The sequence below is a fragment of the Pollachius pollachius genome (assembly GCF_949987615.1).
Source record: "Pollachius pollachius genome assembly, chromosome: 17".
Classification (NCBI taxonomy): Eukaryota; Metazoa; Chordata; class Actinopteri; order Gadiformes; family Gadidae; genus Pollachius; species Pollachius pollachius.
In genome coordinates this window covers 18,776,647-18,920,825 of record NC_136950.1, presented here as the reverse complement: position 1 = coordinate 18,920,825, position 144,179 = coordinate 18,776,647, and the positions used below count along the sequence as shown (strand labels likewise).

Genomic DNA, 144,179 nt, shown 5'->3' with positions numbered 1-144,179 from the left:
TCAAACCACTTTGGTAGTTCATCTGGCTGAGAGGCTTTTCATGAGGCATCATCTCGACACCACTACCTTACTGTACCAAACATAGATATAGTGTTCTTTCTCTTTCTTCTGAGAAATGTACTTCTTGTAAATCGCCTTAGATTAAGTCCTTTGCAAATGTAAGTTCTCCAAAATCTCCCTTAACCTCCCTAAGATCAGCACACAATTGTAACGACGAATACAATACGGAGCAAAATCAAGTAAAATATAAAAGGGAAGTACACAGGATTTTACTCCAATTGAAGTACATTCATGTGCTTGGACTCAAAGCGTCAGGTCAGAAGTTCCAAAGCCTTTCTATGAGCAGTAGCAGAATAACTCCCTCAGTGAACTCTTGCTGCAGGGCGGGCTGACCTTCATGTTATCTTCCAACCTCAATGCCCCCCTGTATCAGCTCCACTGGCACCGCCGTGTGTGTGTGTGTGTGTGTGCGTAAAGACAAGCCAAATATTATCTGCAATAGTATTTGTGGGACATTGTGCTCGTGTATGTGATTGTGCTCGCGTATGTGGGGGTAGACGTGTGTGTGTTTTAGAGTGTGTGTGTGTGTGCGTCATTTTGTGTGCGTGTGTGTAAAATAATCTGTATGCTTGTAAGTCCGAGTCAAAAAGTTTAGCCAAAAGTAATTGTGTGTGTGTGTGTGTGTGTGCCTGTGTGTGTCTGCGTGTGCCTGTGTGTCTGTCTGTGTGTGTGTGGGTGTATCTGTGTATGTGCCTGCCTGTGTGTGTGTGCCTGTGTGTGTATGTGCCTGTGTGTGTGTATATCTGTGTGTGCCTGTGTGTATGTGCCTGTGTGTGTGTGTGTGTGTGCCTGTGTGTGTGTGTGTATGTGCCTGTGTGTGTGTGTGTGCCTGTGCCTGTGTGTGTATGTGCCTGTGTGTGTATGTGCCTTTGTGTGTTTGTGTGCCTGTGTGTGTGTGTGTGTGTGCCTGTGCCTGTGTGTGCCTGTGCCTGTGTGTGTGTGTGTATGTGCCTGTGTGTGTATGTGCCTTTGTGTGTGTGTGTGCCTGTGTGTGTGTGTGCCTGTGCCTGTGTGTGTGTGTGTATGTGCCTTTGTGTGTGTGTGTGTGTGTGTGCCTGTGTGTGTGTGTGTGTGTGTGTGTGTGTGTGTGTGTGTGTGTGTGTGTGTGTGTGTGCGCTCCCAGCCCCCCTGCGTAGCCTTCACATGGAGCTGTCCCGGCTCAGTGGCTTCGAGGAGATCAAGTGCTCCGCCCGCCACGTCTACCCGGCGCCGCACGTTACCTGGGCGACGGACCCGCCCACCTCCCAGCTCCTTTGGCCAATCACGCGCAAGCTGCCGGAAAAGCAGACGGGGGTGTACGAGGTGGAGAGCAAGGTGCGGCGGCTGCGGAACCACCCGGAGATCACCTACATCTGCAAGGTCACCTCCTCCTACGGCGCCCAGAGCTGGACCGCCTCGCTGAGGGAGAGGGGTGAGCACTCACCACCCCTCCCTCCTCACTCCCCCTCCATCACCCCCATCTCCTCGCCTTCAGTTTGCTCTTCTCTCCTCCATTGACCTAATTGCTTGTCTATTCACATCCTCACTCTTCTCCTCGTCGCACCTCTTCCCCCCTTACCCCCAATCACCTCACTTCCTCCTCCCTCACCACCTCTCCTCCTCTCCCCTCCTCCTCCCTACCACCTCTCCTCCTCCCTACCACCTCTCCTCCTCTCTCCTCCTCTCCCCATCTCCTCCCTACCACCTCTCCTCCTCCCTACCACCTCCTCCTCTCTCCTCCTCCTCCCTACCACCTCACCTCCTCCCCTCCTCCTCCCTCACCACCTCTCCCCTCCTCCTCCCTACCACCTCTCCTCTCCTCCTCCCTACCACCTCTCCTCCTCTCCCCTCCTCCTCCCTACCACCTCTCCTCCTCTCCTCCTCTCCCCTCCTCCTCCCTACCTCTCCTCTCCTCCTCTCCTCCTCTCCTCACCTTACATCTTCTCCCCTAACTACTCACCTCCACCCCTCCCTTCCCTCCCCTCAGCGGAGGTCAGCGGTCCCGAGGGGCGGGACATCAGCGTCCCCTGCCACGCCCCCGACGACCTGCACGACCCATTCCTGTCCTGGACCTTCACCCAAGGCCGGGACCCCGCCCACATCCTGACGTACGACCGGCAGTCCCGGAGCAGCAGCGTGTCCCCGCTCTGGGAGGGCCACGTCCAGATGGACGCCTACCGCGTGCCCCTGGGGGACGGCTCGCTGCGGCTGCTGGACCCCGACCACGAGCAGCACACGGGGGTGTACACCTGCATCTACTCGGCCCCCTACCGGACGCACACGGAGGAGACGGAGGTCACCATCTCCCACGTGGGTGAGGGCAAGTCACGCACACACACACACACACACAAAAACAAACACATTATCATGCAAGACAGACCAGATGAAAAAACCCACAAGCAAACAGACACACACACTGACAATAACACAAACACACCCACACATACAAGCAGACACATAAGCACGCACGCGCGCACACACACACAGCATACACACACACAGCATACACACACACACGCAGGTACACATTAAGATACACACACATACACGACTACACCCACATATACTGTACATATATGTGCACACAGATGCACCTCAATACTGTTTCAACCAAATGTCTGTGTTTCACCTGTGAACAGCTGATAAACGTTCTTCCTTGGAGCCGTCTCATTGGTGGATCATTGCGGTGGTGATAACATTGTTGGTTATTGCCCTTGCGGCCATGCTGACGTATTTCAAAGTAAAAGGTAAAACATCAAATAAACACTGAATAATTCACTGGCCACAGCCTTGAACGAATATGATGGTTAGTTTTTTGTTAAGCCTTGAAAGGAGTACGTGTGTCTACACACATACAGGATTTACAGGGACAATTGTAATGAACCGATGCCTAACAACACATTCTCTGCTCCCTTTCAGGTAGCTTTTCCACGCCCAGAAAGCAGCCAGAGCCGTCTACAGAAATGCACTCTGTGAAAGGTGGGGGGACAGGATTATGAGCACAACATGAGACCGAAACATGTAGCCTAGGGATACAAGTCCGGGTACCTAGGGATACCCGGACTTGGCCAGGAGTGGCTGCTTAAACCAGCCATCATCCACAAACTTTAATCAATCCTCCCATCCCTCCTTTTCGTCCTGTAAAAACAACTTTGCTTGACACACTTGATTACTGAATCGCACCATCGTCACCCGTCGTTCTGTATGAATACAGAATAATACATTAATATTAACACATTATAATTGTTCTCTGTCTTTCTCCAGTCTCTACACCTGAAGAAATTATCCCGGGAGAGAGAAGTCCGCTGACTGGACCGAACTATGGAGGAGACACAACGGACTCTCCAAGCAAAGACGCGTGAACCCCTTAGAAAACAAAGCTCGCCTCAACACTGGTTTTGGTTCTGCTTGTTTGTTTTAGAAATGTGTTGACAATTCAAATGAACTCAAGGAAGAAAAACCAGCAGCTCTTTGGCTCCTCTGATGATGGAAGAATGCTCATATATTTTATATAGACCATGTGAAAGCTGTGGCTAAAAATACCTTTATAGACCATCGAAGAGCCTTTAAGGTGTTTCACTAAGTGCTTTGTAATCTAGCATATGGTTTAGTTGCACTCAACTGCAACTCATTCATTACATTGTAATGGTTCTTCACTAAATAGTTTAGATGGCGGTTACTGAAAACTTTGACTACTTAACATTGAATATTTCCAAAATAAAGCGAGAATCAACAAACTAAAGAGACTAGTTCACCAAAATAAGATAAACCAAAATAACTAGTATGCCGATTCAAGACACATCCGCCGTTGTTGTTGCACTACCAGCAGAAAGGAAATCGTTTCAGTGAATATAGATTAGTATTAGAAACACTGGATTTTATATGGACAATGTGTCATTTTGATTGCAAAAGGGACTTTTTGCTGAGACTATGTTTGTACCTTGTTTGTACGTTGTCCTTATGTCTGTACAATATGGCCAAGAGTAGGGCACCAAGAGTTTGCAACAATTGTGGGAACGGAACTTACTCGCCAAATGCTCCACAAATGATGTCGCAATTTTGTTTTCTGTTATAATTATAGAATTAATAAAAATAGAAAACCAAAGCAGAAGTTAAAAGTATTGGTGTTTGAGCTAACAGTAAAAGGTTGCCAAAGGGAAACACTGAGGTTAATAATACCGTTAAACGAAGGAAAACTATAAGGTCCACGATTGAGAGCTACCAATAATGAGTGCTAGGAAAAAAAATTGCAAGTTGAAACCCTTAGCAATACTAAATAAAAATATATTTATCCTTTATTCTGTGATTTGTGCCATAGATGCATATTGAAACTTTTAATTATTTTGTTTCTGATTTGTTAATAACGTCACGTTTTGTTGAAAATAAAGTATTTCAAAGGTTTGCTAAGATAATGTATATTATTGAAAAAAACAGACAAGCACACACTCTAAACCATATCAAATTGACAATGAATGATTAAAGGATCATACATTTTAATAAATAAAATAAAAAACAATCAGAAAATATCTATTCCATTTTAACGCAAAAAAAAGTTGATGTAGCACAGAAGTCTATAAAAGTGTTTTGCAAAGAGTGCTTTGATCGTTTTTGAGCCTGCATTGCTGCTTGGTCAATATGGTCTGAGTCTTGGTTATTTGAAGTTTCGGTCGAATCTCAAGTTATAGCGACACGGCAGGATTTCATAATCTAGCAAACAACTCAAAGGTCTTATCAAGAGTTTGGTACCAATGTCTAACTCCGGCTGGCGCCAGTGTTGCATCTAAATTTAGTAGGACATACGCCTCACACGGGAATCTGAGCCAAAGGTCATGCATGCAAAGCTGAACTCGTCAAGTTTTTAAAGCTTTAATATCACAAAAGAAAACCGTAATCTACTGGCATTTTTCTATTACGCTATACTGGCCTGGCTCGACCTGTTTCACGTTATATCTATTTTTCGCCTCAGATAGCAAACCCACCCCCACCTCCAGGCTGCAGCAGACCGAGGCACAAGGAAATGAAGAAGGAATAACATGACTGCCCTCAACAGAGTTCAAGTCCACAAAGCCGTGTTTCTTATGTTGGTGGTCCTCGTTCAGGGAGGTAAGCTTGACTAAATATATTGACTAATATGAAGTACTACTAATGTACTTAATGCATAGGCGCCGGAACCTATGAGGCCGCGGGGCCAATGGCCACCCCACTTTTCGTGAAAATAAAAAAATGTATATGTAACGGGTCCCAGGTGAGAGCGCCCCTGGACAGATTATAGATAACTGAAACACAAGAAAAGAATGCTGACACGGGAGACGTGGCTTGTCTTTTCAAATCCTCATTAGTTATATGTATTCATTTAACATGTTGATTTACTGAAGGTTACTGTTCATCTTCACATTGTCCATGCATTTTAAACTCAGTATCATATTACTGCATATGTTGTCTAATTAGACATATTTTACATGTTCTTAACACAAACCAAAATACACAAAAAAATACTCTTAATTCAAAACACACCTTTTCTCACAGTGTTGTTCTTTCACCTCTCTTGTCTCTGATACAATAAACAGTTGCATCTTTAATGCTCTTAAAACCCCTTAAGTTTTACTGGACTAGTATTTTTAACAGTACCTTGTAAACTATATCAAACATTTACCTTTACATTTAACATACACATTTTCTTATTAATGAACTTCAAATAACTTTTCTTAACCCGTTTTTAACAGTATCTTTAAAGTACTTTACAACAATCAATAAACGTTTTAACACTTTACAGAACGTCAAGAAGTGAGCCACGTGTGGTGTAATTACAATAAAACAAAATGGTGGACATGAGCGTGGTCTGTACTAGAGGTGGTTCGGTCGCGAACTGATTCGTTCGAACGAACGAATCGTTAGAACGAACGATCCGAACTGGTTCTTCTCTCTCGTTCGCGTCGTTCGCGTCGGTCGCGTCGATCGCGTCGGTCGTCTCGTTCGCGTCGGTCGTCTCGTTCGCGTCGTTCGTGACTCAGAATTGACTCCTCCCAGACCAACGACTCGCAGACAGTTCGTTCAGGAAGACGAGGGACCGAGGCGACTCACGGCACACACTGTTGCTTGCACTGCACCAGGAGCAGGTTATAGTTATAACTAGGCTTTACTTAGTTAGCTTCAACGATACATGAAGTAAACATACTTGGAACGTCCATGTAGGCCAATGCAGCAGCACTATGCGCAGGTGATGCCGCATGATATGCCGCAAGGCATATCATTATTAACTAACGCATTATCTCTGAGGTGAAGTAAAGCCTCAGGTGGTCCGTTACATTTTCTTGTCAAGTAGCCTGGTGTTTACATTTTAGGGTTAGGGTTTCACATTGTTCCTTTATCTCGGGTATTTTTTTAATATATAAAATTAACGATATTGACTCAACTTTCAGGATAAAGTGATTCGATTCGCCATTCGATTCACCGGAAACTCGACTGAACCAGTTCAGTCGAGTTTCCGGTAGCACTGAGTCTGATTGACTCAGCTGAGAACCATGCAATGGGTGCATTGCATGATGCGATTCACCGCTACCGGAAACGGAAACCGGACTGAACCGGAAACTGGGCTGAACGAACGAACGAACGATTCGCGAACGACTCATCTTGGCGAACTGACTGACGCGAACTGGTTCACGTAAACGAATCATTGAATCCACCTCTAGTCTGTACTAGCTTAACAGTAAGAAGTCAAAAGGCACCGCCATTACAAATCTCTCGGCGAGCGTCGGACCTTACTAGCTTACACATGTGCTCATTTTCACACTCATACTTTACTAAAACATCACACTACACATTCTCCAATCACTAACATCGACTTGTTTTACATTTTAAACACATAACCCACCTGAAACACAAGAAAAGAATGCTGACACGGGAGACGTGGCTTGTCTTTTCAAATCCTCAGAGGAGCTCACGGGGATTCAGGCAAACCACAATATTACTGTGCCTCCTACTGGCAGGATAGTGCAATTGCATTGTAAAAATGTAAAACTATAAAAGATATTGCTCATACAAAATAAGATCAATTTAGCAGGAAATAAAGTGTCTTAATAATATAAAATGGTGCCAGTATAAAAAAACTTAATATACACAAATGTGGGCACACATTAGTGGGCATCACATATACATATATTTTGAGCCTGTATTGATGAACTATTTCGTTTCTTAGTAATGTTTTGACCTAATGTTGTTACTATACAAATGAACAGAGCTTCGCCTCCCCACGACCTTATATTGATTGAGTCTAAAACGTTCTCAACGATTCAGCCAATGAGAGTACAGCAGGTAGCAATGGCGTTGCCATGGCCCACGGGTAAACAAATGATAAGGCACACAAGTTAACTAACGATCGCTGTAGGCTTCCATATCATGCAAGCACTTTATGTTTTATTTTTATTTTTTTCTACATCACAATTGCATGCTATAATAAACGATTGTTTTTACCTACCATTATGAGTCTCGTTTGGTCTAGTAGGGAATTCGCACAATGGCGCTGCTGCTGCTTGCTTATGGCTGGTTCAGACTACACGATTTCAGCCCGATTTTGCCCCGATTCGTTCGTCGCAGACAAATTTGAAATAAATAAATGAATAGGTAGGTTAACATATTGACTGGACAAACGGAAAACTGACAAATTATATTTTTCTATAATCTCCCTGCTTCTGAAATCCCCGCTCAGTGCTCGTCCGCTGGTTTTCCATAAGCATTCCACTGTGCCATCATCCCTGCTGCATATGCCCTCACACATTGTTGAAATCATGTGCTGGATGCTTTACTCTTTCTATGTGGCTTTTAGTTAATGATCGGGCTATAATAAGACCACGTTGGCTTTGCTCGCTTTCAACAGGGGACATTTCATAGTGGTTGGACATTTTAGCGAGCCGCTTTTTGTCGGGACGCGGAACACGCAACTGAAAATCGGAATGACATTACAGCTCATCCGCGCATCTCTACTAACTAGACTCACTGCACTACGCAGATGACCGCCATCATAATGCCTAGTATAGGAACGCGGAATCCATTGTTGTTTACACTTTGTTGCTGCCTTGATGCTGCGTGAAGCACTGCATTAAACACGACCAAAGTTCTACAGTCAAATCCAAAAGCCATCTATAATGATGATTGTGATGATGATGAGGATTATGATGACAATGAAGAAGATTATTATGATGATTCAGTGTGTACTTTGCGGTGACGACACATTATTTGGATCACAACGGTGCTGCAGCGCGCCGCTTCCTATTGGTGCTAGCGCGGCAATTGACGCGCGTGAAATGCGCACCGCGGCGCTTCGGCGCCGGTGTGTGGCCGGCTTTAGGATGATGAGGTGTCACGCGCTGTTCGACACATGCACGCGCATATGGCCCCCCCACCACTGAAATCATTCTGGCGCCACTGACTTAATGTACTTATTGTAAATCGCTTTGGATAAAAGCGTCTGTAGCACAGTTATGGTTGGATTAATCAGACGTTGGGATGACTTTACGAGGCATTTATTGTCGTCGGTCTGCATCACATTAAACATACGGTCGGATAACCACACTTCTTCATATGCAGCTCTCTAGTTAACTTTCTCAACAGTTATGCTTTCCTCAGGACCACTAAGACCCCCACGGGCTGCCCCATATGCCTGTGTGTGGCATCCCCATAACTCCTGAAAATTCTACAATAACTATGTCTTAATTCCTTTCATTCTGTATGTACATATTCAGTCGCAGCATAACTTAAAATAAATCAATAAACAAAACCTCAAATAAAATAAACAGGGGGTGTAGATGTTTCACAGCACTGGACAGTGCACCTTTTCCCAAAATGTTCAATACTGTAGTCTAAATTTACCACAGTCACACACGTCTGGTAAATTAATTAATGTAAATGTAATATGTAGATTGTTTCCGTCAAGGATCCAGGATTATTTCAAAATCGAAAGCGGTAGTGAACCCAAAGCCCTTTTTTGATGTTAAGTATGTAAGTATATAAGTGTAAGTAAGTAAGTAAAATGTATTTATAAGACATTTAAAAACAGTTTTCACCGGCCAAAGTGCCATACATGTTGCAAAGGCATATAAAAGAACACATACCACACACATAGACAGTACATGAAAAACATAAAAATAAACAACATATCACAACAGGGCAAGAAAGGCCAGGGAGGAGAGGTGTGTTTAGAGCCTAGATTTAAAAATGGTGACGGAAGGAGCCCCTCTAATTGAAGGCGGCAGTTCGTTCCGAAGGCGGGGGGGCAGCCACAGCAAAAGCCCTATCGCCCCTCTGTTTTAATCTAGTGCGTGGAACGTGCAGAAGACCCATACTACATGATCTAGGGGACCTGGGAGCTGAGTGGCGGTGGATGAGTTCTGTGATATAGGGCGGGGCCAGGCCATTTAGGGCTTTAAAAACCATAGGGTTTTAAAGGTTTTTTTTAGGGTCTGTGCTGGATGGGCAACCAGTGGAGGGAAGCTAGGATGGGGGTTATATGATCCCGCTTTCTGGAACTAGTCAGCAGCCTTACTGCAGAGTTCTGGACCAGGTGAAGGCGAGAGAGGAGTGATTGAGGGAGTCCTAGGTAAAGGGAGTTGTAGTAATCCAGCCGTGATGTAATGAAGGCGTGTATTACTTCTTCCAGATTGTGAAATGATAACTGGGGTTTCATCTTAGCAATGACTCTGAGCTGGTAAAAACTGCTCTTGACTACAGCAGCAATTTGCTTGTCAAAGCAGTAATTCGAGTCGTCGCTGACACCCAGGTTTCTGGTGTGGGGTTTGACGTAGGGGGAGAGAATACCTAGGTCGGCCGCGTGAGGGGCTTTAGATTTGGAAGGGCCAAAAATAATGACTTCCGTTTTGTCATTGTTGATTTGGAGGAAGTTACTTCCCATCCAAACTTTTACCTCCTCAAGGCAGTCAAGGAGGGTCTGGAGCGAGTCCGCAGATCTGAGAGGAAGGTATAATTGCGAGTCATCAGCATAAAAGTAAAATGAGATGTAATGCTTCCTGATTATATTACCTAGAGGGAGCATGTATAGGCAGAAGAGGACAGGGCCTAAAATGGACCCCTGGGGGACCCCACAGGACACAGGGGCAGAGGGTGAGGAGAACTGGCCGATAGACACTGTGAAAGACCTATTGCTAAGATAAGAGGAAAACCATTTAAGAGCTGTGCTACTTATACCAACCCACTGCTCTAGGCGCGACAAGAGGGTGTTGTGGTCGACAGTCAAAGGCGGCACTGAGGTCTAATAAGATCAAAATGGCATTTTCTCCAGAGTCTAGAGTGAGGAGCAGGTCATTCGTTACTTTCAGCAAGGCTGTCTCAGTGCTGTGACGTGATTTAAAACCTGATTGGAAGGGTTCCCAAATCTCGGCATGGTTTAAAAAGGGCAATAGTTGTGATAAAACCACCTTTTCCAGGATTTTTTAAATAAAAGGTCATTTTGAGATAGGGCGGTAGTTTCTTGGACATTTTGCGTCCAGGTTATGTTTTTTAAGCAGTGGCTGGACAACCGCGTGCTTAAAACTTGCTGGAACAAAACCCCTGGTCAGGCAAGACTTGAGGATGACCTGAATACTTCGGCCGATGGAGTCAAAGGCGTCTTTCATTATTTGGGAGGTGACAGCATCGTTAGGAGAAGTTGAGGGCTTCATGACCCTAACAATGTCCCTCAGTTCCTCTAGTGACACTGGTAGGTAATGGTCAAAAAGAGCTGAAGGCCTAACGCCTAAGTGAATACTTTAATTAAAGTATAAAAGTATACACTTCAACGTCCCGACAAAGGGACACCGGTGGCGAGGGCTGTGTGGACTTGTGGAGCTCTGTCTGAGCAGCAGTTGATATCCGCGACCGAGAGAGGGTTGAGCTTCTCAGACACTTCATGACCAACATCGCTCATTATAACGCTCATACACAACGACGGTAGACTACAAAGTCTTACAAAGTTCCTTGGGTCGTAACAATGGGGATGACACGCCCCTCCTTTGGTTGGCAAATGGGTTGGCAGAGGCTTGCAAAACAGAGCATTTTACTCCTGCTTTCCTCTCAATTTGTTACAAGTAATAAAATGGAATAGATTACTGTGTTGAAGATCATATACGACATATTACAGCTTTGAAACAACCAAAATAATTGACTGCGATTTTGGGTTCACTACCTCTTTTAGGAACAACAGATCACGGAAACAGGGTACAATATAATAGTTTTGCAGTACATTATATGATATTACTACTGCAGTTCATATTTTTTAACTCTAGTCATACAGAAACCATTTGAAAATTCCACCAGAGGATAAACCTGCCTGATTACATTCACTAGCAGTCAAGCATTGTTTGTAAGTCAAGCAGGTATTTGTTTAGTGAGGTGTACTGTTCTGAGATAGAAGTGAAAGCGAAAGTGGTTTGGTGCAAGTGGAAGTTTGGTATATACTGTTCATCACATTGTTTACATGCAGTGCCTTATGCAGTGCTATCACTATGACAATATGCTAAGGCAGTGGCTCTGCTGGGACACGCCCGATCCTGTATTTCACGCCCGTGGGTATCTTTCCAACATTTTACACAATCACCAGAACCGCTGAGCTCTATTACTTGAAACTTTGAGGTTACACCTTTCCCTCACAGTTACATATGCCTTTTCCAAAAAGTGAATAAGAACTGTGTGCTGTTCTAACATCCAACCACGGTTGTATCCTCTGATCTCCAGACACCCAGGTGGGCTGTGTGTTTGGGGGGAGCTGTGTGCTGCCTTGCCGCTTTCAGACAAACAGTATTGAGACCCTCCACTGGGTCAAGAAGAATGGGAAGAACGTTCAGGTCCACTCCTACTACGATGACCAGGACCAACTGGGATACCAGGACCCTCTCTACGAGGGAAGGACCTCCCTGTTCCATGACCAGATCCCAGGGGGCAACGCATCCCTCAGTCTGTCCAGGGTGAACCTCCAGGACCAGGGCAGGTACCTGTGTTACGCCAGCACTTCACGGAACAACCAGGAGACCTTCGTCATCCTGACGGCGAGAGGTGAGCTCAAGTCCTGATGAAAATAATAATTATAATGCAACCCAATGACAGGTAGTTTGAGGCATTAAACGCATTATGTTCATGTTTTAGCAAAAATAATTGTGATCTCTGCATAGTATTTAGCCAATATCAGCTGCAAGTTGATGCAGAGAGTTGTGTAGTTACGTTTTGTCATTTATTAGATAAATAAATTGTGTATTTAGCTATATATTTTCTTATAGTACAGTAACAAAGGGCAATAATTCAGTTAATGGTCCACTAACACCACACAAACTTTATTCAACTTACTTTAACTAACTTTACTTTAATCTGAGACCTGAGTTTTACAAAATAAAATTGCAACTTTCCCATCCAGTTCGGTGTGTATTATGGTTTATTTCTGATGTGGTTTGCAGTGGCGTAGCCAGAAAGGATCAAATGGAAGGGCACAAAAAAAAGGGGGGGCAAGCCAATTTGATTGAACACAAAATAGGCCTAGAATAGATTCACCATACAAACATTAATCAATAGCATGTTATATTTATGACATGCCGACATGACCGGCTGTTTGCGGTTGACTGATGCTTGAGCTCTCAGCGGAGGGCTGACTTACGCGCCTTTTTTAGATGGTGAACGTAAACGAAGGACAGCCCTCTAATTGGACGGGCAAGACTGACAAGTAGGCCCGTCCTGGCCCGCCCTTGGCTACACCTCTGGTGGTTTTGTTAGCAATAATATCGACCTACGCCATTGATATCAGTAGCAATGCATACATAGCAAACCAAGTGAAGAATGGTAATTATTAGTTTCTTGTTTCAATGTGGTTTCATGTCCATGAAGCTCCTGTTGCTACAGTGGACATTCGGCTAGTGAACAACACTGTTACCTGTAAGTCTGGAGGAATCTACCCAAGACCACAGCTCACCTGGTCCGTCAGTCCTCGCCCGGCTAGTGTCCTCCAGAACACAATCGAGGTCCATGAAGCTGACCAGGGACTCTATGACATCAGCGGCTCCTTGAGGACTGTTTACAATGACACAGAGTCGACCTACAGCTGCTCAGTCCAAAATGAACACAGTGCAAGGAAAGCCACAATCAGGTTACACCGTAAGTCTTTGAATATCAGAAGGGCAACGGTCAGTAATAAAGTGTTGACTTTCAATGGCGGCAACCTAAAGGTGCCTTTCATGTCAGTGGCTGACATAAAAGAGTTCTGCTTCAGATGTGTGTTATGAAAATATTGCGGTCTTCAACATCTGCTCCATGGCAGAACAGTCAGACCATTGACATTATTGGTCAGGGATTTGCATTCTCCATTGGTCAAATTAGGGAAAATTGTGTCATGATCCAATTTCTCTGCAGATTTCATAACAATATCATATGTCTGTCTGTCTGTCCACTCGTTTGTCTATCTTCATCAGCTCCAATGCAAAGTGCTCCCAGGAGTGAGGTGTTACTCCCTTGTAACGCCTCGGGGCTCGATGACAACACCTGGACCTTCAACCATGACCAGACCATCCTCAGAAGACAAGCAGGACAAGAGAAGGTGGTGGAACCAGAGTGGCAGCAGCATGTAAGAGACCTGTCTGAATCAGGCAGCCTCCTGCTGTATGTGACCTCATCAGCCCAGAGTGAAGGGACGTACAGGTGTACTCTCAGGTACGCAGACGAAGAGGACGTAACCCACATTGAACTGAAGATACTGAAGGAGCCTAGTAAAGGTAGGCTCTTGGTGAAAATGCAAAATAAATCAGTGTGATGCTGAAACATCTGTGGTGTGAAAGTGAAATCGGGCTTACAATAATTTGATGATGTCAATGTCTTTTGTTTTTACATTTTTGACACAGTAACTGAAACGAAAACATTGTTGACGATGTAATGTTTAACCTGGAGCTTCTTGAATGTATAATGCACCCCTGGTTGTTTTTATTATTATACTACTATTAATATGATAATAATAATAATAATAATAATAAATCGTATTATTATTATGGAAGAAATAATCGACTTTCCTTTCTCTGTTTCAGAGGGATCCAATAGAACACATTGGATCACATTAGGAGTTATCCTTTCAGCTATCATCGTCATCAGCATCATCATCTGGTAAGTATTAATGTTTTATTCATTGAAACATTTTATTCAATGTGATTTTTTTCAAGAAAGTTGGTGAGGTTATTTCTGGGTCATTCATTTGTGATGTGGGACTGTGTGGTTTTACAAATATGATTGTGATGAAGCGATTACTAACAGAACTACATTTTCTTTTAGGAGAATACAATTTAAACCAAAGAAAACAACAAAAGGTTAGCAACGAAAGCCCTCAATCCGGTACTTCAACCATCATATAACACCCATCCGCATGTATCTCCAGAACGGAAGTGTAACAATGCTTCCCCAGAGACCATCTGGTCAGATTGAACCCAGGTCCTTCTTGTGAGGGAGCACGGCTGGACAAGGCTGAGGAAGTTGTCTGTGTTAAGGGTTAAACCTCCTGACTTTATCACCGTACCCTCAGACATAGCAGGGTTTGACTCTTCAAATGTTTATCTATTTAGTCATTTAGAAGGGTTAAAGTAGGGCAGGCCTATTGAACTGCTGGCCCACGGGCCACATCCGGCCCATCTATCATATGGATCCGGCCAGCAAATTATTTGCAGACTGTAAACAATCAAAATACATTTTCTCCGAAAAAGCTGTTCCTGAGCAGGATGAGAGCTGTTTCAATTTAGTTCAATATGAAATTTTTATCCACCAAGCAGCTAGATGTTTTCGCCTGTAATAGTCTTAACTTTATCTTCTCTATAGCTGTCTTGGATCTTCTACCGATGTCCCCAGCTGATGTAGATGGGACATCTGGTCTTCCATCTTTACCTCTCCTCCCTCTGGAGCTTGTATGTTCAGCCAATTATTTGTGGTCTCTTTGTAATTGTTGATACACTAATACGTTGTCATTATTATTGTTATTACAGTTACACCTTGTTACTAATTCAATGTATGTCTTAGTCAAATTATATAAATTGTATTTGCCCAGTGCTACCTTATATGCAGTAGAATGCCAAAGGACTTAATGCAGTGGTGTAACAATATTGTTGAACTGTATGTTTGAATACAGCCTGCAGGTCAAGCAACATCCAGCACCACATCCAGCCCTCCAGCTCCCTCTAGTGAAACACAGCCTGCACAAAGGAGATGAAGAAGAAGACGAAGAAGAAGAAGAAGAAGAAGAAGAAGAAGAAGCAAGCTTCAGAAAATATCTGTTCACTATATTAGTTGCTCAAAGGAAAGCAAATCAACGAAGAGGTCAGCTTAGTCTGCAAAATGCCAACTTCTAGCCTGTTTTGGGAAACGCCCTGAATCAGACTACACTGTGTGCACAATAATTAGGCAAGTGAGTATTTTGGCCATATCATTATTTTTATGAATGTTTTCCAACATCAAACTGTATAAACTTGAGTGTTTATTGTATTTAAGCATACCAGGTGATGTGTATTTGCGTAATGAATGAGGGTGTGGCCTAAGGAGATCAACACTCTATATCAAGGTGTGCCTAATTATTAGGCAGCTTCTCTTCCTCAGGCAAAATGGGCCAAAAAAGAGATTTAACGGACTCTGAAAAGTCAAAAATTGTATAGTCTATCAGAGGGATGCAGCACTCTTGAAATTGCTAAGATATTGGGGCGTGACCACAGAACCATCAAACGTTTTGTTGCAAATAGCCAACAGGGTCGCAAGAAACGTATTGAGAAGAAAAGACGCAAATTAACTGCCAAAGATTTGAGAAGAATCAAACGTGAAGCTACCAGGAACCCATTATCCTCAAGTGCTGCCATATTCCAGAACTGCAACCTACCCGGAGTGCCCAGAAGTACAAGGTGTTCAGTGCTTAGAGACATGGCCAAGGTAAGGAAGGCTGAAACCTGACCACCACTGAACAAAACATACAAGTTGAAACGTCAAGACTGGGCCAAAACATTTCTGAAGACAGATTTGTCAAAGGTTTTATGGACTGATGAGATGAGAGTGACTCTTGATGGACCAGATGGATGGGCCCGTGGCTGGATCAGTAACGGACACAGTGCTCCACTTCGACTCAGACGCCAGCAAGGTGGAGGTGGGGTACTGGTATGGGCTGGTATTCTTAAAGATGAGCTAGTTGGACCTTTTCGGGTTGAAGATGGCCTCAAAATCAACTCCCAAACCTACTGCCAGCTTTTAGAAGACACTTTCTTCAAGCAGTGGTACAGGAAAAAGTCTGCATCTTTCAAGAAGACCATGATTTTTATGCAGGACAATGCTCCATCGCATGCATCGAAGTAATCCACTGCATGGCTAGCCTGTAAGGGCCTTAAGGATGAAAGAATAATGACATGGCCCCCTTCCTCACCTGACCTAAACCCTATTGAGAAGCTGTGGGCCCTGCTTAAACGGGAGATTTACAGTGAAGGAAAACGGTACACCTCTCTGAACAGTGTCTGGGAGGCTGTGGTTGCTGCTGCATAAAAAGTCGATCGTCAACAGATCAAGAAACTGACAGACTCCATGAATGGAAGGCCTGTGACAGTTAGTGAAAAGAAGGGTGGCTATATTGGTCACTAATTTCTTTTTTTTGATATGTCAGAAAGGTTTATTTGTAAATTTCGAGTTATTTTATTATTCTCACTTTAACAGATGAAAATAAACAAGTGAGATGGAAAAATGTTAGTTTTTTCACTTAGTTGCATAATAATTCTGCACACTAATAGTTGCCTACTAATTGTGCACATTCTCTTAAGAAAGACAAATCCTCACTTTTTCTTTCTTAAACATTCAGGTTTAGGTTCATTAACATTTTGGATTAACCGAGAACACTGTAGTTGTTCAATAATAAAATGAATCCTCAAAAATACAACTTGCCTAATAATTGTGCACACACAGTGTAGTGAGAAATGACGTCAGAGACAGTGACCGCGCTGGGCAGTGTTGTGGTTCAGACGGTCGTGTTAATGACGGGGCTGGTCGTCGTTCAGGGAGGTAAGCTGGACCGAATGTGAACCTCTCTGGCAAACCTAATTGTAGTGGCTAAAGCTCCCTTGTTGTGATCAGTAAATATCTCTAAACATATCCAGTCACTTAACCACTCTATAACAGAAGGAACGAGTTCTACGCGTGTGTACTATGTTGAAACGACGGTAGAAAAACAGTGTTCGCTCCGTCTTTACCGAATGAAACAAATAAACTACAGTTTTACGCTGCCTAAATGCGCAAATCCCTACGTCATAACAGCGCGCTCTAAAGCAACTAATATATCCTATGCATCTCCAATATTTCTAAGCAATGAAAGCAACTACACTAAACAGTTATTAAACTAAAATGCAAAACAATTAGTCAATCAATATAATAAACAATCACTAAATATTCATCTAAATAATATACTATCTAAATCTGAGTCTAAATTACAATATGGCAAAATGCCACTAACACCAATATCAAGAGTTATTCTATGTTTGATTTGTTATGCTTGATATTTGGACTAGCACCAGAACTCAAACGGACAAATCTTTTTTGTACAAATATATCCTTTAGGTTTACTTATAATGTTGAAAATAATACGATTAAATACAAAATATTTTCTTTATTGTTCATTTGTTGGAGCCAGTAATGATTTTGTTTTAATATTCTAAGGTTTGTGATGGTTAATATTTGTGGTATTGTTATTCGTTAAGGTTTTTAATGTTATTGATTATTCCGTGAACGTGTCGTGATTGAGAGCTGGGTCACGCTGCTATGAGCGGTGCACCTATGGACCGTTACCAGGGGCGGTTCTGGGGGGTGGCAGAAGGGGCCAGTGCCCCCCCCAGAGCTACACATTAATTAAATCTGAATCTTTCCTTTCGGACTAGAATGACTAGATTCTTGTATAATTTTTGACTTCATTTTAAACTTTGCTCAAACAGAAACCAAAGCTGTCTCTAAAGATTAACCCAGGTTATCAGGTGGGTCAGGTTGAGAGAGAAAAGCAGACCGGGAAAGGTAAAGTCACTACGTTGAAAAAGGTGTGTTGAACAAAAAATAAACTCTAAAAGGGTATCAGAGAACATTAGTCTGTCCTCTGGATTAATTAAGAGGACATAGTCGTCTTTCAACGTCAAAGATTGCAGAGATGTAAAGTTCATATCTTATGAGTGATTCAAGATAATTTATAAACGAGTAGTAAATGATGAACAGCTATCACCATCATAGTATTACTTATGGACCTGCTTATAAAGTTAATGACGAGTATACCTCCAACTCCACCCTGTTCTCTGATCTCCAGACACCCAGGTGGGCTGTGTGTTTGGGGGGAACTGTGTGCTGCCTTGCTTCCAGCCAAAACGTGATGTGACCCTCCACTGGGTCAAGAAAAATGGGAAGAACGTTCCGGTCCACTCCTACTACGATGACCAGGACCAACTGGAACACCAGAACCTTCTCTACAAGGGAAGGACTTTCCTGTTCCATGACCAGATCTCAGGGGGCAACGCATCCCTTCGTCTGACCAGAGTGAACGTCCAGGAACAGGGCAGGTACCAGTGTTACGTCAATACTTCACCAGACCCCCTGGAGATATTCTTCACCCTTACAGTAAGAGGTGAGCTCAAGTTATATTTGTATTGGATGTCATCCTATAAATAAATTTAAACGTTGTACTGAGAAAACGTTAGCTCTTTGAGTTTCTTGTTTTAATACGGTACCATGTTCTTGTAGCTCCTGTTGCTAGAGTGGACATTGTGCTAGTGAAAAACACTGTCACCGGTAAGTCTGGAGGAATCGTAGTAGGGCAGGCCTATTGAACTGCTGGCCCACGGGCCACAACCGGCCCATCGATCATTTGGATCCGGCCAGCAAATTATTAGCATAACGTATCAATCAAAATACATTTTTCCCCGAAAAAGGTGGTGAGTTCTGTTAATTGTATGTTACAGCTGCAATTATGTAATTAATAGCCTAATCCAGACAAATGTTTGCTATAATTCTATCAAATACTGATGATCAGTTATGAAACTATCCCTGTACATCTGGAATGTTGCGTCCATCTGTCCACAAATGGATGCTGGGGAACCTATAGACTATATTAGACTGCAACCAGCTATTTTTATTCAAGTTGTTTACAGGACACATCGAATAATACATAAATATTAAGTAATTTCAATTAAGATTTTGCAGTATCCGTGGATACCTATTGTTATTGTAGGGATTCTTATTATTCCATTTCTTTCTATTTTTTGCTCCCCAATTGATGAAAAATACTGATATTTGGTTACTGATATCTACGTCTTATTTTGCAGATTGACATTTGTTGCCATTGGGACCCATCCTTTCCGTCAGGATAGATTTTGCTGTACAGTGAAAATTTCGAAAAAACATTATTTTTCTTCTTCAGAACCATAGCTACAAATGACAAAACAGTTTTCATGGACATGATGTATGGACTTTCCTGATTACATTCTGTGAATTGGTATTGATTGTGTAAAAATCCCACAAGTCAGCTACAGAAGGAAGCAGAAACTTGCCATGCACATAGAGGCCCCTGAAGTTTGTGTGTCTCTCTGTATGTCTGAGTGTGCGTGTGTGTGTGTGTGCGTGCCTTCATCACGCCTCGTTCTTCATGTATACAGAATAATACATAAATATTAACACATTATAATTGTTCTCTCTCTTTCTCCAGTCTCTACACCTGAAGAAATGATCCTGGTTGAGAGAAGTCCGCTGACCGGACCGGACAACGGAGGGGACGCAACGGACGAGCAAAGACGCTTGAACCCCCTAGAAAACAAAGCTCGCCCTAACACTGGTTTTGGTTCTGCTTGTTTGTTTTGGAAATGTGTTGACCACTCAAAAGAACTCTAGGATGAAAAACCAGCAGCTCTTTGGCCCCTCTGATGATGGAAGAAGGGTAATATATGTTACATAGACCATGTGAAAGCTGTGGGTAAAAAGACCAACAAAGAGCCCTTTAAGTGTCTCGATAAGTACTTTGTAATCCAGCATATTGTTAAGTTGCACTCAACTGCAACTCATTAATTACTTTGTAATCTTTCTTCACTAAATAGTTCAGGACGCGTTTACTGAAAACTTTGACTACTTAACATTGACTATGTCCAAAATCAAGCCAGAAACAAACGGTTGAGACTAGTTCCCCAAAATGAGGTAAACCAAAGTAACTAGTATGTAGATACAAGACACATCCGCCGTTGTTGTTTTTTGTGTTGCACTCCCAGCAGAAACAAAATTGTTTCAGTGAATATGGATTAGTATTAGAAACACTGGATTTTTGGTCTGGGAACCGAAGCGCAGGAAAGGTGTAACATTATGCATGCCAAGCTGAAGGGCTGAACTCGGCAAGAGGTTTTTAAAGCTTTAATATTACAAAAGAAAACCGTAATCTACTGGCATTTTCTATTATACTATATTGGCATGGCTCGACTCGGATTGACTCTGCGTGGAAATCCATTGCGGCTAAAATGGGTGACCAATCACCACAAGAACAGGTGTGGCAGGAATTGCATTGTTCTTTTTTCTTTTGTTTTTTGCCACCAATAGCAAACATTCCTTGAATGGTTGAGCTGTAATGCAGCAGGCCCAGAGGCACGAGAGTGTGATGACCTTGCTCTGGATTGTTGTGCAGGGGATTGTGGAGGCGTGCCTCAGGTGTGGCCGCAGGAGCTGCAACACACCTTATGTCAATTCCATTCAGGCTCCTCCACACTTATTTAAGATGGCTGCCAGGCAATCTCACTCTCTCTGATCCTACCCCTTTTTGTCATGAACTACAAGCTAGTTCATGACAAGAGGCATGAAGAAGGAATAACATGACATCCCTCAACAGAGTTCTGGTCCACACAGCCGTGTTTCTTATGGTGGAGGTCCTCATTCAGGGAAGTAAGCTTGACAAATAGCAGGTGTCACCTTGTTGTTGAAAGTGTGTCAACATACACCTATTGCTGCTCTTTTATTTTACAGTATAGCCTTCCGTAAAACAGGGTTGATTAGTTTAAGAGACATTTAATACATTGAAGATTGTTTGACATGCCTTTATGTAAAACCATTATTACGTTCACCCATTTGAATACACCTGATGGAAATATGACGTGACGAGATAAATCCTCCAATTTGAGAGACAACCTCTAAACAACCAGGCATGACGTCACTGCAGTCCACCTGCACAGGTGAGGCAGGACGGGCACCGCAACATGTTTCTCGCTCCTTGCCTCCTCTTCCTCCTCCTCCTCCTCCCCATGAAGGGAATGTGGCTCGGGTCATATGATCATTCCACTCTCTGGTTGAGCTGCTCTGCAGCCGACTGAGAGGCTTAAGAGTCAGAAAGGATCAACAAGATGAGAGAACTCAACAGAGTTCTGGTCCACACGGCCGTGTTCCTTATGGTGGAGGTCCTCGTTCAGGGAGGTAAGCTTGACTAAATGTATGAACTAATATGGAGAACGTTTCATTTATTCTGATAATTTTAAAATCTAGGGGTAGAACCTAAACCCTTTCATCTTTTCCTAAAATCAATCCTGTGTTTATGCCGGTCTCTGCCAACCACTTAGTGCGCGTTCCACTCTGCTCCCAACGCAGGTAGAGATATTTTTGTGACGTCAAAGTGTCTTAGGTATACTCTTCAACGTCCCGACGAAGGGACACTGGTGGCGAGGTGTGTGGGCGTGTGGAGCTCTGTCCGAGCAGCGGTTGATATCCGCGACCGAGAGAGGGTTAAACTCCTCAGACTCTTAGCAGGCTATAACACCGCGTTGTGTGCTGCGTTTCATGACCAACATCGCTCATTATAACGCTCATACACAATGAGGGTAGACTATAAATTCTTACAAAGTTCCTTGGGTCGTAACCATGGGGATGACACGCCCCTCCTTTGGTTGGCAAATTGGTTGGCAGAGGCTTACAAAACAGAACATTTCCTCTAATAGTGATCAAATGGAATAGATAACTGTGTGGAAGATCATATACGACATATTGCAGCTTTGGAACAACAAAAATAATTGATGACGATTTTGGGTTCACTACCTCTTTTAGCAACAACAGATCACGGAAACATAGGGTACAATATAATAGTTTTGCAGTACATTATATGATATTACTACTGCAGTTCATATTTTTGAACTCTAGTCATACAGAAACCATTTGAAAATTCCACCAGAGGATAAACCTGCCTGATTACATTCACTAGCAGTCAAGCATTGTTTGTGAGTCAAGCAAGTGTTTGTTTAGTGAGGTGTACTGTTCTGAGATAGAAGTGAAAGTGAAAGTGGTTTGGTGCAAGTGGAAGTTTGGTGTATACTGTTTATCCCATTGTTTACATGTAGTGACTTATGCAGTGCTATCACTATGACAATATGCTAAGGCAGTGGCTCTGCTAGGACACGCCCGATCCTGTATTTCACGCCCGTGGGTATCTTTCCAACATTTTACACAATCACCAGAAATGCTTAGCTCTATTACTTGAAACTTAAAGGTTACACCTTTCCCTCACAGTTACATATGCCTTTTCCAAAAAGTGAATAAGAACTGTGTGCTGTTCTAACATCCAACCACGGTTGTATCCTCTGATCTCCAGACACCCAGGTGGGCTGTGTGTTTGGGAGGAGCTGTGTGCTGCCTTGCCACTTCCAGCCAAACAGTGATACGATCCTCCACTGGAACAAGATTTTCAAAACTGATAGGAAAAAGCTTGAGGTCCACTCCTACTACGATGACCAGGACCGACTGGGATACCAGGACCCTCTCTACAAGGGAAGGACCTCCCTGTTCCATGACCAGATCCCAGGGGGCAACGCATCCCTTCGTCTGGCCAGGGTGAATCTCCAGGACCAGGGCAGGTACCTGTGTTACGCCAGCACTTCACGGAACAACCAGGAGACCTTCGTCATCCTGGCGGTGAGAGGTGAGCTCAAGTCCTGATGTCATATCCTATTTTAAACAATTATTTTTATAATGCAACCCACTGACGGGTAGTTTGAGCCCATAAATGAATTATGTTCAGGTTTTCGCAAACATAAAATGTGACCATTGCATAGGATTTAACCAATGTCAAAACAAGTCGATGCAGAAAGTTGTGTAGTTGCGCAGTTATGTAATTTTTCTATGCATCTAAAGCAAATGTGTAGTTGGCTATATATTTTCATAATGTACAGTTGCAAAGATAAATAACTCAGTTAAGGGTCCACTTACACCTCACAAGCTTTACTTTTCAAATATTCCCTTACAATCTGAGACCTGTGTTTTGTTCAACCACAAAATAAAATTGCAATGTTCCCATGTCAGTTGTGTGTGTATTTAGGTATATTTTCTGATGTAACGTTCCTGGTTTGGTTAGCAATAATACCTAACTACGCCATTGATATCAGTAGCAATGCAAATGTAGGAAACCAAATGAGGCATGGTTACTATTAGTTTCTTGTTTAATTTGGTGCCATGTCGTTGCAGCTCCTGATCCAGCTGCTGTTGCTACCGTGGACATTGGGCTAGTGAACAACACTGTTACCTGTAAGTCTGGAGGAATCTACCCAAGACCACAGCTCACCTGGTCCGTCAGTCCTCGCCCAGCTACTGACCTCCAGAACACAACCGAGGTCCACGAAGATGACCAGGGACTCTATGACATCAGCGGCTCCTTAAGGACTGTGAACGATGACACAGAATCAACCTACAGCTGCTTGATCCAAAATGAACACAGTGCAAGGAAAGCCACGATGAGGTTGCACCGTAAGTCTTTGAATATCAGATAGACAACAGTCAGTAGTAAAGCGTTGATTAGAACTGTTGCGATCCAATTTAAAGTGGTTGCGATTTAAGGGGAAACCGTCCCACTCGCTAATAGCTAACACAAGAGAGTACTGCTTCATATTTCTATCGTGAAAATATTTTGGTCTGCAACGTCTACTCCGTTTCCGCTGAGAATTGGAAGAAAAGTTTGACCATTGACATCATTGGTCTGGGATTTGCGTCTTCCATTGTTCAAATTAGGAAAAATGGTGTCATGGTCCAATTACTCTGCAGATTTCAAAACAATATCATGTGTGTTTGTCTGTTTGTCAAATTGTGTGCCTTTCTTTATCAGCTCCAATGCAAAGTGCTCCCAAGAGTGAGGTGTTACTCCCTTGTAACGCCTCGGGGCTCGATGACATCACCTGGACCTTCAACCACGACCAGACCATCCTCAGAAGACAAGCAGGACAAGAGAAGGTGGTGGAACCAGAGTGGCAGCAGCATGTAAGAGACCTGTCTGAATCAGGCAGCCTCCTGCTGTTTGTGACCTCATCAGCCCAGAGCGAAGGGACGTACAGCTGTACTCTCAGGTACGCAGACGAAGAGGACGTAACCCACATTGAACTGAATATACTGGAGGACCCTGTTGAAGGTAGGCTCTTGGTGAAAAATACAAAAGCAATCTGTGAGATGCTAAAACATCTGTGGTGTAAAAAAGCAACATTGTGTTTTTACACCTGGCTGACACTTGGGGGAGTATGGAAAGGGTGTCCGTTGTCTTCTTTACTAAACCATGTTCTTTGGGCCAGTAACTGATAAGCCATCTTCAAAAGATGTTATCTAGGTCATGTATATTGTGAAGGAATTAGGATGTGTCTTGCTGTCATTGTTATTATTCTCATCCTTATTATAGAAAGAATAATAAACATTTTCTCTTTCTGTTCCAGAGAGATCATCTAGTACACCTTTGATCGTTGGGATCACATTAGGAGTCCTAGGGCTTCTAGTTATCGTTATTTTAATCTGGTTATGCATGAAAAGACAGGTAAAAAAACTAGTTTCACTTTCATTTATTACATGTTTAATACACATTTTATCCACTGTGAATTTGATCACAGTGGATTATGTGGATTATTTCTTGGTAATTTATCAATGATGTGGGACTTTATAGTTTTACAAATCTGATTGGCATGATGCTATTATTAATATAACTCTCTCTCGTTTTTACTCTTAGCCCAGGGTTTCTGACTGTATGACCCGTACCATCAGACTCAGCAGGGTCAGACTGGGTCGTAATCAACGTTCACAAGTCATTTAGGGGAGCCTTGTTAGAGGGGCTGACCAGCTTCAGGGAAGAGGACAGTTGTCAGACTGACGATTGGATGGCAATCAAGGACGTAACTTCAGCACTAAAGCAGAGACGTCCAAAGAGCACCCTTCCAGGAGTGCAGACATGTGTATCTGGATGGATAGAGTTGGAGGAGTTATCTTAACAACAACAGATATATTTCTGCTTCGTCAAAAAGACATTTCTCACTGTTTATTTTATACATGTCCTACGTGGTGTTATATAGTCTGTCTGTTGATCGGATGGAAAAGCAACTTGAGCTGCATTTTGATGGTGTTAAAGTAAAGGTTGCTTCTATGATGACTTATTATGATTGTCCGCTTTATTTGTATTATAATGTAATATTTAGCCACTTATATTTATTTTAGATAACTATCTGTAAATGATGTCTTACCATTTGTCTGTGTCTTCACTGCCTCCCTGTGGATGGGTGTTGAAATGAGTTTGGTGACCATATGAAATCAAATAAATAAATAAACATTTTAATCCTCTATTGCTTGTCATTTCCAATCTCCCTGCTGTTTCGTTTTTTTTTTTTCTTCTGAGCAAAGATACTTTTTAATGTTGTTTGCTTTATTCATTGTGGTTTTCAGCTGATTCCTTCGCAAGTGAGTGACTGCAGAAGGAAGGCAGGGAGAGAGAGTTACAGCTGCCCGTATAGTAATAAAAGGACATTACTTTAGCATCTAATCATTTAACAATGCTAGAGTAAAAACACTTGAAAATCAGCACCGAGGTAACTAGGGACGTGTTGAACAATAAAGTCTGTAGAAAATTTGATACGATATTTGCATTCATTTTCATGCATGCATATTGGTCAAGACAAAATAATGTATTTCAACAAAGAAAATCAAGAAAAAATAGAATCATTCCCGTTTTAAACTACTTTCGTGGCCATTCGAGTCCATGTATCTCTGAGTTTACGAGGCGCGCCTGATTGCACCATGAAGTCCGTGACGGCGCAAAAGAGCTTCACCATACTAAGCAATGTAGATGCGCAATCACTTTTTTAAGGGCTGTGGTGGGAATTTCCGGACCAAGTCAATCATAACCTCACCAAACTGGGTAGAATAAAGAGTCATCCGAACATATAACAATTATGGTCATATATTTGGGTAATAATATTTGGGTAATATTTGTCTCCTCAAGTACCACCATTATGACAGATGTTATAAAATATAACAACATACAGTAACGTAGGCCTGCGGCCCTATTCAGCTACGCACAACTCATGCAGGAGGCACATTTATTCTTAAAATTAATATTATTAATTGTTAGCTGTTGTCAGCTGAACAAAGTGGTGGCACTAGAACAGAGACAGGGAAACACATACACACACACACACACACACACACACACACACACACACACACACACACACACACACACACACACAGCAAGTGAGAGCACGATCTCATGGTAAATGTATTTCCATTCGTACTAGTATTTTGATAGTATTGTTTATAATCCAACGTTTTGTTTTTTTTTCTAATTCCCCTGCGTACCACTTGATAGCGCATCACGTACCATAGTTTGAGAACCACTGGCCTACAGAGTCAGTTGAACTAGGCCCGTTGATCGCGCCTCTTGTGCTGAAGAAAACGACAGCAGCTTCCGCAGACCAACGTGCAATCTACGATTGAGCTTGGTCTGGCAATAGCCAGGCTACCTGCTCCCTCCTCTGTGGGCTCAGCCTCCACCCCTCATACATAGTAAAGGCACACACCTCTACATTGCGAAATAACAGTTTGAACCTTTGACTAAGTCCAACCCTGCTTGATGTCTGATGGTACGATAATACAGGTCAGGAGGTTTAACAACTTCCTCAGTCTTGTCCAGCCATGCTCCCTCACAAGAAGGACCTGGGTTAGAATCTTACGATGGGGACGATGTTCTCTGGGGGAAACATTGTTATACTTCTGATTCAGACGACTGAGAGATGACGCCAGAGACAATGACGGCACTGGGCAGTGTTGTGGTTCAGACGGTCGTGTTACTGACGGGGCTGGTCGTCGTTCAGGGAGGTAAGAATGGACCAATGTAAACCGTCTCTCTGGCGACCTAATATCGAGAGTTCTTCTATGTTTGGTTTGATATGTTTGATATTTGTACTAGCAGAAGTACTAGCACGAACAAAAAAACATCTCTAAAAGGTATCAGAGAACATAAGTCTGTCGTCTGGATTAGTTAAGAGGATTTAGTCGTCGTTCACTATCTCAGATTGTAGAGGTCTAAAGGTCATGTTTTATGAGTGATTTAAGATAATCTTTGATTGAGTGGTAACTTATAAACTGGTATCTCCATCAGAGTACTACTTATGGACCTGCTTAAAAAGTTAATGAAGAGTATGCCTCCAACACCACCCTGTTCTCTGATCTCCAGACACCCAGGTGGGCTGTGTGTTTGGGGGGAGCTGTGTGCTGCCTTGCCACTTCCAGCCAAACAGTAATACGATCCTCCACTGGAACAAGATAAGTGGGAAGAAGCTTCAGGTCCACTCCTACTGCGATGACCAGGACCAACTGGGATACCAGGACCCTCTCTACAAGGGAAGGACCTCCCTGTTCCATGACCAGATCTCAGGGGGCAACGCATCCCTTCGTCTGTCCAGGGTGAACCTCCAGGACCAGGGCAGGTACCTGTGTTACGCCAGCACTTCAGAGTACAACCAGGAGACCTTCGTCACCCTGACAGTGAGAGGTGAGCTCAAGTCCTGATGAAAATAATAATTATAATGCAACCCAATGACAGGTAGTTTGAGCCATTAAACGCATTATGTTCATGTTTTAGCAAAAATAATTGTGACCTCTGCATAGTATTTAGCCAATATCAGCTGTAAGTTGATGCAGAAAGTTGTCTAGTTACGTTTTGCCCTTTTTCTAGAAAAATAAATTGTGTATTTGGCTATATATTTTCTTATAGTACAGTAACAAAGGTCAATAATTCAGTTAATGGTCTACTAACACCACACAAACTTTACTCTACTTACTTTAACTAACTCTACTTTAATCTGAGACCTGAGTTTGTTCAACAACAAAATAAAATTGCAACGTTCCCATCCAGTTCGGTGTGTATTTTGGTTTATTTCTGATGTGGTTTGCAGTGGCGTAGCCAGAAAGGTTCAAATGGAAGGGCACAGAAAAAAACAGGTGGGCAAGCCAATTTGATTGAACATAAAATAGGGCTAGATTAGATGCACCATAGAAACATTAATCAATAGCATGTTATATTTATGACATAAAGGTGGAGTTTATTTTATGCATCGGCGCGTCACCCTTATTGAAAACTTCAACACTTTCATTCACAGCTGACGATCCGCCGTTAGGCTAAACATTTTAAACGTGCGCAAAACTGCATGAACGTAGCTTCAGTGTGTCATCACATCAACTTGAAACAGATTGGCCCTATAAGACAAGCCTACTGCAAAGATGAAAACTCATCGCACACGTAGAGAGAGAGAGAGAGAGAGAGAGAGAGAGAGAGAGAGAGAGAGAGAGAGAGAGAGAGAGGGAGAGGGAGAGAGAGAGAGAGAGAGAGAGGGAGAGAGAGAGAGAGAGAGAGGGGTCTGATGGCATCGCTCAATTGTATAGTGGGAGGGCTCTCACAGCAAAGTCCAGGGGGGGAAGGGGGGGGGATGGGGTTACCGGCTGTTTGCGGTTGACTGATTCTTGAGCTCTCAGCGGAGAGCTGATGTGCGCGCCTTTTTTAGATGTTGAACACAATCACGAAGGAAAGCCCTCTGAATGGACGGGCAAGACTGACAAGTAGGCGGGCTTAGGCCCGTCCTGGCCCGCCCATGGCTACACCTCTGGTGGTTTTGTAGGCAATAATATTGACCTACGCCATTGATATCAGTAGCAATGGTCATTATTACTTTCTTGTTTCAATGTTGTTTCATGTCCATGCAGCTCCTGTTGCTACAGTGGACATTGTGCTACTGAACAACACTGTTACCTGTAAGTCTGGAGGAATCTACCCAAGACCACAGCTCACCTGGTCCGTCAGTCCTCGCCCGGCTACTGTCCTCCAGAACACAACCGAGGTCCATGAAGATGACCAGGGACTCTATGACAGTATCAGCGGCTCCTTGAGGACTGTTTACAATGACACAGAGTCGACCTACAGCTGCTCAGTCCAAAATGAATACAGTGCAAGGAAAGCCACGATCAGGTTACACCGTAAGTCTTTGAATATCAGAAGGGCAACGGTCAGTAATAAAGTGTTGACTTTCAATGGTGGCAACCTAAAGGTGCCTGTGATGTCAGTGGCTGACAAATGTGTGTTGTGAAAATATTGCGGTCTGCAACATCTACTCCATGGCAGATTAGTCAGACCATTGACATTATTGGTCAGGGATTTGCATTCTCCATTGGTCAAATTAGGGAAAATTGTGTCATGGTCCAATTTCTCTGCAGATTTCATAACAATATCATATGTCTGTATGTCTGTCCACTTGTGTGTCTGTCTTCATCAGCTCCAATGCAAAGTGCTCCTGGGAGTGAGGTGTTACTCCCTTGTAACGCCTCGGGGCTCGATGACATCACCTGGACCTTCAACCATAACCAGACCATCCTCAGAAGACAAGCAGGACAAGAGAAGGTGGTGGAAACACAGTGGCAGCAGCATGTAAGAGACCTGTCTGAATCAGGCAGCCTCCTGCTGTATGTGACCTCATCAGCCCAGAGTGAAGGGACGTACAGGTGTACTTTCAGGTACGCAGACGAAGAAGACGTAACCCACATTGAACTGAAGATACTGGAGGACCCTGTTGAAGGTAGGCTGCTGGTGAAAATATAAAATCAATCTGTGTTATGCTAAACCATCCGTGGTGTGAAAGCGTTCTTGGGCTTACAATATTTTGATGATGTCAATCATCAAATGTAAAAGAGAAAAATGTTTTTTACATTTTTTATTAGGGCGATAAATGATAAGTCGCTTTAGACATTGTGTTGAAAACATGATTGACTAGGTAATGAGCTACTTGAATGTATATTGCACCTCCTGTTAATATTTGTAATTATTATACAACTATTAAAAATGAAAATAATAATATTAAATTGTATTATTATTATTATTGTTAAAGTAAATATTATTAAAATAATCAACTTTTCTTTCTCTGTTTCAGAGGGATCCAATAGAACACTATGGATCATAATTGGAGTCTTCCTTACAGTTATCCTTATAGCTATCATCGTCTTCATCATATGGTAAATATTAATGTGCACATTTTATTAGCTGTGCTTTTTTTTTTTTAAAGTTACTGAGGTTATTTCTTGGTTACTTATTCGTGATGTGGGACTGTGTGGTTTTACAAATATGATTGAGATGAAGCCATTACTAATATAACTCTTTTTATTCTTAGGAGAATAACATGCAAACCAAAGAAAGAAACTAAAAGTAAGCAACGAAAGCCATCAATCCGGGCCTTCGACCATCATATAACACCCATCTGCATCTCAAGTGTAACAATGCTTCCCCAGAGACCATCTGGTCAGATTGAACCCAGGTCCTTCTTCTGAGGGAGCACGGCTGGACAAGGCTGAGGAAGTTGTCTGTGTTAAGGGTTAAACCTCCTGACTTTATCACCGTACCCTCAGACATAGCAGGGTTTGACTCGTCACATGTTCATCTATTTAGTCATTTAGAAGGGTTAAAGTAGGGCAGGCCTATTGAACTGCCGGCCCAAATTATTAGCAGAACGTAAACAATCGAAATACATTTTTCCCCGAAAAAGCTTTTTCTTAGCAAGGATGAGAGCTGCTTCAATTTAGTCCAAAAGGAAACCGTTATATCGACCAAGCAGCTACATGTTTTTGCTTGTAATAGTTTAACTGTATCTTCTCTATAACTCTCTTGGATCATCTGCCTATGTCCCTAGCTGATGGAGAAGGGACATCTGCTCTCCCATCTTCACCTCTCCTCACTCCGGAGCTTGTACGTTCATCCGATTATTGGTGGTCTCTTTGTATTTGCTAATACACTGCTATGTCGTCATTGTGTATATATTATCTTATTATATCTTATTTTATATATATATATATATATATATATATACATACATACATATATATATATCATATATATTGTTGAATGTTACAGTTACATCTTGTATTAAATGAATGCATTGGCAAATTATATACAGTGTATTTGTACAGTGCTACTTTATATGCCGAAGGACTTAATGCAGATGTTTAACAATATTGTTGACCTGTATGTTTGTATACAGCCTGCAGATCAAGCAACATCCAGCACCACATCTAGGCCGCCAGATCCCTCTAGTGAAAAACAACCTGTAGGTCTAGTAACATTCAGCAGTACAGCTCCCTCCAGTGAAAAACAGCCTGCAGATCTACCAACATCCATCACTCCTGCTACCTCCAGTGAAACACAGCCTGCAACTCTACCAACATCCAGCACTCCAGCTACCTCCAATGAAACACAGCCTGCATGTCTAGCAACATCCAGCACTCCAGATACCTCTATTGAAACACAGCCTGCAGCAGGTGAGTGGTGTTCATCGTAGGGGAGAGCCGGGTCGATTGAAACACGGGACGATTGAAACACAGCGATTTCCTCGAAAACCACGCAAGGCGTTCACGTCAAATTTCGTCACTACGTTCAGCACGCAAGACTGACCAACTCCGGGAAATTTCGTGTAAGGACGTCACACCGTTCAAATGTTATCCCGCGAACCTGTTTTCGAGAGCGCTAAGTAAATTCCTTCCTGCGGTAGTTTTTTTGTAATGAATAGTTGTGTTTTTTGTTTCATGCCATAATAATATGACTATACAACAGATGAATTAGTACTTAAACCTGTGCTAATGTGTGCAATGACAGAGTTTTGAAGTTTAGAGGTAAAAAAGTGTCAGTAGTCGCTGTCGGGACGATTGAAACACTTGTCTCAAATGTCCCGCACACCACCATGCGTAATTGCGCGCACATTGCGTGATCAATACCTGTATAAATCACAGAATTAATAAATGTTTTGCAATGAATAACAACTGCTTTGAATTAATAACATATTTTGAATGAACAAAACGTGTTTATCACATGCATCAACAGATTATTACCAAGAGAGAAAAATGCAGATTTTTGTCATCCTTATGATCCCACTATTTTCTTTTACATTGAGATTTGTAACAAGTCGTGAAACTTAAATTAATCTTTAAGGCTATGAATGGATGAATTGTAACATGCGACCATTATTTTAATGTACCGTCTGTGGCATTGGACTTCTACACAGATTTAAAACAAAAGCATCTCCAAAGGAATACACCTATTGTTATTTATTAATACTGTTAATTTTATTTGTATTATGACATTGTAATCAACCATTTTGAAATACTTTTTGAAAAACTATGTATTGTATATATATGTATATAGTCAGCTACATGTAAATTATGGTTTTCCATTTTTCTTTTGTTTGATTCAATCACTCAAACACTGCATCTGGTGCTGTGCAATTTAAACTATTATTTTAATTGTGAAGCCAAAATCAAATAAATGAATACATTCAAATAAATTCCTCTTTTGCCCTTCATGTCTCACCTCCCTGCTGTTTGCGTGTTATATTCCTCTGATGTCATTTGTGTTTAAGTTATATTTTCCACCTGATCAATCCATCAAATCTGAATGAGACATTTACATATATTAAGCCCATAAATTGCAGAGAATTCTAATATTAGACTTAACCCATTATTATTAACAAGACTTACGGATTTGACTATAATATTTAATAATAAATAATATAGTAAAAGTTTTTTTATAATTAAAATGTCTCTTTACACTCAAACAAACCTCAGATCTCTGATATTATATGTTTTGAATTCAATATAACAAACCCAGAGGGCAACCAGACTGCAGCGCAGATACCGGGAGAGTAGCCTTGCTTTCCTCACAGAAACATGGCTGAATAATCTCACCCTGGATTCGCATGTGATACTGGATGGTTTTAAACTCGTGAGAGCGGACAGGGGGCAAAGGAGAGTGGTAGGAAGAAAGGGGGGGGGAGACTGGCGATGTATGTAAATAACGGATGGTGTAACCCACATCACATCAGTATTAAGGAGCAACGTTGCACCCCGGACATTTTCACATGTCATTGCCATTACCGTGTACATCCCCCCCGTCTGCTGATGCTGCCTCTGCTGGCGACCTTCTACTCACTGTTGTATCACAGTTGCAGATATCCAACTCCCAAGCGCTCTTTCTCATTTCTGGGGATTTTAACCACCCCCCCTTGTCTTCCACTCTCCCCAAATTCACCCAGGGAGGTCTGGAGGGGTCTGAAAACTATCTCAGGCCACAGCAAAGTAGGAGGTAGTGGACCTGAAGATGCGGACAGGGAGTGGGCAAATTAGTTAAATCTATTTATTAACCGATTTGATTCGGAGGCCCCTGCTACCACTCAAGACCCCGCCCACCAGAGCCCAGTCCAATCGGCACCACCAGTCTACGCCACCAGCCTGCTCCACTCCGGGGTTACCCCCCGCTTTCCCCCCCCCCCACCTTGTCCATCTCCACCTCCAGTAGCGCTCTTCACTTCACATAACCCCTCCGCCACTCACTCAGGGCGTGTCTCCCCAGCCTGCGGGGGTCTCACCTCTCTCCCCAGCCTACCCAGAACTGCAGAACAGGTGAGAGATGTGTTTAGGAGGATGAAGGTGAGGAAGGCTACGGGTCCTGACGGGATTAGCCCCAGACTGCTTAGGGACTGTGCTGATGAACTCTATGGGGTCTTTCAGCACATTTTTGGCTGTGTTACAAAGGGGAATGAGCTGGAGTTCAGGGGGGTCATCACCAGCTTTGTTGAATGGTGTGGAAAAAAACATCTTCAGATGAACACCAGTAAGACAAAGGAGACGGTGATTGACTTCAGCCATAAGGCACCACCAATTGCACCAGTGAACATCCAGGGAGGCGACATTGAGATGGTATCAGTCTACAAATACCTGGGTGTTCACCTCAACAATAAAATGGACTGGTCATATAACACAGATGCCTTGTACAAGAAGGGCCAAAGTCGTCTGCACTTGCTGAGAAGATTGAGGTATTTTGGGGTGTGCAAGCATGTAATTTTGCATACAGTAGTCTTTTGGGGTTGTGGGTTCACTGAGAGGGACAGGAAAAGACTAAACAAGCTGGTGGGAAGGGCTGGCTTTGTCCTGAGCTGTGCACTGGAGCGTGTTGAGGTGGTAGGGGAGAGGAGGATGTTGGACAAATTGGAATCCATTCTGTCCAATTCCTCTCTTCCTCTCCATGAGACAGTGGCAGCACACAACAGTTCCTTTAGTAAGACTACTACACCCAGCATGTAAAAAGGAACGTTTCCAAAGGTATTTTATTCCATCTGTCATAAGACTCTATAACACACCGGTTATGAAATATTGTGCTACCAAAAATCACTTCACCTAAATAATAATGCAATACTTGAATTTAATAAGATGCACTTTCCACTGTACATTTGTGACAAAGTATTTATTCTGTAGTGAGGCACCTCTTGGCCTAATTTATTGTGTAGCTCATGGGCGTGTGCACTTTATGCCCTTATGGCATGAAATTGTAATCACTGTGTAATTTATTTATATTTATTGTATTTATTTTATTTTGTATAATCTTATGTATGTATGTATTGTTGGATACATTATACACTTTATTTTATTTTTGCATATTTTAGATTCCATGGGCTGTTGTAACAATTTTATTTCCCATGTATGGGATGAAATAAAATTCTTATCTTCTTCTTCTTAATTGATTTTAAAAGAAAAATGTAATAACAAACGTAACTCGTGTTGTAAGCAACGAAAGCCAATCAAATGAGTGGCAGCCAGGAGGTTTACTCAGTCCAGGTCAAAGGTTGTCGTGTCCTGGTCCTGTCAGCAGACCAACAACAGTTAAATCTGAGAGAGGAAGATACAGACAATGACCGCACTGAGCAGTGTTGTGGTTCAGACGGTCGTGTTACTGACGGGGCTGGTCGTTGTTCAGGGAGGTAAGCTGGACCGAATATAAACCGTCTCTCTGGCAAACCTGATATCAAGAGTTCTTCTATGTTTGGATTGTTATGCTTGATATTTGGTCTAGCAGCAGAACTCAAACTAACAAACTTTTTTTGTAAAAATATAGACCGAAGGGTTTAACTTATAATGTTGAAAATAATAAAATTAAATGCAACATTAAAAAATGTATTGTTCATTGATTAAATCTGAAAAATTCACTTCGTACTAGAATCACTAGATTCTGCTTGTATCATTTTTGACCTCATTTAAACTTTTCTCATACAGAAACCAAAGCTGTCTCCAAAGATTAACCCAGGTTCTCGGGTGGGTCAGGTTATTTGAGAGTAGGGGAGAGAGAAAAACAGACGTGGAAAAATAGTCATTATGTTGAAAAATGTGTTGCTGAACAGAAAATAAACTCTGTCAAAGATTGCAGAGGTCTAACGTTCATATTTTACGAGCAATTTAAGATAATTTATGAAAGAAGTAATAACTTATAAACAGATATCTCCATCACAGTATTACTTATGGACATGCAAATAAATGTAATGAGGAGTATGCTTCCAACACCACCCTGTTCTCTGATCTCCAGACACCCAGGTGGGCTGTGTGTTTGGGGGGAGCTGTGTGCTGCCTTGCCGCTTCCAGCCAAACAGGGATACGGTCCTCCACTGGGTCAAGATGAATGGGAAGAACGTTCAGGTCCTCTCCTACTACGATGACCAGGACCAACTGGGATACCAGGACCCTCTCTACAAGGGAAGGACCTCCCTGTTCCATGACCAGATCTCAGGGGGCAACGCATCCCTTCGTCTGTCCAGGGTGAACCTCCAGGACCAGGGCAGGTACCTGTGTTACGCCAGCACTTAACAGAACAGCCAGGAGGCCTTCGTCACCGTGACAGTGAGAGGTGAGCTCAAGTCCTGATGAAAATAATAATTATAATGCAACCCAATGACAGGTAGTTCGAGCCATTAAACGCATTATGTTCATGTTTTAGCAAAAATAATTGTGATCTCTGCATAGTATTTAGCTTATATCAGCTGTAAGTTGATGCAGAAAGTTGTCTAGTTACGTTTTGTCATTTTTCTGACAAAACGTAACTAGAGGCGTGCCTCAGGTGTTGCCGCAGGAGCTGCAACCCACCTTATCTCAATTCCATTCAGGCTCCTCCACACTTATTTAAGATGGCTGCCAGGCCATCTCACTCTCTCTGATCCTACCCAGACGGCAGGGCTTTTGGCTTCTTTAGATGGATCTGATATACTACACTACATTACTCACACGCAACCATACACTGCAGTCACTACTGATAATACTGATACATACTTTTACATTGTTTATCTTTATCTCTTTATAGAGGTTATTGGTTCTAAATAAATATACTTCAGTTAAACTTCCTGTGTGGTCTACAAGCTAGTTCATGACAAGAGGCATGAAGAAGGAATAACATGACAGCCCTCAACAGAGTTCTGGTCCACACAGCCGTGTTTCTTATGGTGGAGGTCCTCATTCAGGGAAGTAAGCTTGACAAATAGCTGGTGTCACCTTGTTGTTGAAAGTGTGTCAACACACACTTATTGCTGCTCTTTTATTTTACAGTATAGCCTTCCGTAAAACAGGGTTGATTAGTTTAAGAGACATTTAATACATTGAAGATTGTTTGACATGCCTTTATGTAAAACCATTATTACGTTCACCCATTTGAATACACCTGATGGGAATGTGGCATGACGAGATAAATCCTCCAATTTGAGAGACAACCTCTAAACAACCAGGCATGACGTCACTGCAGTCCACCTGCACAGGTGAGGCAGGACGGGCACCGCAACATGTTTCTCGCTCCTTGCCTCCTCCTCCTCCTCCTCCTCCTCCCCATGAAGGGAATGTGGCTCAGGTCAAATGATCATTCCACTCTCTGGTTGAGGTGCTCTGCAGCCGACTGAAAGGCTTAAGAGTCAGAAAGGATCAACAAGATGAGAGAACTCAACAGAGTTCTGGTCCACACGGCCGTGTTCCTTATGGTGGAGGTCCTCGTTCAGGGAGGTAAGACTAAATGTTTGAACTAATATGGAGAACGTTTCATTTATTCTGATAATTTTAAAATCTAGGGGTAGAACCTAAACCCTTTCATCTTTTCCTAAAATCAATCCTGTGTTTATGCCGGTCTCTGCCAACCACTTAGTGCGCGTTCCACTCGGCTCCCAACGCAGGTAGAGATATTTTTGTGACGTCAAAGTGTCTTAGGTATACTCTTCAACGTCCCGACGAAGGGACACTGGTGGCGAGGTGTGTGGGCGTGTGGAGCTCTGTCCGAGCAGCGGTTGATATCCGCGACCGAGAGAGGGTTAAACTCCTCAGACTCTTAGCAGGCTATAACACCGCGTTGTGTGCTGCGTTTCATGACCAACATCGCTCATTATAACGCTCATACACAATGAGGGTAGACTATAAATTCTTACAAAGTTCCTTGGGTCGTAACCATGGGGATGACACGCCCCTCCTTTGGTTGGCAAATTGGTTGGCAGAGGCTTACAAAACAGAACATTTCCTCTAATAGTGATCAAATGGAATAGATAACTGTGTGGAAGATCATATACGACATATTGCAGCTTTGGAACAACAAAAATAATTGATGACGATTTTGGGTTCACTACCTCTTTTAGCAACAACAGATCACGGAAACATAGGGTACAATATAATAGTTTTGCAGTACATTATATGATATTACTACTGCAGTTCATATTTTTGAACTCTAGTCATACAGAAACCATTTGAAAATTCCACCAGAGGATAAACCTGCCTGATTACATTCACTAGCAGTCAAGCATTGTTTGTGAGTCAAGCAAGTGTTTGTTTAGTGAGGTGTACTGTTCTGAGATAGAAGTGAAAGTGAAAGTGGTTTGGTGCAAGTGGAAGTTTGGTGTATACTGTTTATCCCATTGTTTACATGTAGTGACTTATGCAGTGCTATCACTATGACAATATGCTAAGGCAGTGGCTCTGCTAGGACACGCCCGATCCTGTATTTCACGCCCGTGGGTATCTTTCCAACATTTTACACAATCACCAGAAATGCTTAGCTCTATTACTTGAAACTTAAAGGTTACACCTTTCCCTCACAGTTACATATGCCTTTTCCAAAAAGTGAATAAGAACTGTGTGCTGTTCTAACATCCAACCACGGTTGTATCCTCTGATCTCCAGACACCCAGGTGGGCTGTGTGTTTGGGAGGAGCTGTGTGCTGCCTTGCCACTTCCAGCCAAACAGTGATACGATCCTCCACTGGAACAAGATTTTCAAAACTGATAGGAAAAAGCTTGAGGTCCACTCCTACTACGATGACCAGGACCGACTGGGATACCAGGACCCTCTCTACAAGGGAAGGACCTCCCTGTTCCATGACCAGATCCCAGGGGGCAACGCATCCCTTCGTCTGGCCAGGGTGAATCTCCAGGACCAGGGCAGGTACCTGTGTTACGCCAGCACTTCACGGAACAACCAGGAGACCTTCGTCATCCTGGCGGTGAGAGGTGAGCTCAAGTCCTGATGTCATATCCTATTTTAAACAATTATTTTTATAATGCAACCCACTGACGGGTAGTTTGAGCCCATAAATGAATTATGTTCAGGTTTTCGCAAACATAAAATGTGACCATTGCATAGGATTTAACCAATGTCAAAACAAGTCGATGCAGAAAGTTGTGTAGTTGCGCAGTTATGTAATTTTTCTATGCATCTAAAGCAAATGTGTAGTTGGCTATATATTTTCATAATGTACAGTTGCAAAGATAAATAACTCAGTTAAGGGTCCACTTACACCTCACAAGCTTTACTTTTCAAATATTCCCTTACAATCTGAGACCTGTGTTTTGTTCAACCACAAAATAAAATTGCAATGTTCCCATGTCAGTTGTGTGTGTATTTAGGTATATTTTCTGATGTAACGTTCCTGGTTTGGTTAGCAATAATACCTAACTACGCCATTGATATCAGTAGCAATGCAAATGTAGGAAACCAAATGAGGCATGGTTACTATTAGTTTCTTGTTTAATTTGGTGCCATGTCGTTGCAGCTCCTGATCCAGCTGCTGTTGCTACCGTGGACATTGGGCTAGTGAACAACACTGTTACCTGTAAGTCTGGAGGAATCTACCCAAGACCACAGCTCACCTGGTCCGTCAGTCCTCGCCCAGCTACTGACCTCCAGAACACAACCGAGGTCCACGAAGATGACCAGGGACTCTATGACATCAGCGGCTCCTTAAGGACTGTGAACGATGACACAGAATCAACCTACAGCTGCTTGATCCAAAATGAACACAGTGCAAGGAAAGCCACGATGAGGTTGCACCGTAAGTCTTTGAATATCAGATAGACAACAGTCAGTAGTAAAGCGTTGATTAGAACTGTTGCGATCCAATTTAAAGTGGTTGCGATTTAAGGGGAAACCGTCCCACTCGCTAATAGCTAACACAAGAGAGTACTGCTTCATATTTCTATCGTGAAAATATTTTGGTCTGCAACGTCTACTCCGTTTCCGCTGAGAATTGGAAGAAAAGTTTGACCATTGACATCATTGGTCTGGGATTTGCGTCTTCCATTGTTCAAATTAGGAAAAATGGTGTCATGGTCCAATTACTCTGCAGATTTCAAAACAATATCATGTGTGTTTGTCTGTTTGTCAAATTGTGTGCCTTTCTTTATCAGCTCCAATGCAAAGTGCTCCCAAGAGTGAGGTGTTACTCCCTTGTAACGCCTCGGGGCTCGATGACATCACCTGGACCTTCAACCACGACCAGACCATCCTCAGAAGACAAGCAGGACAAGAGAAGGTGGTGGAACCAGAGTGGCAGCAGCATGTAAGAGACCTGTCTGAATCAGGCAGCCTCCTGCTGTTTGTGACCTCATCAGCCCAGAGCGAAGGGACGTACAGCTGTACTCTCAGGTACGCAGACGAAGAGGACGTAACCCACATTGAACTGAATATACTGGAGGACCCTGTTGAAGGTAGGCTCTTGGTGAAAAATACAAAAGCAATCTGTGAGATGCTAAAACATCTGTGGTGTAAAAAAGCAACATTGTGTTTTTACACCTGGCTGACACTTGGGGGAGTATGGAAAGGGTGTCCGTTGTCTTCTTTACTAAACCATGTTCTTTGGGCCAGTAACTGATAAGCCATCTTCAAAAGATGTTATCTAGGTCATGTATATTGTGAAGGAATTAGGATGTGTCTTGCTGTCATTGTTATTATTCTCATCCTTATTATAGAAAGAATAATAAACATTTTCTCTTTCTGTTCCAGAGAGATCATCTAGTACACCTTTGATCGTTGGGATCACATTAGGAGTCCTAGGGCTTCTAGTTATCGTTATTTTAATCTGGTTATGCATGAAAAGACAGGTAAAAAAACTAGTTTCACTTTCATTTATTACATGTTTAATACACATTTTATCCACTGTGAATTTGATCACAGTGGATTATGTGGATTATTTCTTGGTAATTTATCAATGATGTGGGACTTTATAGTTTTACAAATCTGATTGGCATGATGCTATTATTAATATAACTCTCTCTCGTTTTTACTCTTAGCCCAGGGTTTCTGACTGTATGACCCGTACCATCAGACTCAGCAGGGTCAGACTGGGTCGTAATCAACGTTCACAAGTCATTTAGGGGAGCCTTGTTAGAGGGGCTGACCAGCTTCAGGGAAGAGGACAGTTGTCAGACTGACGATTGGATGGCAATCAAGGACGTAACTTCAGCACTAAAGCAGAGACGTCCAAAGAGCACCCTTCCAGGAGTGCAGACATGTGTATCTGGATGGATAGAGTTGGAGGAGTTATCTTAACAACAACAGATATATTTCTGCTTCGTCAAAAAGACATTTCTCACTGTTTATTTTATACATGTCCTACGTGGTGTTATATAGTCTGTCTGTTGATCGGATGGAAAAGCAACTTGAGCTGCATTTTGATGGTGTTAAAGTAAAGGTTGCTTCTATGATGACTTATTATGATTGTCCGCTTTATTTGTATTATAATGTAATATTTAGCCACTTATATTTATTTTAGATAACTATCTGTAAATGATGTCTTACCATTTGTCTGTGTCTTCACTGCCTCCCTGTGGATGGGTGTTGAAATGAGTTTGGTGACCATATGAAATCAAATAAATAAATAAACATTTTAATTCTCTATTGCTTGTCATTTCCAATCTCCCTGCTGTTTCGTTTTTTTTTTTTCTTCTGAGCAAAGATACTTTTTAATGTTGTTTGCTTTATTCATTGTGGTTTTCAGCTGATTCCTTCGCAAGTGAGTGACTGCAGAAGGAAGGCAGGGAGAGAGAGTTACAGCTGCCCGTATAGTAATAAAAGGACATTACTTTAGCATCTAATCATTTAACAATGCTAGAGTAAAAACACTTGAAAATCAGCACCGAGGTAACTAGGGACGTGTTGAACAATAAAGTCTGTAGAAAATTTGATACGATATTTGCATTCATTTTCATGCATGCATATTGGTCAAGACAAAATAATGTATTTCAACAAAGAAAATCAAGAAAAAATAGAATCATTCCCGTTTTAAACTACTTTCGTGGCCATTCGAGTCCATGTATCTCTGAGTTTACGAGGCGCGCCTGATTGCACCATGAAGTCCGTGACGGCGCAAAAGAGCTTCACCATACTAAGCAATGTAGATGCGCAATCACTTTTTTAAGGGCTGTGGTGGGAATTTCCGGACCAAGTCAATCATAACCTCACCAAACTGGGTAGAATAAAGAGTCATCCGAACATATAACAATTATGGTCATATATTTGGGTAATAATATTTGGGTAATATTTGTCTCCTCAAGTACCACCATTATGACAGATGTTATAAAATATAACAACATACAGTAACGTAGGCCTGCGGCCCTATTCAGCTACGCACAACTCATGCAGGAGGCACATTTATTCTTAAAATTAATATTATTAATTGTTAGCTGTTGTCAGCTGAACAAAGTGGTGGCACTAGAACAGAGACAGGGAAACACATACACACACACACACACACACACACACACACACACACACACACACACACAGCAAGTGAGAGCACGATCTCATGGTAAATGTATTTCCATTCGTACTAGTATTTTGATAGTATTGTTTATAATCCAACGTTTTGTTTTTTTTTCTAATTCCCCTGCGTACCACTTGATAGTGCATCACGTACCATAGTTTGAGAACCACTGGCCTACAGAGTCAGTTGAACTAGGCCCGTTGATCGCGCCTCTTGTGCTGAAGAAAACGACAGCAGCTTCCGCAGACCAACGTGCAATCTACGATTGAGCTTGGTCTGGCAATAGCCAGGCTACCTGCTCCCTCCTCTGTGGGCTCAGCCTCCACCCCTCATACATAGTAAAGGCACACACCTCTACATTGCGAAATAACAGTTTGAACCTTTGACTAAGTCCAACCCTGCTTGATGTCTGATGGTACGATAATACAGGTCAGGAGGTTTAACAACTTCCTCAGTCTTGTCCAGCCATGCTCCCTCACAAGAAGGACCTGGGTTAGAATCTTACGATGGGGACGATGTTCTCTGGGGGAAACATTGTTATACTTCTGATTCAGACGACTGAGAGATGACGCCAGAGACAATGACGGCACTGGGCAGTGTTGTGGTTCAGACGGTCGTGTTACTGACGGGGCTGGTCGTCGTTCAGGGAGGTAAGAATGGACCAATGTAAACCGTCTCTCTGGCGACCTAATATCGAGAGTTCTTCTATGTTTGGTTTGATATGTTTGATATTTGTACTAGCAGAAGTACTAGCACGAACAAAAAAACATCTCTAAAAGGTATCAGAGAACATAAGTCTGTCGTCTGGATTAGTTAAGAGGATTTAGTCGTCGTTCACTATCTCAGATTGTAGAGGTCTAAAGGTCATGTTTTATGAGTGATTTAAGATAATCTTTGATTGAGTGGTAACTTATAAACTGGTATCTCCATCAGAGTACTACTTATGGACCTGCTTAAAAAGTTAATGAAGAGTATGCCTCCAACACCACCCTGTTCTCTGATCTCCAGACACCCAGGTGGGCTGTGTGTTTGGGGGGAGCTGTGTGCTGCCTTGCCACTTCCAGCCAAACAGTAATACGATCCTCCACTGGAACAAGATAAGTGGGAAGAAGCTTCAGGTCCACTCCTACTGCGATGACCAGGACCAACTGGGATACCAGGACCCTCTCTACAAGGGAAGGACCTCCCTGTTCCATGACCAGATCTCAGGGGGCAACGCATCCCTTCGTCTGTCCAGGGTGAACCTCCAGGACCAGGGCAGGTACCTGTGTTACGCCAGCACTTCAGAGTACAACCAGGAGACCTTCGTCACCCTGACAGTGAGAGGTGAGCTCAAGTCCTGATGAAAATAATAATTATAATGCAACCCAATGACAGGTAGTTTGAGCCATTAAACGCATTATGTTCATGTTTTAGCAAAAATAATTGTGACCTCTGCATAGTATTTAGCCAATATCAGCTGTAAGTTGATGCAGAAAGTTGTCTAGTTACGTTTTGCCCTTTTTCTAGAAAAATAAATTGTGTATTTGGCTATATATTTTCTTATAGTACAGTAACAAAGGTCAATAATTCAGTTAATGGTCTACTAACACCACACAAACTTTACTCTACTTACTTTAACTAACTCTACTTTAATCTGAGACCTGAGTTTGTTCAACAACAAAATAAAATTGCAACGTTCCCATCCAGTTCGGTGTGTATTTTGGTTTATTTCTGATGTGGTTTGCAGTGGCGTAGCCAGAAAGGTTCAAATGGAAGGGCACAGAAAAAAACAGGTGGGCAAGCCAATTTGATTGAACATAAAATAGGGCTAGATTAGATGCACCATAGAAACATTAATCAATAGCATGTTATATTTATGACATAAAGGTGGAGTTTATTTTATGCATCGGCGCGTCACCCTTATTGAAAACTTCAACACTTTCATTCACAGCTGACGATCCGCCGTTAGGCTAAACATTTTAAACGTGCGCAAAACTGCATGAACGTAGCTTCAGTGTGTCATCACATCAACTTGAAACAGATTGGCCCTATAAGACAAGCCTACTGCAAAGATGAAAACTCATCGCACACGTAGAGAGAGAGAGAGAGAGAGAGAGAGAGAGAGAGAGAGAGAGAGAGAGAGAGAGAGAGAGGGAGAGGGAGAGAGAGAGAGAGAGAGAGAGGGAGAGAGAGAGAGAGAGAGAGGGGTCTGATGGCATCGCTCAATTGTATAGTGGGAGGGCTCTCACAGCAAAGTCCAGGGGGGGAAGGGGGGGGGATGGGGTTACCGGCTGTTTGCGGTTGACTGATTCTTGAGCTCTCAGCGGAGAGCTGATGTGCGCGCCTTTTTTAGATGTTGAACACAATCACGAAGGAAAGCCCTCTGAATGGACGGGCAAGACTGACAAGTAGGCGGGCTTAGGCCCGTCCTGGCCCGCCCATGGCTACACCTCTGGTGGTTTTGTAGGCAATAATATTGACCTACGCCATTGATATCAGTAGCAATGGTCATTATTACTTTCTTGTTTCAATGTTGTTTCATGTCCATGCAGCTCCTGTTGCTACAGTGGACATTGTGCTACTGAACAACACTGTTACCTGTAAGTCTGGAGGAATCTACCCAAGACCACAGCTCACCTGGTCCGTCAGTCCTCGCCCGGCTACTGTCCTCCAGAACACAACCGAGGTCCATGAAGATGACCAGGGACTCTATGACAGTATCAGCGGCTCCTTGAGGACTGTTTACAATGACACAGAGTCGACCTACAGCTGCTCAGTCCAAAATGAATACAGTGCAAGGAAAGCCACGATCAGGTTACACCGTAAGTCTTTGAATATCAGAAGGGCAACGGTCAGTAATAAAGTGTTGACTTTCAATGGTGGCAACCTAAAGGTGCCTGTGATGTCAGTGGCTGACAAATGTGTGTTGTGAAAATATTGCGGTCTGCAACATCTACTCCATGGCAGATTAGTCAGACCATTGACATTATTGGTCAGGGATTTGCATTCTCCATTGGTCAAATTAGGGAAAATTGTGTCATGGTCCAATTTCTCTGCAGATTTCATAACAATATCATATGTCTGTATGTCTGTCCACTTGTGTGTCTGTCTTCATCAGCTCCAATGCAAAGTGCTCCTGGGAGTGAGGTGTTACTCCCTTGTAACGCCTCGGGGCTCGATGACATCACCTGGACCTTCAACCATAACCAGACCATCCTCAGAAGACAAGCAGGACAAGAGAAGGTGGTGGAAACACAGTGGCAGCAGCATGTAAGAGACCTGTCTGAATCAGGCAGCCTCCTGCTGTATGTGACCTCATCAGCCCAGAGTGAAGGGACGTACAGGTGTACTTTCAGGTACGCAGACGAAGAAGACGTAACCCACATTGAACTGAAGATACTGGAGGACCCTGTTGAAGGTAGGCTGCTGGTGAAAATATAAAATCAATCTGTGTTATGCTAAACCATCCGTGGTGTGAAAGCGTTCTTGGGCTTACAATATTTTGATGATGTCAATCATCAAATGTAAAAGACAAAAATGTTTTTTACATTTTTTATTAGGGCGATAAATGATAAGTCGCTTTAGACATTGTGTTGAAAACATGATTGACTAGGTAATGAGCTACTTGAATGTATATTGCACCTCCTGTTAATATTTGTAATTATTATACAACTATTAAAAATGAAAATAATAATATTAAATTGTATTATTATTATTATTGTTAAAGTAAATATTATTAAAATAATCAACTTTTCTTTCTCTGTTTCAGAGGGATCCAATAGAACACTATGGATCATAATTGGAGTCTTCCTTACAGTTATCCTTATAGCTATCATCGTCTTCATCATATGGTAAATATTAATGTGCACATTTTATTAGCTGTGCTTTTTTTTTTTTAAAGTTACTGAGGTTATTTCTTGGTTACTTATTCGTGATGTGGGACTGTGTGGTTTTACAAATATGATTGAGATGAAGCCATTACTAATATAACTCTTTTTATTCTTAGGAGAATAACATGCAAACCAAAGAAAGAAACTAAAAGTAAGCAACGAAAGCCATCAATCCGGGCCTTCGACCATCATATAACACCCATCTGCATCTCAAGTGTAACAATGCTTCCCCAGAGACCATCTGGTCAGATTGAACCCAGGTCCTTCTTCTGAGGGAGCACGGCTGGACAAGGCTGAGGAAGTTGTCTGTGTTAAGGGTTAAACCTCCTGACTTTATCACCGTACCCTCAGACATAGCAGGGTTTGACTCGTCACATGTTCATCTATTTAGTCATTTAGAAGGGTTAAAGTAGGGCAGGCCTATTGAACTGCCGGCCCAAATTATTAGCAGAACGTAAACAATCGAAATACATTTTTCCCCGAAAAAGCTTTTTCTTAGCAAGGATGAGAGCTGCTTCAATTTAGTCCAAAAGGAAACCGTTATATCGACCAAGCAGCTACATGTTTTTGCTTGTAATAGTTTAACTGTATCTTCTCTATAACTCTCTTGGATCATCTGCCTATGTCCCTAGCTGATGGAGAAGGGACATCTGCTCTCCCATCTTCACCTCTCCTCACTCCGGAGCTTGTACGTTCATCCGATTATTGGTGGTCTCTTTGTATTTGCTAATACACTGCTATGTCGTCATTGTGTATATATTATCTTATTATATCTTATTTTATATATATATATATATATATATATATACATACATACATATATATATATCATATATATTGTTGAATGTTACAGTTACATCTTGTATTAAATGAATGCATTGGCAAATTATATACAGTGTATTTGTACAGTGCTACTTTATATGCCGAAGGACTTAATGCAGATGTTTAACAATATTGTTGACCTGTATGTTTGTATACAGCCTGCAGATCAAGCAACATCCAGCACCACATCTAGGCCGCCAGATCCCTCTAGTGAAAAACAACCTGTAGGTCTAGTAACATTCAGCAGTACAGCTCCCTCCAGTGAAAAACAGCCTGCAGATCTACCAACATCCATCACTCCTGCTACCTCCAGTGAAACACAGCCTGCAACTCTACCAACATCCAGCACTCCAGCTACCTCCAATGAAACACAGCCTGCATGTCTAGCAACATCCAGCACTCCAGATACCTCTATTGAAACACAGCCTGCAGCAGGTGAGTGGTGTTCATCGTAGGGGAGAGCCGGGTCGATTGAAACACGGGACGATTGAAACACAGCGATTTCCTCGAAAACCACGCAAGGCGTTCACGTCAAATTTCGTCACTACGTTCAGCACGCAAGACTGACCAACTCCGGGAAATTTCGTGTAAGGACGTCACACCGTTCAAATGTTATCCCGCGAACCTGTTTTCGAGAGCGCTAAGTAAATTCCTTCCTGCGGTAGTTTTTTTGTAATGAATAGTTGTGTTTTTTGTTTCATGCCATAATAATATGACTATACAACAGATGAATTAGTACTTAAACCTGTGCTAATGTGTGCAATGACAGAGTTTTGAAGTTTAGAGGTAAAAAAGTGTCAGTAGTCGCTGTCGGGACGATTGAAACACTTGTCTCAAATGTCCCGCACACCACCATGCGTAATTGCGCGCACATTGCGTGATCAATACCTGTATAAATCACAGAATTAATAAATGTTTTGCAATGAATAACAACTGCTTTGAATTAATAACATATTTTGAATGAACAAAACGTGTTTATCACATGCATCAACAGATTATTACCAAGAGAGAAAAATGCAGATTTTTGTCATCCTTATGATCCCACTATTTTCTTTTACATTGAGATTTGTAACAAGTCGTGAAACTTAAATTAATCTTTAAGGCTATGAATGGATGAATTGTAACATGCGACCATTATTTTAATGTACCGTCTGTGGCATTGGACTTCTACACAGATTTAAAACAAAAGCATCTCCAAAGGAATACACCTATTGTTATTTATTAATACTGTTAATTTTATTTGTATTATGACATTGTAATCAACCATTTTGAAATACTTTTTGAAAAACTATGTATTGTATATATATGTATATAGTCAGCTACATGTAAATTATGGTTTTCCATTTTTCTTTTGTTTGATTCAATCACTCAAACACTGCATCTGGTGCTGTGCAATTTAAACTATTATTTTAATTGTGAAGCCAAAATCAAATAAATGAATACATTCAAATAAATTCCTCTTTTGCCCTTCATGTCTCACCTCCCTGCTGTTTGCGTGTTATATTCCTCTGATGTCATTTGTGTTTAAGTTATATTTTCCACCTGATCAATCCATCAAATCTGAATGAGACATTTACATATATTAAGCCCATAAATTGCAGAGAATTCTAATATTAGACTTAACCCATTATTATTAACAAGACTTACGGATTTGACTATAATATTTAATAATAAATAATATAGTAAAAGTTTTTTTATAATTAAAATGTCTCTTTACACTCAAACAAACCTCAGATCTCTGATATTATATGTTTTGAATTCAATATAACAAACCCAGAGGGCAACCAGACTGCAGCGCAGATACCGGGAGAGTAGCCTTGCTTTCCTCACAGAAACATGGCTGAATAATCTCACCCTGGATTCGCATGTGATACTGGATGGTTTTAAACTCGTGAGAGCGGACAGGGGGCAAAGGAGAGTGGTAGGAAGAAAGGGGGGGGGAGACTGGCGATGTATGTAAATAACGGATGGTGTAACCCACATCACATCAGTATTAAGGAGCAACGTTGCACCCCGGACATTTTCACATGTCATTGCCATTACCGTGTACATCCCCCCCGTCTGCTGATGCTGCCTCTGCTGGCGACCTTCTACTCACTGTTGTATCACAGTTGCAGATATCCAACTCCCAAGCGCTCTTTCTCATTTCTGGGGATTTTAACCACCCCCCCTTGTCTTCCACTCTCCCCAAATTCACCCAGGGAGGTCTGGAGGGGTCTGAAAACTATCTCAGGCCACAGCAAAGTAGGAGGTAGTGGACCTGAAGATGCGGACAGGGAGTGGGCAAATTAGTTAAATCTATTTATTAACCGATTTGATTCGGAGGCCCCTGCTACCACTCAAGACCCCGCCCACCAGAGCCCAGTCCAATCGGCACCACCAGTCTACGCCACCAGCCTGCTCCACTCCGGGGTTACCCCCCGCTTTCCCCCCCCCCCACCTTGTCCATCTCCACCTCCAGTAGCGCTCTTCACTTCACATAACCCCTCCGCCACTCACTCAGGGCGTGTCTCCCCAGCCTGCGGGGGTCTCACCTCTCTCCCCAGCCTACCCAGAACTGCAGAACAGGTGAGAGATGTGTTTAGGAGGATGAAGGTGAGGAAGGCTACGGGTCCTGACGGGATTAGCCCCAGACTGCTTAGGGACTGTGCTGATGAACTCTATGGGGTCTTTCAGCACATTTTTGGCTGTGTTACAAAGGGGAATGAGCTGGAGTTCAGGGGGGTCATCACCAGCTTTGTTGAATGGTGTGGAAAAAAACATCTTCAGATGAACACCAGTAAGACAAAGGAGACGGTGATTGACTTCAGCCATAAGGCACCACCAATTGCACCAGTGAACATCCAGGGAGGCGACATTGAGATGGTATCAGTCTACAAATACCTGGGTGTTCACCTCAACAATAAAATGGACTGGTCATATAACACAGATGCCTTGTACAAGAAGGGCCAAAGTCGTCTGCACTTGCTGAGAAGATTGAGGTATTTTGGGGTGTGCAAGCATGTAATTTTGCATACAGTAGTCTTTTGGGGTTGTGGGTTCACTGAGAGGGACAGGAAAAGACTAAACAAGCTGGTGGGAAGGGCTGGCTTTGTCCTGAGCTGTGCACTGGAGCGTGTTGAGGTGGTAGGGGAGAGGAGGATGTTGGACAAATTGGAATCCATTCTGTCCAATTCCTCTCTTCCTCTCCATGAGACAGTGGCAGCACACAACAGTTCCTTTAGTAAGACTACTACACCCAGCATGTAAAAAGGAACGTTTCCAAAGGTATTTTATTCCATCTGTCATAAGACTCTATAACACACCGGTTATGAAATATTGTGCTACCAAAAATCACTTCACCTAAATAATAATGCAATACTTGAATTTAATAAGATGCACTTTCCACTGTACATTTGTGACAAAGTATTTATTCTGTAGTGAGGCACCTCTTGGCCTAATTTATTGTGTAGCTCATGGGCGTGTGCACTTTATGCCCTTATGGCATGAAATTGTAATCACTGTGTAATTTATTTATATTTATTGTATTTATTTTATTTTGTATAATCTTATGTATGTATGTATTGTTGGATACATTATACACTTTATTTTATTTTTGCATATTTTAGATTCCATGGGCTGTTGTAACAATTTTATTTCCCATGTATGGGATGAAATAAAATTCTTATCTTCTTCTTCTTAATTGATTTTAAAAGAAAAATGTAATAACAAACGTAACTCGTGTTGTAAGCAACGAAAGCCAATCAAATGAGTGGCAGCCAGGAGGTTTACTCAGTCCAGGTCAAAGGTTGTCGTGTCCTGGTCCTGTCAGCAGACCAACAACAGTTAAATCTGAGAGAGGAAGATACAGACAATGACCGCACTGAGCAGTGTTGTGGTTCAGACGGTCGTGTTACTGACGGGGCTGGTCGTTGTTCAGGGAGGTAAGCTGGACCGAATATAAACCGTCTCTCTGGCAAACCTGATATCAAGAGTTCTTCTATGTTTGGATTGTTATGCTTGATATTTGGTCTAGCAGCAGAACTCAAACTAACAAACTTTTTTTGTAAAAATATAGACCGAAGGGTTTAACTTATAATGTTGAAAATAATAAAATTAAATGCAACATTAAAAAATGTATTGTTCATTGATTAAATCTGAAAAATTCACTTCGTACTAGAATCACTAGATTCTGCTTGTATCATTTTTGACCTCATTTAAACTTTTCTCATACAGAAACCAAAGCTGTCTCCAAAGATTAACCCAGGTTCTCGGGTGGGTCAGGTTATTTGAGAGTAGGGGAGAGAGAAAAACAGACGTGGAAAAATAGTCATTATGTTGAAAAATGTGTTGCTGAACAGAAAATAAACTCTGTCAAAGATTGCAGAGGTCTAACGTTCATATTTTACGAGCAATTTAAGATAATTTATGAAAGAAGTAATAACTTATAAACAGATATCTCCATCACAGTATTACTTATGGACATGCAAATAAATGTAATGAGGAGTATGCTTCCAACACCACCCTGTTCTCTGATCTCCAGACACCCAGGTGGGCTGTGTGTTTGGGGGGAGCTGTGTGCTGCCTTGCCGCTTCCAGCCAAACAGGGATACGGTCCTCCACTGGGTCAAGATGAATGGGAAGAACGTTCAGGTCCTCTCCTACTACGATGACCAGGACCAACTGGGATACCAGGACCCTCTCTACAAGGGAAGGACCTCCCTGTTCCATGACCAGATCTCAGGGGGCAACGCATCCCTTCGTCTGTCCAGGGTGAACCTCCAGGACCAGGGCAGGTACCTGTGTTACGCCAGCACTTAACAGAACAGCCAGGAGGCCTTCGTCACCGTGACAGTGAGAGGTGAGCTCAAGTCCTGATGAAAATAATAATTATAATGCAACCCAATGACAGGTAGTTCGAGCCATTAAACGCATTATGTTCATGTTTTAGCAAAAATAATTGTGATCTCTGCATAGTATTTAGCTTATATCAGCTGTAAGTTGATGCAGAAAGTTGTCTAGTTACGTTTTGTCATTTTTCTGACAAAACGTAACTAGAGGCGTGCCTCAGGTGTTGCCGCAGGAGCTGCAACCCACCTTATCTCAATTCCATTCAGGCTCCTCCACACTTATTTAAGATGGCTGCCAGGCCATCTCACTCTCTCTGATCCTACCCAGACGGCAGGGCTTTTGGCTTCTTTAGATGGATCTGATATACTACACTACATTACTCACACGCAACCATACACTGCAGTCACTACTGATAATACTGATACATACTTGTACATTGTTTATCTTTATCTCTTTATAGAGGTTATTGGTTCTAAATAAATATACTTCAGTTAAACTTCCTGTGTGGTCTACAAGCTAGTTCATGACAAGAGGCATGAAGAAGGAATAACATGACAGCCCTCAACAGAGTTCTGGTCCACACAGCCGTGTTTCTTATGGTGGAGGTCCTCATTCAGGGAAGTAAGCTTGACAAATAGCTGGTGTCACCTTGTTGTTGAAAGTGTGTCAACACACACTTATTGCTGCTCTTTTATTTTACAGTATAGCCTTCCGTAAAACAGGGTTGATTAGTTTAAGATACATTTAATACATTGAAGATTGTTTGACATGCCCTTATGTAAAACCATTATTACGTCCACCCATTTGAATACACCTGATGGAAATGTGGCATGACGAGATAAATCTTCCAATTTGAGAGACAACCTCTTAACAACCAGGCATGACGTCACTGCAGTCCACCTGCACAGGTGAGGCAGGACGGGCACCGCAACATGTTTCTCACTCCTTGCCTCCTCTTCCTCCTCCTCCTCCTCCCCATGAAGGGAATGTGGCTCAGGTCAAATGATCATTCCACTCTCTGGTTGAGGTGCTCTGCAGCCGACTGAAAGGCTTAAGAGTCAGAAAGGATCAACAAGATGAGAGAACTCAACAGAGTTCTGGTCCACACGGCCGTGTTTCTTATGGTGGAGGTCCTCGTTCAGGGAGGTAAGCTTGACTAAATGTATGAACTAATATGGAGAACGTTTCATTTCTTCTGATAATTTTAAAATCTAGGGGTAGAACCTAAACCCTTTCATCTTCTCCTAAAATCAATCCTGTGTTTATGCCGGTCTCTGCCAACCACTTAGACTGCGTTCCACTCTGCTCCCAACGCAGGTAGAGATATTTTTGTGACGTCAAAGTGTCTTTAGTATACTCTTCAACGTCCCGACTAAGGGACACTGGTGGCGATGTGTGTGAACGTGCGGGGCTCTGTCTGAGCAGCGGTTGATGTCCATGACCGAGAGAGGGTTAAGCTCCTCAGACACTAACGCCGCGTTGTGTGCCACAATTCATGACATCGCTCATTATAACGCTCATACACAACGACGGTAGTCTAAAAAGTCTTACAAAGTTCCTTGAGTCGTAACCATGGGGATGACACACCCCTCCTTTGGTTGGCAAATTGGTTGGCAGAGGCTTGCAAAACACAGCATTTTCTCTAACGGTGATGAAATAGAATAGATTACTATGTTGAAGATCATATACGACATATTGCAGCTTTGAAACAGCAAAAATAATTGAGGATGATTTTGGGTTCACTACCTCTTTTAGCAACAACAGATCACGGAAACAGGGTACAATATAATAGTTTTGCAGTACATTGTATGTTATATTACTACAAGATACTGCAGTTCATATTTTTGAGCTGTAGTCATACAGAAACCATTTGAAAATTCCAGCAAAAGATGAACCTGCCTGATTACATTCACTGGCAGTCAAGCATTGTTTGCAAGTCAAGCAAGTAAGTCATTTGTTAATTAGGTGTACAGTTCTGAGATAGAAGTTAAAGTGGTTTGGTGCAAGCGGAAGTTTGGTATATACTGTTCATCACATTGTTCACATGCAGTGCCTTATGCAGTGCTATCACTATGACAATATGCTAAGGCAGTGGCTCTGCTGGGACACGCCCGATCCTGTATTTCACGCCTGTGGGTATCTTTCCAACATTTTACACAATCACCAGAAATGCTTAGCTCTATTACTTGAAACTTTGAGGTTACACCTTTCCCTCACAGTTACAAATGCCTTTTCCAAAGAGTGAATAAGAACTGTGTGCTGTTCTAACATCCAACCACGGTTGTATCCTCTGATCTCCAGACACCCAGGTGGGCTGTGTGTTTGGGGGGAGCTGTGTGCTGCCTTGCCGCTTCCAGCCAAACAGTATTGAGACCCTCCACTGGGTCAAGAAGAATGGGAATAATGTTCAGGTTCACTCCTACTACGATGACCAGGACCAACTGGAACACCAGAACCTTCTCTACAAGGGAAGGACCACCCTGTTCCATGACCAGATCTCAGGGGGCAACGCATCCCTTCGTCTTGCCAGGGTGAACCTCCAGGACCAGGGCAGGTACCAGTGTTACGCCAGCACTTCACAGAACAGCCAGGAGACCTTCATCATCCTGACGGCAAGAGGTGAGCTCAAGTCCTGATGTCATATCCTATTTTAAACAATTATTTTTATAATGTAACCCACTGACGGGTAGTTTGAGCCCAATTATGTTCAGGATTTCGCAAAAATGAATGTGACCATTGCATAGGATTTAACCAATGTCAAAACAAGTCAATGCAGAAAGTTGTGTTGTTGCGCAGTTATGTAATTTTTCTATGCATCTAAAGCAAATGTGTAGTTGGCTATATATTTTCATAAAGTACAGTTACAAAGATAAATAACTCAGTTAAGGGTCCACACCTCACAAGCTTTACTTTTCAAATATTCCCTTACAATCTGAGACCTGTGTTTTCTTCAACCACAAAATAAAATTGCAACGTTCCCATGTCAGTTGTGTGTGTATTTAGGTATATTTTCTGATGTAACGTTCCTGGTTTGGTTAGCAATAATACCTAACTACGCCATTGATATCAGTAGCAATGCAACTGTAGGAAACCAAATGAGGCATGGTTACTATTAGTTTCTAGTTTTAATTTGGTGCCATGTCGTTGCAGCTCCTGATCCAGCAGCTGTTGCTAGCGTGGACATTGTGCTAGTGAACAACACTGTTACCTGTAAGTCTGGAGGAATCTACCCAAGACCACAGCTCACCTGGTCCATCAGTCCTCACCCGGCTACCATCCTAAAGAACACAACTGAGGTCCATATCGATGACAAGGGACTCTATGACATCAGCGGCTCCTTAAGGACTGTGAACGATGACACAGAGTCGACCTACAGCTGCTCAGTCCAAAATGAACACAGTGCAAGGAAAGCCACGATCAGGTTACACCGTAAGTCTTTGAATATCAGAAGGGCAACGGTTAGTAATAAAGTGTTGACTTTCGATGGCGGCAACCTGAAGGTGCCTTTCATGTCAGTGGCTGACATAAGAGAGTACTGCTTCAGATGTGTGTTGTGAAAATATTGCGGTCTGCAACATCTACTCCATGGCAGATTAGTCAGACCATTGACATTATTGGTCAGGGATTTGCATTCTCCATTGGTGAAATTAGGGAAAATTGTATCATGGTCCAATTTCTCTGCAGATTTCATAACAATATCATATGTCTGTCTGTCTGTCCACTCGTGTGTCTGTCTTCGTCAGCTCCAATGCAAAGTGCTCCCGGGAGTGAGGTGTTACTCCCTTGTAACGCCTCGGGGCTCGATGACATCACCTGGACCTTCAACCACGACCAGACCATCCTCAGAAGACAAGCAGGACAAGAGAAGGTGGTGGAACCAGAGTGGCAGCAGCATGTAAGAGACCTGTCTGAATCAGGCAGCCTCCTGCTATATGTGACCTCATCAGCCCAGAGTGAAGGGACGTACAGCTGTACTCTCAGGTACGCAGACGAAGAGGACGTAACCCACATTGAACAGAAGATACTGGAGGACCCTGTTGAAGGTAGGCTCTTGGTGAAAATATAAAATCAATCTGTGTTATGCTAAACCATCTGTGGTGTGAAAAAGGGACATTGCGTTTTCAATACTTTGCTGATGCTTGGGGGGGTGGGGGGGGGGGGGGGGGGTAAGACAAGGGTGTCCATTGTCTTCTTTACTGAACCATGTTCAGTAAAGAAGTGGGCCTGTAACTGATGAGCCACCTTAGACAATTTGTTTAAAACATGTTTAAGGTGAAGGTATTTGGATGTGTATTGCAGTCATTGTTATGATTGTTACTATTATTTTAGAAAGAATAAGCAACATTCTCTTTTTCTGTTCAGAGGGATCTTCCAGCACACTTGGGATCATTTTAGGAGTCTTGCTTCCCGTTTCCGTTTTAATCATCGCCATCATCATTTATTTTTTCATAAAAAAGGTAAAACCAGTACTTACACCTTCATTAATAACATGTTTACTACACTTTTTTATTTTTTCTCGAGTTCCTTCTGGGTAATTTATGAATGTGGGACTGTGTAGTTTTACAAATAGGATTATGAAGCTATTATTAATATAACTTCTTGTTACTCTTAGGCCAACGAAGGACGAGGAATGAGCTCAAACCACCAAAGTACTGAACCCTCTCCTCAGGAAGTCGTTCCTCTGTCTGAGATAAAGGGTTCAACCTCCTGACTTTATTACCGTACCATCAGACACAGCAGGGTAAGACCGGGGTCACAGGTGCCAGGATCCGTGTTCACGTTGTAATGGGGGGGGGGGGGGTGCTTTGTAGGAGGGACTGACCAGCTTCAGGAGTGCGGCTGAGGTGCTTAAAGGGGAGTAGGTGTGGTCTATAGGGGCTGATTCTGACCTCTGAGTCCTCTGCTGGGATTAGAGTCTGCTGCTATGTTGAACGGTGTCTTCATCTGAGATGGACTGGGAGGATATATTTATTCTGCACCAGAGAAAGACTTTCAAAAGGTCAAAAGGACAATGTGATGGGTACAGCCGAGGCAACTTTAGCACCACAACAACAACAACAACAATATGGACAACCTTGGTGACGCACCACAGAGCACACGTCCAAGAGCGCAGACACATGTCTCTGGATTAATGGAAATTAAACGTTTTCTGACAAAATATAACAATTACTAGTTTGGTCACTTGACAAGTTTTTGTCATCCTTATGATCCCAAATATTTTTTTGCATTGACATCAATTTTAATCAATCTTTCAGGCTATGAATGGGTGAATTGTAGCGTGCGTCCATCACCTTAGTGTACCATCAGTGGAATTGGACTCCTACACAGATTTAAAACAAAACCACCTGCAACGGATTACTACTATTATTATTTAAAAAAAAAAAAATTGTATAATAACGTCATAATTAACCATTTTCAATTATTTTCAGAAAACGATGTACTATAAATGTAAAGAAAGGTTTTCCACTTTTCGTTTGTCCCAAATGCTCATACAGGGCTGGTGCTGTGCAGTTGTTTATGTCTGAACTGTTATGTTAATTGTGATGTCCACATCAAGTAAATAAATACGTTTTAAATATATCCTCTTTCGCTCTTAATATTTCACCACCCTGCTGTTTTCGTGTGATATTCTTGAGGAAAATATTCTTTCAACGTTGTTTGTGTATAAGTTATCATTTACACCTGATCAATCCATTAAATGTCATGGTCTGTCTGTTTCCTTGTCTTGTTTTGGTGTGTTTCCCATTTTACTTTGGTATCTGTCTTGTTTCTCCCCATGTCCTGTCAAGTTTCCCTCCTGTGTGATAACTGCTCCCTCCCCTAATGTGTTTCAGCTGTTACTCGTTGCGTGTCCTGTGTTTGGTATTTAAAGGGGACATATCATACCACCATCACAGGTTGGCGTGTCCATCTATCCGTCACACATCTAGATGGACACGCCCACCTGTGATGTCACAATGCTGCACATTTTGAAAACGGCTTGTAATGGCTAATCACACTCACACCTGGTGGTATGGTATGTCCCCTTTAAGCCCTTGTCTTTCCTTTGTTCCTTGTTTGATCATTGTGGTTGGTGGTGAGTTGTGTCCTGTGTGTTACCTGTGTTACCCGCGTCACCTGTGTTCTCGGTGTTCCTTGCCTCTTGCGTTAATAAATGATCCTTTACCTGAACGGTCTGCTATTGGGTCCTACCTGCCTGCCTGCCACCCGCCAACCGTGACATTAAATGTAAATGACAAATTTATATTTTTATATTTAGGTCATGAGTAGTCTAGAATTCTTATAATGTACTTTATCTATTATTGTTATTATTATTATTATAAACAAGACTTTGAGGTGTTTTATTATAAGAAATCTCCATGTTCCCCCAAGTTTCCCTTATTGTTTGCAGCCCAATCAAACAATTTACTTTTTAATTTAAGGTTTTACAAAAAATAACTCTTTCCACTCAGAATTCAATATAACGTACCACTAATTGCTTTTAAATAATACCTTTTGTTAGATTAAATTGTATTTTTCTTCAGTTTATTTAAAATTTACAATCCCTTTAGCTTTTTCACTGTAAAGCACATCATTGCTTGATGTAAGAAATGTGCTATACAAATAAAATTGCCTTGCCTTTCCTTACATAGCAAATGTATCCGTAGCTCGTATTGTAAATACAAGTCCAAAGACAATAAAAATACCAAAGACAATAAAATGACAAACTGGCAGCCGTGAAGTCTAATCAGTCCAGTTAAAGGTTGGTGTGTCCTGGTCCTGTCAGCAGACCAACAACAGTTAAAGCTGACAGAGGACGACACAGGCAATGACGGCACCGGGCAGTGTTGAGGTTCAGACGGTCGTGTTACTGACGGGGCTGGTCGTCGTTCAGGGAGGTAAGCTGGACCGGATATAAACCGTCTCTCTGGCAAGCCTAATATCAAGAGCCACAGACAATAGTCACGTTTCCATCTAAAGGTGAAGCGAATCTTTAGAAAATTCGCAAAAAGGAAATTAGAATTAGGTGTGTTTCCATCAAGTGGTTTTAGCGGAAAACTACACACATTCCAGGTCTTGTTGTATCCTTTTGATAACATGCTCTCTCGTGGGTCCTGATATATAGTGGATTGCATTGTTGTCTAAAATAGCTGTAATGTTTTTTTCTTCGATGAGAGCAAGGAAAAGTTTTACCTCTTCAGTGGTCCACACACGTATCTATTATTCGTATTGGCCATCTGTTCCATGGAAGTATTCAAAGGATACATTGTACATAATTATAATTCGAAATTCGTCCCATCCTTTATACCACAGAGACTCTAGGCCAGAGGCGTAGGAATGAGTTTAACATTGGGGGGGACACATATCGGAAACCTGACAGATCCGTTAATGGTTTGAACTGAAATATGTCATAAATTAACTACACTGAAAAATATATTTTATTCTACTAAAAAGATACATTTGTAAATGTAAAGGAAAACACATTTTCAATGGCAGTAATGAACTGATGAATATCAAATCAATTCTTTAATTGCACGCTCAATCATCCAGTTTTTTAGAATAAGAAGCGGTGACAAGACGCTGTGTTGCGCTTTCAAAATAAAATAAAATATTTTTCTCCCCCCAGTATCATTTTTAGGTGGGACAAATGCGCCTGTTTCCAATATTGGAGGGGACACGTCCCCTCCGTCCCCCCCGGTTCCTACGCCCTTGCTCTAGGCTCTATAGCATATAACCGTGTTGTCTGATAACAGTTTAATACATTTTTCACAATTTACCAGCTCTCGTTTTGAATACTTCACGCGCCATTCGTTTCAATGGGAATCGCGACGGTCTATACTTTCAACAAAAAGTGTACATATTCATAATTTGAAATTCGCGACAGCCTTTACACCACAGATACTATAGGGTCTATAACATATAACCACGTTTTCTGATTACAGTTTAATGCATTTTTCACAATTTACCAGCTCTCGTTTTGAAGGCTGAACAGACAATTTGAGGATTTATATGCAAATTTTGGTGTTTCCATCACCGTTTACTCATTCTCCAAAATTCCCATAAAAGCCGGGGGATGGAAACGCAGCTAATGACGGCACCGGGCAGTGTTGAGGTTCAGACGGTCGTGTTACTGACGGGGCTGGTCACTTTCAGGGAGGTAAGCTGGACCGGACATAAACCGTCTCTCTGGCAAACCTAATATCAAGAGTTTGTAGTAGTAATATATATATATATATATATATATATATCACAATTCACCTATGTTGTTAAGCGTTGTTCTACACCAGGGATGCCAGGGTTATGGCCCGCGGGCCGGACCCGGCCCGACTGTATGTCACATCCGCCCCTCGGGTGATAAGGGGAGAATATATTCATTTATTATTTGGAATAAAAGGGGTTGGGGTTGACTGATGGCTAGTGCCATAGGCATATGGGTGTGTGGAAATATGGGTTGGGGTTGACTGGTGATGACTGGCAAAGTTAAGCCTGTAAAGCCTGAACCAATTTAATGTTTTTAGATAGCTCATATTTGGCTATTTTTTCAAGAACCTTTTTGTTTTACTAATTCCTACTGGAAATTCAATCACATGGCCTATTGTTGGACTACTTTATTCTGGCGCTTACTTTCTGTGACTCGTATTGGCCTACTTCGCCTGGCCTTGTTTTAATTGGCCTAATTATGCATTGACGTGTTTTCATGTGCAAGCCTTCAATAAATATAATAAAAGTAATTAACAGTTTACACTTGTGTTATTTATAGGAAATGTGTTTTATATGCACCTAGTCTATTTTGTTGCATTTCTAATTTATAAATGTAGGCTACTTGCATGGATAGGAAAATGTTACGTTTTTAGAGGGTAACTGTCTCCTGCTTTAGGCTATGTAATTGTACATTTACATTTACATTTAGGGCATTTAGCAGACGCTTTTATCCAAAGTGACTTACAATAAGTACATTAGTCATAAGAAGTGAAACAATATATCGCTGTTAGTACAGTACAGATGTTCATAGAACCAAGTGCAAGTAGTAACAAATGCTAGGCTAACCCATTGCCCGTGTACAGCAATGATAGCAGCTACTGCAGACGCTACACAATTAAGTACTATGAATAAGTGCAATGTAGATTAAGTGCGTACATTAAGTGCCAGAACGTACAACATACAATGGTGGCCGGAAGGGGCTGGGAAGCTATTCAGAGTCGAGGTGAACTCTGAACAGGTGAGTTTTGAGTCTTGTGTGGAAGCTGGTGAGCGACTCTGTGATCCTGACATCGGCAGGGAGCTCGTTCCACCACTGAGGTCCCATAACAGAGAAAAATTGTGACTTTGTTGATCGACCTTTGCTTGCTCTTAGCGATTGCGGTACCAGACGTCCAGCTGAGGTAGTTGAGCGGAGGGATCGAGCTGGGGTGTGTGGCTTTACTAATGCTTGGAGGTAGGCAGGGGCAGTTCCATTGACTGCCTTGTATGCCAGTACCATCATCTTGAATCTGATGCGAGCTACTACAGGGAGCCAGTGGAGGTCCCGGAAGAGGGGGGTCACATGGGAGAACTTCGGTAGGTTATACACGAGGCAGGTTTACGAGGCAGGGAGTCCAGCCAGGAGTGAGTTGCAGTAGTCGAGGTGGGAGATGATTAGTGATTGGACTAGAACCTGAGCTGCTTCCCTTATGAGGAAGGGCCGGATCCTGTGGATGTTGTAAAGTGCAAATCTGCAGGATCGGGCCACCGCAGTGATGTTTGCGTTGCAGCATAACTGATTGTCCAGTACCACACAGAGGTTTCTGGCAGTTGGAGAAGGAGATACAGTGATGTTCTCAACAGTGACCTGTAAGTCCATGTGTGGGCAATCTTTCCCTGGCATTAGGAGGGCTCAGTCTTGTTGAGGTTAAGCCATGTCTGCCATTCAGATATGCTTGTTGCAATCAGGGCATTGTCAGATGAGGGGAATGAGAGAAATAGCTGAGTGTCATCAGCATAGCAGTGATAGGAAAATCTGTGTGATTTAATTACAGGGCCCAGAGATCTGGTATAGAAGGAGAACAGAAGAGGCCCCAGTACCGAGCCTTGAGGGACACCAGTTTCAAGCGTGCAAGGTTTGGACAAGGAGCCATTCCATGTTACCTGATAGGTGCGATTCGTCAGGTAGGATGTGAACCAGGAAAGGGCAGATTCAGCAATGGCAAGTTCAGCGAGAGTGGCAAGGAGGATCTGGTAATTCACCATGTCAAATGCTGCGGACAGGTCGAGGAGAATGAGAACCGATGAGAGAAACGTGGCTCTGGCAGCACGGAGGGACTGGAGTGTGCCTTCTTGAAGCCTGACTGGTGAAGGTCAAGCAGGTTGTTAGATAAGAGATAGGAGGACAGTTGGTTAGCGATGGCACGTTCCAGTGTTTTAGAGTGGAATGAAAGAAGAGATACCGGTCTGTAGTTCTGGATGTCGGTGGTATCAAGGGTCGGTTTTCTGAGGAGAGGCTTTATTCTGGCAGTCTTGAAAGATGCTGGAACAATGCCTGAAGTGAGGGAGGGGTTGAAAAGTGCGGTGAGAAATTGCAGGATGTCGCTTGAGACAGCCGGGAGGAGAGAGGAAGGATAGTGTCAAGGGGGCAGGTGGAGGCATGGTTAGATGTTATTATTCTGTTGACCTCGTCGGAGGTGAGAGGGATAAATTGGGTTAAGACAGAGGTGGGGATGGGAGGAGGGAGGATCGAGGCAGGGATAAAAGAGGAGCTAATGTCCTTTACCTTCTGGGTAAAGTAGGTAACGATGTCATCAGCAGTGAGGCAGGAAGGAGGTGGAGGGGAGGGATTGTTGAGGAAGGAAGAGAACAAGGAAAACAGTTTCCTGGGGTTTGAGGCGGAGGAGTTGATTTTGGTGCAGTAGAAGAAAGATTTGGCTGTTGACAGAGTGGAGGTGAAATCAGAGAGAAGGAAAAGATAGTGAGATAGATCATTAGGACAGTCTGATCTCTTCCATTTTCTCTCAGCTGCCCGCAACTCTGCTCTATGGGTCTGCAGAGATTCAGACAACCGAGTGGGGGGGGGGGGGTGAGGATCGTGCAGGTCTGGAGTGGAACGGACAGAGGGAGTCCAAAGAGGAGGAGAGGGAGGATACGGTTACGGCGGGTGGTGACAATGTGGGGACTAGAGAGGTAGGGGGAGAGGACTTCAAGGGGAGAGAAAAAGCAACAAAGTGATGGTCAGACATGGGGAGTGGGGTAACAGAGAGAGCAGAGGTGCCACAGGACCTTGTGAATATAAGGTCAAGTTGGTTCCCGGCCTGTGTGTGGGAGGAGAAGGGGATAGTGTTAAGTCAAAGGTGGCGAAAAAGTTGGTTAATTCAGGTGAGTGCAACTTCTCTGGCAGGATGTTGAAGTCTTCGTCTGGATAACGAGTGGTGTGCCATTTTCAGGAAAGCATCTATCTCGTTGCAGAAGTCACGAAGGGGACCTAGAGGACGGTAGATCACCACAATGAAGAGCTTGAGAGGAAGGGTGACATTGACAGCGTGGAGTTCAAATGCAGATCTGCCCAAGTGTTCTAGTGGAATGACCTGGTAGGACCACATCGGCGAGATGAGGAGTCCGGTCCCTCCTCCTCGCCCTGATGGTCTTGGGGTGTGTGAGAATGAGTAGACGGCGGAGAGGGCAGCAGGAGTAGCAGAGTTCTCTGGAGTGATCCAAGTCTCTGTCAGGGCCAGGAAGTGGAGGGTCATGAGGGACGCGTAGGCCGAAATTGAGTCTGCCTTCTTGACCGCTGATTGGCAGTTCCAGAGTCCTCCCATCACTTCAAGGTCAGTGTAGGCAAGGGTCTGTGGATGGCACAGATTGGATGGGTTGCTGCGCCAAGCAGAGGATCTATGGTGGCGTCGTCTATGAGTGGAAATCCTGACGATGAGTGAAGTACGACACATAGCTAGATGTAACCCAGGTTACTAGGCCTTTATTAGAAGTCCAGTTTACCAGTTAATTGATAAATAAATTAATAAATTAATATTCCTTATGTGGCAGATAAATGAATAAATAGGGTTTGATTTAAAATAATCTTCCATAAAATGAATAAATAGGATTTATGAATTAAATCTTAAATATGTCAATAAATAGATTAATATACACAAGTTCATTTATATCTGTTAAAAAGAGTATTTTGTTTATTTCAAGTGTGGCGAATGTGCCTTTCTCAAAGTGTACCAAGATTCGGGTGACATGAGGAGTTCACGTAAGGCAACATAGCTTAACCAATCAGACGCCGTCAAGGTGTACCGTCTTTCTCTCTCTCTGCCGGACCGTTGTCGAGGTGGCGGCATGCGAACTTTTTGTTAAAAGAATATAATTATTTGTGTGAGACCCAGATATATTTGACGTTGAATTATTATCGGCGGCGCAGAGAGCGAAGTAGCCGTGGGTTGATTGGCGGACCTTGTGTTTGTGACGGAAGCGAAGGAGAACGTGAGTTGTTTATTAGCGTTAGCTCACGCCATTAGCCACATGTACTTATTACTGAACTCCCGTGTCCTTGTCTTTTCAAAAGCGGAACCTGGACTGATCTCAGCGGTGTATTCTTCCTTGTACCCGGAGTGTATGTGTATGTGATGCTTGAGCCTCTGGTGAGTAACTTTATTGATGTTCGTCTGATGAACAGAGTTGTGTGCATCTGTTAATGTTAATGTGGATTAACGGGGCATTAATTTCATGTATGTTTCAAAAATGTTTTATATTACGTTTTATTTACATTACCCCCACTCTGTGTGTTTAATCTGAGTGAGCGGCGGTAGAAAAAGGAAAAGTATGTTAATGTTGAGAAATGTGTTTATTTACATTTAAAAGTATATTTTAATTATATGAATATTATAGTAACCCTCTTTTTGGCCTTTATAGGCTGGGTCTTTTGCTTGATTGGATTGACACCTGGTTGACATCTGCATGAAGATACTTCTTCCGCTGGGATTTCTCCCATCTCTGTAGCGGTAGTGGGGAACCTCAGTGGTAGTGGCGAGCTGCCCGAACCAAAGACTTTTATTTTGTTACAAAGATTTTCTGATTTTCCCATATGCTAGATTTATTGAGAAACTGTGGTTGATATCTCATGTTTTTTTGTTTTTATTTTTATTTTATTTCTTTAAATCCACACAATATACCATATTAAAACTTTACTTGTTGATTGTGTGAGTCCTTTCACTCTTTCACTCAATGCACATTGCAATACCCCTTTCTCCTAAAGCGATCTAGATTCTTCTGATTTTTCTGGCCCACGAGTTAATGCACTGATAAATATATAACTGTATCTCCCAGTCCTACCATCGAAGGTTAGAGCTGAGATGGTTACATACAACAGGGTGGCTTCCCTGGTCTGCCTCAAGGGACTCCCGTAGTCTTTGTTTCCCGGGTCTTCGTTTGCAGGGTCCTGACGCTAATAATAGCTAGCGTTTAAATGCACAAGGTAGCTCAGGCAGCCGTAGCTCCGCCCACCAATTAAGCCTATTGTCACCTTGTGACTGAAACTAGCCTCAACGACCTCTTACTAAAAACAACGACAGCAGCAAAAACCAACACAGCGGCAATAGGGTTAAAGTTAGTACAACCAATTGCAATGCTAAACACTAGAGTTCTTAGTTTCAAGACTCACCTACAGCCAGATATGAGACAACCTTCTTAAAGACAAATATAAATGTAACTAATTGTAGGCCTCATTGTGGGGCTATTTTGGTGCCAATGCAATTTCTTTTTGATGTGTAGGCCTTCAAGAATAATTTCAGATAGCCTACCTATCATTGTGTTGAGTCAGTGTTTGGCCTTTTCAGTCCGAAAGTGTAATCCGGCCCCCCGATGCCTCACTTGAAAAAAATCTGGCCCCCTGATCAATTTCACCCTGGCATCCCTGTTCTACACACTGTTGTATTCATATCGTTTACTGTCTTGGTTGTTCAGGGATCGCTGTCCCTTTAAATGTCAGGAACGTCTCATGATGTAGAGCCCCATGCCGGATTTGTTTACATGCAGCGCGTTTTCTCTTCCTGGTTTTCTAACAAAATAAATGAGTCACACATTCGTGTGCTCAACGTGACAAATGATCTTTTTCCATTTAATGCAATTTTCACAAGTTCTTCAATGTTTGGTTTGTTATGCTTGATATTAAGACTACCACCAGAACTCAAACTATCATTTTTTTCTAAAAATATAGCCCTAAGGTTTTACTTAGAATGTTGAAAATAATAAAATGAAATACAACATAAAAAAAGCATTGTACATTGATTAAATCTGAAACTTTCACTTCCTTCTAGAATTACTGGATTCTCGTATAATTTTTGACCTCATTTGAACTTTACTCATACAGAAACCAAAGCTGTTTCTAAAGATTAACCCAGGTTCTCAGATGTGCCAGGTTGTGTGACAGAAGGCGAGAGAAAAGCAGACTGGGAAAGTTAACATGTTGCTGAACAAAAAATAAAAAGCTAGAGAACAGAAGTCCGTCATCAGGATTAGTTAAAAGGATATAGTCGTCTTTGACTCTCTCAGATTGCAGAGGTCTAAAGGTCATGTTTCATGAGCGATTCAAGGTAATTTACTAGTCATTTATTATCAGTTATCACCATCAGAGTATTGCTTATAGACCTGCTTCTAAAGTTAATGAAGAGTATGCCTCTAACACCCCCCTATTCTCTGATCTCCAGAACCCCAAGTGTGATGTGTATTTGGGGGGAGCTGTGTGCTGCCTTGTAGCTCAAAGTCAAACAGTGATTCGATCCTCCACTGGATCAAGATAAGTGGGGAGAAGCTTCAGGTCCACTCCTACTACTCCTGGTCGTGGTGTAATGTATAGGAGCACTCACTACCCTGTGCTGCCCGCTGCTGAGCAGCAGATACTCCTCAGAAGACTTTTTAGAAATAATAAAAACAATAAAGGCATAGAGTCAAGAGTCAGAAAGGATCAACAAGATGAGAGATCTCAACAGAGTTCTGGTCCACACGGCCGTGTTTCTTTTGGTGGAGGTCCTCGTTCAGGGAGGTAGGCTTGGCTAAATGTATGATCTAATATGAAGAACATTTCGTTTCTTGGGATAATCTTAAAATCTAGGGGTAGAACCCCTAAACCCTTTCATCTTTTCCAAAAATCCATCCTATCTTTATGCCGGCCACTATCAAACACTAAGTGCGCGTTCCACTCTGCTCCGAACGTAGGTAGATATACTTTTGTGACATCAAAGTGTCTTTAGTATACTCTTCAACGTCCCGACGAAGGGACACCTGTGGCGAAGTGTGTTTGGACGTGTGGAGCTCTGTCTAAGCAGCAGTTGATATCCACGACCGAGAGAGGGTAAAGCTCCTCAGACACTTATTAGGCTATAACGCCACGTTGTGTGCCACAATAAGAGACCATCATCACTCATTATAACGCTCATACACAACGACGGTAGCCTACAAAGTCTTACAAAGTTCCATTGGTCGTAACCATGGGGATGACACGCCCCTCCTTTGGTTGGCAAATTGGTTGGCAGAGGCTTGCAAAACCGATCATTTTCTCTAACAGTGATAAAATGGAATAGATTACTATGTTGAAAATCATATTGCAGCTTTGAAACAACAAAAATAAATTAGCCATCTTAGCAACAACAGATCATGTAAACAGGGTACAATATAATAGTTTTGCAGTATATTACATGTTGTATTACTACTAGATACTGCAGTTCATATTTTTGAACTGTTGTCATACAAAAAACATTTGAAAATTCCACCAGAGGCTAAACCTGCCTGATTACATTAATTAGCAGTCAAGCATTGTTTGTAAGTCAAGCAATTATTTGTTAGTAAGGTGTACTGTTCTGAGATAGAAGTGAAAGTGGTTTGGTGTAAGTGGAAATTTGGTATAAACTGTATATCACATTGTTTATATGTAGTGACATATACATAGCTATCACTATGACAATATCCTAGCTCTGCTAGAACATCGCGCAATCCTGTATTTCACGACCATGCGTACAATTACAATTACAATTAGGGCATTTAGCAGACGCTTTTATCCAAAGCGACTTATGTGTGTATCGGTTTATCGGTTAACACACACATTGACACACCGACGGCAGAGTCAACCATGCAAGGCGACCGCCAGCTCATCAGGAGTAGTGAGGGTTAAGTGTCTTGCTCAGGGACACATCTGGGGATCAAATTAGCAACCTTTCGGTTACAAGACAACTGCTCTACCTCCTGAGCTAAGCCGACATTTTCGGATAACTTTCCAAAAACTGAATAAGAACTGTGTGCTGTTCTAACATCCAACCACGGTTGTACCCTCTGGTCTCCAGACACCCAGGTGGGCTGTGTGTTTGGGGGGAGCGGTGTGCTGCCTTGCCGCTTCCAGCCTAACAGGGATACGATCCTCCGCTGGGTCAAGGAGAATGGGAAGAACGTTCAGGTCCACTCCTACTACGATGACCAGGATCAACTGGGATACCAGGACCCTCTCTACAAGGGAAGGACCTCCCTGTTCAATGTCCAGATCTCAGGGTGCAACGCATCCCTTTGTGTTGCCAGCGTAATCCTCAAGGACCAGGACAGGTACCAGTGTCATGCCAGCACTTCAGAGAACACCCAGGAGGAATCCAACGTCAACCTGACATTGAGAGGTGAGCTTAAGTGCTATTTGAATAGGATGTCATCCTATAAATAAATATAAACGTTGTGTTGAGCAAACATTACCTCTTTGAATTTCTTGTTTTAATGCAGTAGCATGTCGTTTCAGCGCCTGTTTCTAGAGTGGACATTGTAATAGTGAACAACACTGTCACCTGTAAGTCTGGAGGAATCTACCCAAGACCACAGCTCACCTGGTCCGTCAGTCCTCGCCCGGCTACTGTCCTCCAGAACACAACAGAGGTCCATGAAGATGGCCAGGGACTCTATGGCATCAGCGGCTTCTGAAGGACTGTTTACAATGTCCTTAAGTCTTTAAATCCAACGAGGCAACAATCAGAAGTAAAATAGATTGTCAATGGTGGCAACTTAAAGTGGGCTGTCACGCTCGCTAAAAGCCAACATGAGAGAGTACTGCTGTTTTGTGAAATTATCGTGGTCTGCAACATCTACTCCATTTTTGTCGAAAAATGTTGGACCAGTGACGTTATTGGTCAGGGATTTTAATTCTCCATCGGTAAAATTAGAAAAAATTGTGTCATGGTCCAATTTCTCTGCAGATTAGTATGTTGGGTCTCTCTGTCTGTCCGTCCACTCGTGTGTCTATCTTCATCAGCTCCAATGCAAAGTGCTCCCAAGAGTGAGGTGTTACTCCCTTGTGACGCCTCGGGGCTCGACGACATCACCTGGACCTTCAACCACAACCAGACCATCCTCAGAAGACAAGCAGGACAAGAGAAGGTGGTGGAACCAGAGTGGCAGCAGCATGTAAGAGAACTGTCTGAATCAGGCAGCCTCCTGCTGTATGTGACCTCATCAGCCCAGAGTGAAGAGACGTACAGGTGCACTCTCAGGTACGCAGACGAAGAGGACGTAACCCACATTGAACTGAAGATACTGGAGGACCCTATTAAAGGTAGACTCTTGGTGAAAATACAAAAGCAATCTGTGTGATGCTTAAACTTCTGTGGTGTGAAAGGGACATCAGGCTTGCAATACTTTGATGTCAATGTACATTGTCTTCTGTGTTTATACAATTTTCCCTATAGGCCGATAACTAAAGTCACTTTAGAAATTGTGTCGAAAACATTGTTGACTGTAGTCAACTGGAGTGAAGTAGTGATTAACATTGAGCTACTTGAATGTATATTGCATCTCTTGCTAATAATTGTTATTATTATGCTAGTATTAATAATGAAAATAATTATAGAAAAACAAATTATTATTTTGGAAGAAATAATGAATTTCTCTTCCTCTGTTTCAGAGGGATCCAATAGAACACATTGGATCCCATTAGGGTTAGTCATCTTTGCATTTATCCTTCCAGCTATCGTCATCAGCATCATCTGGTAAATATTAATGTACACATTTTATTTTAACTGTGATTTTGTCAAGAAAGTTGGTGAGGTTATTTCTGGGTAATTTATTTGTGATTTGGGACTGATGTGTGGTTTTACAAATATGATTGAGATGAAGCCATTACTAATGTAACTCTTTGTACTCTTAGGAGAAAAAAAGAAAAAAAATAGCAACGAAAGCCATCAATCCGGTACTTCAACCATCATATAACACCCGTCTGCATCTCCTGAAGTGTAACAATACTTTCCCAGAGACCATCTGGTCAGATTAATCCCAGGTCCTTCTTGTGAGGGAGCACGGCTGGCCAAGACTGAGTAGGTTGTCTGTGTTAAGGGTTAAACCTCCTGACTTTATCACCGTACCCTCAGACATAGCAGGGTTTGACTTGTCATATGTTTATCTATTTAGTCATTAAGAAGAGTTGAAGCAGGGCAGGCCTATTGAACTGCTGGCCCACGGGCCACATCCGGCCCATCGATCATTTGGATCCGGCCAGCAAATTATTAGCATAACGTATCAATCAAAATGCATTTTTCCCCGAAAAAGGTGGTGAGTTCTGTTAATTGTATTTTACAGCTGCAATTATGTAATTAATAGCCTAATCCAGACAAATGTTTGCTATAATTCTATCAAATACTGATGATCAGTTATGAAACTCTCCCTGTACATCTGGAATGTTGCGTCCATCTGTCCACAAATGGATGCTGGGGAACCTATAGACTATATTAGACTGCAACCAGCTATTTTTATTCAAGTTGTTTACAGGACACATCGAATAATACATAAATATTATATGATTTCGCAGTATCCGTGGATACCTATTGTTATTGTAGGGATTCTTATTATTCCATTTCTTTCTATTTTTTGCTCCCCAATTGATGAAAAATACTGATATTTGGCTACTGATATCTACGTCTTATTTTGCAGATTGACATTTGTTGCCATTGGGACCCATCCTTTCCGTCAGGATAGATTTTGCTGTACAGTGAAAATTTCGAAAAAACATTATTTTTCTTCTTCAGAACCATAGCTACAAATGACAAAACAGTTTTCATGGACATGATGTATGGACTTTCCTGATTACATTCTGTGAATTGGTATTGATTGTGTAAAAATCCCACAAGTCAGCTACAAAAGGAAGCAGAAACTTGCCATGCACATAGAGGCCCCCCTCCTGAAGTTTGTGTGACTCTCTGTATGTCTGAGTGTGCGTGTGCGTGTGTGTGCGTGCCTTCATCACGCCTCGTTCTTCATGTATAAAGAATAATACATAAATATTAACACATTATAATCGTTCTCTCTCTTTCTCCAGTCTCTACACCTGAAGAAATGATCCTGGTTGAGAGAAGTCCGCTGACCGGACCGGACAACGGAGGGGACGCAACGGACGAGCAAAGACGCTTGAACCCCCTAGAAAACAAAGCTCGCCCTAACACTGGTTTTGGTTCTGCTTGTTTGTTTTGGAAATGTGTTGACCACTCAAAAGAACTCTAGGATGAATAACCAGCAGCTCTTTGGCCCCTCAGATGATGGAAGAAGGGTAATATATGTTACATAGACCATGTGAAAGCTGTGGGTAAAAAGACCAACAAAGAGCCCTTTAAGTGTCTCGATAAGTGCTTTGTAATCCAGCATATTGTTAAATTGCACTCAACTGCAACTCATTAATTACTTTGTAATCTTTCTTCACTAAATAGTTCAGGACGCGTTTACTGAAAACTTTGACTACTTAACATTGACTATGTCCAAAATCAAGCCAGAAACAAACGGTTGAGACTAGTTCCCCAAAATGAGGTAAACCAAAGTAACTAGTATGTAGATACAAGACACATCCGCCGTTGTTGTTTTTTGTGTTGCACTCCCAGCAGAAACAAAATTGTTTCAGTGAATATGGATTAGTATTATAAACACTGGATTTTTGGTCTGGGAACCGAAGCGCAGGAAAGGTGTAACATTATGCATGCCAAGCTGAAGGGCTGAACTCGGCAAGAGGTTTTTAAAGCTTTAATATTACAAAAGAAAACCGTAATCTACTGGCATTTTCTATTATACTATATTGGCCTGGCTCGACTCGGATTGACTCTGCGTGGAAATCCATTGCGGCTAAAATGGGTGACCAATCACCACAAGAACAGGTGTGGCAGGACCCATATGAAAGTTTACCATGGTAAATGTACCATGGTAAACTATGGTACATTTTGTACCATGGGATTTTTGACAAGTACCATGGTAAATGTACGATGGTAAGGTACCATGGTAAATGTACCATGGTAATTGTACCTTGGTATACCATGGTATACCATGGGATTTTTGACAAATTTACCATGGTACATTTACCATGGTACCTTTACCATGGTACCTTGTCATGGTACTTTTACTATGGTAATTACCATGGTACATTTTACCATGGTACATTTTACCATGGTACCTTTACCATGGTACATTTACCATGGTACCTTGTCATGGTACATTTACTATGGTAATTACCATGGTACCTTACCATGATACCTTACATTTTACCAAAGTTTACCATAGTAAATGTATCATAGTAAGTGTGCCATACCATTGTACAAGGAGTGGTAGCTGTCAGGTTGGCTCTGTATCATATGCTTGGCAACAGCATCACAGAACTTAGATAATCTGAAAATTATGAAATGTGTCAGTCAAAACAACACCATATTTTCCTGCACGACTTTGGTTATGTATAAGCTAGGCTTTACGTAAAAAACACAAATGCTTAGATACAATGAATCGTTTTATTTAATTATATTACAACTCAAGAGGACCAGAATAAAAAATACAAAGGTTATCCATTTTCTACAAAAAAGATAAGCTACATGAATTAATAAGTTCCTCCCTATATGACCAAATATATTCACAACCGTGCAATATTTAAAACAAAAAACAAACCACACATGAACTGGTGCATTAACATAAACATGATATTCTATCAAGTACAGTTGCAGTATCAAGACTATCACAGATGTACATGTTGTGTCCTGTTTGAACTCACTGGTTTAGCTGTTGATATATAAATGTAGTACTTACAGATCGAACTTTTCGCTAACATTCTGATTAAAATCTCCATATATAGCATTAAGTCCGGTCAGACTTCTCTTTACGCCGCAGAATTTTGGCTGCATTCGACAATTTTTCCCTCATGAAGCGCCTGATGTCAGCTTCCGCTGCCTCGGGGAAGACCTTGCGTGCTTCAGCTGTGCATAAAAAAACAAAGATTCAGTAACACTGCCCCTTGTAGACATTGACAACTGAATGCAGGGATTAATTAACGCAACCATTTTGGTGGTTCATGTATTTATATATACTAGTCACAGATCACATGCGAGAGTACCACCAACACAAATAGCATGTTTGGGATATCAATGTTACTACAGATAAAATATGTCATAAGGTTAGCAAAAATAGGTAAGAAAGGCAATTGCTAATTACCAATAATTTCCATGACATGCTCACGAGGCAGTGCCGCCTTGACGTTGGCTGCCTTCGTTGAGGATAACCCCGACACGCTGTGTGTCGCCATATATTCCGTTGAGTAAATCCCGTGCATGGGGTCATTCACAAATTTTGGTGCCGAGGTCCGTGAAGATCTCGATTTCACAGATTGAGAGATGATCTGAAAAAAAGTCTCCATGATTTGGTTTCCTTCCCAACATATGACCATTTATGGAACAATGACAAGATTATGTCAACACATAGTAGATACACTTATATATAAGTGTATGTATACAATACAAGTCCTGCAGCTAGAAGATGAATATTATTATTCATAAACATAGCCACACAAGAAAAAAAGTTAAATACGTACCACAGAATCATTTGAGGCAGATTCATCTTCATTGGTTACATCCAATGGTGTTGATGGTTTGGCCGTATTGGCCGCAATAGGCGGTTGACACCTTCGTGCCTGCTCCACTGAGGGCGCTGCCGATCTCACCAGCATCTCTGCTCTTATGCCCAGAATCTCTTGTCTGATGCCTCTCATTTCATTCACCATTGCCTGCATTTGTCGTACTGCTTCAGCACATCTGCATACGTAAATTAATGTTGCATTATTTACTTATTTCGTGATGATATACAATAAATCTGTTACCCTTGCTAATATCCATGTCTGGTTGGTCAAATAACCATTCAATCAAATTCCATGCACTTGACAATCATGATAAAAACTGGATGTATCCAGCACCATATGAAAGGAAACCCATACTACTGATATATGTGCTATGGTATGAACCAGATTAGACCACAATAATTAGTTCCTTTTCTGAGACAAAATTACTTAAATTATTATGGTAATGCATATATTATGTTTGTAGCATTCAAGGAGTCACCCTACATTAAATAATAGATATTGCAGTAGGTGCATGGCATCAAGTAACCTTTAATTAGCAGGTCTTAATTTCCATTTACCTTTTGCCACAAGGAGTCTCAGTTGAGCCAGCTGGGGTCTCAGTTGCAGTTATGGCAGAGTTGTCAATATCCAACTGAAAGACATGAATTTCATTTGCAAAAGCCCAGTTAAAACTAAGTGATTGAAAATGTTTGCAATAAATAAAACAGGTTTTCATGAACCATATCTCAAGAAATATTGATATATATGTATATGCCTCTGAGAATAAATGATCTACAATAAACAGTTATTCATGTATTTATACATAGGACCACTTGTATGTTAATTCCAAATGTTCACCATATTCCCTCAGAATAGCTCAGCCTAACATAATGAGAAATCTCACTTGTGGATTTTTGTACTTCTGCAAAATACTTTTGCTGGCACTTTGTGCAGTTGATGCCTGCTTGCGTTTTGACTTGGTCTTCGGCTGCAATAAAAAAAAGTAATTAACATATATAATAGCCATTATTGCATATGCACCAGCATTTAAATAGCTTCTTATAAGATTGTTATTAAGATAAAGGATACCAAAACACTGATCAAAAGGATAGATAAATAAGCTTTTATCAGAAGTAATAATAAGATATGAGATAACTATGAGGCTATTTGACCATTTTGTTCAGATTAGTTAAAAAAAAAAAATTGGTCGACAATTATTAAAGCTATATACTTTTAATAATGTTTGGAATATTAAATCAACATACTAAATTGTATATAAAATGTTAATTAAAATCTGCATAAGAAGATTCCATGGATACCTCATTACCTCGGCCACATGCTCATCATTTCCATCCTCAGATGGCACGTTCTTTGAATTTGGAATTTTTCGCCTTTGGCCTTTTCCACATTTAGATGTAGGTGTGACTGCCACATCCAGAAGGCCTAACTCCGCTTTCTTCCTCACTTCGACCAGTTCTCTCCTATCCTCTATTAAATCGGGATTAAATAGAAAGAACATCAGATAATGCATATAAGACATAATTAACTTCCATTTAATAAAGTTGCAACAAGCTTAGCTGCATGAGAACTAGATCTAGGCGATAGGCCTAGTAGATGCATATATATATATATGCATGCATAGGTGTAAATTATTTACGGAAATTACTGCACGAGCACACTGCAGTAAATTAATAGATAGGCCTACATCTAACTGATATAATTAAGTATGCCTATATACGGTACTGTTATAAGTTACTATAGGTCCAAATAGAACATGATTTTATGTAATTGTCAGTCTTACCTCCGGTTGCCATTATTTTGGCCGAACAAAGTTTAACTTTTCCATTTCGTTCCCTCCATCGCACGACATATTCTTGTGCTTCATTCTGCTCGTCAAATTCTCCCTCAATCCAGGAGAGCTCACCAATGTCGACAGAAAAATCATCAAAGGCAAAAACAGCTAACACTACCATCGTGTTAATATTGATAGTTCTTCAAGTCAGACTACTTCGAACCGCGACCGTTAGTGCTCCGCTGCGAAAGGCCGCCACAATATTTAAAAAGCACCACTCCGGATAAGCGGTAGGTCCTAAAACTCGGACTCACGTGATAATTAGCTGTCTAACAGGATCATGCAAAAATGAATATGCAATTTGCAAACTGACTACACTCAATAGCTCTGTGAGTAATGGTCCAAGCGCGAAAAATAAGCATTCGATATTCAATATTCCGCATTGTACCAGATTTCATCGCACATGCGCACACCTGCGACCGGAAACTGGAGTGCGATCCAGAACGAGGATTGCGTCAAATTGATTGAGATGAAAGAGCAATGGCGACCTATCTGTAGTTGTTTTTAAGAGTGGGATCGAGAAATGGATCGTGGGAGAAAGATTCCGCCATCTTATAAGCGATATTTATCTGACGAATCACAAGATATTCCTCGGACTACTGAGTTATATCGAAAGCTTCCGAAGTCGGCGAGGACGGAACCGACGTCATCGTCAGATTCTGAAGATGAATTACAAGGGTTGCCGCCTGCGTCTGCATCAGAGATTTCAGAACAAGAACTTTCAGAACAAGAACAAGTTGTACAATGTCAAATAGAGTAAGTATAAGTGGATCGGTGTAACTTACACCTGATTCCATTTATTACCTGAGCAACTTTTTAACTGTTTAAGGCTTAAGCTGCTCATGCAGCAATTTTTCACCCACAGTGTGATTTTAGAAATGTTATTTTGGCAAAACGTTCTGTAATGTTGGCTCCATGAGTAGATGTGTGATCATATGTTAGAAGGTAAATGCAATGCTATAATGTGCAAATGTTGATGGTATAGTAATATTAAGTTACATAACACAGCCATAATTGTCCACACAAGTTTCACCCATTTGGCTACAAAATGGCTTATATAACCACGGCAGGGCTGGTAATTTATTGCATAATATAAGTTATGTGCTTATATTTATACAGGCATGAACGGGTAAATCACAATCAGGGTCAAAAGTAAAAAATAACACTGTTACATGAGATTTAATATATTTTACAGTGTAAGAAATAAACCTTGTAAGTAAAATCTTCCATGTGATACTTAAATAACTTAGTTAAAGAAAAACGTATTCAAATCTAAACATTCTGGATACAATTAGTCATTTTATGATCTGAATTCCATTTTTATGAATGTTCATTTTACATATCTTAATGTTCAGTCTGTATATTCTTTGTTTAATATTTATGCAATATAGTGATTTTTATTCATCTATGGTGCATTGGGTCAATTTATAATTGGCTGAATTGAACTGCATGGTGTTGAATTATTAGTTTATGACACACACGTCCTTTTTTATTTATGGTACTCTATATTTAGTCTATCGAGGCAGTAAAATAATCAGTGTATAAGCAATAACTCATTCTCTCTTTAAAAAATATTATTTCATTTAATTATATAAATCATTATTTTCTATGTCAAACATTTGTATGCGTCTTATGTGACATGTTTTATAGGTATAATATAAGTGTCAACATGGTACCATATGGTCAGTTACTGTGTAACTGACGCACAAATATTTCCATTAATTTTCCCTTTATGTATATTTTTATATATTGTCTTTCTAGTGACATCAGTGATTCATCTGAAGATGTCTCTGCTGGCTCTGGACCAGAAAGGGGATTACAAATGGAAGTTGGAAATATGGATGAACATGGAGGCAACACATGTGACAGTGATCTACTACAGCATACGGTAGGCCTACATTATTTTCCATATTTTTTAATGATGACCTATGCGATATATCAACAATTAATGAAACTGTGTACAATGTTAAAGTTAAGTAAAAAGGACATTTCACCTAAAACAATACTGGAATAAGTTTGATAAGCGATAAGAAAAGGAGCTGAGAGAGAAAAGGAGAATGCAGAATAAGGCTATTCTTCAACTTTGGTGAGACATAAGCGATAATGATTATGTTAACAAGATGTGAATCCTCTTCAAAGCAGCAGTGTTCATAGGCCGGATAGAAAATAATGACCAAGCCAATGTAGCCATGGAACCTTGCATTAATACTAATCCTGATATTTCATTTCCAGAATGCTCAACAAGAAGAATATGACGGCGCAGAGCAATATATAGCAGGGGATGGCCACGAACATGGACAGCCTGGCTTTCGTCAGGTTAGTTTATATATATAACTTGTCTGTTATAACAAGTAATGTGTAAAAACGGGTGACTTTTTAGTTTTACTTAGAGAACCATATCAAGGTGTAGCGTGCCGAGGGTGTAAGTGGCCAAATCGTATCGCTGCCATGAAAACTGTAGCGTGCCAAGGGTGTATGTCTTAATTACACACTGCTCTGGGGCCCACACCGTAAACTAAACACAGTATACGGTGTGGGGCCCCTACCCCCCCCCCCCCCCCCCCTCCACGGATTTACTGCGCCTGTGCCACCCCATACAAATGTATGATCAAACTACCAATACAATTGAAATATATATGGCATCAGCCTCTTGGTAAATATACTGATAACTATAATTCAAAAAACCACCATGGTCACAAACTGAAATATCACTGTACATGCTGCCTCAAGTCTCTCTTTACATTCAATATATCGTCTAGTTGCCTAATTGCTGGTCGCATAAATCTATTACAGTATTCCTCTTATCCCCAAGCTAATTCTTTACATACCACTGCTGATTCCTCTCAATATACCTCCAAAATACAGCTCTCTGACCTAGACCTCCAAGACAAGCTTATTCCCACATTTTACCTTCCTGATACTGCACAAATACTTATAAAAGAAAATAGCAAAGACTCAAAGACAAGAGTAAAGAGGTGCGCTGATGCTGCGCTAAGAGGAGAAGGTTACTAAAGAGGTGTGTGGATGCTGCGCTAAGGGGAGAGAGGTGCGCAAACGTTGCGCTGAGAGAGTGTTAGAGGTGCGCTGATGCTGCGCTGTCCCCCCAACTCCAACTGGCTTTCTGGCTCGATGTAGGGCCTTTGATACCCACATCCGAGTGACGCTACCCCTAAACTGACCAATGAGCGTAACTGAAATGAAAGAAACTGTATTCATACACTTTAAAATAGGGCCAAAATGCTCATCATTATCCTTCGAACTACTGGGGAAACTTGCTACATAAAAAAAAAAAGATACATAAACTATTCATTAATATACTGGCGATAAATACTCGAATCCTCTAAATCTTCTCCCGAACTTGCTTCTTTCCTCTCCTGGCAGATGTTTACTACGCAATCTCACCCACGCGCCCCCTGCCGTTGTATTTCTTCCTACCATTATGCTAGTTCCCATATGCCGTGCTACTTCTTATCATTCCGCTAGTTCCCCTATGCAAATTCGCAACAAAGGCATGGCATTGATTCAACAGACCCCCACCAACTGCAGCACCTTTCAGCCCTGACCTAAATGGTTATAATTTTTGGTGATTGATCTTTGTAACTGTTGTGCAATTATATAATTGTATAATTGTTTAACACTTCTTAACAATATCTATAATGCAAATTGTTATGATCTGTATATGGGATAACAATGATTTGTTGTGTAGCAAGTATTGGATAAATGACAATTATCAGCATAATACCTATTAAAGTGCAATATTTGTTGATGTTTTTTCAGGAGAAGCTGTTTGATGAAAAGCACTTTGACAACAACAACCCTGTCTTTGAAGGAGCTGATGTTTCAAAGGGACAACTGCTAGCGATGCTGATGGGGTTGTGCCTAAGGCACGGATTATCTGGTGTTGCCATGAAAGACCTTCTCGATTTGTTTAATACCGCCATTCCAGGATGTGTTCCCTCAAGCAAGTGGTACTTGGACAAAGCTTTCTTCAATCTGTCCGACAAGGCAGAGTTGCATTTCTATTGCACGGACTGTGTAGGATACATTGGCAAAGGACCAGACTACCATTGTGAAACTTGCCTGAAGCATTGGCACAAGGAGGAACTTCTCAAATCTGCAAGTTACTTTCTGGTGATGCCTTTAGCCGATCAGCTCAAAAACATCTTGCCACAGTCGGCACTGCGGGGCCACTTTCGACATGATGAGAGTGTAGGAGACATAAACACAGGAAAGCTATACCAAGATCAGGGTGATTTTATCGACAATCCGGACAATGTCACCATATTCAGTATTGGCCAGTATTCTCTTTGGCCAATACTCTGCACAATAAACGAGCTGTCACTGGACGAAAGAGGCAAATCCATTATGTTGCATAGGTTGTGGTTTGTGCGGCACAAACCCCGGGTCGACACCTATTTCGCTCCGTTCATTGCTGAGCTCCAGAGTTTACATGAGAATGGTGTAGCTTGGATCGATAGTACTGGCCTGCAGAGGAATAGTAGAGTGCATGCACTAGTTTGTGTCTGTGATGCTGTGGCGCGGGCCATGATTCAAAACTTTAAACAGTTTAACGGAAAATATGGATGTGGCTTTTGTTGCCATGAAGGTGAAGTTGTTGACAAGGGAAAGGGGCACACCAGGGTGTATCCTGTACAAGCTGATATAGTACCGTTAAGATCCATGGCGAGCACAGTTGAGTTAGCCGAAAGAGCAACTGAGAGCGGCGAAGCTCAGATGGGTGTCAAAGGGGCGAGTCCTTTGTTTCTGTTACCTTCCTTTGACTTTGTCAAAGGATTTGTACCAGATTACATGCATTCTGTGTGTCTAGGAGTCGTTAGACAGTTTACCAACCTGTGGCTTGATGGCAAGTATAGTGCCGAAGAATATCACCTACTCCCAGACCAAATGAGACAGATTGACAGTGCCCTATGTGAGATCAAGCCCCCAAGTGAAGTCAGGCGAAACCCAAGACCGCTTTCTGAGAGAGCCTTTTGGAAAGCCACTGAATGGAGAGCGTTTCTGTTGTTGTATTCCCCAGTTGTTATGAAAGACTTTCTACCCAGGAGGTTTTACAAACATTGGATGCTACTTGCATTTGCGTTACATATTCTTCTCTCCTCCGTGACAACGCAGGATCAGGTCAACTGTGCAGAACTGTGTCTGGTCCAGTTTGTGGCACAGATTCCTCAACTGTATGGCATCGAACACTGCTCATATAACTCTCATTTGCTTGTGCATCTGGCACAGAGTGAGGGACTGGGGGTCGTTGTGGGCCAACTCTGCATTTGTATATGAAGATGCAAATGGTAAGTTACTTGATTTGTTCAATGGCACGCAGGCGGTACCTTGTCAGATTTTCAAGTACTTCTTTGCCAAGCAGAGGTTAATTCGTTCAGGAACTGCAGTGTTTGAGGACGCACCAAGACCAGTCTGTGAGCTTTTTTGTAGATTAACCGGTTTGGATTATTTGACGAAGGCAGGAACTGTCATTGCCAGGCACATAGTGATGTTGGGGAAATGTAATTACAGGCAGTTATCTGCGTGTGAAAGAGTTGCACTGGAAAATAGATTCCCATTAAACGATTATCTGCACAATATTCCTTGTCGAATATTCAAACGTTGTGTTGTATAGAAAATGTTACTGACAACCCAAGGCTACGCAGCTGGCTACAAGAGAAACAATTCTGTAATTGCAACAGAAGGAACATATGGGTTGATAGCTTCTTTTGTAGTCTTATCCAAAGTCTGTCAATGCGAACAAGATTGTTCATGCTCAGAGTTGCTTATATATTATTATGAGTTGTCTCCGACGCAAAACCAATTTGTCTTCTATGACGGTGATATCAATGTCAATGTGTCAAAGTTCCTTGTTCAGGTTGAGAACACTGGACGTTTGATGGTGTGCACCTCAAGGGAAGTGAAGGCCAAGTGTACTCTTGTGGAACATGCTAACCGTGTCCACGTTGTAAAAATGCCTGCATTTGAAAGGGACTAAAAATAAGTTTCTTTGTGATAATCTACACTGCTCATTCGTTCATATATAGTTATTCTATCGAGAGTTTTCGGTCAAATTGACAAAACTTTATGTTAGTAAACTTCAGAGTAAGTTTTTAACTCATGTTGCTTATTTTATTAACATATGATTCAACAAATGGTGTACAGGAGTAAACGGTTTAACATTTAAAATGTCATTTCTATTATGGATTGTGTTTTGTTCTTACCGTGCCAAATGTTTGCTTCCACTACATTGCAATTTGCAAAAGTGTAAAAGAGAATTTCTAATGAGGAATGTGAAGCCAAACGTATTGTGCACGACTATTTTATAATGTTCATGTCCTTCATATGACTTGTCTCTTAAAGTACACTGATCTTAATCGTACATGAAGCATACATAAGTGGATGATATGTTGGTATCTATAAGTTATCACAAATGAACGTTGATGCTGTTTAAATAAATACATCAATGATCAATTGTACATCTTCATAAAATGTGATTTGCTGTGTCTCCAAAAGTATATTCCTTTTTGAAAGCAAATAAATCATTTATAATTGGATATGCTTGTGTCTTGATGTTATTACACATGTACCGTTGTGCTGTTTAAGAAAATACATTCATAGTAAAAGTTCCATGTAACATGATATTGTGCATTATGAAAGGTACAAGGGATAGAGAAGGGGGCCCAGGACAATAGAGGACTTTGTAGTGGCGAGGGGTACTGACTTTGGCAGGGACTCTTGCTGGGCTAGTTTAATTTTGACAAACATTCTACATCATGCGTGATATATTATCAGAACTTATATCGACTTTCTGACGTATAGATCTAGATCTTCAGATTGTTTTATTCAAGAAACTCTTGGTTTCAATATCTATTTTGTAAAGTAAATCCACGCAGATTATTTCCAAGTGAAGTGTATTCCCTTCGATGTAACATGTCATACACAAAATGGTGTCGAAACTGGCAGCAGTTTCGACACCATTCAAATATTCAGCATTGTTTTGAATATTTTACATTTCCAAAATACCATATGGCATACTGTGGTACATTAAGCCTAAGTACCATGGTACTTAGCGATGTACCATGCTTTACCATGGAACATTATACTCATGTACCATGGTACACGATGGCATCGAGCAATGTACCATGATATACCATGATACAGTAAGTTATGTACATGTAAAATTTCACATGGGGAATTGCATTGTTCTTTTTTCTTTTGTTTTTTGCCTCCAATAGCAAACATTCCTTGAATGGTTGAGCTGTAATGCAGCAGGCCCAGAGGCACGAGAGTGTGATGACCTTGCTCTGGATTGTTGTGCAGGGGATTGTGGAGGCGTGCCTCAGGTGTGGCTGCAGGAGCTGCAACACACCTTATGTCAATTCCATTCAGGCTCCTCCACACTTATTTAAGATGGCTGCCAGGCAATCTCACTCTCTCTGATCCTACCCAGACAGCAGGGGTTTTGGCTTCTTTAGATGGATCTGATATACTACACTACATTATTCACACGCAACCATACACTGCAGACACTACTGATAATACTGATACATACTGGTACATTGTTTATCTTTATCTCTTTATAGAGGTTATTGGTTCTAAATAAATATACTTCAGTTAAACTTCCTGTGTGGTCTCCCCTTTTTGTCATGAACTACAAGCTAGTTCATGACAAGAGGCATGAAGAAGGAATAACATGACAGCCCTCAACAGAGTTCTGGTCCACACAGCCGTGTTTCTTATGGTGGAGGTCCTCATTCAGGGAAGTAAGCTTGACAAATAGCTGGTGTCACCTTGTTGTTGAAAGTGTGTCAACACACACTTATTGCTGCTCTTTTATTTTACAGTATAGCCTTCCGTAAAACAGGGTTGATTAGTTTAAGAGACATTTAATACATTGAAGATTGTTTGACATGCCCTTATGTAAAACCATTATTACGTCCACCAATTTGAATACACCTGATGGGAATGTGGCATGACGAGATAAATCCTCCAATTTGAGAGACAACCTCTAAACAACCAGGCATGACGTCACTGCAGTCCACCTGCACAGGTGAGGTAGGACGGGCACCGCAACATATTTCTCTCTCCTTGCCTCCTCCTCCTCCTCCTCCTCCTCCCCATGAAGGGAATGTGGCTCAGTTCAAATGATCATTCCACTCTCTGGTTGAGCTGCTCTGCAGCCGACTGAGAGGCTTAAGAGTCAGAAAGGATCAACAAGATGAGAGAACTCAACAGAGTCCTGGTCCACACGGCCGTGTTTCTTATGGTGGAGGTCCTCGTTCAGGGAGGTAAGCTTGACTAACTGTATGAACTAATATGGAGAACGTTTCATTTCTTCTGATAATTTAAAAATCTAGGGGTAGAACCTAAACCCTTTCATCTTTCCTAAAATCAATCCTGTGTTTATGCCGGTCTCTGCCAACCACTTAGTGCGCGTTCCACTCTGCTCCCAACGCAGGTAGAGATATTTTTGTGACGTCAAAGTGTCTTTAGTATACTCTTCAACGTCCCGACAAAGGGACACTGGTGGCGAGGTGTGTGGGCGTGTGGAGCTCTGTCCGAGCAGCGGTTGATATCCGCGACCGAGAGAGGGTTAAACTCCTCAGACTCTTAGCAGGCTATAACACCGCGTTGTGTGCTGCGTTTCATGACCAACATCGCTCATTATAACGCTCATACACAATGAGGGTAGACTATAAATTCTTACAAAGTTCCTTGGGTCGTAACCATGGGGATGACACGCCCCTCCTTTGGTTAGCAAATTGGTTGGCAGAGGCTTACAAAACAGAACATTTCCTCTAATAGTGATCAAATGGAATAGATAACTGTGTTGAAGATCATATACAACATATTGCAGCTTTGGAACAACAAAAATAATTGATGACGATTTTGGGTTCACTACCTCTTTTAGGAACAACAGATCACGGAAACATAAGGTACAATATAATAGTTTTGCAGTACATTATATGATATTACTACTGCAGTTCATATTTTTGAACTCTAGTCATACAGAAACCATTTGAAAATTCCACCAGAGGATAAACCTGCCTGATTACATTCACTAGCAGTCAAGCATTATTTTCTGAGATAGAAGTGAAAGTGAAAGTGGTTTGGTGCAAGTGGAAGTTTGGTATATACTGTTTATCACATTGTTTACATGTAGTGACTTATGCAGTGCTATCACTATGACAATACGCTAAGGCAGCGGCTCTGCTGGGACACGCCCGATCCTGTATTTCACGCCCGTGGGTATCTTTCCAACATTTTACCCAATCACCAGAACCGCTGAGCTCTATTACTTGAAACTTTGAGGTTACACCTTTCCCTCACAGTTACATATGGCTTTTCCAAAAAATGAATAAGAACTGTGTGCTGTTCTAACATCCAACCACGGATGTATCCTCTGATCTCCAGACACCCAGGTGGGCTGTGTGTTTGGGGGGAGCTGTGTGCTGCCTTGCCACTTCCAGCCAAACAGTAATACGACCCTCCACTGGGTCAAGGAGAATGGGAAGAACGTTCAGGTCCACTCCTACTACAATGACCAGGATCAACTGGGATACCAGGACCCTCTCTACAAGGGAAGGACCTCCCTGTTCCATGACCAGATCCCAAGGGGCAACGCATCCCTTCGTCTGTCCAGGGTGAACCTCCAGGACCAGGGCAGGTACCTGTGTTACGCCAGCACTTCACAGAACGACCAGGAGACCTTCGTCATCCTGGCGGTGAGAGGTGAGCTCAAGTCCTGATGTCATATCCTATTTTAAACAATTATTTTTATAATGCAACCCACTGACGGGTAGTTTGAGCCCAATTATGTTCAGGTTTTCGCAAAAATAAATGTGACCATTGCATAGGATTTAACCAATGTCAAAACAAGTCAATGCAGAAAGTTGTGTTGTTGCGCAGTTATGTAATTTTTCTATGCATCTAAAGCAAATGTGTAGTTGGCTATATATTTTCATAAAGTACAGTTACAAAGATAAATAACTCAGTTAAGGGTCCACTTACACCTCACAAGCTTTACTTTTCAAATATTCCCGTACAATCTGAGACCTGTGTTTTCTTCAACCACAAAATAAAATTGCAACGTTCCCATGTCAGTTGTGTGTGTATTTAGGTATATTTTCTGATGTAACGTTCCTGGTTTGGTTAGCAATAATACCTAACTACGCCATTGATATCAGTAGCAATGCAACTGTAGGAAACCAAATGAGGCATGGTTACTATTAGTTTCTAGTTTTAATTTGGTGCCATGTCATTGCAGCTCCTGATCCAGCAGCTGTTGCTAGCGTGGACATTGTGCTAGTGAACAACACTGTTACCTGTAAGTCTGGAGGAATCTACCCAAGACCACAGCTCACCTGGTCCGTCAGTCCTCGCCCGGCTACCATCCTAAAGAACACAACTGAGGTCCATATCGATGACAAGGGACTCTATGACATCAGCAGCTCCTTAAGGACTGTTAACAATGACACAGAGTCGACCTACAGCTGCTCAGTCCAAAATGAACACAGTGCAAGGAAAGTCACGATCAGGTTACACCGTAAGTCTTTGAATATCAGAAGGGCAACGGTTAGTAATAAAGTGTTGACTTTCGATGGCGGCAACCTGAAGGTGCCTTTCATGTCAGTGGCTGACATAAGAGAGTACTGCTTCAGATGTGTGTTGTGAAAATATTGCGGTCTGCAACATCTACTCCATGGCAGAATAGTCAGACCATTGACATTATTGGTCAGAGATTTGCATTCTCCATTGGTGAAATTAGGGAAAATTGTGTCATGGTCCAATTTCTCTGCAGATTTCATAACAATATCATATGTCTGTCTGTCTGTCCACTCGTGTGTCTGTCTTCGTCAGCTCCAATGCAAAGTGCTCCCGGGATTGAGGTGTTACTCCCTTGTGACGCCTCGGGGCTCGACGACATCACCTGGACCTTCAACCACCACCAGACCATCCTCAGAAGACAAGCAGGACAAGAGAAGGTGGTGGAACCAGAGTGGCAGCAGCGTGTAAGAGACCTGTCTGAATCAGGCAGCCTCCTGCTGTATGTGACCTCATCAGCCCAGAGTGAAGGGACGTACAGGTGTACTCTCAGGTACGCAGACGAAGAGGACGTAACCCACATTGAACTGAAGATACTGGAGGACCCTGTTGAAGGTAGGCTCTTGGTGAAAATATAAAATCAATCTGTGTTATGCTAAACCATCTGTGGTGTGAAAAAGGGACATTGCGTTTTCAATACCTTGCTGATGCTTGGGGGGGTGGGGGGGGGGGGGTAAGACAAGGGTGTCCATTGTCTTCTTTACTGAACCATGTTCAGTAAAGAAGTGGGCCTGTAACTTATGAGCCACCTTAGACAATGTGTTTAAAACATGTTTAAGGTGAAGGTATTTGGATGTGTATTGCAGTCATTGTTATGATTGTTATTATTATTTTAGAAAGAATAAGCAACATTCTCTTTTTCTGTTCAGAGGGATCTTCCAGCACACTTGGGATCATTTTAGGAGTCTTGCTTCCCGTTTCCGTTTTAATCATCGCCATCATCATTTATTTTATCATAAAAGAGGTAAAACCAGTACTTACACCTTCATTAATAACATGTTTACTACACTTTTTTATTTTTTCTCGAGTTCCTTCTGGGTAATTTATGAATGTGGGACTGTGTAGTTTTACAAATAGGATTATGAAGCTATTATTAATATAACTTCTTGTTACTCTTAGGCCAACGAAGGACGAGGAATGAGCTCAAACCACCAAAGTACTGAACCCTCTCCTCAGGAAGTCGTTCCTCTGTCTGAGATAAAGGGTTCAACCTCCTGACTTTACTACCGTACCATCAGACACAGCAGGGTAAGACCGGGGTCACAGGTGCCAGGATCCGTTTTCCCGTTGTAATTCAGGGGTGTTACAGTGGAATGGGGGGGGTCCTACCTGCCTGCCTGCCACCCGCCAACCGTGACATTAAATGTAAATGACAAATTTATATTTTTATATTTAGGTCATGAGTAGTCTAGAATTCTTATGATGTACTTTATCTATTATTGTTATTATTATTATTATTATTATTATTATTATTATTATTATTATAAACAAGACTTTGAGGTGTTTTATTATAAGAAATCTCCATGTTCCCCCAAGTTTCCCTTATTGTTTGCAGCCCAATCAAACAATTTACTTTTTAATTTAAGTTTTTACAATTAAAATAACTCTTTCCACTCAGAATTCAATATAACGTACCACTAATTGCTTTTAAATAATACCTTTTGTTTGATTAAATTGTATTTTTCTTCAGTTTATTTAAAATGTACAATCCCTTTAGCTTTTTCACTGTAAAGCACATCATTGCTTGATGTAAGAAATGTGCTATACAAATAAAATTGCCTTGCCTTTCCTTACATAGCAAATGTATCCGTAACTCGTATTGCATATACAAGTCCAAAGACAAAAAAAATACCAAAGACAATAAAATGACAAACGGGCAGCCGTGAAGTCTAATCAGTCCAGTTAAAGGTTGGTGTGTCCTGGTCCTGTCAGCAGACCAACAACAGTTAAAGCTGACAGAGGACGACACAGGCAATGACGGAACCGGGCAGTGTTGAGGTTCAGACGGTCGTGTTACTGACGGGGCTGGTCGTCGTTGAGGGAGGTAAGCTGGACCGGATATAAACCGTCTCTCTGGCAAGCCTAATATCAAAAGTCACAGACAATAGTCACGTTTCCATCTAAAGGTGAAGCGAATCTTTAGAAAATTCGCAAAAAGAAAATTAGAATTAGGTGTGTTTCCATCAAGTGGTTTTAGCGGAAAACTACACACATTCCAGGGCTTGTTGTATCCTTTTGATAACATGCTCTCTCGTGGGTCCTGATATATAGTAGATTGCATTGTTGTCTAAAATAGCTGTAATGTTTTTTTCTTCGATGAGAGCAAGGAAAAGTTTTACCTCTTCAGCGGTCCACACACGTATCTATTATTCGTATTGGCCATCTGTTCCATGGAAGTATTCAAAGGATACATTGTACATAATTATAATTCGAAATTCGTCCCATCCTTTATACCACAGATACTCTAGGCCAGAGGCGTAGGAATGAGTTTAACATTGGGGGGGGGACACATATCTGAAACCTGACAGATCCGTTAATGGTTTGAACAGAAATATTTCATAAATTAACTACACTGAAAAAATTCACAAATATATTTTATTCTACTAAAAAGATACATTTGTAAATGTAAAGGAAAACACATTTTCAATGGCAGTAATGAACTGATGAATATCAAATCAATTCTTTAATTGCACACTCAATCATCCAGTTTTTTAGAATAAGAAGCGGTGACAAGACGCTGTGTTGCGCTTTCAAAATAAAATAAAATATTGTTCTCCCCCCAGTATCATTTTTAGGTGGGACAAATGCGCCTGTTTCCAATATTGGAGGGGACACGTCCCCTCCGTCCCCCCCGGTTCCTACGCCCTTGCTCTAGGCTCTATAGCATATAACCGTGTTGTCTGATAACAGTTTAATACATTTTTCACAATTTACCAGCTCTCGTTTTGAATACTTCACGCGCCATTCGTTTCAATGGGAATCGCGACGGTCTATACTTTCAACAAAAAGTGTACATATTCATAATTTGAAATTCGCGACAGCCTTTACACCACAGATACTATAGGGTCTATAACATATAACCACGTTTTCTGATTACAGTTTAATGCATTTTTCACAATTTACCAGCTCTCGTTTTGAAGGCTGAACAGACAATTTGAGGATTTATATGCAAATTTTGGTGTTTCCATCACCGTTTACTCATTCTCCAAAATTCCCATAAAAGCCGGGGGATGGAAACGCAGCTAATGACGGCACCGGGCAGGGTTGAGGTTCAGACGGTCGTGTTACTGACGGGGCTGGTCATCGTTCAGGGAGGTAAGCTGGACCGGACATAAACCGTCTCTCTGGCAAACCTAATATCAAGAGTTTGTAGTAGTAATATATATATATATATATATATATATATATCACAATTCACCTATGTTGTTAAGCGTTGTTCTACACCTGGGATGCCAGGGTTATGGCCCGCGGGCCGGATCCGGCCCGACTGTATGTCACATCCGCCCCTCGGGTGATAAGGGGAGAATATATTCATTTATTATTTGGAATAAAAGGGGTTGGGGTTGACTGATGGCTAGTGCCATAGGCATATGGGTGTGTGGAAATATGGGTTGGGGTTGACTGGTGATGACTGGCAAAGTTAAGCCTGTAAAGCCTGAACCAATTTAATGTTTTTAGATAGCTCATATTTGGCTATTTTTTCAAGAACCTTTTTGTTTTACTAATTCCTACTGGAAATTCAATCACATGGCCTATTGTTGGACTACTTTATTCTGGCGCTTACTTTCTGTGACTCGTATTGGCCTACTTCGCCTGGCCTTGTTTTAATTGGCCTAATTATGCATTGACGTGTTTTCATGTGCAAGCCTTCAATAAATATAATAAAAGTAATTAACAGTTTACACTTGTGTTATTTATAGGAAATGTGTTTTATATGCACCTAGTCTATTTTGTTGCATTTCTAATTTATAAATGTAGGCTACTTGCATGGATAGGAAAATGTTACGTTTTTAGAGGGTAACTGTCTCCTGCTTTAGGCTATGTAATTGTACATTTACATTTACATTTAGGGCATTTAGCAGACGCTTTTATCCAAAGTGACTTACAATAAGTACATTAGTCATAAGAAGTGAAACAATATATCGCTGTTAGTACAGTACAGATGTTCATAGAACCAAGTGCAAGTAGTAACAAATGCTAAGCTAACCCATTGCCCGTGTACAGCAATGATAGCAGCTACTGCAGACGCTACACAATTAAGTACTATGAATAAGTGCAATGTAGATTAAGTGCGTACATTAAGTGCCAGAACGTACAACATACAATGGTGGCCGGAAGGGGCTGGGAAGCTATTCAGAGTCGAGGTGAACTCTGAACAGGTGAGTTTTGATTCTTTTGTGGAAGCTGGTGAGCGACTCTGTGATCCTGACATCGGCAGGGAGCTCGTTCCACCACTGAGGTCCCATAACAGAGAAAAATTGTGACTTTGTTGATCGACCTTTGCTTGCTCTTAGCGATGGCGGTACCAGACGTCCAGCTGAGGTAGTTGAGCGGAGGGATCGAGCTGGGGTGTGTGGCTTTACTAATGCTTGGAGGTAGGCAGGGGCAGTTCCATCGACTGCCTTGTATGCCAGTACCATCATCTTGAATCTGATGCGAGCTACTACAGGGAGCCAGTGGAGGTCCCGGAAGAGGGGGGTCACATGGGAGAACTTCGGTAGGTTATACACAAGGCAGGTTTACGAGGCAGGGAGTCCAGCCAGGAGCGAGTTGCAGTAGTCGAGGTGGGAGATGATTAGTGATTGGACTAGAACCTGAGCTGCTTCCCTTATGAGGAAGGGCCGGATCCTGTGGATGTTGTAAAGTGCAAATCTGCAGGATCGGGCCACCGCAGTGATGTTTGCGATGCAGCATAACTGATTGTCCAGTACCAAACAGAGGTTTCTGGCAGTTGGAGAAGGAGATACAGTGATGTTCTCAACAGTGACCTGTAAGTCCATGTGTGGGCAATCTTTCCCTGGCATTAGGAGGGCTCAGTCTTGTTGAGGTTAAGCCATGTCTGCCATTCAGATATGCTTGTTGCAATCAGGGCATTGTCAGATGAGGGGAATGAGAGAAATAGCTGAGTGTCATCAGCATAGCAGTGATAGGAAAATCTGTGTGATTTAATTACAGGGCCCAGAGATCTGGTATAGAAGGAGAACAGAAGAGGCCCCAGTACCGAGCCTTGAGGGACACCAGTTTCAAGCGTGCAAGGTTTGGACAAGGAGCCATTCCATGTTACCTGATAGGTGCGATTCGTCAGGTAGGATGTGAACCAGGAAAGGGCAGATTCAGCAATGGCAAGTTCAGCGAGAGTGGCAAGGAGGATCTGGTGGTTCACCATGTCAAATGCTGCGGACAGGTCGAGGAGAATGAGAACCGATGAGAGAAACGTGGCTCTGGCAGCACGGAGGGACTGGAGTGTGCCTTCTTGAAGCCTGACTGGTGAGGGTCAAGCAGGTTGTTAGATAAGAGATAGGAGGACAGTTGGTTAGCGATGGCACGTTCCAGTGTTTTAGAGTGGAATGAAAGAAGAGATACCGGTCTGTAGTTCTGGATGTCGGTGGTATCAAGGGTCGGTTTTCTGAGGAGAGGCTTTATTCTGGCAGTCTTGAAAGATGCTGGAACAATGCCTGAAGTGAGGGAGGGGTTGAAAAGTGCGGTGAGAAATTGCAGGATGTCGCTTGAGACAGCCGGGAGGAGAGAGGAAGGATAGTGTCAAGGGGGCAGGTGGAGGCATGGTTAGATGTTATTAGCCTGTTGACCTCGTCGGAGGTGAGAGGGATAAATTGGGTTAAGACAGAGGTGGGGATGGGAGGAGGGAGGATCGAGGCAGGGATAAAAGAGGAGCTAATGTCCTTTACCTTCTGGGTAAAGTAGGTAACGATGTCATCAGCAGTGAGGCAGGAAGGAGGTGGAGGGGAGGGATTGTTGAGGAAGGAAGAGAACAAGGAAAACAGTTTCCTGGGGTTTGAGGCGGAGGAGTTGATTTTGGTGCAGTAGAAGAAAGATTTGGCTGTTGACAGAGTGGAGGTGAAATCAGAGAGAAGGAAAAGATAGTGAGATAGATCATTAGGACAGTCTGATCTCTTCCATTTTCTCTCAGCTGCCCGCAACTCTGCTCTATGGGTCTGCAGAGATTCAGACAACCGAGTGGGGGGGGGGGGTGAGGATCGTGCAGGTCTGGAGTGGAAGGGACAGAGGGAGTCCAAAGAGGAGGAGAGGGAGGATAGCAGAGTGTCAGAGGATTCCTCGGTGGATAGTTGAGAGAATCGTTCGACAGAAGGTAGTGAAGCCAGAACAGTTGAGGCAAACGTAGAGGGAGAGAGAGATTTGAGGTTACGGCGGGTGGTGACAATGTGGGGACTAGAGAGGTAGGGGGGAGAGGACTTCAAGGGGAGAGAAAAAGCAACAAAGTGATGGTCAGACATGGGGAGTGGGGTAACAGAGAGAGCAGAGGTGCCACAGGACCTTGTGAATATAAGGTCAAGTTGGTTCCCGGCCTGTGTGTGGGAGGAGAAGGGGATAGTGTTAAGTCAAAGGTGGCGAAAAAGTTGGTTAATTCAGGTGAGTGCAACTTCTCTGGCAGGATGTTGAAGTCTTCGTCTGGATAACGAGTGGTGTGCCATTTTCAGGAAAGCATCTATCTCGTTGCAGAAGTCACGAAGGGGACCTAGAGGACGGTAGATCACCACAATGAAGAGCTTGATAGGAAGGGTGACATTGACAGCGAGGAGTTCAAATGCAGATCTGCCCAAGTGTTCTAGTGGAATGACCTGGTAGGACCACATCGGCGAGATGAGGAGTCCGGTCCCTCCTCCTCGCCCTGATGGTCTTGGGGTGTGTGAGGATGAGTAGACGGCGGAGAGGGCAGCAGGAGTAGCAGAGTTCTCTGGAGTGATCCAAGTCTCTGTCAGGGCCAGGAAGTGGAGGGTCATGAGGGACGCGTAGGCCGAAATTGAGTCTGCCTTCTTGACCGCTGATTGGCAGTTCCAGAGTCCTCCCATCACTTCAAGGTCAGTGTAGGCAAGGGTCGGTGGATGGCACAGATTGGATGGGTTGCTGCGCCAAGCAGAGGATCTATGGTGGCGTCGTCTATGAGTGGAAATCCTGACGATGAGTGAAGTACGACACATAGCTAGATGTAACCCAGGTTACTAGGCCTTTATTAGAAGTCCAGTTTACCAGTTAATTGATAAATAAATTAATAAATTAATATTCCTTATGTGGCAGATAAATGAATAAATAGGGTTTGATTTAAAATAATCTTCCATAAAATGAATAAATAGGATTTATGAATTAAATCTTAAATATGTCAATAAATAGATTAATATACACAAGTTCATTTATATCTGTTAAAAAGAGTATTTTGTTTATTTCAAGTGTGGCGAATGTGCCTTTCTCAAAGTGTACCAAGATTCGGGTGACATGAGGAGTTCACGTAAGGCAACATAGCTTAACCAATCCGACGCCGTCAAGGTGTACCGTCTTTCTCTCTCTCTGCCGGACCGTTGTCGAGGTGGCGGCATGCGAACTTTTTGTTAAAAGAATATAATTATTTGTGTGAGACCCAGATATATTCGACGTTGAATTATTATCGGCGGCGCAGAGAGCGAAGTTGCCGTGGGTTGATTGGCGGACCTTTTGTTTGTGACGGAAGCGAAGGAGAACGTGAGTTGTTAATTAGCGTTAGCTCACGCCATTAGCCACATGTACTTCGTACGTATTACTGAACTCCCGTGTCCTTGTCTTTTCAAAAGCGGAACCTGGACTGATCTGAGCGGTGTATTCTACCTTGTACCCGGAGTGTGTGTGTATGTGATGCTTGAGCCTCTGGTGAGTAACTTTATTGATGTTCGTCTGATGAACAGAGTTGTGTGTATCTGTTAATGTTAATGTGGATTAACGGGGCATTAATTTCATGTATGTTTCAAAAATGTTTTATATTACGTTTTATTTACATTACCCCCACTCTGTGTGTTTAATCTGAGTGAGCGGCGGTAGAAAAAGGAAAAGTATGTTAATGTTGAGAAATGTGTTTATTTACATTTAAAAGTATATTTTAATTATATGAATATTATAGTAACCCTCATTTTGGCCTTTATAGGCTGGGTCTTTTGCTTGATTGGATTGACACCTGGTTGACATCTGCATGAAGATTCTTCTTCCGCTGGGATTTCTCCCGTCTCTGTAGCGGTAGTGGGGAACCTCAGTGGTAGTGGCGAGCTGCCCGAACCAAAGACTTTTATTTTGTTACAAAGATTTTCTGATTTTCCCATATGCTAGATTTATTGAGAAACTGTGGTTGATATCTCATGTTTTTGTTTTTATTTTTATTTTATTTCTTTAAATCCACACAATATACCATATTAAAACTTTACTTGTTGATTGTGTGAGTCCTTTCACTCTTTCACTCAATGCACATTGCAATACCCCTTTCTCCTATAGCGATCTAGATTCTTCTGATTTTTCTGGCCCACGAGTTAATGCACTGATAAATATATAACTGTATCTCCCAGTCCTACCATCGAAGGTTAGAGCTGATGATGGTACAACAGGGTGGCATCCCTGGTCTGCCTCAAGGGACTCCTGTAGTCTTTGTTTCCCGGGTCTTCGTTTGCAGGGTCCTGACGCTAATAATAGCTAGCGTTTAAATGCACAAGGTAGCTCAGGCAGCCGTAGCTCCGCCCACCAATTAAGCCTATTGTCACCTTGTGACTGAAACTAGCCTCAACGACCTCTTACTAAAAACAACGACAGCAGCAAAAACCAACACAGCGGCAATAGGGTTAAAGTTAGTACAACCAATTGCAATGCTAAACACTAGAGTTCTTAGTTTCAAGACTCACCTACAGCCAGATATGAGACAACCTTCTTAAAGACAAATATAAATGTAACTAATTGTAGGCCTCATTGTGGGGCTATTTTGGTGCAAATGCAATTTCTTTTTGATGTGTAGGCCTTCAAGAATAATTTCAGATAGCCTACCTATCATTGTGTTGAGTCAGTGTTTGGCCTTTTCAGTCCGAAAGTGTAATCTGGCCCCCTGATCAATTTCACCCTGGCATCCCTGTTCTACACACTGTTGTATTCATATCGTTTACTGTCTTGGTTGTTCAGGGATCGCTGTCCCTTTAAATGTCAGGAACGTCTCATGATGTAGAGCCCCATGCCGGATTTGTTTACATGCAGCACGTTTTCTCTTCCTGGTTTTCTAACAAAATAAATGAGTCACACATTCGTGTGCTCAACGTGACAAATGATCTTTTTCCATTTAATGCAATTTTCACAAGTTCTTCAATGTTTGGTTTGTTATGCTTGATATTAAGACTACCACCAGAACTCAAACTATCATTTTTTTCTAAAAATAAAGCCCTAAGGTTTTACTTAGAATGTTGAAAATAATAAAATGAAATACAACATGATTTGGGACTGATGTGTGGTTTTACAAATATGATTGAGATGAAGCCATTACTAATGTAACTCTTTGTACTCTTAGGAGAAAAAAAGAAAAAAAAAGCAACGGAAGCCATCAATCCGGTACTTCAACCATCATATAACACCCGTCTGCATCTCCTGAAGTGTAACAATACTTTCCCAGAGACCATCTGGTCAGATTAATCCCAGGTCCTTCTTGTGAGGGAGCACGGCTGGCCAAGACTGAGTAGGTTGTCTGTGTTAAGGGTTAAACCTCCTGACTTTATCACCGTACCCTCAGACATAGCAGGGTTTGACTTGTCATATGTTTATCTATTTAGTCATTAAGAGTTGAAGCAGGGCAGGCCTATTGAACTGCTGGCCCACGGGCCACATCCGGCCCATCGATCATTTGGATCCGGCCAGCAAATTATTAGCATAACGTATCAATCAAAATGCATTTTTCCCCGAAAAAGGTGGTGAGTTCTGTTAATTGTATTTTACAGCTGCAATTATGTAATTAATAGCCTAATCCAGACAAATGTTTGCTATAATTCTATCAAATACTGATGATCAGTTATGAAACTCTCCCTGTACCTGTATCTGGAATGTTGGGTCCATCTGTCCACAAATGGATGCTGGGGAACCTATAGACTATATTAGACTGCAACCAGCTATTTTTATTCAAGTTGTTTACAGGACACATCGAATAATACATAAATATTATATGATTTCGCAGTATCCTTGGATACCTATTGTTATTGTAGGGATTCTTATTATTCCATTTCTTTCTATTTTTTGCTCCTCAATTGATGAAAAATACTGATATTTGGTTACTGATATCTACGTCTTATTTTGCAGATTGACATTTGTTGCCATTGGGACCCATCCTTTCCGTCAGGATAGATTTTGCTGTACAGTGAAAATTTCGAAAAAACATTATTTTTCTTCTTCAGAACCATAGCTACAAATGACAAAACAGTTTTCATGGACATGATGTATGGACTTTCCTGATTACATTCTGTGAATTGGTATTGATTGTGTAAAAATCCCACAAGTCAGCTACAAAAGGAAGCAGAAACTTGCCATGCACATAGAGGCCCCCCTCCTGAAGTTTGTGTGTCTCTCTGAGTGTGCGTGTGCGTGTGTGTCTTCATCACGCCTCGTTCTTCATGTATAAAGAATAATACATAAATATTAACACATTATAATTGTTCTCTCTCTTTCTCCAGTCTCTACACCTGAAGAAATGATCCTGGTTGAGAGAAGTCCGCTGACCGGACCGGACAACGGAGGGGACTCAACGGACACTCCGAGCAAAGACGCTTGAACCCCCTAGAAAACAAAGCTCGCCCTAACACTGGTTTTGGTTCTGCTTGTTTGTTTTGGAAATGTGTTGACCACTCAAAAGAACTCTAGGATGAAAAACCAGCAGCTCTTTGGCCCCTCTGATGATGGAAGAAGGGTAATATATGTTAAATAGACCATGTGAAAGCTGTGGGTAAAAAGACCAACAAAGAGCCCTTTAAGTGGCTCGATAAGTGCTTTGTAATCCAGCATATTGTTAAGTTGCACTCAACTGCAGCTCATTAATTACTTTGTAATCTTTCTTCACTAAATAGTTCAGGACGCGTTTACTGAAAACTTTGACTACTTAACATTGACTATGTCCAAAATCAAGCCAGAAACAAACGGTTGAGACTAGTTCCCCAAAATGAGGTAAACCAAAGTAACTAGTATGTAGATACAAGACACATCCGCCGTTGTTGTTTTTTGTGTTGCACTCCCAGCAGAAACAAAATTGTTTCAGTGAATATGGATTAGTATTAGAAACACTGGATTTTTGGTCTGGGAACCGAAGCGCAGGAAAGGTGTAACATTATGCATGCCAAGCTGAAGGGCTGAACTCGGCAAGAGGTTTTTAAAGCTTTAATATTACAAAAGAAAACCGTAATCTACTGGCATTTTCTATTATACTATATTGGCCTGGCTCGACTCGGATTGACTCTGCGTGGAAATCCATTGCGGCTAAAATGGGTGACCAATCACCACAAGAACAGGTGTGGCAGGATCGCATTGTTCTTTTTTCTTTTGTTTTTTGCCTCCAATAGCAAACATTCCTTGAATGGTTGAGCTGTAATGCAGCAGGCCCAGAGGCACGAGAGTGTGATGACCTTGCTCTGGATTGTTGTGCAGGGGATTGTGGAGGCGTGCCTCAGGTGTGGCCGCAGGAGCTGCAACACACCTTATGTCAATTCCATTCAGGCTCCTCCACACTTATTTAAGATGGCTGCCAGGCAATCTCACTCTCTCTGATCCTACCCAGACAGCAGGGGTTTTGGCTTCTTTAGATGGATCTGATATACTACACTACATTATTCACACGCAACCATACACTGCAGACACTACTGATAATACTGATACATACTGGTACATTGTTTATCTTTATCTCTTTATAGAGGTTATTGGTTCTAAATAAATATACTTCAGTTAAACTTCCTGTGTGGTCTCCCCTTTTTGTCATGAACTACAAGCTAGTTCATGACAAGAGGCATGAAGAAGGAATAACATGACAGCCCTCAACAGAGTTCTGGTCCACACAGCCGTGTTTCTTATGGTGGAGGTCCTCATTCAGGGAAGTAAGCTTGACAAATAGCTTGTGTCACCTTGTTGTTGAAAGTGTGTCAACACACACTTATTGCTGCTCTTTTATTTTACAGTATAGCCTTCCATAAAACAGGGTTGATTAGTTTAAGACACATTTAATACATTGAAGATTGTTTGACATGCCCTTATGTAAAACCATTATTACGTCCACCCATTTGAATACACCTGATGGGAATGTGGCATGACGAGATAAATCCTCCAATTTGAGAGACAACCTCTTAACAACCAGGCATGACGTCACTGCAGTCCACCTGCACAGGTGAGGTAGGACGGGCACCGCAACATATTTCTCTCTCCTTGCCTCCTCCTCCTCCTCCTCCTCCACCCCATGAAGGGAATGTGGCTCAGGTCAAATGATCATTCCACTCTCTGGTTGAGGTGCTCTGCAGCCGACTGAGAGCCTCTATAGTCAGAAAGGATCAACAAGATGAGAGAACTCAACAGAGTCCTGGTCCACACGGCCGTGTTTCTTATGGTGGAGGTCCTCGTTCAGGGAGGTAAGCTTGACTAACTGTATGAACTAATATGGAGAACATTTCATTTCTTCTGATAATTTAAAAATCTAGGGGTAGAACCTAAACCCTTTCATCTTTCCTAAAATCAATCCTGTGTTTATGCCGGTCTCTGCCAACCACTTAGTGCGCGTTCCACTCTGCTCCCAACGCAGGTAGAGATATTTTTGTGACGTCAAAGTGTCTTTAGTATACTCTTCAACGTCCCGACGAAGGGACACTGGTGGCGAGGTGTGTGGGCGTGTGGAGCTCTGTCCGAGCCGCCGTTGATGACCGCGACCGAGAGAGGGTTAAACTCCTCAGACTCTTAGCAGGCTATAACACCGCGTTGTGTGCCGCGTTTCATGACCAACATCGCTCATTATAACGCTCATACACAATGAGGGTAGACTATAAATTCTTACAAAGTTCCTTGGGTCGTAACCATGGGGATGACACGCCCCTCCTTTGGTTAGCAAATTGGTTGGCAGAGGCTTGCAAAACAGAACATTTCCTCTAATAGTGATCAAATGGAATAGATAACTGTGTGGAAGATCATATACGACATATTGCAGCTTTGGAACAACAAAAATAATTGACGATTTTGGGTTCACTACCTCTTTAAGCAACAACAGATCACGGAAACATAGGGTACAATATAATAGTTTTGCAGTACATTATATGATATTACTACTGCAGTTCATATTTTTGAACTCTAGTCATACAGAAACCATTTGAAAATTCCACCAGAGGATAAACCTGCCTGATTACATTCACTAGCAGTCAACCATTGTTTGTGAGTCAAGCAAGTCTTTGTTTAGTGAGGTGTACTGTTCTGAGATAGAAGTGAAAGTGAAAGTGGTTTGGTGCAAGTGGAAGTTTGGTATATACTGTTTATCACATTGTTTACATGTAGTGACTTATGCAGTGCTATCACTATGACAATATGCTAAGGCAGTGGCTCTGCTGGGACACGCCCGATCCTGTATTTCACGCCCGTGGGTATCTTTCCAACATTTTACCCAATCACCAGAACCGCTGAGCTCTATTACTTGAAACTTTGAGGTTACACCTTTCCCTCACAGTTACATATGCCTTTTCCAAAAAGTGAATAAGAACTGTGTGCTGTTCTAACATCCAACCACGGTTGTATCCTCTAATCTCCAGACAACCAGGTGGGCTGTGTGTTTGGGGGGAGCTGTGTGCTGCCTTGCCGCTTCCCGCCTAACAGGGATACGGTCCTCCACTGGATCAAGGAGAATGGGAAGAACATTCAGGTCCACTCCTACTACGATGACCAGGACCAACTGGGATATCAGGACCCTCTCTACAAGGGAAGGACCTCCCTGTTCCATGACCAGATCTCAGGGGGCAACGCATCCCTTCGTCTGTCCAGGGTGAACCTCCAGGACCAGGGCAGGTACCTGTGTTACGCCAGCACTTCACAGAACAACCAGGAGACCTTCGTCATCCTGACAGTGACAGGTGAGCTCAAGTCCTGATGTCATATCCTATTTTAAAAATAATAATATTTATAATGCAACCCACTGAAGGGTAGTTTGAGCTCATAAACGCATTATGTTCATGTTTTAGCATAATAAATTGTGACCTCTGCATAGGCTTTGGCCAATACCAGCTGTAAGTTGATGGAGAAAGTTGTGTTACGTTTTGTCATTTTTCTAGGAAAGAAATTGTGTGTTTGGCTTTATAAGTACAGTAACAAAGGTCAATAACTCAGTCAATGGTCCACTTGCAACTCACAAATTTTACTCTTCAGATATAACCCTACAATCTGAGACCTGAGTTTTGGCGTTCCCATGTCAGTTCGGAGTGTATTTTGGTATATTTTCAGATGTGCGTTGCAGTGGTTCAGCCAGAAAGGTTCAAATGGACGAGCACAGAAAAATACGGGTGGGCAAGAGTATTTGATTGAATATAAAATAGGCCAAGATTAGCTGACAAATTACGCAGAAACATTTTAAACTTGCGCAAAACTGCATGGACCAATGCATCGGCTCGTCAAATTTAACACTTCAACACTTTCGGTCACAGCTGACAATACGGGGTTAGGCTTAACATTTTAAACATGCGCAAAACTGCAGGAACATAGCTTCGGTATGTCATCAAATCAAATAGAAACAGATTGGCCATATACGACATGCCTACTGCAAAGATGAAAACTTAACACAGAGAGAGAGAGAGAGAGAGCGAGAGAGCGAGAGCGAGATAGAGAGAGAAAGATAATGGATCAGCTCAATTGTATAGTGGAAGGGCTCTCACAGCAAAGTTCAGGAGGGGAGGCAGGGTTGAGCTACCGGCTGGAGGCGATTGACTTCTTGAGCTATCAGCGGAATGCTGACTAGCGCGTCTTCTTTTGATGCCATCTGATTGGAACGGCAGGACTGAAAAGTAGGCGGGCCTAGTGACTATGGCTCTGGTGGTTTGGTTAGCAATAATAACGAACTACGCCATTGATATCAATAGCAATGCATATGTTGCAATGAAGTGAAATATGGTAACTATTAGTTTCTTGTTTTAATGTGGTTTCATGTCGTCGCAGCTCCTGTTGCTAGAGTGGACATTCAGTTAGTGAACAACATTGTCACCTGTCAGTCTGGAGGAATCTACCCAAGACCACAGGTCACCTGGTCCGTCAGTCCTCGCCCGGCTACTGTCCTCCAGAACACAACCGAGGTCCATGAAGATGACCAGGGACTCTGTGACATCAGTTGCTCCTTAAGGACTGTTGACACAGAGTCGACCTACAGCTGCTCAGTCCAAAATGAACACAGTGCAAAGAAAGCCACGATGAGGCAACACCGTAAGTCATTGAATATCAGCAGGGCAACAGTCAAAAAGAAAATGTTGACTTTCAATGGTGGCAACTTAAAGGGGCCTGGCACGCTCGCTAGTGGCTGACATTAGAGAGTACTGCTTCAGATGTGTGTTTTGAAAATATTTTGGACTGCAACATCTACCCCATTGCAGAATAGTCGGACCATTGACATTATTGGTCAGGAATTTGCATTCTCCATTGGTCAATTAGGGAAAATTGTTTCATGGTCCAATTTCTCTGCAGATTTCACAACAATATCATATGTCTGTTTGTTCATTTGTGTGTCTATCTTAATCAGCTCCAATGCAAAGTGCTCCCGGGAGTGAGGTGTTTCTCCCTTGTGACGCCTCGGGGCTCGATGACATCACCTGGACCTTCAACCACAACCAGACCATCCTCAGAAGACAAGCAGGACAGGAGAAGGTGGTGGAACCAGAGTGGCAGCAGCATGTAAGAGACCTGTCTGAATCAGGCAGCCTCCTGCTGTATGTGACCTCATCAGCCCAGAGTGAAGGGACGTACAGGTGCACTCTCAGGTACGCAGACGAAGAAGACGTAAACCACATTGAACTGAAGATACTGGAGGACCCTGTTGAAGGTAGGCTCTTGGTGAAAATACAAAAGCAATCTGTGTGATGCTAAACCATCTGTGATATGAAAGCGTTATCAGGCTTACAATACTTTAATGATGTCAATCATCAAATGTAAAAGAAAAAAAAATCTTTTACATTTTTCACTAGGCCAAAAGTCAATTTATACATTGTGTTGAAACGTTGTTGACTAGGATATGAGCCTGAATGTGCAACTCCTGTTAATATTTTGAATTATTATAATATAATATAATAATTATAATAATAACTATTAATAATGAAAATAATAAATCATATTATTATTATTATGGAAGAAATAATCAACTTCTCTTTTTCTGTTTCAGAGAGATCCCATAGAACTCATTGGATCACATTAGGCGTCTTCCTTACACTTATCGTCATCTGCATCATCATCTGGTAAATATTAATGTACACAATTTATTCATGGAGATTTTGTCAAGAAAATGGTTTCCATGAGAGTGGTTTCCATGAGGGTGCGACTGAGCCTGAGGGTCCCCAAGCCTAGCCCAAAGATCCACCACGACTGGAAGACCTTTTCGGGAAGCCCCGACCTCCAAGCCAGATACACAGTTGAAGTGAGGAACCGCTTCCAACTGCTGCATACGGAGGAAGGCCCTACCACAGTGTATGAGCGGTTTGTTGCAGCAAACGTGGGAGTGCGTACCGAAGAAGGAGAGGATCAGAATCTCCCCAAGGTCTAGACATCCAGAGGTCACGCAGGCACGTGCAAAGGTGGAGGAGGTGCGACAAACCTTTGACCGCCAACGGACCACCGAGAGGCGTGGAGTATTGAACGAGGCCAAACAAAGACTCTTCAATACCTACGACAAGATCAAAGGGGAGGAGCTGATGGAGGAGGTACGGAGAGTGGAGGCAGCGCAGGGGGAACGACGGTACGGGGGGTCATGGAGGGTCATAAATGAGATGAGTGGGCGCAGGAGGGGAGGGAGGGACATGGAGCAGGCTGCAGCCCAGAGGACAGAGTGACCACCCGGTTCACCCACTTCCGGGATCTCCTCGGCACCCACCCCGAGAGTGGATGGAGCTGAGGAAGAAATATCGGCAGTCCTAAGAGATCTCAAAATTGACGATGGCCCCTTTACAATTAGCGAGCTTGCAGCAGTAAAATCCATCCTGAAGCAAGGGAAAAGTGCTGGGCCAGACGGCATTCCCCCAGAGGTCCTTAAAAACTGCAACCTCGACGACATCATCCTGGAGATCTGCAGCCTAGCTCTGATGGAAAACATCAAGCCCGATATGTGGTCTCTTTCCAACATCATCCCGGTGTCTAAATCTGGAGATCTCTCAAAGCCTACCGAGGCATCAGTCTGACATGTATCATCGCAAAGATGTACAACTGTATGATACTGAATCGGATACGGGGTGCCATCAACCCTCACCTGAGAGAGAACCAAAATGGCTTTAGAGAGGGGAGAGCCACCATATCCCAGATCCTAGCCTTAAAAAGGATCACCGAAGAGGTAAAGAAGAACAACCTGACAGCGGTCCTGTGTTTTATTGATTTCAAAAAAGCTTTTGACTCAATACACAGAGGAGTGATGATGACCATTCTTAAGGCTTACGGTGTCCCTCCTAACCTACTTCGGGCAATAGGTACCATGTATGAGGGCACAAGAGCAAGGGTGGCAACCCCAGATGGCGACAGTGAGGAGTTTGACATCCTAGCAGGGGTGTTCCTAACAAGGAGACACCCTCGCCCCCTTCCTCTTCATTATAGTGCTTGACTACGCACTCAGGCAAGCCATCAGTGGAAGAGAGCTGGAACTCGGCTTCACCATTACACAGAGGAGGTCCTGCCGTAGTCCTAACAGACCTGGGCTATGCAGACGACATCAGCCTGATATCGGACCGTGTAGAGCAGGCACAGGAGCTCTTGACCAGAGTGGAGACGGAATGTGCCAAGGTTGCTCTTAGGCTAAATGCCAAGAAAACCGAGGTAATCAAAACATCCTCCCGGACCATCCACCCCTAATTACAACAGGGGGCATTGCTCTGAAGGTAGTCAATGACTTCAAGTACCTGGGCTCATGGGTGAACTCATCAGAGCAAGACCTGAAAGTGAGGAAGGCGCTCGCTTGGAGGGCCCTGAATGGCATTGCCTGTGTATGGAAATCCAACCTCCCCAGAAACATCAAGCTCAGCTTCTTTTACGCGACCATGGAGTCTGTTCTACTCTATATGGCTGTGAAACCTGGACCCTGAAGCCCACCCTACAGAAGTCTCTGAATGGGTACACCAGAATGCTTCGCGCAGTACTTAACATCAACCAGAACGTGCATGTTACCAACAAGCATCAGTATGGTGGGCTACCAGGGCTGAGCGAGAAGGTAGCAGCAAGGAGAATGAGACTGGCCGGTCATTGCCAGAGACACCGCAAGCTTCCAGCAAGCAGGCTGGTGCTATGGGAACCAACACACGGGCATCGATCAAGAGGACGTCCCACATCAACATACGTGGGCATACTTCTGAAAGACGTGGGAGTAGAAAGCACTGGCGAACTAGCCAGATGCATTGAGGATCGAGAGGATTGGAAGCACCGCTGGAGGACTCGTCCGAGGACGACCAAGAGAATGTGACAGTTACACCTTGTTACTAATTAAATAGATTTATTAGGCAAATTATATAAAGTCTATTTGTACAGTGCTACCTTGTATGCAGTAGAATGCCAAAGGACTGAATGCAGTGGTGTAACAATATTGTTGAACTGTATGTTTGAATACAGCCTGCAGGTCAAGCAACATCCAGCACCAGATCCAGCCCTCCAGCTCCCTCCAGTGAAACACAGCCTGCAGGTCTAGCAACATCCAGCCCTCAAGCTCCCTCCAGTGAAACACAGCCTGCAGGTCTAGCAACATCCAGCCCTCCAGCTCCCACCAGTGAAACACAGCCTGCAGGTCTAGCAACATCCAGCCCTCCAGCTCCCTCCAGTGAAACACAGCCTGCCGGTCTAGCAACATCCATGTAATAAAATTTGCAGATGACACAACAGTGCTCGGCCTCATCACCGGGAATGATGAGACTGCATATAGCAAGAAGTCCAACTGCGGGCAGCATGGTGCAGCAGCAACAACCTGGCCCTCAACACAAAAAAGACCAAGGAAGTAATTCTGGATTTCTGTAAGACCGGACAACTGAACCACTCCCCACTCCTCATTGGGAAGGAGGTGATGGAGAGGGCCTCTACGTTTAAGTTTTTAGGTGTGACTGTGACGAAGGACCTGTCATGGGGAGAAACATCGCCTCTGCCACAGCAAAGGCCCAACAACGCCTCTACTTCCTCAGGAAGCTGAGATGGTCGAGACTCCCTCAGAAAGTCCTGGTCAACTTCTACCACTACAGTGGAGAGTGTGCTGACCTGGTTACCGGTGTGGTTTGCCGGCTGCACCAGCGCAGAGAAGGAGGCCATACAGCCGCAGCGAAGATCATTGGGGTCATCCTTCCAGACAACGTAACTATGTACAGCTCCCGCTGCATGCGCCGAGTGAAAATCATCCTCCAGGACCATCGACATCCAGCACACCACCTTTTTCAACCAATGCCCTCTGGGAGAAGATATAGGTCCATCAGGGCCAAAACGAGCAGGCTGGCCAACAGTCTAAACCCCCATGCAGTCAGGCTGCTAAATGGACAGTCTGCCCCCCCACACACACACACACACACACACACACACACACACACACTCCCCATTGGACCCCCCTCTGTGACATTATTGCCTCCCATACACCTCCATAACTATGGCCTGGACATTGCATTGCTGCAAAACACTCAACAACCCCACCCCCTAGCAGGTGTATTTATCTATTTATTCATTGCACTAAGCACTTGACTGGTTATGGGGAGTCTATGGGGTATTTATGAGATTTATGAGTAGTTATTATGAGTAAAGTACTGGGAGATTAAATTATGTACATGTATAACTTTGTGTAAAAACTGAACTGAACTGATCCAGCACTCCAGGGCCTCGTTTCCCGATAACAATGGATCGTCGCTCGTACGATCATTCTCACGATGGATCTTGCGAACCATCGTGAATTTCTTCGGAGCGTTTCCCGAAACTCCTCTTAACATGAACGCGCATTCGCTGCACTGACGACGTTCGTAGGATTGTACCTGTCCACTGACACGGTACTGAAACGGGCTATGACGCAGGGTGAGACGCAGGAATGTTGCAGGAAAATGGGGTTAAAAAGGGTTAAAATGTCTCCCCATCAAGGCCAACAGCAGAGTAGCCTACGAAAAAAATAGACTGCAATAATATGAATGCTAAAGATATTAAAACACAATTGATTAGGCCTAGGCCGACATATGCTATATCAGTCCTAATCCTGAACACACTGTGCACATTTTTTCATGGCATTTCCCCCCCTGAAATAATTCCATATTACAAAAATCCAAAATTGCTTGTGTGACAACTTCATTTATCTTAATGTGCTGATTTCTGAAACATACTTTGCGCAGCAAAGAGCCGACTTCATCTGATTCCGCATAGGTTTCATTGGTTAGCTCTCTAGTCTAGAATATTTGTAGACATTAAAAATGCAACGTTCCATTCATTCATTATCATTCAAACGCGGAGGCTAGGCATTGGCACATGGCTATTGCTGACCTGATTAGGAGAGCTTGGTCTAGATCCTGCCCATATTGGGCAGGATGAAGTAGGCTATAGGCAGGGTTCGAGTTATGATTCCATCTCTGTGGGGGTCTCTTAAAATTGTTGACAGGGGGGGGGGGGGGGGGAAGACTGTACCGGCCTTGCGCTGAGTTTTTGACGGGGGGGGGGGGGAAAAATAGGACGTGAATATGGGCTATTATGACACGGCTCTTCTCAATGCCGTGGAACGCTCCGTTCACTTGCATGGGCCCTTCACAACAATGCCAGAGTCTTCTAAAAATACGCCTTGTGAAGTTATCTTTTTGTTTGGCAAGTAGCCGCTCATTATCGAAAATAAGCCCCTTCAGGTCAAAGCAAGACACCTCCGTTTCGCGTCGGTGTCCGGTTCGCCCTGCCTGGGCTTATTTTCCCGACAATGACCGGCGTTCTATTATCCCTTACTTAACGTCAATATTACTCTGCATGTGGAAGGGAAAATAGCTTTATTTGTAATTACAATATTATGCTGCTGTATTTTCAGAGACCCCCACAGATATTTGAGTTTGCTGCTTTCATGGGAGCCAGACCTCTCTCTAGGAGCTCACTGGCTCCCACCTAACTCGAACCATGGCTATAGGTCTTTTTACACTGCCGAGCCAGTTCGGTCGCAGCTTGGCACGCCCGGCGATTTCACCTTCTTATCTCAAGCTTCCTGTGTAAAACCGAGGGGGTCAAATCCCCCGTTCGTCACAGCGCGGGCTTTCTTGGTTCACTGGGGAAGGCGGGGCTGTGCACGGAGTCTCTGACCTCTTTAGAATAATTTGTATTATTGCATACTCCCGAATGTTTTAATTTTTTTATGAATGAAGACACCCGCATGCAATAATGAGTTCACGTCTGAGTGTAGACTACAAACGCGATTAACTATGGTCAGGGATGTTCGGTACGGTCTAGACAGGGTTCAATAAATAGAGAACTTCATCACAGCCTCACCGAAGCGCCTACAGTGCTTAATGCAAACAATCGCAACAAAAGACACCCGCTAGTCTCAGCATGATGCATGTCTAGTAGCCTTTGTCTTCTGTCATTGATCAATATGAGGACATTTGAACCACGAAGGTTGAATTAAAATCAGAGGGAGACAGCAAGTGCAGCTTGAAAGCGGCCTCCCACACAAGACCAATGGAATCATTTGGTTTTATTATATGCCTTGTGACGTGGCATTTGATCGGTACATTTCGGCTGTGCATGTATTTTTGGAATTTTAAATTGCTGCAATAAATTATGTTGTTGTTGACTTCTAACATGTCTCTATCTTTGCTGTTTAAATCTAACCAGTCCCTCCAGAAAAACGCGATTATGCGATCGCATAATTCAAATTAATTAAATTGCAGATTTCAGCGCAAAATATGCGGGGCGTGCATGATTTCATAATCCCCGCATTTTCGTTGCAAAAAAGTCACATATATCTTAGCAGAAAGTTGAAAAATGTTGTGTTTACGTCACACAAGAGCAGCCATTTCCCCCTGTTGCCATGGAAACGATATGAAATGACATAATTACGCGACGTGAATGTCTTTGAAAACCCGCATTTTTTTGCAAGTTCCCGCAATTTTTGCAAGATCCCGCAATTTCATTGCATAAAATTGCATAAATATGCTGCATATTTCATCGCATTTTTTAAGAAAACGTGCCGCATAATCAAGGATTTTTGGCCGCAACAATCACAGAAAAACGCCGCATTTTTTTGGAGGGACTGTCTAACAGTAGTCTATGAGTAATATATCGACGGTAACCACTGTTTTTGGTTGTGAAATTGCTCAAGCTGAGAATTCCGTGGTATTGGATGTGTTTTAATAAAACGCATCTAATACTAGGAATGTCCGCTGGTGACGCCAGTGAGGCTATAGTAGGCTAACGATGCTCTTAGCATCCTACGAGTACCCCTGGAGTCCTCGTTAGCTACGAGCGATTTCACAACGTTCGTTACCAACGATGCTTTCGGGAAACGGTGTGAAAACTGAACGATGCTCGTACGACGCACTTCACGATCCACTTAGGCTAACGATGCTTTCGGGAAACTGGGCCCAGCTTCCTCCAGTGAAACACAACCTGCAGGTCTAGCAACATCAAGCCCTCCAGGTCCCTCTAGTGAAACACAGCCCGCAGCAGGTGAGTTTTGTTAATTGTATGTTACAGATGCAGTCAGGGAATTAATACCAATATATCCCAATATTTATAATCCCAATGGAATGGGTCAGGGTTTTGCATTTTCCATTGGTCAATTCTGATTCTGACCTCTGAGTCCTCTGCTGGGATTAGAGTCTGCTGCTATGTTGCCCGGTGTCTTCATCTGAGATGGACTGGGTGGATATATTCATTCTGCACCAGGGAAAGACTTTGAAAAGGTCAAACGGACAATGTGATGGGAACAACCGAGGCAACCTCAGCACCACAATAACAACAACAACAACAACATGGACGACCTTGGTGACACACCACAGAGGACACGTCCAAGAGAGCAGAAACATGTGTCTGGATGAATAAAAATGAAGTTTTCTGATCAAAAACACAAATATTTTTGGTTTGCTCACCTGACAAAAGGTGAATTTTTGTCATCCTATTATCCCACTATTTTCTTTTACATATAGATATGTAACAAGTGAAAATGAAATTTGAAATTTTAATTAATCTTTTAGGTTATCTTAGTGTACCATCAGTGGAATTGGGCTTCTACACTGATTTAAAACAAAACCACCTCCAATGGATTACTACTATTATTATTTTTAAATATTCCTTTTTTTTTTATTATAACGTCATAATCAACCATTTTCAAATACTTTCAGAAAACGATGTAAATTAAGGTTTTCCACATGACATTTGTCACAAACGCTCATACAGGGCTGGTGCTGTGCAGCTGTTCATGAACTGTTACAATAATTGTGATGTCTGTTATGTCTGCATGACAGTGTTTTACGGTGTGGCCTCATTTTGATAGGACCGATGCTGGTTTCCGGTCTGTGTCTGTGTTCGAGGAAGTTTAAGTAAACAGTAAAACATGTCACAGCTCTCGTAGTTCTTTTAGTGTTTTCCCGCACAACATTGGCGACGAAGATGGAGCTTGCACCCCCCCCCCCCCACACCTACACCTTTCCTTGCACTACCAGGCGAGCCTCCGGTGCCTTGGATTCGTTGGCTGGAGTCGTTCGAGGCATACATCGCAGCTCTCGGACTGAACGAAGCTGGCTACCCGCGACGGAGAGCACTCCTCGTGCATTGTCTCGGTACCGAGGGACAGCGTATATTCAGAACCCTGGGACAGGCGAGAAAGTACAAGGATACTACGAAGCTACTTGCAGCGCACTTTGCGGCTCCACAGACGGTAATGCTCCGCCGGATAGTGTTCCGGCAGCGCAATCAAAAAGTGGGTGAGTCAGTCCAGCACTATATAGCCAACCTCCGCAGCTTAGCCATTTTCTTTAAGTTTGGTGATATGGAGGAGGAAATGATAAGGGACCAACTCGCGGAACATGCAACCCATCCCAAAAATTCGGAAGAAGTTAATTATGTCACCGGACGATCTGACTCTCGGAAGAGCGTTGGAAATAGCCTTGAAAATCGAGAAAGCTACCGAGCTGACACCACAGCTAGCTTCCCGCGCTTCCCCTCAGCCCGCCTTAACTCAGCATGTGGAGGATCCTGAGCGCTCACCTAGCCCTGCATTAGTAGACACAGAGCCAGGGATAAACTACACAGCCCGCACAGCCAGCCATGTCGCAGCTGTGGCAATTGTGGCTCCCCTTCACACATGAGCAGAGCCCCAACATGCCCTGCCAGGGGACAAGCATGCCAGCGCTGTGGGAAAGACAACCACTTTGCCAAAGTCTGTCGTTCTGCACCGGCTGTGGTCGGCCCACGGACAGGCCCACGACAGGGTGGGGCTAGCTCGTCAGCCCCAACGCCCATACACTCAGTGACCTCTGGCCTTGCGTCCTTCAAGACGTGCACAGTGGAATTAGATGGGGTCTGTGTACCGTTGCTGCTGGATACCGGAGCGGCTTTGTCTCTTCTCAACTGGGCTACAGTCAAGTGTTTCCTGCCCCACGTCACGCTGCAGACGCATTCGGCTGTTCTACATGGATATGGCAATTCAAGAATCAACTTAGTGGGCTCCCTCAGCTGTTCAGTGCACCATGGCAACAAATCCCTGGCTACCTTCACTTTTCAGGTGGCGCGACATGGAGCTAACCTCATGGGGCTGGACCTCATCACCAGCTTGGGCTTCGCATTCATGGACAGCTGTGGGGCTACGATTCTCCAGGTACGCGCACCATGGGAACAGCGATGGCCAGCACTCTTTTCTGGTCTGTATCTCAGCTTACACCAATCAGCCTCTCCTTCACACGGACGTACGCCAGGTCATACAGCCTCTCCGCCGCATTCCCCTGGCCCTACGCGATGACGTCACAGCAGAGCTGACAAAGCTGTTGGAACTAGGCATCATTGAGCCAGTCAACGCCTCGCCCTGGATCTCTAACCTGGTCATTGCAAGGAAAAAGTCAGGTGGTTTGCGTGTGTGTGCGGACCTCAGGGCGGTGAACAAGGCCGTGGTACCCGGCAAATACCCGCTGCCCACGGCAGAGGAACTGACTTCTCAGTTTTACGGCTCCAAGATGTTCTCCAAGCTTGACCTCCGCCAAGGCTACCTGCAGGTACCTCTGCACCCAGACAGTCGTAACCTCACCGCTTTCGTCACACATGCAGTGGTTCTTCCGCTACACTAGAGTCCCTTTTGGCCTATGCTCCGCCCCTAGCTGTTTTCAGAAAAAATCTTCGCTGGTATCCCAGGGGTGGTGATATTTCTGGACGACATAGAGGTACATCGATCAACACCTGCCGTCCACGACCAACGACTCACACGGGTGCTCGACACACTGGCCTCTCATAACCTCACACAGAATGGGGAGAAATGTATTTTCTCTGCGCCTGAAGTGGAGTTTGTGGGGTTTGGTCTGAGCCCAGGCGGCCTCAGCCCGCTTCATTCTAACGTGGAGGCCATTCAGCGGCCGGCCATGCCCTCCAGCCCTGCCCAAATTGCCTCTTTCCTGGGCATGACCGCCTACTACTTGCGCTTTCTTCTCCAGTACTCCTCCAGCACCGCCCCTCTCCGGCTGCTCCTCAAAGAAGACGCCCAATGGGCTTGGACTCCTGCCTGCGAAGCTACGGTCGTACAGCTGAAGGCCCAGCTCACCGTGCCTCCAGTACTCGCCCATTTCGACCCATCCAGCCCAACGCTTCTCACCTGTGATGCCTCAAACTACGCAGTGGGGGCTGTGCTGTCTCAGCTCCACAACGGCACGGAGCGACCTATTGCGTTTGCCTCCCGAGCCCTTAATTCAGCAGAACAGAAGTACCGCAGTAGGATGCCTACTGTGGGTTTTCTAATTATTGTTGTGTTTCACTCAGGGAAGTGAGTTGTGTCTCCTCTGGGGAGGGGGGAAAATGTTATGTCTGCATGGCAATGTTTAACAGCGTGCCCTTATTTTGATGGGACTGGTGCTGGTTTCCGGTCTGTGTCTGTGTTCGAGGAAGTTTAAGTAAACAGTAAAACATGTCACAGCTCTCGTAGTTCTTTTAGTGTTTTCGCACACAACAATGTCCACATAATGTAAAAATAAATAAAAACGTTTTAAAAATATCCTCTTTTGCTCTTAATTTTTCACCTCCCTGCCGTTTTCCTTTTATATTCTTCTGAGGTAACATACTCTTTCAACGTTGTTTGTGTTTAAGTTATCATTTACACCTGATCAATCCATTAAATGTAAATGACGTAATTACAATTTTATATTTCGGCCATGAGTAGTTCAGAATTCTAATAATATACTTGATCTATTATTGTTATGATTATTATAAACAAGACTTGAAGGCGTTTTATTATAAGAATTCTCTGTGTTCCCCAAAGTTTCCCTTATTGTTTGCCCCCCAATCAAACAATTTAGAAGTTTCTTTAGAATTGAAATACCTCTTTCCACTCAGACCTCAATATAACATACCACTAATTGCTTTTACATGAATCACTTTTGTTCGATTAAATAGTATTTTTCTTTTGTTTATTAAAAATTTAAAATCACTATAATAGCAAATGTATCCGTAACTCGTATTATAAATACGAGTCCAAAGAAAAAAAAAATACAAAAGACAATAAAATGACAAACTGGCAGCTGTAATATTCAGATCACGCCAGTAGACTGAATCAATGTTAATGATTACCATAAGCTTGCACGTACTGCTTACATTAGGGATGGGCATAATTAATCGATGCTCGATAATTGATCGTTAAGAAATGCGTCGATCAATTTATATTGTTATCGATCAAAAGGACGTTGTGTTGCATACTGTGAGTCTTGAAGCATTTAATTGAATATCACTATGTGGGAGAAATACCACCCTGCCGACTGGTGGAAAGTGAATTGAAGACGGTTCCCCAGGCTGTCAAAGTTAGCGCGACAATACCTCTGCATCCCCGCAACTTCGGTCCCGTCAGAGCGGGTGTTTTCTGCTGCTGGACTGACAGTTACAAGGCTGCGTTCGCGTCTGACCCCCGAGCATGTTAACATGCTTATATTCCTAAACAAAAATATGTAGGCTGGAGTTACTGTATGCTATGAGACAGTAGGGACAGTCACCACCGTATGTGAGTCGCTCTTTTTTTTCTAAATGTGTTGTCTCTCGCTCCGCTATTCTTTCGGCTTGGTGCCTCTTGGAGTCGTTACATTTTGCCAAAACTGTGATATTTTAGCAACAAGTTCAGCCTTGTATATGTTCAATAAGGTATTGCTTTTAGATAGACTAGTTCATGCAATTGTTGGTAAATGGGTGGCTCATCTTTTTGTTGCGAGCCTTTTCCGCGCGCCGGCTGCAGCCTATAGGCATTATATGTCGGCCTTTTCCCCCCCTTTTTTTCAAAACAGTTATACAGTTTAATGCCCACGTTTAGCCTACTGCCTTTGTTTGATTATTGTTGTCCGATAAGTTGGCTACTTATTGTAATTGGAATAGGGTACAGATTTAGTCTTGTTGAATCGTATCCAAACCTTTAAGAGCGACTGTAGGCGCATTGTTCGGACTTTACGAGCGCCGCATAGGCCTATAACCTATAATGCCTGTATTTATTATTTCAAAACTGTTAAACAGTTGTAGGTCTTCAAGTTAACTATATTGTATTAATGTTGGCCCATACATTATTGTTGGAATAAAGATTTCATTGATAAAAACATGCTGCATTTTGTATTTTCTACCAACGGGAATTTCAATAGAAAAAAGTTAATGATTAATCGATAATTGATCGATAACTCTAGCGATGCTCGATCAAGGAAATTTCTTCAAATGCCCATCCCTAGCTTACATCATTACGTTACTATCAGTGCCAACTGGAGGTGATGTGTTCAGCGTGTGTTGGAATTTCCCAAGCAATAAAGCAACATAGTGCAAAGCTCCGCGTGATCATTTATAAAACGATACTCATAAATATCACAGCAGGCATGAGGTCTAATCAGTCCAGTTAAAGGTTGTTGTGTCCTGGTCCTGTCACCAGACCAACAACAGGTACAGTTGAGAGAGGACGACACAGACAATGACAGTGCTGGGCAGTGTTGTGATTCAGACGGTCGTGTTACTGACGGCGCTGGTCGTCGCTCAGAGAGGTAAGCTGGACCGAATATAAACCGTCCCTCTGGCAAACCTAATATCAAAAGTTCTTCTGTGTTTGGTTTGTTATGCTTGATATTTGGACCGGCACCAGAACTCAATCTATCATTTTATTCTTAAAATATAGCCCTTAGGTTTTACTTAGAATGTTGAAAATAATAAAATGAAAGGCAATATAAAAAAATGTATTGTACATTGATTAAATCTGAAACCTTCACTTCCAACTAGAATTACTGGATTCTCGTATAATTTTGCTCATACAGAAACCAAAGCTGTCTCTAAAGATTAAGCCAGGTTCTCAGGTGGGTCAGGTTGTGTGAGAGAAGGCGAGAGAAAATCAGACCAGGAAAGATAACGTGTTGCTGAACAAAAAAATAATAGATTGCAGAGGTCTAAAGGTCATGTTTTATGAGCGATTCAAGAAAATTTAGTAGTGATTTATTATCCTTTATCACCATCAGAGTATTACTTATGGACCTGCTTCTAAAGTTACTGAAGAGTATGCCTCCAACACCCCCATATTCTCTGATCTCCAGAACCCCAAGTGTGATGTGTGTTTGGGGGGAGCTGTGTGCTGCCTTGTAGCTCCAAGCCAAACAGTGATTCGATCCTCCACTGGATCAAGATAAGTGGGGAGAAGCTTCATACTTCTCTCTCTTTGCTTCCTCCTTGCCCTCCTCCTCAATAAAAGGAATGCAGCTTGAGTCATATGTTAAATCTACTCTCTGGTTGAGCTGAGCTGCAGCCAACTGAGAGCCTCTATAGTCAGAAAGGATCAACAAGATGAGAGAACTCAACAGAGTACTGGTCCACACGGCCGTGTTGCATGTTGTATAGGAGCACTCACTACCCTGTGCAGTCCGCTGCTGAGCAGCAGATACTCGTCAGCCCCGTATTGAAGACTTTTTTAGAAATAATCAGGCGGATAAGTTCACCTAAAGATATGGTCACGGGTGACCAGGTCTTAAACATATGGAGACCGATTGAGCAGTGTGTTTGTTTGGAAAGTGTCAAAGGAATTGAAGTTACTTCAAGCACAGTGCGGGACATCCGACTCCGGACACTCCAGGCGGTGAACTCCAGGCCTATCAGCCTGCTCTGGTCTGAGAAGACCACACCCATTCTTTTGAATACACCTGATCGAAATGTGGCATTATGAGATAAATCCTACAATTTGAGAGACAACCTCCAAACAACCAGGCATGACATCACTGCAGTGCACCTGCACAGGTGAGGCAGGACGGGCACCGCAACATGTTTCTCTCTCCATGAAGGGAATGCAGTTTGTTCATTCCACTCTCTGGTTGAGCTGAGCTGCCGACTGAGAGGCTCAAGAGTCAGAAAGAATCAACAAGATGAGAGAAGGGAGGTAAGCTTGACAAAATGTATGAACCACCAACATCGCATCGCTAGCCAAGAAGGCTCAACAGCGCTTTTACTTTCTCAGGAAACTGAGGAAAGCTAAAGCCCCGGCCCCCATCATGTGCACTTTTTATAGAGGCACTGTCGAGAGCATCCTAACCAGCTGCATCACGGTGTTGTACGGTGCCTGCACCTCATCCTGCCGCAGGTCCCTCCAGCGCATCATGAGAGCGGCCGAGGAGATCATTGTTAGCACTCTCCCCTCCCTTGAGGACATATACAGCACCCGCTTCACCCGCAAAGCCCTCTGCATTGCAGGTGATCCCACCCAGCCGTCACAATGCTTTTTCAACCTGCTGCCCTCAGGGAGGAGGCTGCAGATTCTCCGGGCCAGGACCACCAGACTGAAAAACAGCTTAATGCACCAGTCTGCCAGAATGCCCAACTCCCTCCCAACTCTGGCCCCCCTTCCCCTTCCCCTTCCACCTCCTTCTCACTAAAAGCTATGGACTCTGCCCCCCCCCATACCCGTCCCTATCAACACTGAAATCTGTAATTTGCAAGACTTTCTTTTTTTGCACTATGCACTTTGCACCAATACCAGTCTACCGGTCTCGTGTCTGTCCTTTTGTATGTACTATGTATATTTTTAGATATTTTTAAACATATTTATTTATTTGATGTATTTTACACCAGTGGGGTTGGAGAGTATGGTAATTTCGATCCTCAGTATGTCCTGTACATATTGCTGAATTGACATTAAAAATGACTTTGACCTTGAACTAATATGGAGAACATTTCATTTCTTCAGATAATCTAAGATCTAGGGGTAGAACCTAAACTCTTTAATCTTTTCCTAAAATCAATCCTGTGTTTTTGCCGGTCTCTGCTAACCACTTAGTGCGCATCATACTCTGCTCTGAACGCAGGTAGAGATATGTTTGTGACGTCAAAGTGTCTTTAGTATACTCTTCAACGTCCCGACTAAGGGACACTGGTGGCGATGTGTGTGAACGTGCGGGGCTCTGTCTGAGCAGCGGTTGATGTCCATGACCAAGAGAGGGTTAAGCTCCTCAGACACTAACGCCGCGTTGTGTGCCACAATTCATGACATCGCTCATTATAACGCTCATACACAACGACGGTAGACTAAAAAGTCTTACAAAGTTTCTTGAGTCGTTACCATGGGGATGACACACCCCTCCTTTGGTTGGCAAATTGGTTGGCAGAGGCTTGCAAAACACAGCATTTTCTCTAACGGTGATGAAATAGAATAGATTACTATGTTGAAGATCATATACGACATATTGCAGCTTTGAAACAACAAAAATAATTGAGGATGATTTTGGGTTCACTACCTCTTTTAGCAACAACAGATCACGGAAACAGGGTACAATATAATAGTTTTGCAGTACATTGTATGTTATATTACTACAAGATACTGCAGTTCATATTTTTGAGCTGTAGTCATACAGAAACCATTTGAAAATTCCAGCAAAAGATGAACCTGCCTGATTACATTCACTGGCAGTCAAGCATTGTTTGCAAGTCAAGCAAGTAAGTCATTTGTTAATTAGGTGTACAGTTCTGAGATAGAAGTGAAAGTGGTTTGGTGCAAGTGGAAGTTTGGTATATACTGTTCATCACATTGTTCACATGCAGTGCCTTATGCAGTGCTATCACTATGACAATATGCTAAGGCAGTGGCTCTGCTGGGACACGCCCGATCCTGTATTTCACGCCTGTGGGTATCTTTCCAACATTTTACACAATCACCAGAAATGCTTAGCTCTATTACTTGAAACTTTGAGGTTACACCTTTTCCTCACAGTTACAAATGCCTTTTCCAAAGAGTGAATAAGAACTGTGTGCTGTTCTAACATCCAACCACGGTTGTATCCTCTGATCTCCAGACACCCAGGTGGGCTGTGTGTTTGGGGGGAGCTGTGTGCTGCCTTGCCGCTTCCGGCCAAACAGTATTACGCTCCTCCACTGGGTCAAAAAGAATGGGAATAATGTTCAGGTTCATTCCTACTACGATGACCAGGACCAACTGGAACACCAGAACCTTCTCTACGAGGGAAGGACCACCCTGTTCCATGACCAGATCTCAGGGGGCAACGCATCCCTTCGTCTGTCCAGGGTGAATCTCCAGGACCAGGGCAGGTACCAGTGTTACGCCAGCACTTCACAGAACAGCCAGGAGACCTTCATCATCCTGACGGCAAGAGGTGAGCTCAAGTCCTGATGTCATACCCTATTTTAAACAATTATTTTTATAATGCAACCCACTGACGGGTAGTTTGAGCCCAATTATGTTCAGGTTTTCGCAAAAATAAATGTGACCATTGCATAGGATTTAACCAATGTCAAAACAAGTCAATGCAGAAAGTTGTGTTGTTGCGCAGTTATGTAATTTTTCTATGCATCTAAAGCAAATGTGTAGTTGGCTATATATTTTCATAAAGTACAGTTACAAAGATAAATAACTCAGTTAAGGGTCCACTTACACCTCACAAGCTTTACTTTTCAAATATTCCCTTACAATCTGAGACCTGTGTTTTCTTCAACCACAAAATAAAATTGCAACGTTCCCATGTCAGTTGTGTGTGTATTTAGGTATATTTTCTGATGTAACGTTCCTGGTTTGGTTAGCAATAATACCTAACTACGCCATTGATATCAGTAGCAATGCAACTGTAGGAAACCAAATGAGGCATGGTTACTATTAGTTTCTAGTTTTAATTTGGTGCCATGTCGTTGCAGCTCCTGATCCAGCAGCTGTTGCTAGCGTGGACATTGTGCTAGTGAACAACACTGTTACCTGTAAGTCTGGAGGAATCTACCCAAGACCACAGCTCACCTGGTCCGTCAGTCCTCGCCCGGCTACCATCCTAAAGAACACAACTGAGGTCCATATCGATGACAAGGGACTCTATGACATCAGCGGCTCCTTAAGGACTGTTAACAATGACACAGAGTCGACCTACAGCTGCTCAGTCCAAAATGAACACAGTGCAAGGAAAGCCACGATCAGGTTACACCGTAAGTCTTTGAATATCAGAAGGGCAACGGTTAGTAATAAAGTGTTGAATTTCGATGGCGGCAACCTGAAGGTGCCTTTCATGTCAGTGGCTGACATAAGAGAGTACTGCTTCAGATGTGTGTTGTGAAAATATTGCGGTCTGCAACATCTACTCCATGGCAGATTAGTCAGACCATTGACATTATTGGTCAGGGATTTGCATTCTCCATTGGTGAAATTAGGGAAAATTGTGTCATGGTCCAATTTCTCTGCAGATTTCATAACAATATCATATGTCTGTCTGTCTGTCCACTCGTGTGTCTGTCTTCGTCAGCTCCAATGCAAAGTGCTCCCGGGATTGAGGTGTTACTCCCTTGTAACGCCTCGGGGCTCGATGACATCACCTGGACCTTCAACCACGACCAGACCATCCTCAGAAGACAAGCAGGACAAGAGAAGGTGGTGGAACCAGAGTGGCAGCAGCATGTAAGAGACCTGTCTGAATCAGGCAGCCTCCTGCTGTATGTGACCTCATCAGCCCAGAGTGAAGGGACGTACAGGTGTACTCTCAGGTACGCAGACGAAGAAGACGTAACCCACATTGAACTGAAGATACTGGAGGACCCTGTTGAAGGTAGGCTGCTGGTGAAAATATAAAATCAATCTGTGTTATGCTAAACCATCCGTGGTGTGAAAGCGTTCTTGGGCTTACAATATTTTGATGATGTCAATCATCAAAATATCATCAAATCATCAAATGTAAAAGAGAAAATGTTTTTTACATTTTTTATTAGGGCGATAAATGATAAGTTGCTTTAGACATTGTGTTGAAAACATGATTGACTAGGTAATGAGCTACTTGAATGTATATTGCACCTCCTGTTAATATTTGTAATTATTATACAACTATTAAAAATGAAAATAATAATATTAAATTGTATTATTATTATTATTGTTAAAGTAAATATTATTAAAATAATCAACTTTTCTTTCTCTGTTTCAGAGGGATCCAATAGAACACTATGGATCATAATTGGAGTCTTCCTTACAGTTATCCTTATAGCTATCATCGTCTTCAACATATGGTAAATATTAATGTGCACATTTTATTAGCTGTGCTTTTTTTTTTTTTTAAAGTTACTGAGGTTATTTCTTGGTTACTTAGTCGTGATGTGGGACTGTGTGGTTTTACAAATATGATTGAGATGAAGCCATTACTAATATAACTCTTTTTATTCTTAGGAGAATAACATGCAAACCAAAGAAAGAAACTAAAAGTAAGCAACGAAAGCCATCAATCCGGGCCTTCGACCATCATATAACACCCATCTGCATCTCAAGTGTAACAATGCTTCCCCAGAGACCATCTGGTCAGATTGAACCCAGGTCCTTCTTCTGAGGGAGCACGGCTGGACAAGGCTGAGGAAGTTGTCTGTGTTAAGGGTTAAACCTCCTGACTTTATCACCGTACCCTCAGACATAGCAGGGTTTGACTCGTCATATGTTCATCTATTTAGTCATTTAGAAGGGTTAAAGTAGGGCAGGCCTATTGAACTGCCGGCCCAAGTTATTAGCAGAACGTAAACAATCGAAATACATTTTTCCCCGAAAAAGCTTTTTCTTAGCAAGGATGAGAGCTGCTTCAATTTAGTCCAAAAGGAAACCGTTATATCGACCAAGCAGCTACATGTTTTTGCTTGTAATAGTTTAACTGTATCTTCTCTATAACTCTCTTGGATCATCTGCCTATGTCCCTAGCTGATGGAGAAGGGACATCTGCTCTCCCATCTTCACCTCTCCTCACTCCGGAGCTTGTACGTTCATCCGATTATTGGTGGTCTCTTTGTATTTGCTAATACACTGCTATGTCGTCATTGTGTATATATTATCTTATTATATCTTATTTTATATATTCACATTCAACAATATATATGATATATATATATATATATATGTATGTATATATATATATATATATATATATATATATATATATATTGTTGAATGTTACAGTTACATCTTGTATTAAATTAATGCATTGGCAAATTATATACAGTGTATTTGTACAGTGCTACTTTATATGCCGAAGGACTTAATGCAGATGTTTAACAATATTGTTGACCTGTATGTTTGTATACAGCCTGCAGATCAAGCAACATCCAGCACCACATCTAGGCCGCCAGATCCCTCTAGTGAAAAACAACCTGTAGGTCTAGTAACATTCAGCAGTACAGCTCCCTCCAGTGAAAAACAGCCTGCAGATCTACCAACATCCATCACTCCTGCTACCTCCAGTGAAACACAGCCTGCAACTCTACCAACATCCAGCACTCCAGCTACCTCCAATGAAACACAGCCTGCATGTCTAGCAACATCCAGCACTCCAGATACCTCTATTGAAACACAGCCTGCAGCAGGTGAGTGGTGTTCATCGTAGGGGAGAGCCGGGTCGATTGAAACACGGGACGATTGAAACACAGCGATTTCCTCGAAAACCACGCAAGGCGTTCACGTCAAATTTCGTCACTACTTTCAGCACGCAAGACTGACCAACCCCGGGAAATTTCGTGTAAGGACGTCACACCGTTCAAATGTTATCCCGCGAACCTGTTTTCGAGAGCGCTAAGTAAATTCCTTCCTGCGGTAGTTTTTTTGTAATGAATAGTTGTGTTTTTTGTTTCATGCCATAATAATATGACTATACAACAGATGAATTAGTACTTAAACCTGTGCTAATGTGTGCAATGTCAGAGTTTTGAAGTTTAGAGGTAAAAAAGTGTCAGTAGTCGCTGTCGGGACGATTGAAACACTTGTCTCAAATGTCCCGCACACCACCATGCGTAATTGCGCGCACATTGCGTGATCAATACCTGTATAAATCACAGAATTAATAAATGTTTTGCAATGAATAACAACTGCTTTGAATTAATAACATATTTTGAATGAACAAAACGTGTTTATCACATGCATCAACAGATTATTACCAAGAGAGAAAAATGCAGATTTTTGTCATCCTTATGATCCCACTATTTTCTTTTACATTGAGATTTGTAACAAGTCGTGAAACTTAAATTAATCTTTAAGGCTATGAATGGATGAATTGTAACATGCGTCCATTATCTTAATGTACCGTCTGTGGCATTGGACTTCTACACAGATTTAAAACAAAAGCATCTCCAAAGGAATACACCTATTGTTATTTATTAATACTGTTAATTTTATTTGTATTATGACATTGTAATCAACCATTTTCAAATACTTTTTGAAAAACTATGTATTGTATATATATGTATATAGTCAGCTACATGTAAATTATGGTTTTCCATTTTTCTTTTGTTTGATTCAATCACTCAAACACTGCATCTGGTGCTGTGCAATTTAAACTATTATTTTAATCGTGACGCCAAAATCAAATAAATGAATACATTCAAATAAATTCCTCTTTTGCCCTTCATGTCTCACCTCCCTGCTGTTTGCGTGTTATATTCCTCTGATGTCATTTGTGTTTAAGTTATATTTTCCACCTGATCAATCCATCAAATCTGAATGACACATTTACATATATTAAGCCCATAAATTGCAGAGAATTCTAATATTAGACTTAACCCATTATTATTAACAAGACGTACGGATTTGACTATAATATTTAATAATAAATAATATAGTAAAAGTTTTTTTATAATTAAAATGTCTCTTTACACTCAAACAAACCTCAGATCTCTGATATTATATGTTTTGAATTCAATATAACAAACCCCGAGGGCAACCAGACTGCAGCGGAGATACCGGGAGAGTAGCCTTGCTTTCCTCACAGAAACATGGCTGAATAATCTCACCCTGGATTCGCATGTGATACTGGATGGTTTTAAACTCGTGAGAGCGGACAGGGGGCAAAGGAGAGTGGTAGGAAGAAAGGGGGGGGAGACTGGCGATGTATGTAAATAACGGATGGTGTAACCCACATCACATCAGTATTAAGGAGCAACGTTGCACCCCGGACATAGAAATACTTGCGGTCAGCATCCCTCCTTTTTATCTCCCTAGAGAATTTTCACATGTCATTGCCATTACCGTGTACATCCCCCCCGTCTGCTGATGCTGCCTCTGCTGGCGACCTTCTACTCACTGTTGTATCACAGTTGCAGATATCCAACTCCCAAGCGCTCTTTCTCATTTCTGGGGATTTTAACCACCCCCCCCCACCTTCCACTCTCCCCAAATTCACCCAGGGAGGTCTGGAGGGGTCTGAAAACTATCTCAGGCCACAGCAAAGTAGGAGGTAGTGGACCTGAAGATGCGGACAGGGAGTGGGCAAATAAGTTAAATCTATTTTTTAACCGATTCGATTCGGAGGCCCCCGCTACCACTCAAGACCCCGCCCACCAGAGCCCAGTCCAATCGGCACCACCAGTCTACGCCACCAGCCTGCTCCACTCCGGGGTTACCCCCCCGCTTTCCCCCCCCCCCCCCCCACCTTGTCCATCTCCACCTCCAGTAGCGCTCTTCACTTCACATAACCCCTCCGCCACTCACTCAGGGCGTGTCTCCCCAGCCTGCGGGGGTCTCACCTCTCTCCCCAGCCTACCCAGAACTGCAGAACAGGTGAGAGATGTGTTTAGGAGGATGAAGGTGAGGAAGGCTACGGGTCCTGACGGGATTAGCCCCAGACTGCTTAGGGACTGTGCTGATGAACTCTATGGGGTCTTTCAGCACATTGTTAACATCGGCCTGGGTCTGGGGAGAGTGCCAATCCTGTGGAAGACTTCCTGTGTTGTCCCTGTCCCCAAGACAGCGCACCCCAGGGTGCCCCACCACTTCAGGCCAGTGGCTCTGACATCACATCTGATGAAAGCCTTGGAGAGGATTGTGCTGAACCACCTTCACTGCCTGGCGGGCAGTGAGCTGGATCCCCTCCAGTTCGCGTATCGACCAGGAGTTGGTGTGGAGGGTGCAATAATCCCCCTCCTCCACCGTTCGCTCTCTCTCCTGGAGAAAACTGGGGGCTCTGTTAGAGTCATGTTTTTTTACTTTTCCAGCGCCTTCAATACAATCCAGCCGGCACTTCTGAGGGTGAAGTTGGAAGGAGCGGGGGTCGACTGTCATCTTGCTGCCTGGATCATTGACTACCTCACCAACAGACCACAGGACGTGAGGCTGCGTGGCTGTGAGTCGGATGTGGTACTCTGCAGCACGGGGACCCCACAAGGCACTGCTCGCCCCCTTTCTCTTCACCCTGTACACTTCGGACTTCAGATACATTATGGAGTGTTGTCATCTCCAGAAGTTCTCTGATGACACAGCAATTTTTGGCTGTGTTACCAAGGTTGAATGAGCTGGAGTTCAGGGGGGTCATCACCAGCTTTGTTGAATGGTGTGGAAAAAAACATCTTCAGATGAACACCAGTAAGACAAAGGAGACGGTGATTGACTTCAGCCATAAGGCACCACCAATTGCACCAGTGAACATCCAGGGAGGCGACATTGAGATGGTATCAGTCTACAAATACCTGGGTGTTCACCTCAACAATAAAATGGACTGGTCATATAACACAGATGCCTTGTACAAGAAGAGCCAAAGTCGTCTGCACTTGCTGAGAAGATTGAGGTATTTTGGGGTGTGCAAGCATGTAATTTTGCATACAGTAGTCTTTTGGGGTTGTGGGTTCACTGAGAGGGACAGGAAAAGACTAAACAAGCTGGTGGGAAGGGCTGGCTTTGTCCTGAGCTGTGCACTGGAGCGTGTTGAGGTGGTAGGGGAGAGGAGGATGTTGGACAAATTGGAATCCATTCTGTCCAATTCCTCTCTTCCTCTCCATGAGACAGTGGCAGCACACAACAGTTCCTTTAGTAAGACTACTACACCCAGCATGTAAAAAGGAACGTTTCCAAAGGTCTTTTATTCCATCTGTCATAAGACTCTATAACACACCGGTTATGAAATATTGTGCTACCAAAAATCACTTCACCTAAATAATAATGCAATACTCGAATTTAATAAGATGCACTTTCCACTGTACATTTGTGACAAAGTATTTATTCTGTAGTGAGGCACCTCTTGGCCTCATTTACTGTGTAGCTCATGGGCGTGTGCACTTTATGCCCTTATGGCATGAAATTGTAATCACTGTGTAATTTATTTATATTTATTGTATTTATTTTATTTTGTATTATCTTATGTATGTATGTATTGTTGGATACATTATACACTTTATTTTATTGTTGCATATTTTAGATTCCATGGGCTGTTGTAACAATTTTATTTCCCATGTATGGGATGAAATAAAATTCTTATCTTCTTCTTCTTAATTGATTTTAAAAGAAAAAATGTAATAACAAACGTAACTTGTGTTGTAAGCAACGAAAGCCAATCAAATGAGTGGCAGCCAGGAGGTTTACTCAGTCCAGGTCAAAGGTTGTCGTGTCCTGGTCCTGTCAGCAGACCATCAACAGTTAAAGCTGAGAGAGGAAGATACAGACAATGACAGCGCTGGGCAGTGTTGAGGTTCAGACGGTCGTGTTACTGACGGGGCTGGTCGTTGTTCAGGGAGGTAAGCTGGACCGAATATAAACCGTCTCTCTGGCAAACCTGATATCAAGAGTTCTTCTATGTTTGGATTGTTATGCTTGATATTTGGTCTAGCAGCAGAACTCAAACAAACAAACTCTTTTTGTAAAAATATAGACCGAAGGGTTTAACTTATAATGTTGAAAATAATAAAATTAAATGCAACATTAAAAAATGTATTGTTCATTGTTTAAATCTGAAAAATTCACTTCGTACTAGAATCACTAGATTCTGCTTGTATCATTTTTGACCTCATTTAAACTTTTCTCATACAGAAACCAAAGCTGTCTCCAAAGATTAACCCAGATTCTCAGGTGGGTCAGGTTATTTGAGAGTAGGGGAGAGAGAAAAACAGACGTGGAAAAAGTCATTATGTTGAAAAATGTGTTGCTGAACAGAAAATAAACTCTGTCAAAGATTGCAGAGGTCTAACGTTCATATTTTACGAGCAATTTAAGATAATTTATGAAAGAAGTAATAACTTATAAACAGATATCTCCATCACAGTATTACTTATGGACATGCAAATAAATGTAATGAGGAGTATGCTTCCAACACCACCCTGTTCTCTGATCTCCAGACACCCAGGTGGGCTATGTGTTTGGGGGGAGCTGTGTGCTGCCTTGCCGCTTCCAGCCAAACAGGGATACGGTCCTCCACTGGGTCAAGATGAATGGGAAGAACGTTCAGGTCCTCTCCTACTACGATGACCAGGACCAACTGGGATACCAGGACCCTCTCTACAAGGGAAGGACCTCCCTGTTCAATGACCAGATCTCAGGGGGCAACGCATCCCTTCGTCTGTCCAGGGTGAACCTCCAGGACCAGGGCAGGTACCTGTGTTACGCCAGCACTTAACAGAACAGCCAGGAGGCCTTCGTCACCGTGACAGTGAGAGGTGAGCTCAAGTCCTGATGAAAATAATAATTATAATGCAACCCAATGACAGGTAGTTCGAGCCATTAAACGCATTATGTTCATGTTTTAGCAAAAATAATTGTGATCTCTGCATAGTATTTAGCTTATATCAGCTGTAAGTTGATGCAGAAAGTTGTCTAGTTACGTTTTGTCATTTTTCTGACAAAACGTAACTAGAGGCGTGCCTCAGGTGTTGCCGCAGGAGCTGCAACCCACCTTATCTCAATTCCATTCAGGCTCCTCCACACTTATTTAAGATGGCTGCCAGGCCATCTCACTCTCTCTGATCCTACCCAGACGGCAGGGCTTTTGGCTTCTTTAGATGGATCTGATATACTACACTACATTACTCACACACAACCATACACTGCAGTCACTACTGATAATACTGATACATACTGGTACATTGTTTATCTTTATCTCTTTATAGAGGTTATTGGTTCTAAATAAATATACTTCAGTTAAACTCCCTGCGTGGTCTCCCCTTTTTGTCATGAACTACAAGGTAGTTCATGACAAGAGGCATGAAGAAGGAATAACATGACAGCCCTCAACAGAGCTCTGGTCCACGCAGCCGTGTTTCTTATGGTGGAGGTCCTCATTCAGGGAAGTAAGCTTGACAAATAGCTGGTGTCACCTTGTTGTTGAAAGTGTGTCAACACACACTTATTGCTGCTCTTTTATTTTACAGTATAGCCTTCCGTAAAACAGAGTTGATTAGTTTAAGAGACATTTAATACATTGAAGATTGTTTGACATGCCTTTACGTAAAACCATTATTACGTTGACCCATTTAAATACACCTGATGGGAATGTGGCATGACGAGATAAATCCTCCAATTTGAGAGACAACCTCTAAACAACCAGGCATGACGTCACTGCAGTCCACCTGCACAGGTGAGGTAGGACGGGCACCCCAACATATTTCTCGCTCCTTGCCTCCTCCTCCTCCTCCTCCCCATGAAGGGAATGTGGCTCGGGTCATATGTTCATTCCACTCTCTGGTTGAGCTGCTCTGCAGCCGACTGAGAGGCTTAAGAGTCAGAAAGGATCAACAAGATGAGAGAACTCAACAGAGTTCTGGTCCACACGGCCGTGTTTCTTATGGTGGAGGTCCTCGTTCAGGGAGGTAAGCTTGACTAAATGTATGAACTATTTTGGAGAACGTTTCATTTCTTCTGATAATTTTAAAATCTAGGGGTAGAACCAAAACCCTTTCATCTTCTCCTAAAATCAATCCTGTGTTTATGCCGGTCTCTGCCAACCACTTAGACTGCGTTCCACTCTGCTCCCAACGCAGGTAGAGATATGTTTGTGACGTCAAAGTGTCTTTAGTATACTCTTCAACGTCCCGACTAAGGGACACTGGTGGCGATGTGTGTGAACGTGCGGGGCTCTGTCTGAGCAGCGGTTGATGTCCATGACCGAGAGAGGGCTAAGCTCCTCAGACACTAACGCCGCGTTGTGTGCCACATTTCATGACATCGCTCATTATAACGCTCAAACACAACGACGGTAGACTAAAAAGTCTTACAAAGTTCCTTGAGTCGTAACCATGGGGATGACACACCCCTCCTTTGGTTGGCAAATTGGTTGGCAGAGGCTTGCAAAACACAGCCTTTTCTCTAATGGTGATGAAATAGAATAGATAACTATGTTGAATATCATATACGACATATTGCAGCTTTGAAACAACAAAAATAATTGAGGATGATTTTGGGTTCACTACCTCTTTTAGCAACAACAGATCACGGAAACAGGGTACAATATAATAGTTTTGCAGTACATTCTATGTTATATTACTACAAGATACTGCAGTTCATATTTTTGAGCTGTAGTCATACAGAAACCATTTGAAAATTCCAGCAGAAGATGAACCTGCCTGATTACATTCACTGGCAGTCAAGCATTGTTTGCAAGTCAAGCAAGTAAGTCATTTGTTAATTAGGTGTACAGTTCTGAGATAGAAGCGAAAGTGGTTTGGTGCAAGCGGAAGTTTGGTATATACTGTTCATCACATTGTTCACATGCAGTGCCTTATGCAGTGCTATCACTATGACAATACGCTAAGGCAGTGGCTCTGCTGGGACACGCCCGATCCTGTATTTTACGCCTGTGGGTATCTTTCCAACATTTTACACAATCACCAGAAATGCTTAGCTCTATTACTTGAAACTTTGAGGTTACACCTTTTCCTCACAGTTACAAATGCCTTTTCCAAAGAGTGAATAAGAACTGTGTGCTGTTCTAACATCCAACCACGGTTGTATCCTCTGATCTCCAGACACCCAGGTGGGCTGTGTGTTTGGGGGGAGCTGTGTGCTGCCTTGCCGCTTCCGGCCAAACAGTATTGAGACCCTCCACTGGGTCAAGAAGAATGGGAATAATGTTCAGGTTCACTCCTACTACGATGACCAGGACCAACTGGAACACCAGAACCTTCTCTACAAGGGAAGGACCTCCCTGTTCCATGACCAGATCTCAGGGGGCAACGCATCCCTTCGTCTGGCCAGGGTGAACCTCCAGGACCAGGGCAGGTACCAGTGTTACGCCAGCACTTCACAGAACAGCCAGGAGACCTTCATCATCCTGATGGCAAGAGGTGAGCTCAAGTCCTGATGTCATATCCTATTTTAAACAATTATTTTTATAATGCAACCCACTGACGGGTAGTTTGAGCCCAATTATGTTCAGGTTTTCGCAAAAATAAATGTGACCATTGCATAGGATTTAACCAATGTCAAAACAAGTCAATGCAGAAAGTTGTGTTGTTGCGCAGTTATGTAATTTTTCTATGCATCTAAAGCAAATGTGTAGTTGGCTATATATTTTCATAAAGTACAGTTACAAAGATAAATAACTCAGTTAAGGGTCCACTTACACCTCACAAGCTTTACTTTTCAAATATTCCCATACAATCTGAGACCTGTGTTTTCTTCAACCACAAAATAAAATTGCAACGTTCCCATGTCAGTTGTGTGTGTATTTAGGTATATTTTCTGATGTAACGTTCCTGGTTTGGTTAGCAATAATACCTAACTACGCCATTGATATCAGTAGCAATGCAACTGTAGGAAACCAAATGAGGCATGGTTACTATTAGTTTCTAGTTTTAATTTGGTGCCATGTCGTTGCAGCTCCTGATCCAGCAGCTGTTGCTAGCGTGGACATTGTGCTAGTGAACAACACTGTTACCTGTAAGTCTGGAGGAATCTACCCAAGACCACAGCTCACCTGGTCCGTCAGTCCTCGCCCGGCTACCATCCTAAAGAACACAACTGAGGTCCATATCGATGACAAGGGACTCTATGACATCAGCGGCTCCTTAAGGACTGTTAACAATGACACAGAGTCGACCTACAGCTGCTCAGTCCAAAATGAACACAGTGCAAGGAAAGCCACGATCAGGTTACACCGTAAGTCTTTGAATATCAGAAGGGCAACGGTTAGTAATAAAGTGTTGAATTTCGATGGCGGCAACCTGAAGGTGCCTTTCATGTCAGTGGCTGACATAAGAGAGTACTGCTTCAGATGTGTGTTGTGAAAATATTGCGGTCTGCAACATCTACTCCATGGCAGATTAGTCAGACCATTGACATTATTGGTCAGGGATTTGCATTCTCCATTGGTGAAATTAGGGAAAATTGTGTCATGGTCCAATTTCTCTGCAGATTTCATAACAATATCATCTGTCTGTCTGTCTGTCCACTCGTGTGTCTGTCTTCGTCAGCTCCAATGCAAAGTGCTCCCGGGATTGAGGTGTTACTCCCTTGTAACGCCTCGGGGCTCTATGACATCACCTGGACCTTCAACCACGACCAGACCATCCTCAGAAGACAAGCAGGACAAGAGAAGGTGGTGGAACCAGAGTGGCAGCAGCATGTAAGAGACCTGTCTGAATCAGGCAGCCTCCTGCTGAATGTGACCTCATCAGCCCAGAGTGAAGGGACGTACAGGTGCACTCTCAGGTACGCAGACGAAGAAGACGTAACCCACATTGAACTAAAGATCATTGAACTGAAGATACTGGAGGACCCTATTGCAGGTAGGCTCTTGGTGAAAATACAAAAGCAATCTGTGTGGTAATTAAACCATCCATGGTGTGAAAGGGACATCAGGCTTGCAATTGTTTGATGTCAATGTACATTGTCTTTTTTGTTTTTTACAATTTTCACTAAAGGCCGATAACTAAAGTCACTTTATAAATTGGTTGGTAATTAACATGGAGCTACTTGAATGTTGTTGCACCTCTTGCTGATATTTGTTATTATTAAACTAGTATTAATTATGAAAATAATTATAAAGAATCCAATTATTATTTTGGAGGAAATAATGAACTTCTCTTTCTCTGTTTCAGAGGGATCCAATAGAACACATTGGATCCCATTAGGAGTCTTCCTTGCAGTTTTACTTTCAGCTATTGTCATCAGCATCATCATCTGGTAAATATTAATGTACAAATTTGATTAACTGTGATTATGTCAAGAAAGTTGGTGAGGTTATTTCTGGGCCATTTATTTGTGATGTGGGACTGATGTGTGGTTTTACAAATATGATTGAGATGAAGCCATTACTAATATAACTCTCTTTAATCTTAGGAGAAAACAAACTAAAAGTAAGCAACGAAAGCCCTCAATCCGGAACTTCGACCATCATATAACACCCGTCTGCATCTCCTGAAGTGTGCAATGCTTCCCCAGAGACTATCTGGTCAGATTGAACCCAGGTCCTTCTTGTGAGGGAGCACGGCTGGACAAGGCTGATGAAGTTGTCTGAGTTAAGGGTTAAACCTCCTGACTTTATCACCATACCCTCAGACATAGCAGGGTTTGACTCGTCATATGTTTATCTATTTAGTCATTAAGAAGAGTTAAGTAGGGCCGGCCTATTGAACTGCTGGCCCAAATTATTAGCAGAACGTAAACAATCAAAATGCATTTTTCCCCGAAAAAGCTTTTTCTTAGCAAGGATGAGAGCTGCTTCAATTTAGTCCAAAAGGAAACCGTTGTATCGACCAAGCAGCTACATGTTTTTGCTTGTAGTAGTCTAACTGTATCTTCTCTATAACTGTCTTGGATCATCTGCCTATGTCCCCAGCTGATGGAGAAGGGACATCTGCTCTCCCATCTTCACCTCTCCTCACTCCGGAGCTTGTACGTTCATCCAATTATTGGTGGTCTCTTTGTATTTGCTAATACACTGCTATGTCGTCATTGTGTATATATTATCTTATATCTTATTATATATATATATATATATATATATATCTCATACATATTGTTGAATGTTAGTTACATCTTGTATTAAATTAATGTATTAGGCAAATTATATACAGTGTATTTGTACAGTGCTACTTTATATGCCAAAGGACTTAATGCAGATGTTTAACAATATTGTTGACCTGTATGTTTGTATACAGCCTGCAGATCAAGCAACATCCAGCACCACATCTAGGCCTCCAGATCCCTCTAGTGAAAAACAACCTGTAGGTCTAGTAACATTCAGCAGTACAGCTCCCTCCAGTGAAAAACAGCCTGCAGATCTACCAACATCCATCACTCCTGCTACCTCCAGTGAAAAACAGCCTGCAGATCTACCAACATCCATCACTCCAGCTACCTCCAGTGAAACACAGCCTGCAACTCTACCAACATCCAGCACTCCAGCTATCTCCAGTGAATCACAGCCTGCATGTCTAGCAACATCCAGCACTCCAGATACCTCTATTGAAACACAGCCTGCAGCAGGTGAGTGTTGTTCATTGTAGGGGAGAGCCGGGTCGATTGAAATACGGGACGATTGAAACACAGCGATTTCCTCGAAAACCACGCAAGGCGTTCACGTCAAATTTCATCACTACGTGCAATGTCAGAGTTTTGAAGTTTAGAGGCGAAGAAGTGTCAGTAGTCGCTGTCGGGACGATTTAAACACTTGTCTCAAACGTCCCGCACACCACCATGCGTAATTGCGCGCACATTGCGTGATCAATACCTGTATAAATCACAGAATTAATAAATGTTTTGCAATGAATAACAACTGCTTTGAATTAATAACATATTTTGAATGAACAAAACGTGTTTATCACATGCATCAACAGATTATTACCAAGAGAGAAAAATGCAGATTTTTGTCATCCTTATGATCCCACTATTTTCATTTACATTGAGATTTGTAACAAGTCGTGAAACTTAAATTCATCTTTAAGGCTATGAATGGATGAATTGTAACATGCGTCCATTATCTTAATGTACCGTCTGTGGCATTGGACTTCTACACAGATTTAAAACAAAAGCATCTCCAACGGAATACACCTATTGTTATTTATTAATACTGTTAATTTTATTTGTATTATGACATTGTAATCAACCATTTTCAAATACTTTTTGAAAAACGATGTATTGTATATATATGTATATAGTCAGCTACATGTAAATTATGGTTTTCCATTTTTCTTTTGTTTGATGCAATCACTCAAACACTGCATCTGGTGCTGTGCATTTAAACTATTATTTTAATTGTGACGCCCAAATCAAATAAATGAATACATTCAAATAAATTCCTCTTTTGCCCTTCATGTCTCACCTCCCTGCTGTTTGCGTGTTATATTCCTCTGATGTCATTTGTGTTTAAGTTATATTTTCCACCTGATCAATCCATCAAATCTGAATGACACATTTACATATATTAAGCCCATAAATTGCAGAGAATTCTAATATTAGACTTAACCCATTATTATTAACAAGACTTACGGATTTGACTATAATATTTAATAATAAATAATATAGTAAAAGTTTTTTTACATTTTTTTAAAATGTCCCTTTACACTCAACCAAACCTCAGATCTATGATATTATATGTTTTGAATTCAATATAACAAACCCCGAGGGCAACCAGACTGCAGCGCAGATACCGGGAGAGTAGCCTTGCTTTCCTCACAGAAACATGGCTGAATAATCTCACCCTGGATTCGCATGTGATACTGGATGGTTTTAAACTCGTGAGAGCGGACAGGGGGCAAAGGAGAGTGGTAGGAAGAAAGGGGGGGGAGACTGGCGATGTATGTAAATAACGGATGGTGTAACCCACATCACATCAGTATTAAGGAGCAACGTTGCACCCCGGACATAGAAGTACTTGCGGTCAGCATCCCTCCTTTTTATCTCCCTAGAGAATTTTCACATGTCATTGCCATTACCGTGTACATCCCCCCCGTCTGCTGATGCTGCCTCTGCTGGCGACCTTCTACTCACTGTTGTATCACAGTTGCAGATATCCAACTCCCAAGCGCTCTTTCTCATTTCTGGGGATTTTAACCACCCCCCCTTGTCTTCCACTCTCCCCAAATTCACCCAGGGAGGTCTGGAGGGGTCTGAAAACTATCTCAGGCCACAGCAAAGTAGGAGGTAGTGGACCTGAAGATGCGGACAGGGAGTGGGCAAATTAGTTAAATCTATTTATTAACCGATTTGATTCGGAGGCCCCCGCTACCACTCAAGACCCCGCCCACCAGAGCCCAGTCCAATCGGCACCACCAGTCTACGCCACCAGCCTGCTCCACTCCGGGGTTACCCCCCGCTTTCCCCCCCCCCCCCACCTTGTCCATCTCCACCTCCAGTAGCGCTCTTCACTTCACATAGCCCCTCCCCCACTCACTCAGGGCGTGTCTCCCCAGCCTGCGGGGGTCTCACCTCTCTCCCCAGCCTACCCAGAACTGCAGAACAGGTGAGAGATGTGTTTAGGAGGATGAAGGTGAGGAAGGCTACGGGTCCTGACGGGATTAGCCCCAGACTGCTTAGGGACTGTGCTGATGAACTCTATGGGGTCTTTCAGCACATTGTTAACATCGGCCTAGGTCTGGAGAGAGTGCCAATCCTGTGGAAGACTTCCTGTGTTGTCCCTGTCCCCAAGACAGCGCACCCCAGGGTGCCCCACCACTTCAGGCCAGTGGCTCTGACATCACATCTGATGAAAGCCTTGGAGAGGATTGTGCTGAACCACCTTCACTGCCTGGCGGGCAGTGAGCTGGATCCCCTCCAGTTCGCGTATCGACCAGGAGTTGGTGTGGAGGGTGCAATAATCCTCCTCCTCCACCGTTCGCTCTCTCACCTGGAGAAAACTGGGGGCTCTGTTAGAGTCATGTTTTTTTACTTTTCCAGCGCCTTCAATACAATCCAGCCGGCACTTCTGAGGGTGAAGTTGGAAGGAGCGGGGGTCGACTGTCATCTTGCTGCCTGGATCATTGACTACCTCACCAACAGACCACAGGACGTGAGGCTGCGTGGCTGTGAGTCGGATGTGGTACTCTGCAGCACGGGGACCCCACAAGGCACTGCTCGCCCCCTTTCTCTTCACCCTGTACACTTCGGACTTCAGATACATTATGGAGTGTTGTCATCTCCAGAAGTTCTCTGATGACACAGCAATTTTTGGCTGTGTTACAAAGGGGAATGAGCTGGAGTTCAGGGGGGTCATCACCAGCTTTGTTGAATGGTGTGGAAAAAAACATCTTCAGATGAACACCAGTAAGACAAAGGAGACGGTGATTGACTTCAGCCATAAGGCACCACCAATTGCACCAGTGAACATCCAGGGAGGCGACATTGAGATGGTATCAGTCTACAAATACCTGGGTGTTCACCTCAACAATAAAATGGACTGGTCATATAACACAGATGCCTTGTACAAGAAGGGCCAAAGTCGTCTGCACTTGCTGAGAAGATTGAGGTATTTTGGGGTGTGCAAGCATGTAATTTTGCATACAGTAGTCTTTTGGGGTTGTGGGTTCACTGAGAGGGACAGGAAGAGACTAAACAAGCTGGTGGGAAGGGCTGGCTTTGTCCTGAGCTGTGCACTGGAGCATGTTGAGGTGGTAGGGGAGAGGAGGATGTTGGACAAATTGGAATCCATTCTGTCCAATTCCTCTCTTCCTCTCCATGAGACAGTGGCAGCACACAACAGTTCCTTTAGTAAGACTACTACACCCAGCATGTAAAAAGGAAAGTTTCCAAAGGTCTTTTATTCCATCTGTCATAAGACTCTATAACACACCGGTTATGAAATATTGTGCTACCAAAAATCACTTCACCTAAATAATAATGCAATACTTGAATTTAATAAGATGCACTTTCCACTGTACATTTGTGACAAAGTATTTATTCTGTAGTGAGGCACCTCTTGGCCTAATTTATTGTGTAGCTCATGGGCGTGTGCACTTTATGCCCTTATGGCATGAAATTGTAATCACTGTGTAATTTATTTATATTTATTGTATTTATTTTATTTTGTATTATCTTATGTATGTATGTATTGTTGGATACATTATACACTTTATTTTATTGTTGCATATTTTAGATTCCATGGGCTGTTGTAACAATTTTATTTCCCATGTATGGGATGAAATAAAATTCTTATCTTCTTCTTCTTAATTGATTTTAAAAGAAAAATGTAATAACAAACGTAACTCGTGTTGTAAGCAACGAAAGCCAATCAAATGAGTGGCAGCCAGGAGGTTTACTCAGTCCAGGTCAAAGGTTGTCGTGTCCTGGTCCTGTCAGCAGACCATCAACAGTTAAAGCTGAGAGAGGAAGATAAAGACAATGACAGCGCTGGGCAGTGTTGAGGTTCAGACGGTCGTGTTACTGACGGGGCTGGTCGTTGTTCAGGGAGGTAAGCTGGACCGAATATAAACCGTCTCTCTGGCAAACCTGATATCAAGAGTTCTTCTATGTTTGGATTGTTATGCTTGATATTTGGTCTAGCAGCAGAACTCAAACTAACAAACTTTTTTTGTAAAAATATAGACCGAAGGGTTTAACTTATAATGTTGAAAATAATAAAATTAAATGCAACATTAAAAAATGTATTGTTCATTGATTAAATCTGAAAAATTCACTTCGTACTAGAATCACTAGATTCTGCTTGTATCATTTTTGACCTCATTTAAACTTTTCTCATACAGAAACCAAAGCTGTCTCCAAAGATTAACCCAGGTTCTCAGGTGGGTCAGTTATTTGAGAGTAGGGGAGAGAGAAAAACAGACGTGGAAAAATAGTCATTATGTTGAAAAATGTGTTGCTGAACAGAAAATAAACTCTGTCAAAGATTGCAGAGGTCTAACGTTCATATTTTACGAGCAATTTAAGATAATTTTTGAAAGAAGTAATAACTTATAAACAGATATCTCCATCACAGTATTACTTATGGACATGCAAATAAATGTAATGAGGAGTATGCTTCCAACACCACCCTGTTCTCTGATCTCCAGACACCCAGGTGGGCTATGTGTTTGGGGGGAGCTGTGTGCTGCCTTGCCGCTTCCAGCCAAACAGGGATACGGTCCTCCACTGGGTCAAGATGAATGGGAAGAACGTTCAGGTCCTCTCCTACTACGATGACCAGGACCAACTGGGATACCAGGACCCTCTCTACAAGGGAAGGACCTCCCTGTTCAATGACCAGATCTCAGGGGGCAACGCATCCCTTCGTCTGTCCAGGGTGAACCTCCAGGACCAGGGCAGGTACCTGTGTTACGCCAGCACTTAACAGAACAGCCAGGAGGCCTTCGTCACCGTGACAGTGAGAGGTGAGCTCAAGTCCTGATGAAAATAATAATTATAATGCAACCCAATGACAGGTAGTTCGAGCCATTAAACGCATTATTTTCATGTTTTAGCAAAAATAATTGTGATCTCTGCATAGTATTTAGCTTATATCAGCTGTAAGTTGATGCAGAAAGTTGTCTAGTTACGTTTTGTCATTTTTCTGACAAAACGTAACTAGAGGCGTGCCTCAGGTGTTGCCGCAGGAGCTGCAACCCACCTTATCTCAATTCCATTCAGGCTCCTCCACACTTATTTAAGATGGCTGCCAGGCCATCTCACTCTCTCTGATCCTACCCAGACGGCAGGGCTTTTGGCTTCTTTAGATGGATCTGATATACTACACTACATTACTCACACGCAACCATACACTGCAGTCACTACTGATAATACTGATACATACTGGTACATTGTTTATCTTTATCTCTTTATAGAGGTTATTGGTTCTAAATAAATATACTTCAGTTAAACTTCCTGTGTGGTCTACAAGCTAGTTCATGACAAGAGGCATGAAGAAGGAATAACATGACAGCCCTCAACAGAGTTCTGGTCCACACAGCCGTGTTTCTTATGGTGGAGGTCCTCATTCAGGGAAGTAAGCTTGACAAATAGCTGGTGTCACCTTGTTGTTGAAAGTGTGTCAACACACACTTATTGCTGCTCTTTTATTTTACAGTATAGCCTTCCGTAAAACAGGGTTGATTAGTTTAAGACACATTTAATACATTGAAGATTGTTTGACATGCCCTTATGTAAAACCATTATTACGTCCACCCATTTGAATACACCTGATGGGAATATGGCATGACGAGATAAATCCTCCAATTTGAGAGAAAACCTCTAAACAACCAGGCATGACGTCACTGCAGTCCACCTGCACAGGTGAGGTAGGACAGGCACCGCAACATATTTCTCTCTCCTTGCCTCCTCCTCCTCCTCCTCCTCCTCCCCATGAAGGGAATGTGGCTCGGGTTAAATGATCATTCCACTCTCTGGTATTGTTTTGTCATTAACCCTGTTTTGCCATTTTCAAATACGTGTATTTACTATGAATGTAAATTATGTTTTTCAACTTTCATTGTCACAAACTTTTATACAGGGCTGGTGCTGTGCAGTTGTGTCTGAACTGTTATTTACAATTTAAAATTTATTTAATGGCAAAAGTATCCGTAACTCGTATTGTAAATACGAGTCCAAAGACAATAGAAATGCCAAAGACAATAAAATGACAGAAACTGGCAGCCATGAAGTCTAATCAGTCCAGTTAAAGGCTGATGTGTCCTGGTCCTGTCAGCAGACCAACAACAGTTAAAGCTGAGAGAGGAAGACAAAGACAATGACAGCGCTGGGCAGTGTTGTGGTTCAGACGGTCGTGTTACTGACGGGGCTGGTCGTCGTTCAGGGAGGCAAGCTGGACAGAATATAAACCGTCTCTCTGGCAAGCCTAATATCAAGAGTCTTCTATGTTTCGTTAGTTATGCTTGATATTTTGACTAGCACCAGAACTCAAACCATCTATTTTTTCAAAAAATATAGCCCTTAGGTTTTACTTAGAATTTTGAAAATAATAAAATAAAATACTTTTTTTTTTATTGTACATTGATTAAATCTGAAACCTTTACCTCTTACTAGAATTACTAGATTCTCGTATCATTTTTGACCTCATTTGAACTTAACCCAGATTCTCAGATGGGTCAGGTTGTGTGAGAGAAGGCGAGAGAAAAGCAGACTGGGAAAGTTAACATGTGTGTTGCTGAACAAAAAATAAAAAGCTAGAGAAAATAAGTCCGTCGTCAGGATTAGTTAAGAGGATATAGTCGTCTTTGACTCTGTCAGATTGCAGAGGTCTAAAGGTCATGTTTCATGAGCGATTCAAGATAATTTAGTAGGCATTTAATATCAGTTATCACCATTAGAGTATTACTTAAGGACCTGCTTCTAAAGTTAATGAAGAGTATGCCTCCAACACCCCCATATTCTCTGATCTCCAGAACCCCAAGTGTGATGTGTGTTTGGGGGGAGCTGTGTGCTGCCTTGTAGCTCCAAGCCAAACAGTGATTCGATCCTCCACTGGATCAAGATAAGTGGGGAGCAAGACCAAGTCCTAAACAGTTTGAGACCGATTGAGCAGTGTGTTTGTGTGGAAGATGTCCAAGGAGTTAAAGTGTAATTCCGGCGTAAAATGAACCCAGGGTCATTGTTTTGGCATGAAAACCCATCAAATAAGCCCTCCAGATACCTTTTTCATTGAAGATTGAGTATTAGAGTTTGCCCGGCACAATGTTTTGCGTCCATGTTATTAGCTTGGGGCATTGAGTTTCCCTTCAAAATCGGCATTTTTGAACCACTAATATTGCTAAAAAATAGCACCAAACCTCTGCAGTAGCATGACACACTGCACACGTGATTAACTTATAGAGTGAACGACAGCTCAAGCACCGGAGAAGACGACCCATCTACAGCTTGAAGTCAAGAGAGAGAGATGCTTCGTGTTTGTGTTTTCCCTGGCTGCGGAAAACAAATGAAAAGTTACACCCCAGAAACTTTCCATAGACTGCCATTGCGGTACAATGACCGATCTCTGGTAGACCAGTGGCTTATTGTTTTGAATATGGACCTTGAGACGCCAATCGAGGTGCTGATGCAGAAGGATCACTGTGTCTGCAGTGCTCATTTCGATAAGGATGACTTCATCATTCCTAAAAGAGCTGCTGACCCAAAGAACCCAAAGAAAGTGTCATTGAAAAAGAATGCTATTTCTGTCACAACTTCAGCAAGGCTTTAGTTTTTCATTTGTCTGTTTCCAGTTCTGCCACACTAACTCATGTCATGTCAGACTCTGCCACTTCCTCCTGCTCTGCATTACCTGCTGTTTTCATTCACCTGGCCTGCCCCACCCCCATACTCGCCTGCTCCTCATCAGATAATCAGCCCCTCAGTATATGTACCGGTCCATTTCTTTCAGTTCTTTGCCAGATTGTCTAGTGTGTTTACCTAGCTCTCCCGCGTCTTCTCATTCTGATCCTGAACCTTCCTGCTTGTGTATTGACCTGCCTGTTTGGACTTTGGACCTTCCCTGTTGCCTGCTCCTACTGGATTTGTTTGCTACACGGATTGACGACCTGGTTTGACCTCTGCTTGGAATAAACACTGTTTCTTCACCTGAACTGTTTCTCTTGTCGAGCTATTGGGTTCTCGTCTGCCATTTGGTGAAACCTGACAATTCCACGAGTGCAGCAAGTGGCTACAGATAGACTTGAGGTAAAGTTATTTGCTTATCGTGTTATATGATTTTTCACAATGATGGGTGTTCATGTCAAAACAAAGACCCTGGGTTCTATTTTCGCCGGAACTACACTTTAACGTTACTTCAAGCACAGTGCGGGACGTCAGACTCTGGACACTCAAGGCGGTGCGCTGGATGCCTTTGTGTTGTCCGGCCTGTCAGCCTGCTCTGGTCTGAGAAAACATTTAAGAACAAATAATTTGGAACACTGAACAGATTTGAACAGAAAGAATACTATTCAAGTAGGCCTATAGCAAAATGAATTAATAAATAACCAAAGATTGCAGTTGGAGGATGCTTGCAGGTCGGAAAAAACCCTCAACTAGTTTTGTGGTTTAGGTTTACGAATTTGAAAATATTAATGTCAAATAAATAATAGTAATTTGAATAGTTTGGTAGCACTAACCAGCGTTCCCGCCAGAAAAAACGGTGCTTGTCAAAGCGACCTTCATAGGTTCAGTTTTCGGTCAAATATCCTATTATCGCTTCTTATTAGGCTATGTACCTTAAATAATGACATAATCAGGCTGTATAGAATGAACATGTTTAAAAGCCTAACTTTCAAATAGATAGTTAGGCTTTTAAACAATAGGAAAAAACAAACGTCTGATTCGCAATAACGAGGCATAGTGTTACGAGTAGCGTATGTGTGTGCGGGAGAATGGCAGCGTGTGTGTGCGACGTCAGCGTGTGAGTGGACGAGCAAGGAGAGCGAGCGGTAGCGTGTGTGTCAGTCTACTGAAGAAAAAACGAGTCCGGTTGTGTATAAGAATAAAGTACCCAGTCTGTCAATAATCGGTGGCAGCTTCATTCCGACCTATAAGCAGACCCACTGCCGGTCAAACACACAAAACACTAGAGACAGGGATCACACAGGCTATTATGGCGCGCTTGGACCACTCTGGATTAATGTCGTTCACATCGCGTATGAGGATTGCAGGCTGTGGAGGAATGCAATCCTCCGTAGCCACGGAGCGCTGTCATCACGGCGAGGGCATCTCGTCGCAGACTATTATTTAGACCGATTGTTGTGCTAATTTCAATCTGAAATTTTGACCGGAGAGATGCAATTTTGTCTGACATTTAATTTTTCTATAACCGGACAACGGAAGCCCTGACACTAACAGCTAATATCACGTGGCTGGATCTTGACTCGAAGGATAATGGGAGTTAGAAAGGGCGTGTCGCGCTTCTGCCTTCTCACACCGCAAGACAGGTTTGTGGCTTTGAGTGTTGCGATTTCGGTTTCGATACGCATTGCTTATATAGTGTGTGTGTGTGTGTGTGTGTGTGTGTGTGTGTGTGTGTGTGTGTGTGTGTGTGTGTGTGTGTGTGTGTGTGTGTGTGCGTGTGCGCATGTCTGTGTGCCACCTTGCCTTGGCTCCTTTCTGAATAGCTGCCTAAAGGGTTGACAAGAAGGAAGAAACACGAGAAGAATGCAAGTCAACGAGCCAACACAATATGCTGTTGTGTATAAAACTCAATTACAACAAGTAAGAATTCAGTTTACCTAATTCACTATTTAAATGATGATATTTCTACTGTAATGTATCATTGCAACAGTCTTTATATTTACTGTTAAATTGCATACTTTTGTGGGACTACTGCGTGTCTCTAAAAACCCCCCTTATAATCGTTTTATCGTAAAGGGTGTGACAAATAAGAAGGAAGAAACACAATAAGTATCCAACCCAAGAAGATGACTCATTGACGAGATATGAAGGAAGAAAATAACCCTGTATCATAAAGAATCACGTGACAGTACAAACATGCTTACCCTTACTCTGAGTATTCTGAGGACACTGTATACAGTAGATTAGCTTTACCTGCCTAGCCACAATTCAGTCTGTACATTTTTTTTCTCCGTACTCTTCAGATGAAGTGGGCCCCATACATATCTCCGCCTTGGGCCCGCAATTTGCTAAATCCGCCACTGAGCATTATCAGATAAATCCTACAATTTGATAGACAACCTCTAAACAATTTGATAGACAGCCTCTTCTGTTCTCCCTCTATACCAGATCTCTGGGCTCTGTTATTACATCCCACGGCTTTTCCTATCACTGCTATGCTGACGACACTCAGCTATTTCTCTCTTTTCCCTCATCTGACAAAGCCCTGATTGCAACACGCATATCTGAATGTCTGGCAGAAGTCAGCACCTGGACAACTGCCCATCACCTGAGGCTTAACCTCAACAAGACTGAGCTCCTCCTAATACCATGGAAAGATTGCCCACACATGGACTTACTCGTTAATGTTGAGAACATCACTGTATCTCCTTCTCCAACTGCCAAAAACCTTGGTGTAGTGTTGGACAATCAGTTATGCTGCACCGCAAACATCACTGCGGTGGCCCGATCCTGCAGATTTGCACTTTACAACATCCGCAGGATCCGGCCCTTCCTCACAAGGGAAGCAGCTCAGCTTCTAGTCCAATCACTGGTCATCTCCCGCCTCGACTACTGCAACTCGCTCCTGGCTGGACTCCCTGCCTCTGCGATTAAACCCTTGCAGCGCATCCAGAATGCGGCAGCGCGCCTCGTGTTCAACCTACCAAAGTTCTCACATGTAACCCCCCTCTTCCGAGACCTCCACTGGCTCCCTGTAATAGCTTGCATCAGATTCAAGATGATGGTACTGGCATACAAGGCAGTCGATGGAACTGCCCCTGCCTACCTCCAAGCATTAGTAAAGCCACACACCCCAGCTCGATCCCTCCGCTCAACTACCTCAGCTGGACGTCTGGTACCGCCATCGCTAAGAGCAAGCAAAGGTCGATCAGCGAAGTCACAACTTTTCTCTGTTTTGGGACCTCAGTGGTGGAACGAGCTCCCTACCGATGTCAGGACCGCAGAGTCGCTCACCAGCTTCCGCAAAAGACTCAAAACTCACCTGTTCAGAGTTCACCTCGACTCTGCATAGAAACCAATGCACAGCCACCATTTAATGTTGTACGTCCTGGCACTTGTACATTGTACTTATTCAAGGTACTTAATTGTGTAGCATCTACAGTAGCTGCTATCATTGCTTTACACGGGGAATGGGTTAGCCTAGCGATTGTAATACTTGCACTTGGTTCTATGAACATCTTTACTGTACCGACAGCGATATATTGTTTCACTTCTTATGACAAATGTACTTATTGTAACAAATGCACTTATTGTAAGTCGCTTTGGATAAAAGCGTCTGCTAAATGCCCTAAATGTAAATGTAAACAACCAGGCATGACGTCAATGCATTCCCCCTGCACAGGTGAGGTAGGACCGGCAACGCAACATATTTCTCTCTCCTTGCCTCCTCCTCCTCCTCCCCCCCAATAAAAGGAATGCAGTTTGAGTCATATGTTCATTCCACTCTCCGGTTGAGGTGCTCTGCAGCCGACTGAGAGGCTCAAGAGTCAGAAAGGATCAACAAGATGAGAGAACTCAACAGAGTCCTGGTCCACACGGCCGTGTTTCTTATGGTGGAGGTCCTCGTTCAGGGAGGTAAGCTTGACTAAATGTACAAACTAATATGGAGAACGTTTAATTTCTTCTGATAATTTTAAAATCTAGGGGTAGAACCTAAACCCTTTCATCTTTTCCTAAAATCAATCCTGTGTTTTTGCCGGTCTCTGCCAACCACTTAGTGCGCGTTCCACTCTGCTCCCAACGCAGGTAGAGATATTTTTGTGACGTCAAAGTGTCTTTAGTATACTCTTCAACGTCCCGACAAAGGGACACTGGTGGCGAGGTGTGTGGGCGTGTGGAGCTCTGTCCGAGCCGCCGTTGATGACCGCGACCGAGAGAGGGTTAAACTCCTCAGACTCTTAGCAGGCTATAACACCGCGTTGTGTGCTGCGTTTCATGACCAACATCGCTCATTATAACGCTCATACACAATGAGGGTAGACTATAAATTCTTACAAAGTTCCTTGGGTCGTAACCATGGGGATGACACGCCCCTCCTTTGGTTGGCCTAATTGGTTGGCAGAGGCTTACAAAACAGAGCATTTCCTCTAATAGTGATCAAATGGAATAGATAACTGTGTGGAAG

At 42.7% G+C, this 144,179-nt stretch overlaps 6 protein-coding genes and 1 pseudogene across 8 annotated transcripts in view; 6 read left to right on the top strand and 1 right to left on the bottom strand.

Annotated features, from left to right (window-relative positions):
• Positions 1-5,043: 5,043 nt before the first annotated feature.
• Positions 5,044-13,834, top strand: LOC307088720 (V-set domain-containing T-cell activation inhibitor 1-like). The gene is made up of 4 exons (XM_079754692.1): positions 5,044-5,142; positions 11,761-12,078; positions 12,898-13,164; positions 13,479-13,834. Exons 1-4 carry the CDS (start codon positions 5,073-5,075, stop codon positions 13,814-13,816), a joined length of 993 nt encoding a protein of 330 aa, XP_079610818.1. The 5' UTR covers positions 5,044-5,072; the 3' UTR covers positions 13,817-13,834.
• A 28,952-nt stretch (positions 13,835-42,786) lies between these two features.
• LOC307088703 (CD276 antigen-like) lies at positions 42,787-89,895 on the top strand (the record flags this gene model as incomplete). The annotated part of the gene is made up of 7 exons (XM_079754655.1): positions 42,787-42,819; positions 43,271-43,532; positions 84,814-85,131; positions 85,667-85,945; positions 86,260-86,559; positions 86,874-86,968; positions 87,124-89,895. 7 exons carry the CDS (start codon positions 42,787-42,789, stop codon positions 87,220-87,222), a joined length of 1,386 nt encoding a protein of 461 aa, XP_079610781.1. The 3' UTR covers positions 87,223-89,895.
• Positions 51,701-69,847, top strand: LOC307089062 (annotated as a pseudogene). Its single transcript, XR_013812828.1, has 5 exons — positions 51,701-51,740; positions 68,011-68,331; positions 68,448-68,680; positions 68,904-69,254; positions 69,603-69,847. The product of XR_013812828.1 is annotated as an uncharacterized misc_RNA (transcript).
• Positions 72,794-75,520, bottom strand: LOC307088467 (uncharacterized protein; the record flags this gene model as incomplete). The annotated part of the gene is made up of 7 exons (XM_079754363.1): positions 72,794-72,912; positions 73,148-73,331; positions 73,524-73,743; positions 74,126-74,199; positions 74,452-74,535; positions 74,875-75,035; positions 75,349-75,520. The coding sequence occupies 7 exons, from the start codon at positions 75,518-75,520 to the stop codon at positions 72,794-72,796; spliced, it is 1,014 nt and encodes a 337-aa protein (XP_079610489.1).
• Positions 89,896-98,372: 8,477 nt separating the features above from the next.
• LOC307088766 (CD276 antigen-like) lies at positions 98,373-104,956 on the top strand. Its single transcript, XM_079754752.1, has 6 exons — positions 98,373-98,627; positions 99,789-100,106; positions 101,182-101,442; positions 101,756-102,055; positions 102,392-102,464; positions 104,812-104,956. The coding sequence occupies exons 1-6, from the start codon at positions 98,558-98,560 to the stop codon at positions 104,885-104,887; spliced, it is 1,098 nt and encodes a 365-aa protein (XP_079610878.1). The 5' UTR covers positions 98,373-98,557; the 3' UTR covers positions 104,888-104,956.
• A 22,313-nt stretch (positions 104,957-127,269) lies between these two features.
• LOC307088765 (uncharacterized protein) lies at positions 127,270-132,744 on the top strand. Its single transcript, XM_079754751.1, has 8 exons — positions 127,270-127,386; positions 128,542-128,859; positions 129,395-129,673; positions 129,988-130,302; positions 130,615-130,699; positions 130,856-130,872; positions 131,355-131,410; positions 131,677-132,744. The coding sequence occupies exons 1-8, from the start codon at positions 127,317-127,319 to the stop codon at positions 132,022-132,024; spliced, it is 1,488 nt and encodes a 495-aa protein (XP_079610877.1). The 5' UTR covers positions 127,270-127,316; the 3' UTR covers positions 132,025-132,744.
• An 8,694-nt stretch (positions 132,745-141,438) lies between these two features.
• Positions 141,439-144,179, top strand: part of LOC307088723 (CD276 antigen-like) — a 20,832-nt gene continuing 18,091 nt past the window's right edge. For both annotated transcript variants that reach the window (XR_013812578.1, XM_079754695.1), the window contains exons 1-2: positions 141,439-141,634; positions 143,397-143,629. The gene's annotated coding sequence lies outside the window, so the exon portion shown is untranslated. The remainder of the gene's footprint in view (positions 141,635-143,396; positions 143,630-144,179) is intronic.

Coding starts and splice junctions, on each gene's coding strand:
- LOC307088720 (XM_079754692.1), top strand. CDS start 5,073: ATGACTGCCCTCAACAGAGTTCAAGTCCACAAAGCCGTGTTTCTTATG. Junction 12,079..12,897: donor CGTCATCCTGACGGCGAGAG/GTGAGCTCAAGT, acceptor ATGTCCATGAAG/CTCCTGTTGCTACAGTGGAC. Junction 13,165..13,478: donor AGCCACAATCAGGTTACACC/GTAAGTCTTTGA, acceptor TATCTTCATCAG/CTCCAATGCAAAGTGCTCCC.
- LOC307088766 (XM_079754752.1), top strand. CDS start 98,558: ATGAGAGAACTCAACAGAGTCCTGGTCCACACGGCCGTGTTTCTTATG. Junction 98,628..99,788: donor GGAGGTCCTCGTTCAGGGAG/GTAAGCTTGACT, acceptor TCTAATCTCCAG/ACAACCAGGTGGGCTGTGTG. Junction 101,443..101,755: donor AGCCACGATGAGGCAACACC/GTAAGTCATTGA, acceptor TATCTTAATCAG/CTCCAATGCAAAGTGCTCCC.
- LOC307088765 (XM_079754751.1), top strand. CDS start 127,317: ATGAGAGAACTCAACAGAGTTCTGGTCCACACGGCCGTGTTTCTTATG. Junction 127,387..128,541: donor GGAGGTCCTCGTTCAGGGAG/GTAAGCTTGACT, acceptor TCTGATCTCCAG/ACACCCAGGTGGGCTGTGTG. Junction 128,860..129,394: donor CATCATCCTGATGGCAAGAG/GTGAGCTCAAGT, acceptor ATGTCGTTGCAG/CTCCTGATCCAGCAGCTGTT.